This window comes from Leptodactylus fuscus, chromosome 8, assembly GCF_031893055.1.
Source record: "Leptodactylus fuscus isolate aLepFus1 chromosome 8, aLepFus1.hap2, whole genome shotgun sequence".
Lineage (NCBI taxonomy): Eukaryota > Metazoa > Chordata > Amphibia > Anura > Leptodactylidae > Leptodactylus > Leptodactylus fuscus.
The window spans coordinates 83,756,292-83,887,640 of NC_134272.1; the positions used below are offsets into that span (position 1 = coordinate 83,756,292).

General features: G+C 42.8%; 2 protein-coding genes across 2 annotated transcripts in view; both read right to left on the reverse strand.

Moving 5' to 3' along the window:
• The window catches only part of ARHGAP15 (Rho GTPase activating protein 15), a 381,433-nt gene extending 352,123 nt beyond the window's left edge, over positions 1-29,310 (reverse strand). Inside the window, exons 1-2 of the mRNA XM_075284535.1 lie at positions 29,164-29,310; positions 25,158-25,307 (exon numbers count right to left, since the gene is read on the reverse strand). Of these exons, the coding sequence (XP_075140636.1) occupies positions 25,158-25,247 (90 nt within the window). The 5' untranslated portion in view covers positions 25,248-25,307; positions 29,164-29,310. The remainder of the gene's footprint in view (positions 1-25,157; positions 25,308-29,163) is intronic.
• An 11,724-nt stretch (positions 29,311-41,034) lies between these two features.
• KYNU (kynureninase) lies at positions 41,035-120,844 on the reverse strand. Its single transcript, XM_075285472.1, has 15 exons — positions 120,704-120,844; positions 117,256-117,376; positions 102,904-103,116; positions 92,129-92,249; positions 87,069-87,151; positions 81,594-81,655; positions 79,531-79,602; positions 77,106-77,180; positions 73,314-73,460; positions 57,687-57,785; positions 54,538-54,611; positions 51,213-51,265; positions 49,689-49,774; positions 42,467-42,697; positions 41,035-41,184 (listed from the first exon to the last, which is right to left on the reverse strand). The coding sequence occupies exons 1-15, from the start codon at positions 120,842-120,844 to the stop codon at positions 41,035-41,037; spliced, it is 1,728 nt and encodes a 575-aa protein (XP_075141573.1).
• Between the last annotated feature and the right edge of the window lie 10,505 nt (positions 120,845-131,349).

The window sequence follows — 131,349 nt, forward strand, 5'->3', positions numbered from 1 at the left end:
ATGCTCACTATGCTATATCTAATAATTACTATACAGTATATAGTAATTCATTATTTACCTGTATAAACGACTTGTGTCTATAGTGAGTACACGCTCACTATATTTTATCTAATAATTCACTATATATCATCTTAGTGTATCTAAGCCGACCCAAAGTACCAATAACATCCCTTTGGATCTTTCCAGTTATTTGCGCTCCCTTATTGTTCAATGAATCTGAGCAGTCTGAATGTTAACCCATGATTGACCGAGAGGTCCAGGAGGCCATGACCTTGGATATTGCTGACCACTCCCCATTCTGGACAAAGAAAAGTATCAGAAAATTACTTACTGTTCCTTTACTAGGACGAGAAGTTCTATGGGTACCAACAATCCCAAATTTGTTAGGACATGTCTAGGAACTGGGCCAGTAAAATGCCAGAACTTTGAAGACCTCACCCAAAACTTGCCATTTTGTGAATGTTTTTGGGAAATGTGATGGAGTTCTCAGATGGTCCCAAATGCAGTTTTTAAAGGGTTTGTCCTGTTCTATGGTCTTGAGCTTCACTTCCGCATCTCAGGCAGTGACATCATTACAACGCCAATGGGCCAGTGGCCGAATAATAGGCGGATCGAATAAATACCGCAAAAGATAATGTAAAATAATAAAATAATACTACATCTTTATGAATTATTTCAAAAAATGAAGGATAAAAAGAAAACGAATCCCTTTATTCATATTATTTACCAATATATCAGCAGGGTAACATCCATCTCATCCAGGTGCAGCACAAATGTGCCAGACCTTTGGGTTTTACACCTGCTGCAGGCCAAGATTTGCTGCTGGTTTTACCAGGTTTTTTTTTTACAGTACAAGAGTTGAAATATCTGGAGACCTGCAGCAATTCTGGCAGGTGAACTGCTTCAAAAACTTCATAAGTTCTAGTCTCTTTTTCAGTGCATTTTTTTTTTTACATCTTTACCCCTTTCAGGACCGGCCATAGACTTTTTACATCCGGGCGGACCATTGTTAACTTTGCAAGGATATAATCGTACGTTCTTACAGCGGTAAGCATCTGCACAATTTCAAACTGAGGAGCTGGCTGTAACTATGGCTCCTATTAAGAAAGATCAACATCACTGCAAGCAAAGGCCTTTGAGAAGGAAGGTCGGCATGATGTTAAAGGGAGCGCCCTCTATTGGACTGCATGACTGAGACACTGACTTCCTAATTACATCATGGAAATCAGATTTTCTTATTCTTCCCATGTTCCTTTGCACGGTGGAGCGCTCATGGCTTAATAAGACTCCACACACCTAAATGGTGGTCTCTGCCTATGGAGTGACGATATCTTCCCAACCCTGTCTAAACCTCTCACCTCTGCCAGGTCAGTCCTCACTGCGCCAAGCTGACGAGATGCAATAACATCGAAACAGCGGTCCTTTGCAGAGAGACTGTACCTGGTAAAATCCCAACATCACTGCAAACAAAGGCCTCTGAGAAGGTCGGCATGACGTTAAAGGGAGCGCCCTCTATTGGATTACTTGATTGAGGCTCTGTCTTCCTAATTACATCATGGAAGACAGATTTGCACATTCTTCCCATGTTCCTATAAAGAAGTCAGAGACAGTTTACTACTAGGGTTGAACCGATCTTGAGATTTCAGGATCGATTTTAAAATCCGATTTCTTATCATTTCCAGCCGATCCCAATCGCTCAACCCTATTTGCTACCGTTCCTGCCTTCCCAATCGCTGTATAGAGCTAGGAGAACCGCCATTATGTAGCTAACCCTTGATCCGGCGGTAACATGATCCAGAATAAGAGACTCCTGGAGGATCCCAAATCATCTCTGCTCTTATGGACACAAGGCTGCATAAATGTATCAGCCCCAGTTACAGGGAAAATCAGCTACTTGCCCCCCCCCCCAAAAAAAAAAAAAAAAAAAAAAAAAACCTGTTAAAATTCCCCCAAAGGTCTATTATGACCTTATGGGGGCACAATTTTATAAAAAAAATAAATAAAGTAAACAGGTTCTATCTGCACCCTTTATGATATAAAACTAAACAAAAATTACCAGAGAGGGAAAACTATTTTAAAAAGTTTTTTAGCAGCACATTTTCATTCATTTTTTTAAATTTACATTTTGTTTACATATAAAAAAAATCAAAAATAAAACTATGTGAAAAAAGACACAAAAATTAGTAGAATAGCCCAAATGAAAAAATGATAGCCCTCATAATTGTGTGTACGAAAAAAAAAAAAAAAAAAAAAACTATAAATCTGTGAACCAGGGAAATTTTCCCAGTACTGAAGTGGTTAAAGGGGACTTTTCACTCCACTAACTCCATCCTTCAATAGATATCGCTCCACTGATTCCCACAGAGCTGGAATTTTTTCTCTTACCCCCACCATTCCTGAGCAATCGGTGCTGTTGGTTTCAGTATCCGATAGTCTAATTAGATGATTGTCAAGTGACCAATCAGGTGGCCTTGAGCAGAAAGTCTGGGACCGCCCACATGACACTAGAGAGCCTACTTACCATGTTGTGTGCTAAAACGATCAGCATCGATTGGTCAGGAATGGTTGGGGCTAGTGAAAAATTCAACTGCAATAGAATCAGTGGCGTAACAGCTATTTAAGGGTATGACCACAAGGCGGAATTTGCACTCCACGTGTAAACACTTCCGCAATAGGATGCCGGAGCACTGCTCCAGCATCCAGTCGCAGCATTCTGCTCCAGATTAGGCCCAAAGAATGGGCCTAATCGGGAGGGAGCCTCGTGTCGCGGACATTGCAGCTGACTCAGTGGACAGGAAATAGGAGCAGTTCCCATTGAAGTCAATGGGTGCAATTTTTGGAGCTGGATTTTGAGGTGGATTCCGCATCAAAATCCACTCCAAAAAAACTCTGTGTGAACATACCATTATGGTGCAAAGAGTTGGAGTTAGTGGTGAAACGTCCCATTTAAGGAAAGCACACACCTGAATTCCTTATACATAAATACAATAAGATGTCCACTGTGTACAACTCAGCCCAAAAATAGTTTTTACTTATATTATATTATTTGCTGTCAGCCAATAGTTGGAAAATCACTTGAAGCTAATGGTATTGTTAGGGCTAAGTTCACATCTGCACTAATGCTTGCTATTATTCTGATCTGTCAGAAGGTCAGAAAAACAGAAAAGTTTCCTATTCTGGAAGGCAAATAAAACATAAAGTACAACTCAAACTTCTCTTTATCTCTTAGGGTAGTTTCACACTAAAGAAAATAATAAAAAAAAAAGAATATACTCAAGTATAAGCCGACCTGAATATGAGCCGAGACCCCTAATTTTACCACAAAAAAAACGAGAAAACTTATTGACTCGAGTATAAGCCGAGGGGGGAAATGCAGCTGCTACTGGAAAATTTCAAAAATTAAAATAGTCGGAGTTTTTGGGTGCAGTAGTTGCTGAGTGCTGGGGAAGGGGAGGGGGTGTTTTGGTTGTCTGTCTGCCCCTTCCCTGAGCTAAAGGACTGTTTTTTTTTTTCCCCACTTGGAATTCAGCCTGCCTGTATATAGGGGATCTGCAGTGCTCCTATTAACCCCTTCCGGACGGAACAGGAGCACTGCAGATCCCCTATATTCAGTAGTCCGGGCACTTTCAGACACAGGGATACCGAATGTGTTTGTGTGTCACTGTCAGTTTCTACTTTTATATGTATTCTAGGGAAAGGAGGGACTTAGAACTTTTATTTACTTTATTTTTTAATTATATATTTTTTAAAGCTTCTTTTTTTTCACTATTTTATAGGAGATTCTATACATCACTATTGCAGCTAGTCATAGACCCCCCCCTCCAAATATATATATATATATATATATATATATATACATATATATATATATATATATATATATTATTATTATTATTATTATTATTATTATTATTTTTTATTTTATTTTTTTGCTTGACTCGAGTATAAGCCGAGGTGGGCTTTTTCAGCACAAAAAATGTGCTGAAAAATTTGGCTTATACTCGAGTATATACGGTACCACTGCAGATTTTGATGCTATTTTTAAACCAAAGCCAAGATAGATACAACAGGAAGAGGAAGTAAGGAAGTAGAAGGAGTAGAAATTTCTTCCTTCCTATTTGCCATTCTGGCTTTAGCTCAAAAAACTATAAATAAATATATATATATATATATATATATATATATATATATATATATACACATTTGGGTGTCATAGAGGTTTGGAGGGCCTAGGTGCCTAGGAGATTTGTAGGGGTCTAACACCCTGGGCCCCCGCAGATTATTGTCCTTATCTGCCTCCCCCACTGGAACTATATAGTGTATAGACCTGAAATCTGAAGGCTCCATACACACTGTGTAGTGGCTGAGCTGCAGGACTGCAAATCTGGGCCTAGTTCAAAGGAAGAATATGCTCAATTTTGGTCTTGAGAATTTTTTTTTTTTTTTTTTTGCCTTACTGTCTCTTGCCAGACATCATTTTTTCCCATCTATTCTATGTACTGTACATATAGTACAAAATGTAAGGATGCATTTTATTATTTAATAGCACCATTTGCATAGATATATCTTGATGTTTTAGCTGTTTGTTTTTTTTTAAATTAGTGGATAATTAAAAAAATAAATTTCTTCATTATTTTGTGTTTTTTATTTTATTTTACAATATTTGAAGTCTGAATTCTGTGGATTGAGACCTTTATGTATTTATTTTTTCCACTTGTATTCTATAAATATAAATTTTATGGAATAAATGTGTTTATTATTTATTGTATTTGTTGCCTTTTTAATAGCTTTATTACATTTTATTAAAGGGATTCTATCAAGTCCAAAATGCCTTCCCAAACAATAATAGTACCATGAAGGTGCCTTTAATAGGAGCAGAAACATACCTTTCTGGCCGCCAGCAATGCAGAGATATTCATCTATTTATGAATAATCATATGAGCATGCAAGTGCAATGGGGGCGGGGCCTGATTTGGCATATTTGCCACAAGTTCTCTCTCGTCCCTGATATCACTGCTCAATGCTTCCTTTTGAACCACTCACATTTTCAGCCTCTACTTTACTTTGCAGATATCTGTAGGTAAATCTGACAAATCAGGCCCCGCCCCCAGTGCACTTGCAGGGTGTTTTCCTCTGTTTGACCATTCCGTATCTATCTAAGGCAATGTCTGATACTGTATAATATATTCTATTTGCAAGTAAGATGGTGATGACACAGTATAGAATTCTAATTTAGCCAACTGTATGGGAGTGCACATTATCCAACATATGATAAGGTCACTTGAGCATCAAAATCTACATTGAATATATAGTCCCTTTCATCTTGGTCTGCAATATTAGAGCAAGATGACCAGCTTTGCAAAAAAAAAAAACATGATTTTTTTTTTGATACTCTGTCAAGAGTTCTTTAAGCTGCAGATAGTTCATCCCTTACCTACTCTCTTGGATGGACACATACGTATAAGTTTTAGCTGATTTTCTAAAAACAACATTTTATGATACATTGTCACACAGTGACATGCTACTTAACTTGTTGATATCTATAGGCAGCCATTCAATAGGGTGTGATTTGTAGCATTTCAAGGGTTTTGTTGTGATATTGCGTTGAATTGGTTTCATGACCAAACTAGAGATCAGTTAAGTGTGGACACATGTGTATGCCCTTATTTGTACCCACCCAGTTATCATCTGCAGTACAGTTCTGGAGAGTTTTACTAGCATGTCGCTATAATGTTGTGAATTTGTATCATAAATCGGTAACTGTGAACATCCTTGTATTGATTTTTTTTGTGCCCATCAAATGGTTTTCCTACTAATATTATAAATGTGAAAGTTTGTGTGTTTTGCCTCAATCATGCAAAAACGGTTGAACGGATTTGAATGAAATTTGGGACATAGATAGTTTGTAACCTCCATTAACACATAGGTAAATGACATGGTTTCACAACTGTTATGAATTTATGTTCACATACTATATTACACTGCTCTTGCAGCAGCTTATCTCAGGTCCCAGGTCTGTTATCTCTCTATATAAACACTCAGCTAACGCTCAGTCCATTGTGTACATGCATCTGCATATTATATGATCTGCTCCAGGCAGCATGCTGACACACTGGATGGGAAAACACCTTTAATCCAAATTGACAGTTTGCTACTTTTAAACATGCTGGGAAAAAGAAAATCTAAAACAACAAGAGCTATGAAGGTAGCCAGAAGTCAACAGAGTTCTCAAGCAGAGCTGAGGTGGATCATCGGCGCCAACAACACGCTCAGTATATAGTGTCCCAGTGAGCTGCTGAGATGCCAGAACAATCACGGGCACAGCGCGAACAAGTTCAGCCGCAGGACAGCTTAAGAGCTGACGAAACGCCGGAGCAAGCAAACCATTGATGGCAGAAATTTGCTCAATATAGGTGGATCATCGTCACCAACAACCCGCAGACAAAGTAGCGGACAGAGGTTAGTAATGTATATGGTAGCTGACAGAGAATCCCATCACATCCCTATAAAGTTGTGAGTGATGTCCAAAGGTAAGGGCGGAGACCGGTGATGGGCGACCCTTACAAGATACATTTTGTAACTATTTTTTTTTTCTATAAGTTTGCCCATAAGTTTCGGTTCAAACTTGACATGTTCAGCTTGAACTAATAATCTGGTGTTGGGGGCGTCGGAGTGGTGCGGAAAGGTGACTCTGAACGTTCATTATTTGCATCTCCCCTGAGCCTCCAGTTATTATATTCTGGGGTCTAAAGAGACCCTAAAGTACAATAATAATCTGTGGGAGGCGCACCAAACCTGAAATTTTGGAAAATTTGCTACAAACCAATTCACTCATCCCTATTGGAGACATTTGTATGCTTTTACATGGGCACTGGATGTAACTCTACACTGAACACCTTAAAGGGGTTGCCCAGAAATTTCACAAATCCTGCAGGAGCTAAAACATAAAAAAATTAAAATAAAAAATCATACTCATCTGTCACTGGCGCTCCGGGGTCCGTCGATGCATGAGACCACTGACATACATCACCAGTTCTATCCCAGGACCTCCGGAATTTTGGAAATTCCTGCATATTCCCTTTAATTACACTGTGGTGCACAACATGAATCCAACTTTTCCAATGGCTTTTATTGGATTCTGTGACAATATATCACACCACAGCATGTTATCATTGTCATATTAAACTTTGCTACCACAGTATGTGCACCTTGTATGACAGGACACTACACATGTTGCCATTACCCAATGGACTTTGTGTTCTGATACTTTGTATAGCACTAACGCTACCAGTGACAGCAACAGTTGAGTTCCACGCCAAAAGTTACATCTGTATAGAAGATGAGCACTGATAAAATGTAACAAACTACGCTTCCCCACCCACTTTGGATCCCCCCCCCTAAAAACCAAATGAAAAAACGTCACGATGCAACCACACCACCGTGCGTCTGTCGGTTCGAATCCCCTCCCTACCTACCCCGCGTTATTGTAAAAGTAGCGCCTCATCTAAAACCCATTTACCATCATATTAGTTGTCAGTAAATATTCAAACACACAACTCGTAAAGCTATAAAAATGGATTAGAAGCCATTTAAAAAAGAATTAACAAACTAGAGGAAAAGTATACTGTCAACAAACAAATGCTTCATCATAGCACTGTAATTCGGAATTTTAATTACCCCTCTGCTTCTGTAACAAAACAGTGTCTGAACTGGCAGCCATTTGAATCTCTCACAGGTCATTGAGCATTGCAGTTAATTACTCCATGAATAGCCCGCTTCTCTCCCCTCTGGAAACACATTTCTAATGGCAGTCAGGGTCTGACAAATGTGTCATCTACATAATTAGCTAGGAAGCAACACAAAACATTAAACATGCTTTGTGCCGACAACTATCAAAACATTTCATTTGTTGTCAATTATTCATCACTTTGTAGGTTCTGAAGGGGTTGTTATTATGGAAATCAGTCCAGATGCTAACAAGGTTAGGAGTTTTTGATTTAAATTACTTATCGGAGGCTAACTTGAACAAATAAAAACAATTCCATTGTATTCAGATGGAAGACAGTTTTCAATCACCAGTAGATTACAAAAGGAATTTGTTCTGCTCAAACCTTTTTCCTCGGAAAGTAATTAGAAATTAGATGGAATGAACGGTGGCAGAGGTGACCGTGGACCGGCTGAATGTCGACTGGAGGTCTCGGAGCTGGTTGTGTCGCGCCTTTTTGTGGCTTGGTTAAGACCTCGTTCAAGGGTCGGTGGTAGAAGCTGCCTCCGGGCCCATAAGTCAGAGGGGCCCACAGGTCACCTTCACTAAGAGAAGGCGTGAGTGAACTTGTTCATAACAAGCTGAGTTAGGGTAAACATTTTCCCAAAATTTTGGGTTTAGTCAAATCTTAAATTTTGGGGATTTTCCAATAAAAAATACTTACTATATTTTGGCCAGAAAAGTAGGACCAACTTCATATAAACTCTATTTGCCACAGTATGAGTTAAGAAGTAAAAGATCCGCGCTTACCCTCAGGATAGTTGAATAATCGCCTTTATTTAAAAATCACAAACAGGGATCTTCATCACTACGCGTTACGGGACACCCTGGTCCCTTTTTCAAGTGTTTTTCTTTTTGTTTACTATATTTTGGGGACTTCTCAGATTCTAGAGCAGTGATGGAGAACCTTTTAGAGACTGAGTGCCCAGAGAGCAACCCAAAACTCACTAATTTATCACAAAGTGCCAACACAGGAATTTAACCTTAATAATGTGTGGATCCACAATTGCAGACAATTACGGACTTGCAAAATATGATCATGTGAATAGGGCTTTATAGAGCTTTCTGCTCTACTGTGAACTCCGCACAGTCCAAACTGCTTCACAGTGGCCTCCACAAAGTATAATCTGCTGCACAGTGACCTCCACACAGTATAATCTGCTGCACAGCGACCCCCACAAAGTATAATCTGCTGCACAGTGGCCCGCACACAGTATAATCTGCTGCACAGTGGCCTCCACAAAGTATAATCTGCTGCACAGTGGCCCCCACACAGTATAATCTGCTGCACAGTGGCCCGCACACAGTATAATCTGCTGCACAGTGGCCTCCACACAGTATTATCTGCTGCACAGTGGCCTCCACAAAGTATAATCTGCTGCACAGTGGTCTCCACAAAGTATAATCTGCTGCACAGTGGCCTCCACAAAGTATAATCTGCTGCACAGTGGCCTCCACACAGTATAATCTGCTGCACAGTGGCCTCCACAAAGTATAATCTGCTGCACAGTGGTCTCCACAAAGTATAATCTGCTGCACAGTGGCCCCCACACAGTATAATCTGCTGCACAGTGGCCTCCACACAGTATAATCTGCTGCACAGTGGCCTCCACACAGTATTATCTGCTGCACAGTGGCCTCCACAAAGTATAATCTGCTGCACAGTGGCCCCCACACAGTATAATCTGCTGCACAGTGGCCCCCACACAGTATAATCTGCTGCACAGTGGCCTCCACACAGTATAATCTGCTGCACAGTGGCCTCCACACAGTATAATCTGCTGCACAGTGGCCCCCACACAGTATAATCTGTTCCAAAGATGGGTGCCCAAAGAGAGGGCTCTGAGTGACACCTCTGGCACCCATGCCATAGGTTCGCCATCACGGTTCTAGAGTATAATAAGCTGAGACACAGAAGGTGCTGAAGAATGATAAACACAAATAGTCACTTTTCCACACCCCCCATAAAACTGGCTGTTTTATGGCATCTGATGCCCATTCTACACCATTACACCATTGTCAGGTGTCTTCTCTGATGCCACAGGTCCAGGGGGTTACTACTGAGTGGTCACATAAGTAACAATACCATGGCACTTGTGTGAAAGCTCATTGATGTTGGCACATGATGACTGAGGCCCCATCAGAAGGCTATGAGGTCACATAAGCAGCCCAAAGATGACCAATGATGTCGAGGAATGCACACTGGATGGCGGTGTACCAGGAGAAGTGAAGGAAGGTGAGTATCATCATTATCTGCACCGTCCCTGGGCCTCCATTTATTATTCTTTAGGGTTTGAAGAGGAGGAAATAGAATTATAAATTTAGCTACAATGTACAGATGAGACAGGCTGGTGAGGTGAAGTTATGCAACGGGGACCCACGGCCCATGAGCCTTTGGATAGACCCCTGCCCAAGAATGACATTTCTACTGCACGATATAGAGGATCTGTCATATTTTTACTATCAAAATCTCTCCCAATAGAAAATTTAAGACCCTTTCAGAAAAAAATTACTTGTACAAAAGTATCTACAAATCTATTGTAAAGTTACAGTTAGAAAGTTAAATTCTGGCCACTAGCAGCCACCACTAGAGGGAGCTCAGGAGTATACAGTATACAGTATTATTATTGAGCTCAATACAATGTATATAAAGATTATAGATGTGTCCGTGGTTATCTTAGCTTTAATTTGGTTAAATTCTCCAATTTCTCATGAAACAAATTTAACACATAATCACAAATTGATAGGAAAATGCCCAACAGATGGACACACAACCACTGGATGTGCTAGAAGCACCCTACTAATTTTTAAAATATGAAAATGAAACTCATTGGGCTATGTTTGACCTGAGATCAAGTTTTCTGGTGACAGACTCTCTTCATTTACCATATGGTTTCCACTTTTGAACAAGTTATTTCAAGTTCCCATTCATGACACTATTAGGTACCTGTTGAATCACAAACCTGTGAGCATAGCAATTAGCTTTTCTGCATTTATCTGTCTGCTGGTATATCTCCTTTAAGGTAAGTGCATATTGGTCATGGGTGGAGAGCACTTTTAATTTTAAATGGGATCTCTCAGGTGTCCTATCTAAGGGTGCATTCACACTGAGTAAACGCTAGCTTATTTTGTAGAGTAAAATTACACTTGTAAATTTTGCTATCCCATTGACTTCAATGACATTTTACAGGCGTATTTTTACAGGCGTATTTTTTACAGGCGTATTTTTACACTTGTAAAAAAATATCATTGAAGTCAATGGGATAGCAAAATTTACAAGTGTAATTTTACTCTACAAAATAAGCTAGCGTTTACTCAGTGTGAATGCACCCTAAGGGCACCATACGATAGAGGATGAGATGCTGAGTTCGAGGATATATAGTTTTCTATGATTTGATTCAGTGTTTTCATGTAAAAAGCTATTGAGAATGATAAGCCTGTGAGTCCTGATCCTGCCCCGCCCACACTATGTGGTACTCCCTATCAATCACTGAGTAGGCGGGGGAAGCAGGACTCACAGGCTTATCATTCTCAACAGCTTTTTACATGAAAATACTGAATCAAACCATAAAAAACTATATATCCCCGAGCTCAGGATTTTCCCCTCTATTCTATGCTTTCAAAGGGAGAGACCTGAAAGAATCACTTTAAGAACCTTCTATGTAGAATTAAGTGTAAAAGCTGTATATGTGAACCAACAAACCTGAACAAGCTGTAAAGTGACTTAAAACACATCACAATAAAACATTGTAGCCCATGTAAATACAATGGCATTGCACGGTTTTTATATCATACTCGGCTGCCATGTTTCGCAAATGTATGAACGACTGCAAGTCCCTATGGCTGTTTGTTGCAGTTTACTTGCACATTTATGACTAACATGGTGCTGTTGAAGATGTCTACACAAATAGGTATGACCTCTCTGGTGTGATGATCTATGAAAGGTGACTTAAAAAAATGCACAAAAAAGACATAAATGCGAAAAAATAATCTCACGTCTGCTTCACACAGACCCCGACATTAAAAAAAGGCGACATAGTTTTAGCTTGTGTGAACGTTCATGGCAGTCATGTATGTTGCGACAGATTCATTAAATATGGCCATGGAGTGATACATCTGATACGAAAGCTTTGATACATCTTAATCACCAGAGGATTTGTTACTCTGTATCAGAAAAACAAAGTTCTGCCCATCCCAGAGATAAGATATTGCTCCGCACAGGACACTTGAAATAGGTCATGGTGTTAAAGAATAGATATTACGCTTATAGGATATTTACAGTTATATTGTATGTTAGGTAAATTTAGCTGGCCTACTAAACTCAGTGACAGCCATCATCTGATAAGCACTGAGAATGTTAGTGGTTTATTTAACCAAATCTGTTCAGCTATTCCAACGATATAAGCCCTGTTACTATTAATGTAAAATAGGATTTACTAGGTAAATGGGCGGTAACACTTTGGCTTCTCTGGTAGCCCCTTGACATGTTGTGTGTCAGGTAGTGATAACACCCACTTGGATAGCATACCGTAAATTGAATTAACACTAACAGGGCTTATATCTGTGGAACGGCTGAATAGATTTTGAGAAACAAACACCAATATGGTCACATTCCTTTGGTATCTGGGCCCAGACCACCATAGAGACTTGTTCACGTCACATCTGTACACACAAGCTTCCCATCACTCCTGTCCCCGGTCGGTGCTGTCTTACCCCCTTTTGTGCCACCTGCTCCTTTTGGCATTAAAATGTGTTTTTTTTTTTCCTTTCTGACAGTGGAAGGTGGTGCATAGTTTTTCTCCTGCTAATATTAAAATTATAAAACAGAGTTTACATTTCTGTCTGAGGCTGTGACTTTGTACAATTCTGAATTGCAATACCAGGCCTATCTATCTATCTATCTATCTATCTATCTATCTATCTATCTATCTCCTATCTATCTATCTATCTATCTATCTATCTATCTATCTCCTATCTATCTATCTATCTATCTATCTATCTATCTATCGATCTATCTATCTCTATCATCTAGCACCTGCATATGGCTAAGGCCACATGTTGCAGTAACACAGCAGTTTTTTTGCAAATTTTGTTGTGGTTTTTTGAGCTAAAGTCAGGAGTGGATTAAGCAGAAGGTAGAAATATAAGAACTTTATATATATTGTGAGAGAGTGAAGGGTGTGGTCTGGGAAGACAGGTACATTCCAGCCAGGCACCTAAAGGGTGTATGGTAAAGACTCACACCAGGGAGGTCAGCTGACTAATCATGCCCTAATAACAGTCTGAGTGTGAAGACTAGCAGGGCGGCACCACACTGACAGAGCTGATCTCTCCTTACCAAACCTACAGAGCAGGTACTGTGCCACTCGTTGTTGTTGCCAAGGTGGGAGACTGGTCGCCAGTTTCCTGTATAGTCAGGAAAAAGCGTTCCTATGTTTAAGTCAGTTCTCAGCCGAGTAGGTGTTTGTTTTTTTGCTATTTGTGCCTTTGCAAAGGCAGTGTATGCACTAAAAGTGAATAAAGCTTGAACTTGTGTGCAACCCAGTGTCTGTGTCCCTGTTTCCTGCACTGCTACAAGCATCTACCTGAGCGAATCCCCACTATATATGTGGGGAATCTGCAACACAAAAAGCTGTGTTTTTGCAACGTGGGGCCTCAGCCTATAGGTGGTTTTGAAGAGGTTGTCTAAGGCCCGGTCCACATCTAAGTTTGGTGTTCCATTCAAAAATTTAACTTTGAGACGCTCCGAACGGAGACCTATACGCATTGCAAAGCGGTTAACTAAGGAACCACACAGACCCCATAAACTGTAATGAAGTCCATGTGGTTTCCGATCGGTTTCTGCACAAAACATTGCTTGTAGTACGGACACCCAGCGGAAACCCATTATTAGTCTATGAGGTCTGCGTGGTTTCTTAGCTAACCGCTTTTTAATGCATATAGGTTTCCGTTCGGAGGGTCCCCAAGTGTAGTCCCCGAATGAAATACCAAATGCAGATGTGAACCAGGCTTTAGACTTAACATTTAATGCTCTATCTCATAAGCTACACTTAATGACTAGGGTTGAGCCGATCTTGATATTTCAGGATCGATTTTAAAATCCGATTTCTGATCATTTTTCAGCCGATCCTGATTGTGAAATTTGCTCGATCGCCGATCGGAATCCGATCTTTCCCGATCCTGATCGCTCAACCCTAAATGTACAGTCCTATGAAAAAGTTTGGGCACCCCTATTAATCTTAATCATTTTTAGTTCTAAATATTTTGGTGTTTATAACAGCCATTTCAGTTTGATATATCTAATAACTGATGGACACAGTAATATTTCAGGATTGAAATGAGGTTTATTGTACTAACAGAAAATGTGCAATATGCATTAAACCAAAATTTGACCGGTGCAAAAGTATGGGCACCTCAACAGAAAAGTGACATTAATATTTAGTAGATCCTTTAGTAGATAAATACCTTTTCTCATGATTGGATACACCTGGTTATGAAGTTCAAAGCTCACTGAGGTTACAAAACCAATTTTGTGCTTCAGTAAGTCAGTAAAAAGTAGTTAGGGGAATTCAAATCAATAAAATGATAAGGGTGCCCATACTTTTGCACCGGTCAAATTTTGGTTTAATGCATATTGCACATTTTCTGTTAGTACAATAAACCTCATTTCAATCCTGAAATATTACTGTGTCCATCAGTTATTAGATATATCAAACTGAAATGGCTGTTGCAAACACCAAAATATTTAGAACAAAAAATGATTAAGATTAATAGGGGTGCCCAAACTTTTTCATAGGACTGTATATTATATATACAGTAGGGTTGAGCCAATCTTGAGATTTCAAAATCCGATTTTCGATAATTTTCCAGCCGATCCTGATCGCAGTCGTGAAATTTGCTCAATCACCGATCGGAATACGATCTTTCCCGATCTTGATCGCTCAACCCTACTGATCAGCTGTTGTGGCCACTGAATCTGCACAGTGTATAGAGTCACAAGCAGACAGCTCTGTACACTGTGTAGTGGTCATATTACGCTATTGCAATTCAGCTCTTATTGACTTGAATGAGAGCTGATCAGAAGCCCTTTAGCACGGCCATAACACAGTGTACAGAGCTACAAGCTACTTCCACTCTGCAAACCCAGCAGCTTCAGCAAACCCCACAATCCGATATTACTGACCTGTCCTAAGGCCATAAGTACCAACCCCTTGAAGTGAACCGACCCCACGATCCACCACTTTGCATCTCCCATATAAGCCCCTGCCCCTTACACTGCTCCATTCATTTCGCTCCCAGCTCCTTCCCAGCATCTGCCGGATCCTTATTGAGTAACTGCATCATTTGCAATGTTTAATATTCTAAAACAACAGTATCATTTTTCTGTCCTGCTTATAAAGGACACATAGTAGTGATCCATAAAACAATACCAATATAGAGCAGATTAAGGAACGTATTTAATATTTTTTATTGCAGACTGGGGATACAAAACGTTTAACAGGGAGTATTAAAAATAAATTTGACAAAAAATAATTTGCGATAACATCAGCTATGCTAGTCTTGTGCCATTTATCTCCTTTCTGTGGGCAGATAGCGTTACTTTTATAATTGCGTGGTGTAACTAGGTTTTCATATTAAGTGCTTAATTATGCTTTTGTTTAGCATAAAATTACTATTATAGTCTTCTTTATAATTCATCATAAAGAGGGCAAAAAGAATCGAAGAAATATTTGTGAGGGGAAGAGCACTCACTAGACACGGCGGAGAATTGTTTATTAAAATGGAACAGATGTACGCCATGTAGGATTTTGTCGGTAAATTTACCTAATTTAAGGTGTCCGGGCACGCTGAGATACTGCAGCTGATATCAGGCGACGGATACGTCTGGCCATCCGAACTAGAGTCTTGCAAGGTAATGATCCTTTCACAGCTGAGGGGATTGTCATCGAGAATGTGGCGGCAGTCATCTCCGGAAAACAAAAACATTCTCCGCCGAGCCGATGATATTGGGGTGACAAGTAAGAGGAAAGGTTGGCTCGCCTCTGATGTGGTCACATTGAACTTTTAGGTGTAACCTAGAATCAAGCTTAAAGGGGTTTTGCTACAAAGACGATTATGGCTATTGGATCAGAATGGAGATGTGATCGGGCATCATGTGCACTCTATTCATTTCAATGGGAGCACCAGAAACTAGGGTTGAACGATCGGGAAAGATCGGATCTTGATCGGCGATCGAGCAAATTTGACGATCAGGATTGGCTAGAAAATGATCGAAAATTGGATTTTAAAAATGATCCTGAAATCTCAAGATCGGCTCAACCCTCATCAATTCATGACTTACATCTAGAGTTGAGCGATTGGGATCGGGAAAGATCGGATCCCAATTGGCGATCAAGCAAATTGCACAATCGGGATCAACTAGTAAATGATTGAAAATCGGATTTTAAAAATGATCCTGAATTCTCAAGATCGGCTCAACCCTCATCAATTCATGACTTAGATCTGGAGTTGAGCGATCGGAATTGGGAAAGATCGGGTCCCAATCGGCGATCGAGCAAATTTCACGATCGGGATCGGCTAGTAAATGATCGAAAATCGGATTTTAAAAATGATCCTGAAATCTCAAGATCGGCTCAACCCTACCAGAAACAAATTTACGTCAGATATCACTGGCATTTTCATTGAAATGAATGGAGTGCTGCCCGACAAACACTCCATTTAGAATAGAGGATCCCCCATTTTTCTAATCAGTGGGAGTCTTAACAGTCGGACCCCTACTAATCTGTAAATTATCCCCTATCCTATGTGGGGTAATATCATATCTGTCACTCAGCACCCCCATCAATCAGCCATTCCCAGCATCTGATGCACAGAGAATAGAGCAGGGAGCAGACAGCTCTGAGTTACTGCAGCTTAGGTCCCATTTAAATGATTGTGAGCTGATCTGGCGACTATGTAGAGAACAGCGCTGTCTGATTCCTGCTCTATTTTCTGTGTATAAGCTGCTGAGAACAGCTGATGGATGGGGGAGTCCGATCCTCGCAAATTTTTTATTAGTCACCTATCTTTAGGATAGGTCAGCAATATGTTTAGCCCCTTTAAGGATTCATTCATCCAATTCATGACCTTTACTATCACCTTGACTCACATTGCCGGTTTATTGTGTTTATGTTGCTGAATATAGCCGTATATAGTGACAAGAACTACCACAAAACTGCTTTATAGAATGATGAGCAGAACCTGCAAAATTACCTGTTCCAGTGTAGTCACATGACCATATCTTTGTAGGTCCAAAGAGAAGAGCAGCAAAGAGAGCGTGAGCTGCCATGTATGTTTATGGGATCTGTACTGGATTGGTGGGTTTGCTCTGGGTCTAGGGTCTGAATTTATTTTGGAGGTCTCACCTGGAGTATGTACAGTATTAGTTTAGGGGTCTGGTCTATGATTTGTGTTTATGTTGCTTGGGATCTGAACTTAATCTTGAGGACTACCCTATCTGTGTATTAATTGAGTCTGTGGTCTGCATTTATTTAGTAGGTCTGGTCTGGGTCTGTTTATTTAGAGAATCTGTTTTTTGTCCGGTCTGAGGACTGTGGTGTTTTAGTGGTCTGAGGTCTGTTGTTGTTTAGGAAGGAGGTTATATTTCTTCTTAGGTCTATTTTTATTACGTCGTTTGGTCTGCAGTGTTTGGAGTTTTGAGTTAATTTAGGGTCAATGTGGGGTCTGAATTTATTTTTGCAACTACAAAGGCTGGGAGTGGCTGCAGAAGTGAAGGGCCAAAGATGTCCCAGTAGCAAACTCTGCAGTCATCATAGAAAGTCGCCGTGGGCCAGATAGAGAAGGAAAGGAAAAATAACCACGATCAGATGAGACATCGCCTGTGAGTCCCTATTTCACAAAAAGACTGTATGTAGCCCAAGTGGACAAGTGGATGTTACCATTCACCTAGATGATTGGACACCACAAGAGCATTCGGGCATAGCCCTATGGAAAAGAGAATGGTAACACCCAGTGGCGTAAATAGGAATGGTGGGGCCCCATGGCGAACTTTTGACATGCCCCCCCCCCCCCCCCCGCACACATTTCTGCGCACACTATAATATCCTATATTAGCCCCAGCACACAGTATTATGTTGCATACTGGCCCCAGTACACAGTATTATGTCCCCATACTGGCCCCAGTACACAGTATTATGTCCCCATACTGGCCCCAGTACACAGTATTATGTCCCCATACTGGCCCCAGTACACAGTATTATGTCCCCATACTGGCCCCAGTACACAGTATTATGTCTCCATACTGGCCCCAGTACACAGTATTATGTCCCCATACTGGCCCCAGTACACAGTATTATGTCTCCATACTGGCCCCAGTACACAGTATTATGTCCCCATACTGGCCCCAGTACACAGTATTATGTCCCCATACTGGCCCCAGTACACAGTATTATGTCCCCATACTGGCCCCAGTACACAGTATTATGTCTCCATACTGGCCCCAGTACACAGTATTATGTCCCCATACTGGCCCCAGTACACAGTATTATGTCCCCATACTGGCCCCAGTACACAGTATTATGTCCCCATACTGGCCCCAGTACACAGTATTATGCCCCACTGTGGACACCCATGAACAATTATTATACTCTGGGGTCTTTTCAGACCCCAGAGTATAATAATCGGAGACCCAGAGGGATACAATCAACAAACTACTGTTACTTACCTATCTCCCGACTCCCCTGGATTATCCGTTGCTGTCAGCCATCTTCTGGGACGTCATGTGACCAGGGCCCTGCGTCCCGGGTCATATGACGTCACGCAAGTAGGCCAAAGCCTGCCTGGAGCCTGGAGAGGTAAGTAACACAGTTTTTCATGTTATCTTACCTAACCCCGGCCTCCGATCGTTTTATATATATATATATATATATATATATATATATATATATATATGTACTGTATCTACTGTATATATATATATATATATATATATATATATATATACAGTATATATATATATATATATATATATATATATATATATATATATATATATAATAGTGCTTGTGAGGCCCGCGCCGTCACTTACCAATCCTGGCCCCTGCCAGGATCGATAAGTATATAGGGCTTCTGCTGCTACGGCGGTAGTTACGCCGCTGGTAACACCGAGATGTCAATGCTAGCATAAAAATGTGTTGATGTCTATAGATACAATGTAGTAAGTTTTGGGAACTGAGTCTACAGGTTAATTAATCTGCCAATGGGTTAACGATTACTGCTTCATCAACGGAGAATTTATTGGGATTCTCTTTCCATAGAAATTGCAACAAACTGACAATGAAGGAAGGAAAAATCTGCTCTTGGGTACAAGGTATTAGATAGCAGACTGAGGAATAAGCGCCAGACTCTTGGATGGGTATTTATGATGATGTGAACAAGCACTAGGACAACTACTCAGATCATATAATGTGATTTAGGACTTTAATCTCAGGTTTGAGATCTTATACTAGAACAAACCATATCTAGGTCCTTTACCCACAAATATTCCTCCAAAGAACCACAACATTCCTTGCTTTGGGCACAAGATCATCCTTACATAGTATAAGGTTTACTTATCTCATTAAGTATTGTGATGGAAAGGACTTGTACTGACCAACTGGGACAGAAGGGAGGAGGAAAAGACTTGAAGGGCTTCTCCACTTAGGTCTTTCCATAATAGTCCCTTGCCAAGAGGCTACTTGTGAAGTGTCCATTTTCAGGACTTTCAGCAATTCATGAAATCTGTGCAATGACATGGCAGCACCACCACAGGGCAATGTAAGCATTACACAATGCAATGAACTCAATAGGTGACCTTGTATTTCAGGAAGGAATAGGTCCTCCAAAACTAGACGTAGCCTTCATAACCACTCAAGAGATGAAGATCCTGAACAAAGTCTTTCCTATATTAAAGGAGTTTTTCAGGATTAGTTGGGTACTGATCTGTCCTTAATTTGAATGTAAGTATGTGTAATGCTTAATTTCCCCTGTGGAGGTGCTGCTGGGAAACTGGACACCTATAGCCAGGCTGTGCCGCAGATTGCAGCTGATCATTGGGGTGTCCTAGGGGACACTCTGTGATCAATCTTTTTTCAAGGTAACTTTTCTAACAAGTAAGTGATACATAGTTCAAAACCAGGTCTCAGGTCTTAGAAGTTTCACCGACACCTCCATTTCTGGTCGGGTTCTGACAAAGGGCCTCAGTTCTCAGAACTCTAAGCAGCCCCTTCTCTGGCAAGAAAACCCATTCATAATATCCCAACAATGTCATAGGAGGGTGGACATTCTCTGTCATGTTACCTGGTGGTGGAGGGAATGGAGGTGTTAAGGCAGGGATAGGGAACCTTCGGCTCTCCAGCTGCTGTGAAACTACAACTCCCAACATGCTCCATCACTTCCATGGGAGGTCCAAGAACAGCAGAGCGAGTATGCATGCTGGGAGTTGTAGTTTTGCAACAGCTGGAGAGCCGTACGTTCCCTACCCCTGTGTTAAGGTCTAGTATTTCTCTGGACAATCCCTTGAAAATATTTTTTCCTGGAATATGATCACCAGTGAAGTTGGACACCGAGAAGCGCCTCCATTTAAAGAGTATTTGGTTAAACTTCACTTCCTCTTCTCAGACGTTCATTGGTCACATGGGCATTGTTGCAGCCCAGTCCCATTCAAATGAATGGGGCTGAGCTGCAATACCAAGCACAGCCACTATACAATGTACCCTTCTGTGCTAGGCAAGCAGTGGAGAGGCTACTACACCAGTCCTAACACCGCAATCCCCTTCAATCAGTGTCACACCGCCCCCTATCTGATATCGGTGACCTATCCTAAGGGCAGGTGATCCGTATTATCATTCCTACAGAACCTCTTTAACCTTGCAATTGCAAATCAATAGACTTATTCCATATGTTAAAAAAAAAAGTAACAAAAAAATAACAACCATCAGTTACAAATGCGTCTACCCCCGTTCGGTGATGAATCTCCTCTATGCCGCAATGCAGAAAATGTCTCTTATAAATAATTATGACGGCAATCCTAATACCCATTTAGAATTACTATATGACATTTATGCCATACTGTTGACGGCCATAAACTGTCCTAGTCCTGTTCTCAGTAATGGCTGTGACAGCTCTGCCAACACCAGGGGGTTCTCCTAAAACCCGAGCAGCCGCCCATCAATCCTTGATCTATGTTCGGAAGCAGCGTGGTATCCTATTAATGCTTGTTGCTGCGAATCCACCTCAGACGATTTGTATCGAAAAATACATTGTGCATTTGCCAAAAATAATTAAACAGTGTATGCATTACATCTGCCATCCGATCCCGGCAATAACATGTCAAGTTTCCTTCCTAATAGAACATTCCGCTCTTCCAATGTAACTGGCAGAACTCCATAGCGGTCCCATCTCCCATAATGTCGCAGGTATTGCGGGCGACAGCGACAACCCTGATCCTTAGTTGCAAATAAGTTTTGGGGTTTTTTTTTTTTGGTCTTTGCAGCTTGAAACTCATTTGCCGCTAATTGTCCTGAATATTTTGCCAAAAAAAAAAGCAAAAAAAACTGAACTTATATAACAAGGTAATGTCAACAATGAAAAACTGCATGATAAAATCCTATCCAAAAGTGAAAAATGCTAATTTTGTCTCATTTAGCAGCTGGATACAGAAATGCTCATTAGTTTTAAGAGGGTTAATCTTTTTAACTTTTGCATATTGATATGCCAATTATGCCTAATTGTACAAGAGGCATCCGTCAAGGTAATAGTGCAGAAACACATGAAAGTTATTAAGTATATCCCAACATGTAATAAAGTAGGTGTTAATTGGTAGCTGAGTTCTGCAGGCTATTGAGGTGGATAATTCATTGCGAAATGGATCACTTGTAATTTCTCGACATAATTCCTTTTGCAGTCTCACGCTGTGATGTTTTCATGCTTGTCAAAAAAAACAACTGCAGCCGGGCGCCTTTTGTTAAACACAGGCAATAAAATAGGTTTGGCTTCATTAAATATACTTAACTTTTTAACTTTTTTTTTTTTTTTTTTTGAAAGGTATTTGTCCTGGTCAACGAAGGCTGTCAATGGAAAGATCGCCGGCCAAGCAAACGGGAACTAAGCGCTACCAATTAAAAAGTAACTTTATGTATTTATGTATTCCGTGACAATGGACTTGGATTATAGTATTTAATGCCGTGGACGTTACGGCAGAAGTCACTTTTTTTTTGTTGTTGTTGCGTGAACTTTTTGAGATAGTATTCATTAGCAAAGTGCTCATGAAGTCGTATACTTTAGAGTTCGGACGGCCGTCACGCAACAATCTGATTCAGGTTTTTTTGCATTTTTTTTTTTTTTTTTTTTAAAGAATAGTCATCTTTGGTATTAATGTGTCCGTAACAATCCGTACTTTAAAAATTGAACTGTATTCATCCCACACGGCCGCATCAATCCCAAACATGGCTGATTATTATTATTATTAGTATTATTAGTATTTTTCATTAATATTGTTATTATTATTTTTTATATTATTATTATTACTCTGCTACCAAATATATATATATATATATATATATATATATATATATATATATATATATATATAGTTGAATTATATATTGTTATTGTATTATTATTATTATTATTATTATTAGTAGTAGTAGTAGTAGTAGTAGTAGTATTGTATTATTTTATTATTATTATTATTATTATTATTATTATTATTATTATTATTATTATTCTGCTACCAAAAATATATATTGAGAAAATAACTTTTTAATGTTCTATTTGTTTATTTATTATTTATTTTTATATAGATTACAGCATTTTTATTTATTTATTTATTTATTTTTTTACATTTCCACTCCATCCCATAGTTAGACATGAACACCAGTTTTCATGATTATTACTATAGTACATTGCAATGTTTCTGCATTGCAATGTACTATAGGTCAACAAGAAAAATAAACATCCTGATGTAATAGCATGTCATAGGGCAGCAGCTGGTTAATTTTCAGTACGCTACGTCATTTATTGTTTGAATGGACTTTTTGCACAGGTGCACAACTAAAGACTTTCAGGTCCGGTGTAAAAGATTGAGCTTGGGACCCCCGGCTTAGTTGCTATTCAGTCACATCCATACATCTTAGCAGCATTTCCATGTACCTTTCCTTATCTTTTTGAGCCCAGAATGCCATATCTGTGCAAACAAGCCTCCCAGTGTTCCCATCTGTTAGTGCCCCCACATAGTAATTACCCCCCTTTTTTTGCCACAGTCTCACCCACAGAATAGCTCCTTGACTATATACTGCCGACCAACTGCTGTTTATGCAAAAAAGTGTTAATTTTCTCCTTTCTGACCCTGGAAGTCTGTTCATCATAAATCTTCTCACTCCAGTGCACCAGAAGGCAGGGGGAATACATTTATGAAGCACAAATTGCCAGCCATTAATGGAAATCAGAAAGGAGTTTAGGTGGTGAGGGTGACCTGTGGACCCCTTTGGTTTCTGGGCTTGGTCACAGCTGCAACCGCCCCAGCCCCCTTAGTTGCGTCACTGTTTTTGGGATAGTATTCATATGCAAAGGGTTCCATGAGCCTGGACATTTGTTCCTATGATCAATCCCACCATTAAGATTAAGTAAACTGCCCCCCCCCAAAAAAAAAAAAAAAAAAAACACTGCGCAAGTTGGCTGTTGATGGGCCAAAAGTTAACCAAATTCCATCATGGCTGATCTGCTAGAGTCTTGGGATACCAAGATCAATTACTGGACAAAAATTGGCTTCTAATGATCTTCTATCTATATATCACATCAACAGTCGTCCATTTGCCATGTTGGCCAATTAAAAGCTAATGTGCTTGACCATCTTTGGGCGAATGGAGCTCTGGTGGTCCCACATGTGAAAATCTCCTGGGGTACAGGTACAGATATTGGATGTCCACTCTATTCTCTCTGCAACTTTCTTCCTTATCTTTCCACAAATACAACACATCATCACAACTTCATTATCACATCACAACCACTCTGTGGCCGCATATAGACACGTGTAACATCACAACTCCCAACAGAGCAGCAGGAAATCATGTGTTACAGAGCGGCTTATATGAGGCCACAACGTGGTGAACCAAGGGGAGAGGTAATGAAGGACATATCTGTATGTACACTCGTAACTCTGTCTCCTATCATGGAGGTGTTTGTATGTGCAGATATATCATGGAACATGGCTAGGGTTGAGCCAATCTTGAGATTTCAGGATCAATTTTAAAATCTTATTTCCGATCATTTTCAGCCGATCCCGAACCCGATCGTGAAATTTGCTCGATCGCTGATCGGAATCCACGACTTATGTGTTATACAGTATTTGGGTGCCTTCCTACAAACTTAAGACTCCATTGACACTCAACTGCTTTATGTTCCTTTTTACTGAAATTTCTCCAACAGTACACGTCAGAAGGCTCATTCAACATAAACAGGTAATAACTTACACAATGTAGATATCATATCTTCATCGTCACACCTGTAGGAAGGAAGTCTCCTTCTCCTCCCACACATAGTCTCCTGGGATCTCCATGACTATCCTTGTCCTAATATGTGTAGAGGCTAATGCTTGATTTAGAAATATTACAGTCTCTCAACAATGTGAAGACAGATTACTACCGGACACTCTGCACACTTTGAATCACTAGAGGTTACTCTATTTGTATCTCTGTCACCCTGTCTGCACCGACTTGCAGCCCCGCAATACTCCAAGTTTAGGTTCCTTGTCCATAACTTTGAGCAGTGCAGAACATCTCCATTCTTGTGTTCTGCTGCTTCTGAACTGTATTGCCTGTACAGCCTGCTTTTCTCCACTGGCGGTATTTCAAGGTGCCCAAAAATGAGAAAACTGCCCCCCCCCCCACACACACACACACACACCTTTCTTCACTACACTTGCTATACACCAAAATCTGAAATGTTGGTAGGTCCTCACAAATGAATCCCTGATCCATTGCTCTTGCACACTTCTTGTTGGATTCTGTCTTTTCTCAGGATACTCATCCCTGTCTAAACCCACTAGGTCCCTGTTGGATGATGCTGTGGCCATCGCTTTACACCGGGACCTATGGTGGCCACTGAGACATTGAGAACAATAAACATTGTCAGTATAAATGTAGGGTAGGCACCGGAAAGAAGACTTGAAGAAATAACGTACACAATACATGAACGGCGAGATCCAAGACGTGACTGTTGGCTCCTGTTGTTGGCTGGTGCATTAACTAAGCATTTTTCCCATATTGCAAATTTGGGACACCTTGAAATTTTTCATAAACTCAAGATATCAGAATGTATTAGTAATCTATATTAGTGTATTAGTTTGTTCTCCTACCGGCTTTGTCACTTCTGCAGCATCAATAAGGACCATCGATTTGCTCTGGCTCAGTCGATCATGTTGTAAATTGGCACTTTTGACCCTCATCTGTACTGCACCAGCATTTCGTAAAGATGGCGACTTCTCTTCTGGAGACTGGGGTAGTGCCTTGGTATAAAAAAAAGCATAAGATACAATGATGGCAAGTAAATAATCCAATTCCTTCTTAGCAATAGTTGCAATATATAACATACGCGTGATGTTACATGGAGCAATGCACATTTCTATAGAGGATCCATTGGTGGTGGTGGTTTCGTGAGGGTGAAATGAAGAGGGAAAATGCCCCCTAGTTTTATCCTGAGATGCATACCAGCTTTAGGACCACGCTCCATACCACAAGGATCCTGATTTTTAGAAGAAAATCAGCTAGTGATCGGTGAGCCTTGCAAAATTTGTTTTGCAAAAATTTATGAATTTTGCTGGGAAAATTTGTCTCAGGCAGACCTTGTTTGTTCCAAACTGAATGCACAGGACAAAGTTGATTCATCTATCCTTGGACCTCTTCAGGCCCTAGAGTACAAAATTCAGAGGCCAGTGGTCGGTCCCCAGTGATGTATCACTTCTCCCCGATCCTAGATAGAGGAACATTGACTCTAATAGGAAAACCCCTTTAACCATAACTGTGCAGATGTTACAAACCTGAATTTCTCGCAAAACTGTTTCTTTATCTGCATTAATGAAGTTTAAGGAAGCTTCACCAACATTCCTATCTATGACCACAAATAACAGAATGTGACATGACCATATGTGATACCGCATGTCAAAGTCAGCCCTGCTATATAGTAAGCACGCATTCTATATGGTTATATCATGCTCGTGACTCTTCAGCACCGCTTGGTTTTGTGGTTCTGGGTGGAGTTACCTCTCTCTGCTTCGCTGCCTGCAGTTTCACTTTTCGTCACGGCACCTTTCACACCAGCAACACCTTTATGGGTCTCCAGATCTGCAGAAAACCTAAAACCTAATCTAAAGAAACCCCATAATATAATAACGATTTGTGGGTGAAGATCCCTAAAAATTTAGAGTTCGGCCAAATCCAAAATTTTTTAGAAAATTTTTTTAGAACCCTTTTTACAAAGCGATTATCTCATCTCTACTACTGGATTAAAAATATTAGTGATCTATTCTTATATTCTTATGATTAGTAATTCATATCAGATTTATGGGGGTATGACTCCCGACACCCTCACCATTCATCTGTTCTCCATGGTTGATACATAGAGAATGGAGCAGGAAGCAGATAGCTCTGTTCTCTGTCTAGTGGCCAGACCTGGTACTGCAGATCAGATCATATTCCCTTGAACAGACTCTAATCTGCAATGAGTTGATTTAGCCACTACACAGAGAACAGCGCTGTCTGCTTCCTGCTCCATTCTCTGTGTATTAACCACAGAGAACAGATGAATGGTGAGGGTGTCGGGAGTCATACCCCCATAAATCTGTTCTGCTGAGACTAGTATTGGACCCCTGCTAATCTGATTTTAGCCTTCATTGTAGAATGTTACCCCATACAATTGTTTCAGCATTTTGCTAATGCACAGAGGAAAGTAAAGCAATGATGGCTCTATAAATATGGAAAATTTCAGTTTTCAATTGGACCAGTTTTTATATTTCAATTATATCAGTGCACAAAAAAAAATGTTGGTACCTGGCACATCAGCTCCATCTGTGCTCCTAACATTGCCATTACAAAACCCACCATACCCTGCTGAACATACTTCCTTCCATGCATGAGTAACCTTGGTTCATTTCCTTCCTGAATTATTTATAATGAGCGTGGTAGTGCGGTACATAATGTATCACTGAGGGTCACTGAGCCCAGATGCCAGGCAGACACAGCCCGTAACACAAAGATGCCATCTGCAGAGGGCACCAAATATTACATGTAACTACTATTTGTACAATGTGAGGATGTATTATTAGTGAATAGCAGATGTACAAGCGATGCCTAACACTACTACATGTGCTGATAGTTGTAAATTGGGGGGATGGAGGCAAAAACCTAGAGGACATAAAGGGACTGTTGCGTATAGTGAACCCATTTTTATATATTGCAATATGGAAATCTGGGTTACAGTTCAGGACCCTATCTGCTAGAGTAAGACTGGTCATATAGATTGTCCTATTGGAGGACCCGGCATCGCCCTTCATTATATGGACAGGCAATGATTTCAATAGGAAATGTGTAATGCTCTATAGCTCCTGCGGAGGCGCTGCAGGGAAATTGAACAGAAGAGGGACATACCTTGAGATCAGTTTATTGTGAGGAGACCCTTGTAAAAAATTATCCAAAGCGGAGACCACATGAATATAACATATAACTACATATTCAGATTGCAACACTGGGTCATTTGGCTTCAAGGGGTTATCCAAGAAATTGTTTTGATGGTCTATCCTTAGATTAGGTCATCAATCTGAGAATCATGGGGGTCCGACATACGGCATCACCATTGATGGACTGTTGTATGCTCCTTACACTGTCCAATGACTGTACTACGCTACTGCAGCTTAGTCCCCATTCACCTGAACAGGAGCTTAGCTATATTGGTGTGTAAATAGAGATACTGTTATTAACGTCACCCGTCAGCGGATGAGAGCAACGGACAATAATTGTAGAGGGTGGACGGAGCCCGGAACTCTCATGTTAAACAACCTGATGGAAGCTTGTTGTTCGAAGTCAATGGGAATGGCCACATATGGAGGGGCTTCGTCTGTACATCAGTCTATCGCTTGGAAAGTCCATTGCTCTTTTCCTTTGACGAATGAGAGCAATGGACATTCACAAGGGTAGTGTGAACAACCCCTTATGTTGTAGGAAGTCATATATCTACCATAACGTTCTATAAATCATGGTGGTGCCCTTTGGAACTCCGTTTTGTAACTTATTGTGTGACTTTGAAAACTTCATTAACTCTTATTTTTAGATCCTTCAAATGTGAGTTATGTGCAAGGTGATGCAGTGTAAGCCAGGAGCATTACATGTACAACTCAGATAATAAAACTCCTTGAAGGAATCTTCCTGTCTTATAAAATAGGACAAGGACAACTTAGAAAGTTCCCTCCATTCTCATAGTCCTGGGAATCCCAGAGGTCAGACTTCCGAGAACCAAAAGTGATGGACTAGACTAGCACCATATTGTCACCTAATGACCAAATAAAGCAGTTATATAATTCTATACTTTACTAGAGATGAGCGAGTTGTATTCGATCGAGTAGGTATTCGATCGAATACGACGGTATTCGAAATATTTGTACTCGATCAAATACTACTCGCTATTCGCAGTAAGTATTCGATTCAGAACTAGCGTTGATTGCCTGAATGCTATACAGTATATAGCATTCGGCAAATCAACGCTGGTTCTGCAGCAGCCTCGTCCTTGCTAGTCGGGAGAGCTGGCAGCTTGCTGTTACGAGGGAGCTTACTTTTTCTCATAGGAATTAATTGACCAGCGTTGATTGGCCAGTGTACAGCATTCGGCCAATCAATGCTAGTCAATGCATTCCTATGACAAAAAAGTCAGCTCCCTCGTAACAGCAAGCTGCCAGCTCTCCTGACTAGCAAGGAAGAGCCTTCGGCAGAAGCAGCGTTGATTTGCCACAGGCTCATCCTTGCTAGTCAGGAGAACTTGCAGCTTGCTGTTACGAGGAGCTTACTTTTTATCAGCGCAACTGCAAGCGCTGTGCAGTTAAAGCGCACGGACCCCATAGACTATAATGGGGTCCATGCACTTTAACTGCACAGCGCTCCTCCTAAACACTCTGCTCCTGATACTCATGGACTTGGTGACTCTCCTTTATTCGAATTTTTAGCATTTTTTCCCATAGACTATAATGGGATTTGATATTCGATCGAGTAGTCGAATATTGAGGCTCTACTCGAAACAAATATCAAATCTCGAATATTCCACTGTTCGCTCATCTCTATTTACTATAGACTTTACTTTTGACAGTAGTATCCAGGTACCTTGGTGTCAGTCTTTGGTGGGATTGACCTTGGAGGTTTCCAGGATCTTTCCTTGCTGATGATATTCACATAATATTTCCTTCCAGATGTGTCTTCATAAACTTCCCACTGGTCCAGGACCTGGACTGGGGGACCTGTAGGACTCGGAGGCTCCAGGATGATATCTTTCAGTTTTGGTTAAAAAGTATCCAGGTGGTCTAAGAATATGGAAACAAATATTCACTAAGTCACTTGTCGGAATGAAGAGTGAAGACAATTAGAACGTCTTAGAGGAAAACTCTGGGTAAAGGTGCAAAGAACACGAAAGGTGAGAACGCCATCCTTTGGACTTGGAAGAGGAGTTAAGGGTCCACCAAAAAGCCACTTTGCCTTGGCCACAGTATTAAAACAGAACAGCAAACCAAACTCTTGTCCCGGATATACGGTCACCCTGTGCAGAGGATTCCTTAGACTGTATACAATATTTGCAAACCCTTCTCTGTGTGTTATAATAATGCATATAAATAAGGCAAAAGGGGGTCATATATAATCGACAACCCACCGCCAAACACATGTACAGCCGACATCCAACTCATCCCAACCCTATGTACTGTATATATCTGGGATTGCACATATCCTGAACTGGGAGGAAGGAGAAAGCAAGATCCCTCTGGCCACAGCCTTACTCCCCATGAACAATATGATCCAGCATGTTGATTCCTCATTATCCACCCCCCCCCCCCCCCAGTATCTGCTATTGGGGAGTGTCAGGTGGCCCTATACACAGTAGATGGTCAGTCAGTCCCACTGATATCCATGTTTGTCTGGTGCACATCTAATCTGTATGGCCAGGTCTAAGCAAGCCAAGCACATTTGATAGTTGTACTCTGGATGCTCACTTTCATTCCTCCATGCACATGCACTCTCGGCTCAGAGGTTCATGTATACTGAACTCATAAAGAGGGGAAAGTCACTGCGGATCCAGCCATTAAATCCTGATCTTCCCTAACATCTGCCATTGGGATTAGGATTGTATTAGTTTTCTGGCAAGTCCCATTGAAATCTGTGCATTCGGTGTATTCACATCTATATGTATGGCCAATTTAAGACTCTACATTAGTATTCGGGGACCAATATATTGCAGCAAAATCAAAGAATCCCCCCCCCCCCATACACCATCTCAGTAATTCTATATGGAGAAAAAATGTTGCGCATACATAAGATTTTCAGCCTTCAGAATTCAGACACTCATCTCCAGTTTAGTATTCTCTAACAAGGACAGTTGTGGTTGTGCCATGTTGTTCCCGATATTGGGGTGTCTCGGTGTCATGGTGCAACCATGGCTTTGCATTTCATTAATCCACAGATTTTAATATCTTTGTAGGATGGAGTTTCAGTTTCACTCTAAGAAGGAGAATTAAAGGCACTGAATCACAATGAGGATTTTGGGGAGATCCCTGGAGCCGGAGTGACTTCTATCTATTCAGACCCAATAAAACTGAGGGCTCTTGTCAATGACCGGGGTCTCCTGACTGGCTCTTACCATTGATGGCTTCTGTCAATGAGATGTTCATCCAGTAGCTGTTAGCACAGAATGGACATAACTTCTGAGCCAGGGGTGTATGACAAGGGGTGCAGAGGTAACAGATGCTCAAAAGCCCCTCTCCCCATAAAATAAACCACTGTTGTAAATGGCACAAGGTAGAGACTAGTTATGTTAGGGTCTTTGGCCCAGTGCACGGCATCAACCCCTGAAGGTCAGACATCACACCTTTATACTAAATGCAAGCTATAATGATTTATTACCTACTGCTATTGATTATGGAAAATGTTCATCCTGTTTACTAGTCAATAGGGTTGAGTCGATCTGGAGATTTCAGGATCAATTTTAAAATCCGATTTCCGATCATTTTCCAGCCGATCCCGATCGTGAAATTTACTCAATCGCCAATCGGAATCCGATCATTCCCGATCCTGATCGCTCAACCCTACTAGTCAACGTTTTGCAGCAGTTCCTCTGGTCGGTCACTTGAGTGGCAACCAAGCTCTTCTTTTTTCCACTAGCCAAAAAAAATCAGCTAGTGATATAAAGAAGAGCCCTGTCCAATCTTCCCATTGAAGTGAATGAGAACAATTTTTTTTCTCCTGGTACAAGGAAGATTTCCAGACCATATTTTGCATGTTGGGTCCATTGTGTGAATTTACCCTAATAATCCAGATCAGCCCAGCAAAATTACAGGAGGAATAAAGCTGCACATTACTAATACAGGAAACATACTGAAGGTATACGGCAAGCTGCACAATATTGTCTACTCATAGAACAGAGGTCTTAGCATGACTTGTCAAATGTAGCAGTGCTGGGTATGTTGGAAATATATCTAATGTGCTTGTCAGAGATGATGTCGCTGCAAATTTTAATACTGTTGGGATAGATAGATAGATAGATAGATAGATAGATAGATAGATAGATAGGAGATAGATAGATGATTGATTGATAGATAGATAGATAGATAGATAGATAGATAGATCAATAGATAGATAGATAGATAGATAGATAGATAGGAGATAGATAGATAGATAGATAGATAGATAGATAGATAATAGATAGATAGATAGATAGGAGATAGATAGATAGATAGATAGATAGATAGATAGATAGATAATGGATGTATGGATGGATAGATAGATAGATAGATAGATAGATAGATAGATAGATAGGAGATAGATAGATAGATAGATAGATAGATAGATAGATAGATAATAGATAGATAGATAGATAGGTAGATAATAGATAGATAGATAGATAGATAGATAGATAGATAGATAGATAGATAGGAGATAGATAGATAGATAGATAGATAGATAGATAGATAATAGATAGATAGATAGATAGGTAGATAATAGATAGATAGATAGATAGATAGATAGATAGATAGATAGATAGACACAGACAGATATATAGATGGATGGATGGATGGATGGATGGATGTATGGATGGATAGATAGATAGATAGATAGATAGATAGATAGATAGAAGATAGATAGATAGATAGATAGATAGATAGATAGATAGATAGGAGATAGATAGATAGATAGATAGATAGATAGATAGATAGATAGATAATGGATGTATGGATGGATAGATAGATAGATAGATAGATAGATAGATAGATAGGAGATAGATAGATAGATAGATAGATAATAGATAGATAGATAGATAGATAGATAGATAATAGATAGATAGATAGATAGATAGATAGATAGATAGATAATAGATAGATAGATAGATAGATAGATAGATAGATAGATAGACACAGACAGATATATAGATGGATGGATGGATGGATGGATGGATGGATGGATAGATAGATAGATAGATAGATAGATAGATAGATAGATAGATAATAGATAGATAGATGATAGATAGATAGATGATAGATAGAGGATGGATGTATGGATAGATAGATAGATAGATAGATAGATAGATAGATAGATAATAGATAGATAGATAGATAGATAGATAGATAGATAGATAGGAGATAGATAGAGGATGGATGTATGGATAGATAGATAGATAGATAGATAGATAGATAGATAGATAGATGTGTGTATTTTAAAATTGCTTATAGTTGCAGCTGTTACTATACCATAAATTGTAACTTTTTGCAAGTTAAGATGCTTTATTCTGTAACTACCTGTAGTTTTACGTAAAATATCATCCAATACAACATGACCGTAGTATGACAGCGACTATGACAGCGACTTACCCAGCTGTACTATTTGTGCAGTATTTCACAACTTCACAGAAAGCGGTAGAACATTGCATATCTTAGGCCATACATACAACCTATTATAGGATATTATACTATATACTTGCTCTGTATCCACTTACCCCTGGAAGCCAATCGCCGTTCTTTTTCCACGTAATATGTCCCTGGTTAGAAATGAGCGGTTTTTGAGAGCCAGAGGAAATCACAAGCATCACATGGACGACACAATCGAGAGGAATCTGTAACTGTTGCTGATTGTAACGAATGCGCGACTGTAACAGGGCGAAAAGCAAACACAACCACTTCCTGCTCTCGCTGTACTTTACGTATTTCACTTCCACTTTATCTGTTTTGAGACATCAAGACGTTTACTTAGTTCTTGTACCATCCGGGTTGGGTGACTTATTCTGTTGTTCACACTGTATAAGGTGTCATCATGTGGTCGGTGTATTTTAAGGAGAAATAGTGACTTTGGATTCTTCATGTCAGTCACTTCCTTATTGCCTAATGTAGAGTTTATCTGACATCTAAGACATAGAAATAACCTGTTGTGTCATATTATTATACCCTGCACAGTGCCATATACAGAGTCCATGCTTGATGGCAGCTGCAAAACCAAAAGGGCTCATTGGCTAATGCAGACTCCAGGGAGCAAGATAGGGCATATGTAGCTACCAATAGGATCAATGCATTGAGGATGAGAGCAATAGCCTTCTCAGTAGCTGTAGTGGACTTGACTATTACTGGTACATCGACGGAGGGGCCTTGAGATTAGAAGATGTTGGTAGTAATATCGCCCAGGGCACTTCCTTATAGTAGGTCTCCCTGAGCCTTATGGTGGTTGGAGGGCCCTCGATGATGATGAATGCAGGATAGAGGACGCAAGTAGAACAATTTATGGGTTATTTTCAGCAAGAAAGACAAAAACAACAGCAAATCTTCTATAAAATGTAGACATTGTTCTTGGGGACCGTGAGGCTGGAACTGAGGCTGAGCAATGGTAATCCCCGGGTTCAGTCAGTGTCTTCCTTGCTGAGCATGCTCTAAATCTCTTACAAAAGTATCTGTAATGCCCAGACTACAAGGTGCAGGTTCCAGAAAGGGGAAGACTCACAGATTGCATTGTAGCTATGAGGTCCATCCAAAATGACTCTCACAGTCTCCGTGACATATAGTGGCTCTGCTAACCTTGTTCAAGTATATACAGTAAAGCAAAAATCGGAGACAAAGGAAAGAGAAAATGACAGAGCATTGTAGTGGAGAGATTGAGACCTGGAATATTTCAAGATTATGATTTTATATTTCTCCCAACACAGTTATCCTTCAAGTAGCAAAAAACCATGAGTTCCTTCTGGATCTATTATACCAAATGATAGATACCACCAGCGATCATTCTCATCAGTCCCTATCCCCAGGGGGGTACATTTATAAAATGTTGATATTTCAGCTAGAAGAAAGCGAGGACAATCAGGAAGAAACTCACAGCAACATGGGAAAAATATGCAAACTCTATACAGATGTGATCCTTGGTCAGAATTGATCCCAGACTCTGAATTTTGCAAATCAACACTAAGCTACAATGTTGTACGTTGGCATGTTGGGGTTGTGCCATCACTCATGGGTTAGGAAGTACATGTCAGACTGTTGGGGGTCTGATGTTCCATTCACTTCTATAAGGCTGCCAGGACTAGAGATGAGCGAACAGTGAAATGTTCGAGATTAGATATTCATTTCGAGTAGAGCCTCAATATCTGACTACTAGATCGAATATCGAATCCCATTATAGTCTATGGGAAAAATGCTCGTTTCAGAGGAAACCACTATTCGAGTAAAGGAGAGTCACCAAGTCCACGAGTAGCAGGAGGAGAGTGTTGAGGAGGAGCACTGTGCAGTTAAAGCGCATGGACCCCATTATAGTCTATGGGGTCCTTACACTTTAACTGCACAGCGTTTGCAGTTGTGCTGATAAAAAGTCAGCTCCCTCGTAACCGCAAGCTGCCAGCTCTCCCGACTAGCAAAGATGAGCCTGCGGCAAATCAATGCTGGTTCTGCAGTAGGCTCGTCCTTGCTAGTCAGGAGAGCTGGCAGCTTGCTGTTACGAGGCAGCTGACTTTTTTGTCATAGGAATGCATTGACCAGCGTTGATTGGCCAGTGTACAGCATTCAGCCAATCAACGCTGGTTCTGCCGGAGCCTCGTCTGTGAGGAGGCGGAGTCTAAGATCGGACCACAATGGAGACTGCTGTGGTCCGATCTTAGACTCCGCCTCCTCACAGACAAGCCCATGGCAGAACCACCGTTGATTGGCTGAATGCTGTACACTGGCCAATCAATGCTGGTCAATGAGGAAGAGTCAGCTCTCTCGTAACTGCAAACTGCCAGCTCTCCCGACTAGCAAGGACGAGCCTGCTTCAGAACCAGCATTGATTTGCCAAATGCTATACACTGTATAGCATTCGGCCAATCAACGCTGGTTCTGAATCGAATATTTCCTGCGAATAGCTAGTAGTATTCGATCGAGTAGGAATATTTTGAATACCGTAGTATTCTATTGAATACTTACTCGATCGAATACTACTCGCTCATCTCTATTCCAGCAACCCCATAGAAGTGGATGGGGTATATATATAAATTTTTATCCTGCATTGGAGCCTCTATGGGGCACTTGGACTCCATGCAGTCCCATGTCAGGAGGTTGTAGGTTGCAAAGAGTCAAAATATATTTTTGTGTTTTTACCATCGGATAGTGCTGGTTTTATGGGTTTTTTCCATCACTATCAGATCTCATGATCAGCTTAACAGAAAATAAAAAAGATTAAAATAAGCTCCGAGATATTATCAGTGACTGATCTGACTTATTGTTCCTCTATGATATCTCAGTACAGCGAGATAACAAGTCACATGTAGTGAGTAGCACCGTTTTCGGTTCTTGCTATGTACATGTATATATATATATATATATATATATATATATATATATATATATATATACACACTCACCGGCCACTTTATTAGGTACACCATGCTAGTAACGGTTTGGACCCCCTTTTGCCTTCAGAACTGCCTCAATTCTTCGTGGCATAGATTCAACAAGGTGCTGGAAGCATTCCTCAGAGATTTTGGTCCATATTGACATGATGGCATCACACAGTTGCCGCAGATTTGTCGGCTGCACATCCATGATGCGAATCTCCCGTTCCACCACATCCCAAAGATGCTCCTCTATTGGATTGAGATCTGGTGACTGTGGAGGCCATTGGAGTACAGTGAACTCATTGTCATGTTCAAGAAACCAGTCTGAGATGATTCCAGCTTTATGACATGGCATTGCATTATCCTGCTGAAAGTAGCCATCAGATGTTGGGTACATTGTGGTCATAAAGGGATGGACATGGTCAGCAACAATACTCAGGTAGGCTTTGGCGTTGCAACGATGCTCAATTGGAACCAAGGGGCCCAAAGAGTGCCAAGAAAATATTCCCCACACCATGACACCACCACCACCAGCCTGAACCGTTACCGATACAAGGCAGGATGGATCCATGCTTTCATGTTGTTGACGCCAAATTCTGACCCTACCATCCGAATGTCGCAGCAGAAATCGAGACTCATCAGACCAGGCAACGTTTTTCCAATCTTCAATTGTCCAATTTCGATGAGCTTGTGCAAATTGTAGCCTCAGTTTCCTGTTCTTAGCTGAAAGGAGTGGCACCCGGTGTGGTCTTCTGCTGCTGTAGCCCATCTGTAGTCTCAAAGTTCGACGTACTGTGCGGCGTTCAGAGATGCTCTTCTGGCTACCTTGGCTGTAACGGGTGGCTATTTGAGTCACTGTTGTCTTTCTATCAGCACGAACCAGTCTGGCCATTCTCCTCTGACCTCTGGCATCAACAACGCATTTCCGCCCACAGAACTGCCGCTCACTGGATGTTTTTTCTTTTTCGGACCATTCTCTGTAAACCCTAGAGATGGTTGTGCGTGAAAATCCCAGTAGATCAGCAGTTTCTGAAATACTCAGACCAGCCCTTCTGGCACCAACAACCATGCCACGTTCAAAGGCACTCAAATCACCTTTCTTCCCCATACTGATGCTCGGTTTGAACTGCAGGAGATTGTCTTGACCATGTCTACATGCCTAAATGCACTGAGTTGCCGCCATGTGATTGGCTGATTAGAAATTAAGTGTTAACGAGCAGTTGGACAGGTGTACCTAATAAAGTGGCCGGTGAGTGTATATATATATATATATATATATATATATATATATATATATATATATATATATTGTAAGAAAGTGACAGGAAAAGTCCTGGAAGGACGCTATATCTCCCCCAGAGTCCTCTCATATGTGTGGTGAGTGAGGGCTTCAATAGCTGTAGCAAGGCATCTAGCAGGTTAACCTCTTCTCATCCTAATGCAGGAAGGAGCTGTCGCGTACAGGTGCGAACAGTTAGGCCTAATCACAGGCCTATAAAGCCTCTCCAGACTTCTGTCCTGGGGAGTTCCTGGGGGAGAGTGGTGGAGCCAGGTCCTGTCCATCCTAACTGAAAACTGGTGAGACCAGTGGATGCTCCACAGCTTGTATTTTTGTTGCTTTGTTTTGTCCGTGTGGTTGAAGCAAGCCACACGTATAGACAGATTGCTTCTGTGTAGTTAGTCGCCTAGCCGGGCAGGTATTTGTGTTTGTTTTTGCCTGAAGTAAAGGCCTGTTTCTTTTGTTTGACTGCACCTTTAAACCTTTTTGCAAAATAAACGCACAGGGCTAAAACCCTGTTCAAACTGATTTTGGTGTCTGTCTCTGACTGTCTGGGTCCGCTGCTGCTACCGCTGAGCCTACCTCCCCCACAATATATATATATATTCATTGTACATGATTTGGGATCATTTTGTAAATTCTTCTGATTTTGAATAATATTCTTTTCTTTGTTTTTGCTTATAACTGCAAATAACAAGAATATTCCCCCAATTAATATTTTATTTAAAGGGAGTTTACCAAATTTCTTCTAAGCCACTTATATATTCCCTATATCACTATACAACTCTACTGTAGTATATAAGTTGTTAACAATTATTTTGGTGGTGGTAGACTCCCTTTACAGGGCATCTGTCATCTCGATTTCTCCTCCTAACCACCTTCGCTCTTTGGATTCTCACATACAGCAACTGATCCAGTGGTTACCAGGCTATTCTGGGAAAGTAGACAAGTTTTAATAGAGAGTAGGGTTGAGCGATCGTGTTCGGAAAAGATCGGATTCCGATCGGCGATCGAGAAAATTTTACAATCACCATCGGAATTCCGAACACAATCTTTTTAGGTGGGATCGAGATCGGTGATTATTTCCCACAATGCTTTGCTACTGGCCAAGCATTGTGGGAAAAGCTAACAATGTTAGCCTTCACACTGAGTATACACTCTGCTCATTCTGAGCGGAGTGTATACTCAGTGTGAAAGCTCCGCTGCGGTTCCATAGGAATGAATGGAAGCAACCGGCACACAGCCTGAAACCCCTGCGCACCGGCTGCGTCCATTCATTCTAATGGGAGGCTAGCTAACATCTCTATTAGCTACTTATCTGCAGAGATGGCTGGTCCGGTGCCTGGTGTTGCCTCCCAGGTTAGTGTTTAAAGAGCTAGGAAGAAGGCGGGGCTTGTGGCTTAGGAGAGTGTGGGTGGGTACAGGGTGGGGAGACGTGACGTCTCCCCTCCCAGTACCCGCCCACACTCTCCTAACCCGCCCACACTCTATTAACCTGGGAGGTGGGGGCAGAGAGGCGAAGAAGAACGAGAACACCAGGCACCGGACCAGCCGTCTCTGCAGGTAAGTGGACACCAGAGGGGACTAAGTAGCCAGAGGATTAAAAAAAAAAATCCTCTGGCTACTTAGTGATTTAAAAAAAAGCACTACACAGTGTGGATTCTAACAATTAAAGCGTTCACTATACAGCATGGAATCTAAGAATTGAATAGGATTGCTTTTAAAATCTGATCTCCGATTAGTAAAAAAATCCCATTGACTTGCATTGGGATCAGAATTGGGATCGAGATTGGGTTCAAATGAAAAATGATCGGAAATCGGATTTCAAAATTCATCCTGAAAAGTCAAGATCGGCTCAACCCTAGTAGAGAGCCATACATATTAGAAATATGGCCAAATGAAAACCAAAGACATCCTCAGTCAAAGGGAAAAAAAAAACAATCACACAAGACCTTTTTAGCAACATTGAAACAAATGTTGCCAATTCTGGATACAGCTTGAAACAATTTGATACATTTTGAAGTAATAGATGTCAAGTCTTTTATTAGAAAACTTAGTCTTCTTTGTATTAAGCTTTTTGCCCCTTCACAGATCTTCTACCTTTCTCGCTACTTATTCCTAAGACCTTCCTTGAATCTTAAGCATGTCATTTATCGCAGGAGTCTTCCTCTCAGTGTGGTTCCTCCTCCTTGGTTGTGTCTGTAAGGAAGTTGCTCAATAAATGGAAAGTCACTGCGAGGGCACAAATGCAATGAAGAACCAGCGACATCTGTCAGATTTTATCCTGTAAACAGTTGTTCTCTGCTCTGTATGTAGTCACTGACTGGAAAGTGACATTTACAGAAGCTTCTCGATGGCAACGTTCACCTTGTTCAATCTTGATGCAAAATAATGCCGTCCGGTCTGTCTGTGGGATGTTATAGACTAGGAGGAGCTGTGAGGATTGATGTTTAGATTTGTGGGACAGGTAAAGTCATTTCTTAATGGAAATTCCTGTTCTTTCTTAGGTGTCCAGTGGGCGGTACTTATTTTGATTGACATCCTTTCATCTATGAGATGACTGTTATCATCCGCTCGGTCTGTCTACTGGACAAGTTATGCTCAACTACTTTTTTTGTTCACATAGCAATATCCGAATCTCCTGCCTGCAGACCGGACTCTATTTCTATAGGGCCAGATTTCCTTTAAGAGAACATGGCACGGACCTGTTATGTTTTACTAGCCATCTAGCCAATGGACCTATAAGGGTCCATTCACACAGAGTATTTTGGCACGTCGGAATCAGCGTGGAAAAAAAAGCCTCCCATTGACTTCAATAGGTTCCATTTTCCGTGTGGAACCCATTGAAATCAATGGGAGGCGCTTTTTTTTTCCACACTGATTCTGATGTGGATTCTGCACCAGAATCAGCGCCAAAATACTCCGTGAATGGACCTCTTAATTAGATATGAGCAAAAAGTGAAATGTTCGAAATTCGATTCGAGTAGCCGCTCAATACTCGACTGTTCGATCGAATATCGAACCCCATTATAGTCTATGGGGAAAAAATACTTGTTAAGGGGGAAACCATTCTTCGACTCAGGAGAGTCACTAAGTCCACTATGACACCCCAGGAAATGATGCCAACACCCTGGAATGCAACTGGGACAGCAGAGAAAGCATGTCTGGGGGTATCTAACATGCCCAAGTCACTGTATTACATCGGGATCCCTGTCAGCTTGCGATATGCGGGAGCTGACTTTTTCCCATAGGAATGCATTGACCAGCGTTGATTGGCCGAATGCCATACAGATTACAGCATTCGGCCAATCAACACTGGTTCTGCCGGAGGCTCGTCTGTGAGGAGGCGGAGTCTAGGATCGGTCCACAGCAGTCTCCATTGTGGTCCGATCTCATATGTAGCAGCGTTGAGCGCACACTGTGCTCTGCTACACCCTCAGATGCAGCAGAGCTGACTGTGTGCTGATCCCTGCTACATCTCAGATGTAGCAGAACTGGCTGTGACTGGAGTATAAGACATGATGTAACAGCATGTAGTATATGTAGGATGTTGCCTCGGAACCCCTCCCCCCAAAAAAAAAGTTATACTGGCTCCTTCCCTATAATCCAAGGAACACAACAGCAAGGGCAAAGTGGGGAAAATCGTAGCAAGTGAGCCCCATTTAGCTTTTCCTTTTGGGGCTACCTTTGTAGAGCACATGGCAATGCTAGTAAAACCAGAAGTGAGTAATATATGGAATTATTCTAAAAATATGGTTTTTTTTTTTTTCTTTATTTTTTAATATCTTATACACCATATATACAAAAAAAAAAAACTATCTGTGACGTGAATATGAAAAGACGGTAAGTGATTGGCCCCGGGCCCCGATGTTCATTCTTCTACACTGTCCGTATCTGGGGCGTTTTCTTTGAAAGAGGCCAGAGCTTCTCCCAAAATTTTAATAAACCTGTAAACATCGTGGAAGCTGTTGTAGAGAGGTACCGGCGCGATCCGCAGATTATTTGGTTCTCGCATATCACACTGCAAGAGAAGACAAAATATCTGGGCTTTAGTGACATCACAAAGGGAGACGGGAATGTAAATTTAAAAAAAAAAAAATGTATTTGAAAACAGATAATGAAATGTATCACTTTAAAAAAAAAATCTGTTTTTATTTTCTGTCTGTAGATTTTTTTATTCTATTTTCTGTCCATGATTCTGGGGGCGGCCATCTTGTCTGAGCTTCTCCTCTGGCATTTTATCAGCATAGTCATGGCCATAGGCAGCAATAGACTGGAGCCAATGCACTGAAGTCTATGGGAGAGTTTTAAGGACATGCTCTATGCAAGGAGGGGGAGCAATGATATTAGCTGTTGTCAGTATGGTCACTGGTGTTATCTATAGAGGTGTTACCCTCTATCGCAGGGGTAGGAAACCTTCGGCTCTCCAGCTGCTGTGAAACTACAACTCCCAACATGCTCCATTCACTTCCATGGGAGTTCCAAGAGCAGCAGAGCAAGTATGCATGCTGGGAGTTGTAGTTTTGCAACAGCTGAAGAGTTGTACATTCCCTACCCCTGCTCTATTGTAATCCTGTCTGTGAAATGACAGAATGACACCTATAGCATTGGTATGGGACAGGTTATTAGGCTTAGTGGTCAGAGTGAAAAATTGCAGCTTATAGTACTTTTATGTTTTGTTTTGTTTTTTTCAATGTAAACATGGAAAATCACCAAAAAAACTAAAAAAAACCATATATATATATATATATATATATATATATATATATATATATATATTAAAAATAAAATTATTAATATTAATATTAAAATTAATATAAAAATAATTTAAATATAAGTCATTACTTTTAAGAGTCTAATTTATCGGTCAAATTTTTAGCTCCACACAAATATCCATAACTAGTCAATACCTTATTTTTTTTCTGTTTTCATAGCTAGATATTATTTTTTAATATACATTTATTATTATTTAGACCTATTTTATGCTCTTCCATGGGAGCAGAATTTACTTTTTTTAATTACATTTATTTTTATTTTTTTAATTGTTTTATTATTTTTACTTTTTTGAAACTTTCTTCACTATTTATCATCATCCTTATAAATAATATTTTTTTTTTCCTAGAAAATAAATAAAAATCAGCAAGGGCAATGACATCCTACGAAAAAGACACAAAGCGGAATGTCGAGTAAACTTTGTAACCTCTTAATGTTATTAGCGGGTCCAGGTCAATTTTCTGAACTAAAACGGTTATTGACATTGTTAATTTGCAAACACGTCGATGACAAAAGACAATATCTCGTACCGCGACGCCTCTCTTTTCCAGTTCTTTGTAAACAGCTTTTATGGGCAGAGAGAACGCCAGGGAGAGCTGACATCCCCTGTCTTCAAAGTGAGAGGGCGTGATGATTTTTGCATAAGGTTTCTTGGGTTCAGCCATGTTTTCACTGTAATAATGTTTAATTAAGTACTCCAAATAGCCGGTCAGTAAAATGGACTTTTTCCGTAAGGCCTTCAGGCTGGTTTGATTGAAAACCTGCAAAGAAAAAAAAAAAAACAAGACACTTAAAATGTAAATGTACAAAGAGAAAAATCGCTACGAAAACTCCATTTACAGCGTCTGGATCTGTAAGTCATAAAGTGAGCGACATTGTAAAGAGGCGCGGTGTGAGGTGTAAGGCCCAGGTAGAGGAGCCGCGGCCGCAGTAATGATGTGTAAGAATGATCGGTATTGTAGATGTAGCAGAGCTGAGTTTGCTGTTTGGCTCATGAGGATATTACAATGAGTACTATATAGTGTAGTGCAGAGTGTGATGTCCAGGACTGTGCGGTATAATATAGTGCAGTGTGTTAGGTATGGTATAGCACAGTACAATGTATAATGTACAACAATGTGTAATATACTGTACAATGCAGTGCAGTACTATTCTGTACAGTGGAATACAGGGTGTATAGTATTGTATCATTTAGTGCTGTGTGTTAGGTGTTGTATAGCCAAATACAAAGTGTAATAGTGCGTGATATAATGCAAGGTGTAATATATTGTGTAGTTTAGTGTGTAATGTTCACTACTGTGCTGTAGAACAGGATGTAACATACCGTATAATGTAATAGAACGTGTAATATACAGAACTATACCGTATAGAGTAATGCAGTTTGGAATACTGTGTAGGGCAGTGTGCAAAACTCTGTAGTGTATAATGCAGTATGTGATGTGCGGTATAATGTAGTGCAGTGTATACATACTGTATAATGCAGTATGTGATGTATGGTACAATGTAGTGCAGTGTATATATACTGTATAATGCAATATGTGATGTACGGTATAATGTAGTGCAGTGTATACATACTGTATAATGCAGTATGTGATGCACGGTATAATGTAGTGCAGTGTATACATGCTGTATAATGCAGTGTGTGATGTACGGTATAATGTAGAGCAGTGTGTTACATACTGTATAGGGTAGTGCAGAGTGAGATGTACGGTATAATGTATTGCAGTGTGTTACTGTATAGTGTATTGCGGTGGATACTGTACTGTATTGTATAATGTAATGCAGTGTCTGATGTACGGTATAATGTATTGCAGTGTGTTACTGTATAGTGTATTGCGGTGGATACTGTACTGTATTGTATAATGTAATGCAGTATGTGATGTACGGTATAATGTAGAGCACTATGTTACATACTGCATAGTGTAGTTCTGTGGATATTGTATAATGTAATGCAGTGTCTGATGTACGGTATAATGTAGAGCAGTGTGTTACATACTGTATAGGGTAGTGCAGAGTGAGATGTACGGTATAATGTATTGCAGTGTGTTACTGTATAGTGTATTGCGGTGGATACTGTACTGTATTGTATAATGTAATGCAGTGTCTGATGTACGGTATAATGTATTGCAGTGTGTTACTGTATAGTGTATTGCGGTGGATACTGTACTGTATTGTATAATGTAATGCAGTATGTGATGTACGGTATAATGTAGAGCACTATGTTACATACTGCATAGTGTAGTTCTGTGGATATTGTATAATGTAATGCAGTGTCTGATGTACGGTATAATGTAGTGCAGTGTGCTACATACTGTATAGGGTAGTGCAGAGTGAGATGTACGGTATAATGTATTGCAGTGTGTTACTGTATAGTGTATTGCGGTGGATACTGTACTGTATTGTATAATGTAATGCAGTGTCTGATGTACGGTATAATGTAGCGCAGTGTGTTACATACTGTATAGGGTAGTGCAGAGTGATATGTACGGTATAATGTAGTGCAGTGTGTTACTGTATAGTGTATTGCAGTGGATACTGTACTGTATTGTATAATGTAATGCAGTGTGTGATATACGGTATATTGTAACGCAGTATGTTATATACGGTATATTGTAACGCAGTATGTTATATACGGTATAATGTAATGCAGTATGTTATATACGGTATAATGTAACGCAGTGTGTTATATACGGTATAATGTAACTCAGTATGTTATATACGATATAATGTAACGCAGTATGTTATATACGATATAATGTAACGCAGTATGTTATATACGATATAATGTAACGCAGTATGTTATATACGATATAATGTAACGCAGTATGTTATATACGGTATAATGTAACGCAGTATGTTATATACGGTATAATGTAACGCAGTATGTTATATACGGTATAATGTAACGCAGTATGTTATATACGGTATAATGTAACGCAGTGTGTTATACATATTGCAGGATCCTGGCTTTTGCTGTATGCCACGTTGCGTGCTACAATATGGGTTTTTACTGCGCCCATGTCCAGACGCGTTGCCTTTGCGGAGCATCTTATGATTGCATTTGACGACGCGTTGTAAATAAAGCTATTTTCAATCCAAAACTAGATGGTAAATGGAACAATTTAGAGATGAAATAACGGCAGCGAGTAAATAGACAATAACAACGGGATAGATTTCACCTTCCGCACACCCCGCCGCCCCTCACAATGCAGGCTAGCGAGCCCGTCCTGAATTCTCCGGTATTTATTCTCGCCGCATTAAAAGCGTTGTAGATCCATTTTGTTGATTGCACCGGGAGCTGGGACTTCGCTAGTAACGCTTAGATCCATTTTGTTGAGGTTCTACAGCAGCAATTAGCATTTGGAAAGCCTAAGTCACCGTGCCAAAAAGGGTAAAATCAGCCATAAAAAGGAGAATCACTGAGCTCTCGACTCATTGCCGGAGACTCCCCGCAGCGGATTTAATGACATAGACACATCGCAGCGACGCGGTGACATAAGTTCATAAATGAAAAACCCTGTAGTCTCACATTGATGAACTAAAACCAAAAAAAAGAGGGGAAAATATGATTTTTATAGAGTCTTTACAGTGAGGTACTTTGTAGAAATGAGCCCCCGGTGTGAAATCTTCTATCTGTACTCGGATTCCCAGGTCAAATTTGCCTAATTTAGCAGCGAAAATTCATGCAAAAAAGCTTTGAGGATTTGGCTTAACAGCTTCTGTTGTTACAGATGAAGCATTAAGTTACGATGTAGAAAATGATACAAACAATCAGCGTTCGGGAACGTTATAAATGACTCCGAAAGTCGCCGAGTAGCGAAAGTTCATTTGTTTGACTCACGTCCTTGAACATCTCGGTGGTGTCCGTCTGCAAATTTTTAGGGAGCAATTTCCCAGGGTGCAGATTGGCCAGTTTTACAAAATTTTACAAAATTTTCTACTATAGGTGGCGTGCACGATAATATTGTATACGTGTCTAAATATAGAAGGGGGGTGGGAGGCTCAGGACATAATACAGGTACAGGGTAGGCCATGAGGGTTGACTATTGCAACCAATCAGTTCCTAAATTGATTAATTGGATGGAATTAAAATGGATTCAATAATCAGTTTTCTGCCATCTGTAGACAGCAAGTAGTATTGCAAGAGTGGTTGGTTATAAGTCACTTTATTATTCAGTATTGTCAACATATAGAATTAAAGTGAACTTATACTTTAATACGTTGTTACATTTTCTGCACTTTATTTATTCTGTCCAGAGTTGATCAGTCAGGTGTCCTAATGGGGGCAGTATAGTGTAGAGGAGTAGAGGCCGAGCTTGAGGATATATCATTTTCATGTAAAAAGACGTTCCAATACAGCCAGGACTCCTAGATGAAGCCTGGGAGTCCTGACCCCGCCCACTTAATGCTGATTGGCTGAGCTTCTATACATGGAAGGCTGTCAATCAATCTCTGTAGGCGGAGTCAGCAGGACTCTTCAGATTATCTCTATGACTTCAGTTGCTCATAAATACCGGTGTAATATCCCAGTAGGACACTACAGTCTATCTATGGAGTTTGCGTTTTTCTGACATTGATTTTCTTATGTCACTTTAATTCGTGGACTGAACCACTGTGGTTGGAGCAGGGCAGAGAGGACTTCCCCCAATGTTAGTACATTCCATCAGGAGGCGGAGTTAGCCTTCTTAGACTTCCCTCCCTCCTGGTTCAGAGAGTGGGAGTTGGACTGCTGAAGATATTTAGGTAACTAAGGTCAGTGAAACAGGAGATGAGCTGGAAACAAGGTTTGATGTGTGTGAAGAAGAACTTTCATGGCTACTAGAGATGAGCGAACAGTGAAATATTCAATATTCATTTCAAATAGCACCTCAATATTCGACTATTCGTACAAATATCGAACCCCATTATAGTATTTGGGGAAAAAAGCTTTGTTTCAGGGGAACCCACTCTTCGATTCAGGAGAGTTACCAAGTCCACTATGACACCCCAGGAAAGCAACTGGGAGAGCAGGGGAAGCATGTCTGGGGGCATCTAACACACCAAAGACCCTGTATTATGCTACAAATAATGCGATAATAAGAATTGAGCGGGAGCTGACTTTTTCCCATAGGAATGCATTGACCAGCATTGATTGGCCGAATGCCACACAGAGTACAGCATTCGGCCAATCAAAGCTGGTTCTGCCAGAGGCTCGTCTATGAGGAGCCAGAGTCTAAGATTGGTCCACAGCAGTCTCCATTGTGGTCCGATCTCAGGTATAGCAGATTTGACACAGCTCTGCTACACCTGAGATGCAGCAGAGCTGACTGTGCACTGAACCCTGCTACATCTGAGATGCAGCAGAGCTGACTGTGCGCTGAGCCCTGCTGCATCTCAGATGTAGCAGAGCTGACTGTGCGCTGAGCCCTGCTGCATCTGAGATGCAGCAGAGCTGACTGTGTGCTGAACCCTGCTACATCTGAGATGCAGCAGAGCTGACTATGCGCTGAACCCTGCTTCATCTGAGATGCAGCAGAGCTGACTGTGCACTGAACCCTGCCACATCTGAGATGCAGCAGAGCTGACTGTGCACTGAACCCTGCTTCATCTGAGATGCAGCAAAGCTGACTGTGTGCTGAACCCTGCTACATCTGAGATGCAGCAGAGCTGACTGTGCGCTGAACCCTGCTTCATCTGAGATGCAGCAGAGCTGATTGTGCACTGAACCCTGCTACATCTGAGATGCAGCAGAGCTGACTGTGCGCTGAACCTTGCTGCATCTGAAATGCAGCAGAGCTGACTGTGCGCTGAACCCTCCTACATCTGAAATGCAGCAGAGCTGACTGTGCGCTGAACCCTCCTACATCTGAAATGCAGCAGAGCTGACTGTGCACTGAACCCTGCTACATCTGAGATGCAGCAGAGCTGACTGTGTGCTGAACCCTGCTTCATCTGAGATGCAGCAGAGCTGACTGTGTGCTGAACCCTGCTACATCTGAGATGCAGCAGAGCTGACTGTGCGCTGAACCCTGCTTCATCTGAGATGCAGCAGAGCTGATTGTGCGCTGAACCCTGCTACATATGAGATGCAGCAGAGCTGACTGTGCACTGAACCCTGCTACATCTGAGATGCAGCAGAGCTGACTGTGCGCTGAACCCTGCTTCATCTGAGATGCAGCAGAGCTGACTGTGTGCTGAACCCTGCTACATCTGAGATGCAGCAGAGCTGACTGTGCGCTGAACCCTGCTTCATCTGAGATGCAGCAGAGCTGATTGTGCGCTGAACCCTGCTACATCTGAGATGCAGCAGAGCTGACTGTGCGCTGAACCTTGCTGCATCTGAAATGCAGCAGAGCTGACTGTGCGCTGAACCCTCCTACATCTGAAATGCAGCAGAGTTGACTGTGCGCTGAACCCTGCTACATCTGAGATGCAGCAGAGCTGACTGTGCGCTGAACCCTGCTTCATCTGAGATGCAGCAGAGCTGACTGTGCACTGAACCCTGCTACATCTGAGATGCAGCAGAGCTGACTGTGCGCAGAACCCTGCTACATCTGAGATGCAGCAGAGCTGACTGTGCGCTGAACCCTGCTACATCTGAGATGCTGCAGAGCTGACTGTGTTCTGAACCCTGATGCATCTCAGATGTAGCATAACGCAAGCTGACAGGGATCCCGACGAGATAGAGCCCCAAAGAGCTGTTTGAGCAACATTCCCACCTAAATAAAGCTAATTCTTAGCTAACCCTGCCAGTACATCTATCCCTGTTTCACAGTCACATAGTTCACAGTTTCATATGACCGGGATCTGAAATCCACTATTCAAATAAATTGGAGGTCACCTGATTTAGCTAGCCAATTACTTTTTCTGACTTTTTTTTCGATGCCTCCATTGTCGTAGTTCCTGTCCCATCTCCCCTGCACAGTTATTGGTGCAATAAAGCATCAGGGAAGGTGGGAGGGGATACAAATTCTAGTGCATTTGCCGCGTGGTATTCGATTGGAATCGAATATCTCGAGCAGCATGATATTCGATCGAATATCAATTCAATTGAACGTCGTTCACTCATCTCTAGTGGCTACTACTAGATCTTTATGAGCTTTTTTCTAGGTCGAGCACCCATGACCACACCTGATCCCTGCAGATTGGGCATTGTAGGTATTTTGTGGAACTTTGGAAGAAAAACACATCAAAGGGAGCCGAGTTGCAGTAATGCTGCTCAGTCACTATACAGTGTACAGAGTCATCTGCTCCCGGCTTTGTATACTGCACAGTGCAGGGACGGATATACCTCCAAATAGCTGATCTGTGTGGGGCTGGTGGCCACCATCAGTTAGATATTGATGGCCTATCCTAACAATAGCCTCCCAGGAAACCCCTTTAAGGACACTAGTATCTCATGCTATGAATTAGATACATTGTCAAGACATGGTAGCAAAATCCTCGACAGACCGACATTCAAATCTCAACCACTAGGTGTCTGCAGCAGGGTATAGCGAAATTACATCATGTCCAAAACTGGTCGTCTGGTGACGCTCATCTCAGGATAGGCTGCACCAAACGAAAAGCTCAAGGACACAAGGAGGAGGAACTTCCTGTAGAAACAATTTGTGACGTTTCGGGGATGATATTTCATCCACCCAAATATTTTGCATATAAATCCTCTTCCATTTCATGTAAAAATATTTTCTAACCTGCACATTATCGGGGTCATTATCACAAGCCTTGGGGTCACCTATTTAAGAACGTGGTAGTTGTCACTATTGTACTTACCTCCAGACTTGCATGCAGGGAACACACCAGTAAAATTGGGGGATTTGACAGACGGAAGCCTTCAATACCTTGGCTCAGTTTTAATTCTAGGGAAAACAATGCAAAAATTTGAACGTTAATATATATATACAGTATATAGTATAATGTAGCACTAAATAACCAACCAATCTGTTTTCTCTACTGTATATGCATAGTCTTGCACATTAAAGGTTAAATATCACATACTTGCTAACACTTTTGGAGTGTAACACGGCTATTAATCTATATTTACTAACAATATATGGATGTAGCAGAGCTGAATTTGTCATTTAACCTGTAATTGTAACTGTGAATGTTGATCCTCATGGCCATACCCGGCACCAGATCAATCTATACAGTGCAGCCCCATACTCCCTACCCCCCCCCCCCCATCCACGAGTTCTTCATCGGCATACTGTCCACCTGGCATGGAGGCCAATATATCTCTGCTCCCCGGTGGCAACCTCCTCCTCTGTTTGCCTCACCTCCTTCCTTTCCTTCCAGCTCCTGTAGGGCATATGTGCGCTCTTTTGCTGATTCTTAAAGGGCCAGTACAAACACCCCAATTTCCCCCAGCCAATCCTTGTTGCCCAGAATCTATTTAAAGCTGTTCTACTACGTTCCTGATGCCAGAGCAATATGGGTTTATGCTTCCTGCATACTGACTGTTTTCCTGTGTATTGTTTTTTTGGTCTGTTTCCTATGTATTTGTCTTATTGCGAATCAGCCTGACTGCTTGGTTTGCCTTTGACTAGTGAAGCAGTGTTGCTTGCCCTGACCTTTGACTTGTCTACGACTACGACAATCTCAGCCCTCTTGGCTGACCCTTGGCGTTAGGCATTGGCTCCTCTCTGGCCTTTCGACCGCTGCCACCTATACTTGGACCACTCCGAGCTGCAGAGACCTGGAAGTCCAGATCCCTGTACGGGGGTTAAAGGGTAAATACCGGGGAGACTATTTAGACAACACCCCGGGAATGGCCCAAAGTCAAACCACTTAGGTGTCATGGTGGGTCTAGAGACCATTACGTAACCATACTGTAAACCATTATTGCACAAGTATGGCGCTGTTTTTAGAAGAAACCAGACATATATTTCTAAAATATCGCATATGTTTCCCCTGATTCCGGAACAGCAGCCCATTGTAATAACAGGAAGAGTTATGGTACATGACAAACCCGTCCCTGCTATATCTGTGCGGGTAGAACTCAATCTGTCGGGGACTTATGTTAGTCTGAGCGGCCTTGTACAAACCAAATCTGTATTTGAGGTCTTAAAAACAGCGATGTTTCTTCTATCCTGGAATGACAGGTCCATTTAAAGATCAAGGCAGAAAACATAACCGTAGAGTCCGCCGTTCGCCTTGGACATCATAAAAGATTAGTCGAGTGCCCGTCTATCTCGCCCTAGCTGTGCGCAGAATGAAATGATCCTCCGAGCCCATTGTTTTATGGAGACGCCGCCACATTAAAGCCTATGGATGTTTTATCAGGACGCGGGTACGTACTGTTCTCCATGCTGAATCTGGATTTGAACTCGTGACCCCACCAGCCGACCAACCTGGAATAAAAGGGAAATAAAAATCATTATCCTCAATTACAGCAGCCGTGGAATGAGCTCATTCCCGGCAAAGACACGACTGTATGCAGAAAACAGCCCGTCGGCTCAGCGGGCGACAGACGCAATGTGTTGACATTACAGCGACAATATTGCTGAGTTCAGATCAAACATCACAGTAGGAAATACTCGGGAACATGAATTTACAATTACTGACCAGAGAGATAGAAGAAGAAAGACATTGCAGTCAAGGGCGCAAGGACTGAGGCCTACACGCAATCTATCAGCCTAAGCGGAAGTAAGGAAACGGCGCCCTTTATGACGCCTATAGAGGACCCCGGTATATAGTATGAAGGCAGGGCTGGAAAACGGGTCTCACAAGAGCAAAAATATACACTTCTAAGTGGCTGCCATAGAGATGCCCCCATAGAGGTGCCAGAGATACCGCCATATAGTGCCACATACAGTGCAATACATGCTGCCATATATGTGCCAGTAATACCTCCATACAGTACCAGATATGCCCCCATACAGTGCAATACATGCTGCCACATATGTGCCAGTGAAACCTCCATACTGTACCAGATATGTCAGGGATACCGCCATACAGTGTCACATAAGCTCCTATATAGCACAACTAGCTGCTTCGTCTGCAGTGATTGTAGAAGTAAACCCGATAAATCGAGTCGCGGGTGAAATTTTACGGTCGGGTTTATGCAGCGTTAACGCCGCGTACACGCGACCGTAAACACGCACCGTAAATAGCGCGGCGCAAACGCTCCAGTAACGCGGCGCTCGGCGTAAAAATAAGCACCAAATGAGCGCCGCGTTACGCCATGTGAATGGACCCTTACACGTGTATTTGTAGACATGTATTTCGGCAAATACATGGGTGTTTAGTGGGTGTGAAGGAGAGCAGGGGGTGCGCTGAATAATGCAATGCATTGCAATAGTAATGTATTGCAATGCATTGCCTAATAGTGTGAGTGTATGCAGGCGTAATGTTTAGTTCAGTTAGTAGAGTGGGGGATTTCGGAGGCGGGGATAGGTAATGTGTGTTTCACAGTATTGTTTTTTATTTATTTATTTATTTATTTATTTTTATTTTAATGCTAATGAGGTTTGCAGGCGGCATCCAGCATCTTGCAATACAATACCGTTGTACACCAGCAGGGGGTGTTCTGAACAATGCAATGCATTGCAATCGTAATGTATTGCTATGTATTGCATAATCGTGCCAGTGCTATTGCAGGCTATGTAGCATAGCCTGCAGCAGCCTGGACACACTGAGCTGTGTGGGAGAGCTAGCAGCTGCTATAGGGACCTTCGCGACGGCAGCCTAGCCCAGTGTAGGCGGCGGAGATGAGCAGGAGGATGCCTCCGCGCAGCGAGGGACAGACGGCAGCCGCGGGACAGGTAAGAGAAGGCGGCGGAGGACGTAAAGTTGGCAGGAACCGGAGACATGACGGGGGTAGCGCAGTGTTATGCACGATTGTGTATGGGCGTACGTGAACCAGTGTCGAGCTGGTGGATGGATCGTGCAGAGGAAACAGCAGGGAAGTGATAGCGGCGTCGGGTACTGTGACAGAGGTAGACTTCTGCAGGATGGTGAAGGTGAGGGTGAAAGTGGGAAAGTATATGTGAATGTGAGTGTGTGGGGTTAGGGGCTAGGCTGTAGGGGGTAATGTGAAGTTTAGGGGCTTGCTATGGTCCAAAGTGTGTGAGATTGCAGAGATGGTGATGTCAGTTTGTTTTTTGTGGGGTTTGTGTGGAAAACGTATGTGGGTTATTGTGTTGAAAAGTAGCCTATTAAGATAAGATAATCCTTTAATAGTCCCACATTGGGGAAATTTCAGAATATTGGGGAATATTGTGCAATCGGGTGTATTAACTATGTTTGTGGAAAATTTCAGCCAAATCATTGGAGCGGGTTTTGCGTGATTGACCGCCAAACAGCTCAACATCCAAAGTCACAAACCCACAAACTCACAAACATTTCACATTTATAATATTAATAGGATACATTATGCCATACAGTGTCACATAAGTTCCTATATAGCACAATACATGATGCCATATATGTTCCCATAGAACCTCACTGTAATATCAGACATGGTCCTATTTAGATGCTAGCAATACCACCATATGGTTCCATGTATATTCCCACACAATATCACACATGTTCCCAGTCAGGTGTCAGAGGTACCGCCATACAGTGCCATGCTCCCATACACCATTATTCATGCTTCCATACATTTCCAGGTATATTGACAGGTTCAGAGATGTCTACATAGACCATCAGACATGCTTCCATCCCAGGGTGAGCAGTAAGGAGATGGTGCAGTGAAGGAGGTCCAAGATGGCAGTCATTAACTCCTTCTTGTCATGGTGGCTTTGGCGTCAAATCCTCTTACAGACACCACAATGATGAGGGGTTGTACCTAAGTGGTTACAGATAGAATTCAGCCCCCCCAGAGCACTCCGAGCTGTGGGTCTCCTGGTCGGTGGAACTCCTTGACATTGGGTGCAAATTGGATATGTAATACTTGTGGTACAGTTTACTTAGTTGTATGGAGACACAGATCTTTAATAGTATTCACAGGGCGCTCTACAAACACAGACAGAAGTGGCTCCCGCTCTTCAGTCCATCCTATAGTCCTCTGTCCTTTTCCACCATGGTGAACCTTGGTCAACTCCAGTCAATGCTGGGGGTATGAAGGTCTCGTTTTGGCCAGGGTTACCACTAACAAGTTGTGATGAGGTTCTCTCAGCAATAAGATTTCCTACCGTGAGCTGTGGGGCCCGATGGTGTCTTGGCCTTGCTACCACTAAGAGGAGAGCTCTGAGGAACATGTCTGCACTACAATGTATCCATCTGGTTTATGCACTACTACAATGTAGCCAACTCCACATCTTATGTCTTCCCCTCTACTGCAATGGACCTACCCTTTCCATAAGATGTCACCTCTTTGGCCCAGTGAAGCCCCCCAGCTGTTCCTTGGAAGTGAAGCTCATCACTATACATGCGCTGGGGGCTAGTGATGCATCTGTCAGGTGGCCATGCGCGCGCTGGTGCTATAGTAACCTGAAGCCTTTATATGACCCGGATACACTCTGAGCCCCTGCAGATTGGACACTAAATCCTGTATCAAGTGCAATTCACAAGATGGCGGCAAGAATGTGACCCTGGCGCACACCTTAGGTGTAAGTTCATTCGCCTTATTTCCACTAGTAGAACTTTAGTGAGTTCATAAAAAAAAGAGAATTTTACGTACGATGGTTTAATAGTGCAGGAATGTTTGTCGTGGATGAACGCTCCAGCCAGGCCTCCGGCCCCCGAGTTCAGATACTGCAAGAAATGAAAGAATTACATTGACCAAAGTACAACAAGTAGGGGTCCGACTGATTATTTATACTGGTCTTCTACCATACTTTATACTGCAGGTTGCAATAAAGGCAAAATAGGTAAAATAAAGCGCCATTCTTCTCCAAATTTAGCATCAGAAACCTTGTCGGTGTTTGATAATCAGAAAAAATTGCAAATTCCTGAAGAATAAATTTTTTGCTTGACAAATTCAACATCAAACTACTATGTATGATCCCCCCCCCCCCCCCCAAGGATGATTCCTCCATGGAATAATTGATCTAGTGCCAACATTTTGGAGGTAGCTCCCCAAAGATCAGTGTCTGGTTTTCAAGAAACCTACTGGCATGATCTGGGATTCAAGGCAAACCAGAATAGCTCCTCCAAAGGAAGAGATCCCAGGTAGATTGAGCGATTGGGCAGCGGTGGATTGGGGAGGCCCTGTGGACGCAGCGCTGCTCCACTGGCCTCCCCTCACGCTCAGGCTGAGAGCAGGTCCTCTCCCTACCTGCCCTCTGCTTGCTAACGCCGCCCCACCAGTAAAGGAGCAAAAGCAAGGTTGGAGATCCACTTTAAAGAGGACTTTTCATCAGATTGGGCACAGGCAGTTCTATATACTGCTGGAGAGTTGACAATGCGCTGGATTCGGCTTTCCCGATCTGTGCCCGATGTAAAGCACTATCGGTCCCGGTACCGTAGCGCTTTACAGTCAGAAGGGCGTTTCTGACACTTAGCCAGGGACGCCCTTCTGCCCAGCAGCGCCTATCGCGCTGTACTGTGGAGTGGGGAGGAACGCCCCCTCCCTCTGCTCACACAGCTCGTCCATAGACGAGTATTATCAGGAGCGAGAGGGCGGCGTTCCTTCCCGCTCCACAGTACAGCGTGATAGGCGTTGCTGGGCAGAAGGGCGTCCCTGGCTAAGTGTCAGAAACGCCCTTCTGACTGTAAAGCGCTACGGTACCGGGACCGATAGCGCTTTACACTGGGCACAGATCGGGAAAGCCGATAGTGTGCTGAATTCAGCGCAGTCAGCTGTCCAGCAGTATATAGAACTGCCTGTGCACAAATTGGTGAAAGGTCCTCTTTAAGGCTAAGGCCCCACATTGCGGAAATGCAACTTTTTTGGTTGCAGATTTTGCTGTAAAAATATAAATGCTTCCTTTATATTTCCCATTCCTTTTGTAGCCGCTCCTCGGTTTGGCTCCAAAAACCACAGCAAAATTGACAACAAAAAAAGCAGCTTAGCTTAGCCAAAAAGGATTTTCTGAGACTTTTCAATGACCTACGCTTAGGACACCCCCATACATTTGCATAGTGGTAATGCAGCTCAGCCATTCACTTGAATGGGACTGAACTGCAATTAGGCCATGTGACTAATGAACAAGATCCCATATGGCCTGTGATGCCTCAAGCAGCAGATCCGTGGTGATCCCTGGTGTCAGACCCCAAAGGATCTTCAATATTCTAAAATCAATTAAACATCCTGGAAAAGCCCTTTAAGGTGGAGGAGACATTGCATGGACGCCAGTTATCAGGCCAATTCCCCCAAATCATTCAGGTTCTACAAAGCTGAACATTTTTGGCAATGACAGGGCTGCAGGGCTAATATAGTGTAATGTTCGTTTGCAAGTGTCCTGGGCATTACAGGTCTCATGGTCTCCCTCTGTGCAGGGAACTTCGACATGGGGCCAGTTATGGCCTCTGAGCCCCCTCTGGTCCTGAGAATAAAGGGCCACAGGGTAGTGCATGGAACTACTGTTGGTCTCATTGAAATGGGGCTGATCCAGTCCTGATGCACAATAGATAACTGGAGGGTTAATGTGCACGAAAACACGCTGATCTGTTCTGCCCGATCAATCATAAAGTGATGATTATATCACTTTATTAGATAGGAATAAATCTTAACTAGGGATGAGCGAACAGTAAAATGTTCGAGGTTCGATATTCGTTTCGAGTAGCCCCTCAATATTTGACTACTCGAATCCATACCTCCCAACTTTTGAAGAACTGAAAGAGGGACAAAATGTGCGGCGCGCTTAGCGCACCACACCAAATTTAGCCCCACCCACTTATGTGTTGACTCCGCCCACTCATTAATTTTCATGTGCCCGCACACAGTATAATCCTCCTACAGTCACCTGTAAATTATATGTCCCCCCTCTATCTCTCCCCCAGTTTCATATACACCCTTCATATGCCCCCAGTTTCATGTTCCCCTTCCATCTCTGCCCCCAGATTCATGTCCCCTCCATCTCTGTCCCCAGATTCATGTCCCCTCCATCTCTGCCCCAGATACATGTCCCCCATCTCTGCCCCCAGATTCATGTCCCCCCATCTCTGCCCCCAGATACATGTCCCCCCATCTCTGCCCCCAGTGTCATGCCATCCTCTCCTGGTGACATGTCCCTCCAACCGGGACCGCGGGACATGTCACCCAAATCGTGACTGTCCCGCGGAAATCGGGACGGTTAGGAGGTATGCTAGAATCGAATATCGAACCCTATTATAGTCTATGGGGGGGAAATGCTCGTTTCAGGGGTAGGCAACATTCGATCAAATTACACTTACCAAGTCCACGAGTGAGGGTCGGGCTGGATCCTCTGAGAAGTCTTCTCTGTGCAACATCCCCGCGGCGTCTTCCGGCTCTGAATTCACTCTGCCAGGCATCGGGTCTGGGCAGAGCCGACTGCGCATGCCTGCACTACAAGCCCGATGCCTGGCAGAGTGAATTCAGAGCCAGAAGATGCCGCGGGGACGCTGCACGGAGAAGACTTCTAAAGGTAGGAGAAGAACCAGCGTTGATTGGCTGACTGTATAGCATTCGGCCAATCAATGCTGGTTCTGCATCAAACTTTTCCATTCGAACAGCGAGTGGTACTCGATCGAGTACGAGTATTTCGAATACCGTAGTATTCGATCGAACACCTACTCGATCGAATACTACTCGCTCATCTCTAATCTTAACCCTTAATATTAGCAGATCTACTTTATCCCTTAAGGCAGCCTACACAAGACATCTCCTTTAACTGAGCAAGTATTCAGGATAAATGTTCAAGGCACCTTATAAGAACACCAGCAGGCAAAGTCCACATCCCAGTCGTGTAAGGAAAGTTCGACGTTACCAACAGCGTGGGCCAAATCAAAGCCGACATAACAGCCCTGGAATAGAATATATATTACCAATAATTATATTACAGAGAGTGCAGACAGTTTATAGTCTTGTTTATGGAAATGCAGTACCCAAAAAATAACACTAGAGGACAGTAGTGGCCTAGAAATAAATGCTCAACGGCTATAACCGTAGTAGAGAAGTTCCAGATGTCAGGATTGTATCACTGCTGTCCTGTGTTGTAACGCTGTACAGTATGTCCTATACAGAGTATACAGCAATATACAATAGTCCATGTTCAATATCTGTGTGTATAGGACAGATCTGGTACAAGCTGAGGAGTGTCCACCTATGATAAACTGTACATAACCAGACTATAGTCTCATACTGTACCCCGTGTATCTGTAATATTATATTATTGTATCCAGACATACATGTAGTTCGGCCATGATCATGATCCTAAGCTAAAATCTTGCACGAAATCCTAATCATTGGGACCCAAACCTGTCTCAGGAGGGACCCTGGGAACTAGGTAATGGGATGCGGCATCAAGTGGAGAACTAATCCAGACAGTGGCGTAACTAGGAATGGCAGGACCCCGTGGCGAACCTTTAACATGCCGCCCCCCCCCGGCTGACATCGAAAACCCCGACCAATGCCGAAAACCCCGCACGACCCCACCCCCGCATTCCTACGCACACTATTACGCTCCATAGTGGCCCCTGCACACAGTATTATCCCCCATAGTGGCCCCTGCACACAGTATTATGCCTCATAGTGGCCCCTGCACACAGTATTATCCCCCTTAGTGGCCCCTGCACACAGTATTATCCCCTATAGTGGCCCCTGCACACAGTATTATCCCCTATAGTGGCCCCTGCACACATTATTATACCCCATTGTGGCCCCTTCACCCACTATTATGCTGTTGTGTACACCCATTAACAATTATTATACTCTGGGGTCTTTTCAGACCCCAGAGTATAATAATCGGAGACCCGGGGGAAGAACAACATTAAAAAAACCAAAACACTGTAACTTACCTGTCTCCCGACTCCCCGCTGGCAGCCATCTTCAATGACGTCAGGGGCGTCATGTGACCGGGAGCCTGCGCCGCGACGCATAAGGACGCAGGCCCCGATCATGTGACGTCTGAGACGTCACACAAGTAGGCCGAAGCCTGCACGGAGCCTGGAGAGGTAAGTAACACAGTTTTTTTATGTTCAGTTACCTCTCCTGCACTTCCGATCATTATACTCGGGGGTCCGAAAAGACCCCCGAGTATAACAGTGCTTGTGGGGCCCGCAGTGTCACTTACCGATCCCGGCCCCTACCAGGATCGGTAAGTATATAGGGCCCGTTAGCGGCTGGAGTAACTCCAGCCGGTAACGGCCTATTAAAAAAAAAAAAAAACACAGCGGTAGCGGCTGCCACCGGGCCCCCAATGTCCCGAGCCCTGTGGCAGCTGCTACTGCTGCTACCACGGTAGTTACGCCACTGAATCCAGAGATAGCCATACTCTCCATTCACTCCAGTGGCACTAGAGAATATCCATTTAATAAAACACTGTGATACAAAGTGTATCTAAATGGCAACTAAGATGTCACCGATGTCCGAATAATCACTGTGACCCCTAAATCAGCATAAACCCAGGCATAGGAGGTAACAAGGCCAGAGTATATTCCACTGGTCTTTTAGGAGGCACAAGGTTCATTTTAGTCATTGGCCGAGTGTGTAGAGATGATGAGCAGTCAACAAGTGTAGCAGAGGGATAGCAGAGGGGGTAGTAAAGGGATAGCAGAAGAATGGTAGAGGAATAGCAGAGGGATAGCAGAGGAATAGAGAGGAACAGAAGAGGAATAGCAGAAGAATGGTAGAAGAATGGTAGAGGAATAGCAGAGGAACCGCAGAGGAATAGCGGAGGAATAGCAGAGGAATAGCAGAGGGATAACAGAGGGATAGCAGAGGAATGGTAGAGGGGATATCAGAGGAATAGCAGAGGGGTAGCAGAGAGATAGCAGAGGGATAGCAAAGGGATAGTAGAGGGGATAGTAGATGAATGGTAGAGGAATAGCAGAGGGATAGCAGAGGGATAGGAGAGAAATAGTAGAGGAATAGCAGAGGGGATAAAAGAAGGATAGCAAAGGGATCAGAGGGATAGCAGAGGGATACGAGAAGAATGGTAGAGGGGTTATCAGAGGAATAGCAGAGGGATAGCAGAGAGATAGCAGAGGAATAGCAGAGGGGATAGTAGGTAAATGGTAGAGGAATAGCAGAGAAATAGCAGAGGGATAGCAGAAGAATGGCATAGGGATAGTAGAGGGATAGCAGAAGAATGGTAGAGGGATAGTAGAGGGATAGCAGAAGAATGGTAGAGGGATAGCAGAGGGATAGCAGAGGAATAGCAGAGGGATATGAGAGAAATAGCAGAGGGATAGAAGAGATAGCAGGATAGCAGAGGAATAGCAGAGGGATAGCAGAGAGATAGCAGAGGAATAGCAGAGGGGATAGTAGGTAAATGGTAGAGGAATAGCAGAGAAATAGCAGAGGGATAGCAGAAGAATGGCATAGGGATAGTAGAGGGATAGCAGAAGAATGGTAGAGGGATAGTACAGTAATAGCAGAGGAATAGCAGAGGGATATGAGAGAAATATCAGAGGGATAGAAGAGATAGCAGGATAGCAGAGGAATAGCAGAGGGATAGCACAGAGATAGCAGAGTAATAGCAGAGGGATAGCAGAGGAATAGCAGAGGATTGCAGAGGGATAGCAGAGAAATAGCAGAGGATTGCAGAGGGATAGCAGAGGAATAGCAGAGGGATAGCACAGCGATAGCAGAGGAATTGCAGATGAATAGCAAAGGAATAGCAGAGGATTGCAGAGGGATAGCACAGAGATAGCAGAGGGATAGCAGAGAGGATAGTAAAAGGATAGAGGAATAGAAGAGGAATATCAGATGGAATATCAGAGGGGATAGCAGAGTAATAGCAGAGGGACAACAGGGGGATTGCCACTGTTTTTTTAGCTGTTTTGCTTTTCTTAAAAAAAAAAAATATATATCTATATAAAACTAATCAAGAAGATTGACATATCCCAAAAGAGAATAACTAAAAAGTACACCTGGCCCCACAAAAAAGTTGCCATATGTGTGTCAGAATATAGCGACCCCAAGAACTGAGATATCAATTTTGGCTGCTCAGTGAACGCTGTAAAACAAATCCCATAAGAAAGTCGCACAAACACAGTTTTTCTCCAATTCCATCCCATTCTGAATTTTTTTCCAGCTTCCCAGGACATTGTGTGGAATATTAAATGGCACCAAAAAAAAGAACAATTTGTCACATAAACAGTAAACCCTGATGTGGCTCTGTGAACGGAAAATAAAGAAGTTATGGGTACGGAAGGTGGGGGGGTGAAAACCAAAAATGCCTGCAGCAGAAAAGGGTTCAGAGCAAATAATGAAAGAGAGACTCGGGACAAAAGGAGGGACCCTCAAAAATCAGTACATTTGCCAAGGCAGCAGAATCTCAGTAATTGGACACTGATGCCACAAACCTCCCATGTGTCCCTTCTTTGGAGACAATCCTGAAATAAAATTGAACTACATGGCTCCAGAAACTAGACAGACGGTCCCTAGTTGTAGATTAGGCCCAAACATATATAACATATCAAAATGTAGTGTATTAAGATATGCAAAGAAGTGTTACAGTTTCACAAAGTGAACATTTAAGTGTCTGTCTTTGACAATCCCAAAAATTGGGAGGAATGATGTTGTATCCTATCAATGTGATGTAAAGGTTTGTTCTGAGATAACCAACATTAGCACAATACTAATTAAGGGGTGACAAGTAAGCATGGAGTCCAACAACAAAGCTTGCTAACATTCTGCATTATGAACACTTTTAGCAGTGATGTCACAGTACACGGATAATAGACACAGTGATGTCACAGTACAGGGATAATACACACAGTGATGTCACAGTACAGAGATAATACACGCAGTGATGTCACAGTACAGGATAATACACACAGTGATGTCACAGTACAGAGATAATACACACAGTGATGTCACAGTACAGAGATAATACACACAGTGATGTCACAGTACAGAGATAATACACACAGTGATGTCACAGTACAGGATAATACACACAGTGATGTCACAGTACAGGGATAATACACACAGTGATGTCACAGTACAGAGATAATACACACAGTGATGTCACAGTACAGAGATAATACACACAGTGATGTCACAGTACAGAGATAATACACACAGTGATGTCACAGTACAGGATAATACACACAGTGATGTCACAGTACAGGGATAATACACACAGTGATGTCACAGTACAGGATAATACACACAGTGATGTCACAGTACAGGGATAATACACACAGTGATGTCACAGTACAGAGATAATACACACAGTGATGTCACAGTACAGGGATAATACACACAGTGATGTCACAGTACAGGATAATACACACAGTGATGTCACAGTACAGGGATGATACACACAGTGATGTCACAGTACAGAGATAATACACACAGTGATGTCATAATACAGGATAATACACACAGTGATGTCACAGTACAGGGATAATACACACAGTGATGTCACAGTACAGGATCATACACACAGTGATGTCACAGTACAGAGATAATACACACAGTGATGTCACAGTACAGGATAATACACACAGTGATGTCACAGTACAGGATAATACACCCAGTGATGTCACAGTACAGAGATAATACACACAGTGATGTCACAGTACAGAGATAATACACACAGTGATGTCACAGTACAGAGATAATACACACAGTGATGTCACAGTACAGGATAATACACACAGTGATGTCACAGTACAGGATAATACACACAGTGATGTCACAGTACAGGATAATACACACAGTGATGTCACAGTACAGGGATAATACACACAGTGATGTCACAGTACAGGATAATACACACAGTGATGTCACAGTACAGGATAATACACACAGTGATGTCACAGTACAGGGATAATACACACAGTGATGTCACAGTACAGAGATAATACACACAGTGATGTCACAGTACAGGATAATACACACAGTGATGTCACAGTACAGGATAATACACACAGTGATGTCACAGTACAGAGATAATACACACAGTGATGTCACAGTACAGGATAATACACACAGTGATGTCACAGTACAGGATAATACACACAGTGATGTCACAGTACAGGATAATACACACAGTGATGTCACAGTACAGGGATAATACACACAGTGATGTCACAGTACAGGATAATACACACAGTGATGTCACAGTACAGGATAATACACACAGTGATGTCACAGTACAGGGATAATACACACAGTGATGTCACAGTACAGAGATAATACACACAGTGATGTCACAGTACAGGATAATACACACAGTGATGCCACAGTACAGGATAATACACACAGTGATGTCACAGTACAGGGATAATACACACAGTGATGTCACAGTACAGAGATAATACACACAGTGATGTCACAGTACAGAGATAATACAGTGATGTCACAGTACAGAGATAATACACACAGTGATGTCACAGTACAGGATAATACACAGAGTGATGTCACAGTACAGGATAATACACACAGTGATGTCACAGTACAGGATAATACACACAGTGATGTCACAGTACAGAGATAATACACACAGTGATGTCACAGTACAGGATCATACACACAGTGATGTCACAGTACAGAGATAATACACACAGTGATGTCACAGTACAGGATAATACACACAGTGATGTCACAGTACAGGATAATACACCCAGTGATGTCACAGTACAGAGATAATACACACAGTGATGTCACAGTACAGAGATAATACACACAGTGATGTCACAGTACAGAGATAATACACACAGTGATGTCACAGTACAGGATAATACACACAGTGATGTCACAGTACAGGATAATACACACAGTGATGTCACAGTACAGGATAATACACACAGTGATGTCACAGTACAGGGATAATACACACAGTGATGTCACAGTACAGGATAATACACACAGTGATGTCACAGTACAGGATAATACACACAGTGATGTCACAGTACAGGGATAATACACACAGTGATGTCACAGTACAGAGATAATACACACAGTGATGTCACAGTACAGGATAATACACACAGTGATGTCACAGTACAGAGATAATACACACAGTGATGTCACAGTACAGGGATAATACACACAGTGATGTCACAGTACAGGATAATACACAGAGTGATGTCACAGTACAGAGATAATACACACAGTGATGTCACAGTACAGAGATAATACACAGAGTGATGTCACAGTACAGGATAATACACACAGTGATGTCACAGTACAGAGATAATACACACAGTGATGTCACAGTACAGAGATAATACACACAGTGATGTCACAGTACAGGATAATACACAGAGTGATGTCACAGTACAGGATAATACACACAGTGATGTCACAGTACAGGATAATACACACAGTGATGTCACAGTACAGAGATAATACACACAGTGATGTCACAGTACAGAGATAATACACACAGTGATGTCACAGTACAGGATAATACACACAGTGATGTCACAGTACAGAGATAATACACACAGTGATGTCACAGTACAGAGATAATACACACAGTGATGTCACAGTACAGGATAATACACACAGTGATGTCACAGTACAGGATAATACACACAGTGATGTCACAGTATAGGGATAATACACACAGTGATGTCACAGTACAGGATAATACACACAGTGATGTCACAGTACAGGATAATACACACAGTGATGTCACAGTACAGGATAATACACACAGTGATGTCATAGTATAGGGATAATACACACAGTGATGTCACAGTACAGGGATAATACACACAGTGATGTCACAGTACAGAATAATACACACAGTGATGTCATAGTACAGGATAATACACAGAGTGATGTCACAGTACAGAGATAATACACACAGTGATGTCACAGTACAGAGATAATACACACAGTGATGTCACAGTACAGAGATAATACACACAGTGATGTCACAGTACAGGATAATACACAGAGTGATGTCACAGTACAGGATAATACACACAGTGATGTCACAGTACAGAGATAATACACACAGTGATGTCACAGTACAGAGATAATACACACAGTGATGTCACAGTACAGGATAATACACACAGTGATGTCACAGTACAGAGATAATACACACAGTGATGTCACAGTACAGAGATAATACACACAGTGATGTCACAGTACAGGATAATACACACAGTGATGTCACAGTACAGGATAATACACACAGTGATGTCACAGTACAGGATAATACACACAGTGATGTCACAGTACAGGATAATACACACAGTGATGTCACAGTACAGGATAATACACACAGTGATGTCACAGTACAGGATAATACACACAGTGATGTCACAGTACAGAGATAATACACACAGTGATGTCACAGTACAGAGATAATACACACAGTGATGTCACAGTACAGGATAATACACACAGTGATGTCACAGTACAGAGATAATACACACAGTGATGTCACAGTACAGAGATAGTACACACAGTGATGTCACAGTACAGGATAATACACACAGTGATGCCACAGTACAGGATAATACACACAGTGATGTCACAGTACAGGATAATACACACAGTGATGTCACAGTACAGGATAATACACACAGTGATGTCACAGTACAGGATAATACACACAGTGATGTCACAGTACAGGATAATACACACAGTGATGTCACAGTACAGGATAATACACACAGTGATGTCACAGTATAGGGATAATACACACAGTGATGTCACAGTACAGGATAATACACACAGTGATGTCACAGTACAGGATAATACACACAGTGATGTCACAGTATAGGGATAATACACACACTATAGGTACATGGTTCTCTATAGTAAATGTTACATTTGGACACATTTTTTTTTACAGTTTCCTATATATCATCCATATTATTTGCACCTTACATGTGATATCTCTCTGACTAATTTGACTTCATAGCACCTGCTACTTTTGGTGATGAATCTCACGACACTCTGCTCTTACAAAGGAATACTTAATACTCTCATTTCATATCATATATAATATATACAGTATTTGGACCATTAACACTAGCTGCCATTAAATGCCTTGAAACATGCAGTTTACACTGTGGCCACTAGATGGCAGCATGCTTCCAGGTTATTTCTCCCCATCCAGAAGACTTGAAGACAGATTACAAGTTTTAAATGCAGAATAATGAGTCACTTCTTAAGGTCCAAACATACTGTTCTTTTCAGAGACATTTTACGTAGCAGTGAATTAATATATCAGACAAAGTATAATCATTTAGAGATAGTGACGTTCAGAAACCTCGGAAATAATGATAAATTGTTGCATAGTCCTCTTAATTGCTGATTCATATGTCCTGAGTGCCTAATGCTAGATTGATGCAGTGTATCCAGCAGCAGATGATTGGGGTGATCGCATGATATTGGCAAATATTTCTATCTACAGCATTGTGTTACATTATTACAAGAACATTCCTTTAATCCAGCATTATGGGGTGGCAGGTGCCGGATTATCAGACACATAGAGTGATTGGATGGTCTCTCTCATAATTCCTTATCTCTGTTCAAGGTTCTGGATTATTGGAATATCCAAATTATTAGATGGAACTTACTTTGGTTCTAGCAGGTTATAATAGAATATCTATAGACTATAATACAGAACATCATTATACAATATCTTCCAAATATTCCCTTAGCATTGGAACTACCATTGCTGATATTATAAGAGGCGGAATTTAAATAAGAGGGGGTGGGGTCATACATGAAGCACCCGGGCCCCTATGTAACATCTGGGGGCCCCCACTTGTATAAGCCTATTACAACTGCTGCATCCATATGCAGGGGTTACTAGATGTCTTATTGCAGTTTCTGCACCCCCTATAGCTTTGCACCTTATAACCAGAGATGTAGCAGAGCTGAAGGTGTGTTTAAGATGCTGTAGTTCAACAATGTTTCTTGCAGTCCCTTGTAAAAAATACAGATCGTTGTAAATTCCGGGACTTTGATAAACTGAGCTCTGCTACATCAGGGTGTAACAATATAACAATATAATCCTATGACGTCTGATACAATGACATGGCATGGACTGATACTTGCAATGCAGAGGTTACTTTAAGATCCTTAATGCAAAATATGAGGGTCCCCAACCACCTGGTGCCCCTATGTGACACAAGGGCCGGGGTGTGACTGATACAGATGTGTCCACCTTTACCTTCTGACAAATTGTTTCAAAAACATCAATTTCTTGCGAAACAAATTCCAAACATCATCGCAACATAGTTGCACAATGTTCACCAGGCTGCAATGCACATCACAACCACTAGGTGGCCACATATAGACACACATATTTAAAACATGATCTATCTGTACGTTTTAGCAGCATTTACATTCCCCTTTCCTTCTATATCTGGGCCCAGACCACCATGAAGACTTGTTCACAACATGCCTGTGCACACAAGCTTCCTATTATTCTATTATTAATCATACCCCCGCACAGTCTCCCCCCATAGAATCCCACCTTGACTAAATGCTGCCAACCAAATGCCACCTTTGGCATTAAACAGTTAATTTTCCCCTTTCTGACAGTGGAAGGCTGTGTGTCATAAATCACTCCAGTGAACCAGAGGGCAGGAGGAATAGATGTAAGATACACAGACTGCTGGCCATTAAAGGAGATTAAAGAAGTTTATCCAGCCCCAGTGTGGTGAGGGCGACACGTGGCCCCCTTGGCTTATGGGCTGTGACAACTACGTCCACCATAGATGTATCAGTGGGAATAGTAAGGAAGGACATATATGTATCAGCTGCTCTCTGTGCATTTATAACACGTACAAGGCCCCCCCCGCCCCCCCCTCACTCATTTCGTCACTCTGTCCATAGGGCGCCCACCATCCAGGTTTCGTAGCCCCGGGCGCTCGGACTCATTTCAGCTTAAATCCAGAGCAGCAGAGAAATGAACCTTCTCCTTACACATTAGCATCAAGATCTCTCCTCAGAATGAAATATAGACTTGCAAAATAAGGCAAACAACTTGAATGTCTGCCATTTATGATAATTCCAAGGTTTCCAGAACTTCCACTGTGTAAAATGTCAGGAGCCTTGTAGTTAATACCCAGACCCCTGTCCCCCCCGGAGGGCTTGATAAAGTGCACTAGCAGTAATGAGAAGTTCTGTAACTGAAGGACCTGCACAAATCTTCATCACCAGGTTTATTCTGCAAGAGGAGAAGTGGATAAAGCTCAGACGAGATCCGGCTTCACCCTGAAATATCATTTATGGTATATGAGTCACGGCCAACACGGTGACAACAGGCTGCAGGGTTTCTGCGTGGAATTCCTGCACCATGTTTTTCTGCAAGTACCGATAAGCAAACGGGATAGTAAAGAGTCAAATGCATTACAAATGAGGGCTGCAGATAGCAATAAAACAATAAATAGTAACCACAAGGGTGCCCCGACCCATGTTGGGCGGGAATACACACATGTACACATTACTGTAGGCACAGACCACGCGGTTTGCGTCGTCCTTGTAATTACCGGGTCGTAAGGTCTGTGTGGGAGTATGGGGGAGGGTATCGGCTGTCTATTTATTCTTTTATCTCCACCTTTGGCCCTTATTTGGTCTTTAGCAATGGCTATATTGTGCACGGGACCACTGAGTAGTCCGCTGATGCATTGGTGGGCGATGGTGCACAATATGGCCAGTGCTTACCGCTCATATATGCCCCTGAGTCAACTCTTTTTTAGACTATGGTCACACGGTGCATATTAGCAGACAGTACGTCGACCCACAGCTAAAATACTGCAATGTGCAGCAGCAGAACAATGGACGAGACAAGCTGCGAGGGAAAAAATACGGTATAAAGCGACCTGTTTGGTGGTTTTTTTGTGTGCAACTTGCAACCTATTCAATGCAAGACTGGCAATTCCTGCACATGCACCTCTAAAAACACATAAGGCTATGCTCATATCAGCATTCGGGTTTCCGAAACGCATAAAAAATGGTTACCTTAAAAAACCTGCAAACCCCATAGACTACAATGGGGTCCACTTGGTTTCCACTAAGGCGGAGAGGGTAATGGAATCCTCAAACGGAGAGCCAACGCTGGGGTGAACCCAGCCCAATTTCCATGGTAAGGATTCAGGAGGGGTCTGCAATATCTGACCCCAGTCTCAAACCCATCTCTCAACTATATGCCATGGGCCCGACTCTTCTAAGCCCTAGTGACCAACTGATAACAATTGCGCAATGGCGACCATGGACAGGATTGGTGCACCAGAGCTGTTCCCCATTCTGCACTGAGGGGTCCTTTATGAGAACTATTTTGCTATAGCCCCTGTCATAGCAGTAAAGCATACTGTAGGTAGAATTACACCGCCATCTCATGTGCGACTCCAGCCTCATACAATACAGATCCATGTTCTCCATTAAACACTTTCTAGTGGTTTTCCGATGCAGCGAGACCAGGCAGCGTTCCATGTACGAGGCGAGCGGCGTCTTATCTTGTCTACAGGAGGATGACTCTTAAAGCCTATTTGTAATTAACCTTGTAAAATCCTCCCCGATAATCCGCTAATCGCTCAGATCGTGTAGAGAGTTTGTAAGAATATGTAGCGTGACTTTAATCCATTGATATGGCCCAGCTGCAGCCTCGTCCGCCCCGGCAATAAACGCAATTCATTCCTCGCAAAGGGGAATAAATACATTTTATAACACATTAAAGAAGTATCACATAAGACCTAAACTTGGGCGATTAAAGTGACACTCCGCCTGTGCAGGCACTTTAACTGGAAGTTTAGGGAATTGCAATCTAAACGATTATCTAGTGCAGAGCCATAGCCAGCATTGTGACAAGGGGGAGGGGTTCACTGGTGCAGGAACATTTACACATACACAGTATACAAGTACATGCTTAGAGTCCTCACTATAAGGTGAATATATACAGAGCACAGGGATTATACTGTCATAATGTACAACAAACTAATAGCGCCATACAGTACACATTTATGACATTGCTAAAATATAACTATTGCCACCGTACAGTACACAAACATAACATTGTTACAATTTACATAACAATATTGCCAACATACAGTACATTCTGTATAACTAATGTTGTCATTCTGAACACAAAAGTAATACTACCATATAATAGTACACACACTGTATATACTATAGTAATAATACCACCATATAATAGTACACACACTGTATGTACTATAGTAATAATACCACCATATAATAGTACACACACTGTATGTACTATAGTAATAATACCACCATATAATAGTACACACACTGTACATACTGTATAACTAATGCCACCATATAGTACACATCCATATCACTGATGAACTGTACGTACTGTATAACTAATGCCACCATATAGTACACATCCATATCACTGCTGAACTGTACATACTGTATAACTAATGCCACCATATAGTACACATCCATATCACTGCTGAACTGTACATACTGTATAACTAATGCCACCATATAGTACACATCCATATCACTGCTGAACTGTACATACTGTATAACTAATGCCACCATATAGTACACATCCATATCACTGCTGAACTGTACATACTGTATAACTAATGCCACCATATAGTACACATCCATATCACTGCTGAACTGTACATACTGTATAACTAATGCCACCATATAGTACACATCCATATCACTGATGAACTGTACATACCGTATAACTAATGCCACCATATAGTACACATCCATATCACTGCTGAACTGTAGATACCGTATAACTAATGCCACCATATAGTACACATCCATATCACTGCTGAACTGTAGATACCGTATAACTAATGCCACCATATAGTACACATCCATATCACTGCTGAACTGTACATACTGTATAACTAATGCCACCATATAGTACACATCTATATCACTGCTGAACTGTACATACTGTATAACTAATGCCACCATATAGTACACATTCATATCACTGCTGAACTGTACATACTGTATAACTAATGCCACCATATAGTACACATTCATATCACTGCTGAACTGTACATACTGTATAACTAATGCCACCATATAGTACACATCCATATCACTGCTGAACTGTACATACTGTATAACTAATGCCACCATATAGTACACATCCATATCACTGCTGAACTGTACATACTGTATAACTAATGCCACCATATAGTACACATCCATATCACTGCTGAACTGTACATACTGTATAACTAATGCCACCATATAGTACACATCCATATCACTGCTGAACTGTACATACTGTATAACTAATGCCACCATATAGTACACATCCATATCACTGCTGAACTGTAGATACTGTATAACTAATGCCACCATATAGTACACATCCATATCACTGCTGAACTGTACATACTGTATAACTAATGCCACCATATAGTACACATCCATATCACTGCTGAACTGTACATACTGTATAACTAATGCCACCATATAGTACACATCCATATCACTGCTGAACTGTAGATACTGTATAACTAATGCCACCATATAGTACACATCCATATCACTGCTGAACTGTACATACTGTATAACTAATGCCACCATATAGTACACATCCATATCACTGCTGAACTGTACATACTGTATAACTAATACCACCATATAGTACACATCCATATCACTGCTGAACTGTAGATACTGTATAACTAATGCCACCATATAGTACACATCCATATCACTGCTGAACTGTACATACTGTATAACTAATGCCACCATATAGTACACATCCATATCACTGCTGAACTGTACATACTGTATAACTAATGCCACCATATAGTACACATCCATATCACTGCTGAACTGTACATACTGTATAACTAATACCACCATATAGTACACATCCATATCACTGCTGAACTGTAGATACTGTATAACTAATGCCACCATATAGTACACATCCATATCACTGCTGAACTGTACATACTGTATAACTAATGCCACCATATAGTACACATCCATATCACTGCTGAACTGTACATACTGTATAACTAATGCCACCATATAGTACACATCCATATCACTGCTGAACTGTACATACTGTATAACTAATGCCACCATATAGTACACATCCATATCACTGCTGAACTGTAGATACTGTATAACTAATGCCACCATATAGTACACATCCATATCACTGCTGAACTGTACATACTGTATAACTAATGCCACCATATAGTACACATCCATATCACTGCTGAACTGTACATACTGTATAACTAATACCACCATATAGTACACATCCATATCACTGCTGAACTGTAGATACTGTATAACTAATGCCACCATATAGTACACATCCATATCACTGCTGAACTGTACATACTGTATAACTAATACCATCATTCATTATAAATAACCTAACCATACTGCACATATTATTAGTGCCTCTATATAGTACATACTAATAACATTGCCACCATATAGTACACATACATTAAATGTCATGGTCATACCCTAAATCTAGTGCCACCATACAGTACATATATATATAGCACTGACACAATGTACATATATAACTAATACTATCATACAGTACACAAAACTAGCATGTTCCTCTTGTACCCAAAGCTAATGCCACCATCCAGTACATATATATAGCAGTGACATAATGTACATATATAACCAATACTGGCATACAGCACACATATATAGCATTGTCCTCTTGTAACCAAAGCTAATGCCACCCTACAGTCCTCATAAATAACATTGCTGCTGGTGACAATCCTGTGTGTGATTTCTTAGGACCTGCCTTTAAAACCATGCAACTGGTTACTCGGTTGCCCTGTCCTTGATAGGGTCAGTGTAGGTGAGGGACAAGGTGGTCTACAACAGAACATGGGGGGTAGGTGGTGTTGCCGGATCTCTCGTGCAACATATGCACCAAAAATAGGAATCTACTCCAGTTGCAATAGATTAGTTTTGTGTCCTAAGTAATCTTAAATGTGTCGGGTCAGGAAGGAAAGTCTCCGTCTACAGATGTAGCAGTGCTGTCTTTACACATCATCTGCTTTTTGTGTAATTTTGCAATTAAATCGGCTGCACAAGTAGTGACAAGCCACTAGATAGAAGATGTACAATGACACACTCAGCTCTGCTACATCTGCACATGTATCTTTATGCTCCTTAAACTTTTCCCCAATCCAGGTCAATGCAGTGGAGTTATCTTTGGCTCCGGGGCAGTAAGGTCGAGTCACCAAAGGCCAATCATAAGAAATGAGAGTCAGAATTTTGTAGAGACACCGTCTCGTGCAGGATGATGAGCTGACAAAAGCCGCTGTCAGCACCGCAGGGATCTACCTGCTGACTAAAAAAAAAAAATGTCCATGGAAGCCGACAGACTGGGCCAGCGCATGTTATTAGAGTACAGCTTCAGTGCCAGCTCCCTGACACATGGATACAGCACTTACCATCCTGTGCCCGGCTTCTGTTATTTTGGGGATGTCAAATAATTGTCCGGTATAATACTGCACTCCGCTGAATAATATGACGGCTATAGAATCTCCCTCCCTTTCTATCACTGACAGAATATCCTCAGTCCGCAGAGTTTCTTCACCCTAAGTGTAAAAAAGACAACTAAATAAGAAAAAATTATAACAAAAATAATAATAAGAAAGAAAGAGTTATAAAATATAAGATAAGAATAGATAAAAGGTAGTAGAGATGACCGAACATCTCAAGATGAACAAGTTTGGTATGAACCACACCTTAAATTGGCTTAAAACATAGTGTATGACACTGTCAGGGCTCCTAGGAACCTATCTATAATACATAGTGTATGACACTGTCAGGGCTCCTAGGAACCTATCTATAATACATAGTGTGTGACACTGTCAGGGCTCCTAGGAACCTATCTATAATACATAGTGTGTGACACTGTCAGGGCTCCTAGGAACCTATCTATAATACATAGTGTGTGACACTGTCAGGGCACCTAGGAACCTATCTATAAAACATAGTGTATGACACTGTCAGGGCTCCTAGGAACCTATCTATAAAACATAGTGTATGACACTGTCAGGGCTCCTAGGAACCTATCTATAAAACATAGTGTATGACACTGTCAGGGCTCCTGGGAACCTATCTATAAAACATAGTGTATGACACTGTCAGGGCTCCTAGGAACCTATCTATAATACATAGTGTATGACACTGTCAGGGCTCCTAGGAACCTATCTATAATACATAGTGTATGACACTGTCAGGGCTCCTAGGAACCTATCTATAATACATAGTGTGTGACACTGTCAGGGCTCCTAGGAACCTATCTATAAAACATAGTGTGTGACACTGTCAGGGCTCCTAGGAACCTATCTATAATACATAGTGTGTGACACTGTCAGGGCACCTAGGAACCTATCTATAAAACATAGTGTATGACACTGTCAGGGCTCCTAGGAACCTATCTATAATACATAGTGTATGACACTGTCAGGGCTCCTAGGAACCTATCTATAAAACATAGTGTATGACACTGTCAGGACTCCTAGGAACCTATCTATAATACATAGTGTATGACACTGTCAGGGCTCCTAGGAACCTATCTATAAAACATAGTGTATGACACTGTCAGGGCTCCTAGGAACCTATCTATAATACATAGTGGTGGCAGCTAGTTTAGTTTGTCCGAGACAAATTGGCATTAATTTGGTTTCATTAACAATTTGGAATATTCAAATCGAATACAGTTTGTGACAAGTCAGTTCACTCATCTCGGATGGATAGATAGATAGATAGATAGATAGATAGATAGATAGATAGATAGATAGATAGATTAATAGATAGATAGTAGATTATAATAGTAGATCCATTGATTTCTTTCTATTACATGACTAATAATAAACCCCTCTATGCTGTTACTGCCATGACAACACATTTTACTCCTTTGCTCTGGAATCTCAATGTTATAAAATGGACACTAATAGATATTAATTATAATCCATCTTAGATCTTTCTAGCACTGTTGCCATGATAACTTCAAAATTGCTAGAGAATATTGTCAGGCCAGTTTTGTCTGGGGTGAAGGCGGAGGTCGCCCCTGACACAATCCGCAGTCTTCTGCTCAGTTATAAATAAATGGTCAATATTTTGTCTGATCTCTGATAGATTTTCCTTAGCATAGGCTGTGAGTTGTTTGCTCTTTGATAACACTAACAGGAAGTAGTTATTGGAAAACACACTGCAGTACCACTTCTCACCACAGCTCCCAGCCAACAGACACCAATGCAACAGCGCCCCCAGCCATAGTTTCCAATGGTAGTCAAAACACACAACTTTCAATATCAATAACTTTCTAACAAAGCAGTGTGCATAAATAACAGATAGATCAATACACCGGGCAGAGGTAGCTCTAGAGCATGTATTCCTTTTAGATCTAATTCTTACTTTCCCTTTAAGTAACAAGCCCATGACTTCCATGGATAAAATGTAACTGAAGGGGCTGTGCACACTTTAATCTCCATGACTTGAAAAGAGTCTGGAGGCTTCGTCTTGCAGCTTTCCTGACCACTGGTCCTCTCTACAGACCAATTTAATGAGGGGGAGGGGAGCTTTAGACCAAACCACGCTCATGCATAATTCATGAGCTGACCGATAGGCGCCACTCCGGAGAATTAGCCGAGTACTGAAGCGTTTTGCCTTGGTTTCTTGAAACTATCAACTTATTTTGTCTGCAGCTCTGCACCTGACTCACACTGCAGGGTTTCATGGGCTTAGAACTAGTAAATCTTCGGTAAGCGGAGCCGGAGTAAAATGTTTATGTGCCGGGAGACTAATTAGCCGGTCGGTATACGGTTATTTATACCCCTTTAATGCAATCGTTAAAGGTTTACGGAACATAGCCTTTAAAGAAATGTGGCGGCGTAAAATGGCACGGATCTCGCCGTATGTTCTGGTGAGTATATTGTAACCTTCTCAAATGTTAATGATGACGGCGTTGAGAAATTGTTACTTTTTATCGGAAAAATGTTCTTCCAAAAGAGCCCGCCATCGGAGAACCATCTCCTATATATGTATATAAGAGCCCGGTCTGTCACCTCTACTGAGGCGTCTGCTTTGGGAAATACTTGTATTGTCTTAAATTTGCAATTCCTCCGTTGCTCCTCCTGGAAATGTATGAATAAACTGACCACTGGACATTACCATTCACTTCGTCCTAAGCTAACTGCTAACCATCTGGATGTTTATAGTCAACTGGCAGTCAGCAAGTGGTTAATTTATTAATATCCTTATAAGGATCAATGATCTCTTCTTCCGATACTCAAATCCCCATAAGGTGGAATAATAAAATTCTGCTCAGACACTAGAGGGATCTTAAAGGGGTTGTGTCTTTATGGACACTATCTAGAGGAAAGGGGATAAGGGTCCGATTGCTGGGGCCCAGGCGTCAGGTTCCCTAAATGATCAGGAGGACGGGGGACAAAAGTCCCCCTAAAGCTTCCCTGTGAATGGTGCACCAGTGCTCTTATAAGACTGGAACTCCATTCACTGCTATGGAGGTGCCAGCAATGTAATCTCAATTCCCGGGCCTCCAACAATTGGGCCCTTATCCCCTTTCCTGTGGATAGTGTCCAAAACAAGCCCTTTAAGAGCTTATGGTATATCACTTGTACATTGATCTCAATGTGATCTAGTATAGTATGCAATAAGCTCCTAAGCTCCCCCTAGTGGTGACTTCCGACACACAAAATTATCTAATTAGGAGATATGGAGTTCTGGATCAGTAAAACAGAGCATCGGCCTCTATAAAGATATAGATAGTGTTTACCCTCTATAGACTACATAATTGTATTCCCGGCAGGACCTTCACAGTGAGGGGCGCGACTCTCCGAGATGGAAGCACCGATATCATAAAGGTCTTTTGTATATGAAGCATTGCACTAATGCAGTAAGAGGCTGCACTCAATGACACCTTGACCTTTGTCGCCATCTTTATATCACATCTTGGCTAATTACAAGGCATTGAGATGCAATATAATAAAACACAAAGCGCTGCTCTCCCCCTGCGACGACGCCATCTCCCTGGAGTGCAATTATCTCGGAGCCCTACATAATAATCATGGCCTCCATCTTTAATCCTCAGGGGACTTGTGTCTGTGTACGACGCTCATCCAGAGCCGGAATATCAAACGCTACAAAAACCATAAAGGATAAAGAAAAGATTAAAGTCGCAGAACAGAAACAGAAATAAAAGTAACACAAACCTGGCGGGGATGGACGAGCAGCATACTGGTCTCTACGTCAAGGCCGTGGAAGCGAATTTGGGATTCAACAGCGTACTGCAAGACACAATCCTCTATATAAAACCATCACATGATACGATTATATGGGGTGCAACCAGTGGCGTAACTACCGTGGTAGCAGCAGTAGCAGCTGCCACAGGGCCCGGGCCATTAGGGGGCCCGGTGACAGCCGCTACCGCTGCGGTTTTTTTTCAATAGGCAGTTACGGGCCCTATTCACTTGCCGATCCTGGCTGGGCCGGGATCGGCAAGTGACACCGCGGGCCCCACAAGGGCTATCATTATACTCAGGGGTCTTTGCAGACCCCCGAGTATAATGATCGGCGGACCGGAGAGGTAAGGGAACATAAAAAACTGTTACTTACCTCTCTGCGATCCTGCCAGGCCTCCGTCCTACTGCTGTCTGACGTCTCTGACGTCACATGAACCCGGCATGCTTCCCGGGTCATGTGACGTCCGACGTCATTAACGAAGGACGCGAGAGGAGGACAGCACAGCACAGGAGCCGGGGAACAGGTAAGAAGCAACAGTGTTTTTTTGTTTTTTTTTATGTTTTTATTTCCCGGGTCTCCGATTATTATACTCTGGGGTCTGAAAAGACCCCAGAGTATAATAATTGTTTATGGGTGTCCACAGAGGAACGTAATACTGTGTACAGGGGACACTATTGGGGTTAATACTGTGTGTGCAGGGGCCACTATTGGGGTTAATACTGTGTGCAAGGGACACTATTGGGGTTAATACTGTGTGCAAGGGACACTATTGGGGTTAATACTGTGTGCAAGGGACACTATTGGGGTTAATACTGTGTGTGCAGGGGACACTATTGGGGTTAATACTGTGTGTGCAGGGGACACTATTGGGGTTAATACTGTGTGTGCAGGGGACACTATTGGGGTTAATACTGTGTGTGCAGGGGACACTATTGGGGTTAATACTGTGTGTGCAGGGGACACTATTGGGGTTAATACTGTGTGTGAAGGGGACACTATTGGGGTTAATACTGTGTGCAGGGGCAAGTAAGGGACATAATAGAGTGAGGAGGAGGGGGTCGGTCGAGGTCTTCGGCGTCAGTTGGGATGGGGGGGGGGGCCCATGTCAAAAGTTCACCACGGGGCCCCGCCATTCCTAGTTACGCCACTGGGTGCAACATACAGCAGCTAAAGCTGAGCTTCTATAATTACAGTATTGGTGCAACATCTACACTGCAATCAATATTATCATTCTACAGGGAAGAGATTGGCGCAACTGCAGCCAAAGCTTCTAAACTCATACACTGTAACAAAAATTAGCTGTGAACAGAGACTGTTGCAATGGATAGAATCAACACACAACATATCCCTTGTTTAACTACTTCTTAACCTGGCCATTTTTCCTTTTGCTGATTTCCTCTGTAGCTGGATCTGATACATTAGCCCCAATTACAGAAGGAATGGGACCTCCCAGTCTACACTGCAGAGCTGAGCCGGGTTCTCTAGGACCAAGCAGCTCCTGCCCTTGCCTGATCAGATGACCGCTGTCCCCAGAGTAAAGCCCTACCATGGCTCCCATGGCTCTGAGCCCTACCATGGCCCCCATAGCTCTCTGAGCTCTGTATGTACAAGAAACCTCTGCTGATTCTGCCCCAGTCTACACAGCAAAGCCCAGAGTAAAGCCCTACCATGGCTCCCATGGCTCTGAGCCCTACCATGGCTCCCATAGCTCTCTGAGCTCTGTATGTACAAGAAACCTCTGCTGATTCTGCCCCAGTCTACACAGCAAAGCCCAGAGTAAAGCCCTACCATGGCTCCCATGGGTCTGAGCCCTACCATGGCTCCCATAGCTCTCTGAGCTCTGTATGTACAAGAAACCTCTGCTGATTCTGCCCCAGTCTACACAGCAAAGCTCAAATATGAACTGCAGAAAACAGGAAGGGTCAGTGGATTGTGTGTGCTCAAAATGTAATATTTCTGTATTTTATATGCAAAGGTACATAGAAAAGTAACCAATTTTAGATCTGAGACAGGAATCCCAGTATAGCATAGGCCCCCTATAGAAGGATCTAGGAGAGCTTTGACCTGGGGCCCGGCAATTGTTCGTTCCCATATAAATACATGGCATTCTGAACCTTCATGCTCGGTATTGATTTTACATTGTGCATTGAAAACATCAAGAGGAATTGACAGCGATGTATGAGCGGTGCGGGTCTCAGGTGCGACCAATAGCTGTAAGGAACAGCCAGAAATCAATGAGCAAATCCAATTCTGTCATGTAATCTGTGCTGGAATAAACCGAGCCCTATAGAATCCTGGTAGGGGGATTAGTTATAGAAAGATGATTATCACCGGGGCAAATGTATCCTAATGGTCTGTAATAATAAGAGCTAATTAGTACAAGACGCTCCTTACGTGGTCCGAAGGAAAGGCTTTCGCTTCCAGGAGGATCTTGTGCCGCGCTTTTGTTGGTTTGTAAAAGGATAACTGTAAAACATAAGAGGAAAGAGCTGAAAGCAGAGATATACGAGAGCCCGTATCCTGCAGCCATAGCAATGCGTCCAGGAAACACTCGGAAGATTTCTAGCAGGTTATTTTGCACTTTATACAAGTCCCCTTAACCATTCATATGTCGTATACTCTGCAGAATATCAATGGAAATATTAAAGCCAATGTATCCCGGCCATCTTGCCTGAACTTCTCCTCTGCTCTGGTAAAAGCATTTAGTGCTATTTGCACCTAGACCCTTTTGCAACTTCTATCTCTGTGACCCTACAAGTCTGATTTTGACCCTTATTTGGATCCGATCATGTACAGACATGTTTTCTTTCCTAAAGGGAGTGTGTCACCAGAACCAGAATATCACCTTAGCCCTGAAGATAGATAACTGGAGTAATATGCTGGTTCTGGTGACACTAACCTATCTATCTGCAGGGCTGGGGTGATATGCTGGTTCTGGTGTCAGTAACCTATCTATCTGCAGGGCTGGGGTGATATGCTGGTTCTGGTGACAGTAACCTATCTATCTGCAGGGCTGGGGTGATATGCTGGTTCTGGTGACAGTAACCTATCTATCTGCAGGGCTGGGGTGATATGCTGGTTCTGGTGACAGTAACCTATCTATCTGCAGGACTGGGGTGATATGCTGGTTCTGGTGTCAGTAACCTATCTATCTGCAGGGCTGGGGTGATATGCTGGTTCTGGTGACAGTAACCTATCTATCTGCAGGGCTGGGGTGATATGCTGGTTCTGATGAAACTAACCTATCTATCTGCAGGGCTGGGGTGATATGCTGGTTCTGGTGTCAGTAACCTATCTATCTGCAGGACTGGGGTGATATGCTGGTTCTGGTGACAGTAACCTATCTATCTGCAGGGTTGGGGTGATATACTGGTTCTAGTGAAAGTAACCTATCTATCTGCAGGGCTGGGGTGATATGCTGGTTCTGGTGACAGTAACCTATCTATCTGCAGGGCTGGGGTGATATGCTGGTTCTGGTGACAGTAACCTATCTATCTGCAGGACTGGGGTGATATGCTGGTTCTGGTGACACTAACCTATCTATCTGCAGGGCTGGGGTGATATGCTGGTTCTGGTGACAGTAACCTATCTATCTGCAGGACTGGGGTGATATGCTGGGTCTGGTGACAGTAACCTATCTATCTGCAGGGCTGGGGTGATATGCTGGTTCTGCTAACAGTAACCTATCTATCTGCAGGGCTGGGGTGATATGCTGGTTTTGGTAAAGGGAGGCTTTAGTATAATGACATGCCTCAAGAACACAGCACTACTACCGCCGACCTACAGGACTCCTATGGGACTTGAGGAGTGTCTGAGGATTGAGGTTGAGAACCTCACCACTGTGATACTACTACTCGCAACTTCCTAGCCTCATTCGGTCCCTTCTGAAAAGCTCCACCACCTCCCAGCCACATTTCAGGAAAAAAAAAAAGCCATAAAGTCTCACATTTTTGAAAGTCCCAAGAAGATCTTCGAGAACTTGTCGCCCCTTCGCTCACTAATTGTGACACTTTATGCTAAATAATTTAATTCCACAGGGGGGGAGGGGGGCGACGATGAGCACGGGAAGGAGATCCTCATACTTTCTTTTCTCATTATTAAATTGGATTTGCTTTCTAAGCTGTTCGGAGAGGAAGCTATGGATTTACGGTCTGCAATATTGGGAGGTATGGTTCAGCGCACAAAACGGATGACTTTGTATAAACTATAAGTAACCCGGATTGTATGCTAAACGCCTCGGTATCAGAGAAAAACTTGCTGGGGTATTGAAAATCTAAAAGGCAGCGGCTTCCAAGAATGGCTGGAGACGATTATTTGTTCCACATCTGCTTCGCGATTTACAAGAAAACAATTTCTTGAAAGGGAAAGTAATGTTGTTCCTTGTGTGAACATGCATACGAGATAAGGAGAATCTGCAATGGAAAGTAGACGGGGCCGAGGCGGGAGAAAGGACTCACCATCTGAAGATGCAAATTAACGGTTAGACCATTCATTAACGCCACCTCCCCGGCTTTGGCACCTGCAAAATAAATATTAACAAAATCTCAGCAATTTCTTTTTTTGTCCAATAATTTCTGCGGAGAATATGGAAAGTCTTTCCACCGCGGCCGAGGAGTTGACTTTCCGTCATCTGGAGCGGTAAACACAACCTGAATGAAAGCGAGAGTTTATTTATTCCTCTCATTTGGAGATCAGAATAATAAGATAATGAAGTCGTCGCATGTTGCCGAGAGCGAGCAGATGATTTAGCATTATTTTGTAGCCGGATTGTTGCAAATTACATTTTAAACTATAAATGAGGAAATAAGAATTACGGATATAAACTACGGCAAGATGGAGACCTGTGCAACACGATAGAGCGATTATGTTGCAATACGACGTAGTGCAAACAGTAACGGGAATCGTTTAACTTGCTACAGTGTGATAACTCGTAAAAAAGCCATTGAAACTTGTGAAAGAGTATAATGGAGTCCATCCAATGTCTATTGGATGTCCATTCTATTTAACCAAAATCGCCAGAGGAGAAGACCACAACACTGATGTGACCCCAGCCTTAGTAAGATGAACAACTTATAGAGTGAGTATGAAATCAGTCAAGATATTGGGAGGAATTCATAAAGATTAGGGTGGAGCGATGGAGATTGGAAAAGATCGGATCCCGAGTGGCGATCGAGTAAATTTCACGATCACGATTGGGTTCCGTTCCCGCCTAAAAAAAGATCAGGAATCGAATTCCAATCCCAATCGCTCAACCTTTACCTGCAACTTAACTGTAACTTACCTGCACAGAACCGCTGCCGCTCGCCGGAGCTCTGACCATTGTTCTCTGTCCTCACGTTTCTCATTCACATGCTGGCAGAGAGCCCTGCGCACCCCCGCCTCCCCTCGGCTAGTGTTACTGATGCTGGGAGTAGGTGGGGCTTGTTGTGGCTTAGGAGAGTGTCGGCGGGTACACGTGAGTGATTCACTAGGGAGGCGGGGACGCGTATGATGCTCTGCCGGCGTCTGAATGAGAGAAGAGAGAAATGGACAGAGAACAACAGGCCGGAGCTCCGAGGAGCGGCGTACACACCGGGAGGGGAGGCGGCAGCGGTTCTGTTCAGGTAACCAGACAGCAGGGGGTGGACTAAAGTATCCGGCAGAATTTTTAATCACTACACAGCGTGGAGTCCAAAAATTGAAGCCTTTCAATTTTTGGACTCCACGCTGTGTAGTGAATAGGATCGTTTTTAAAATCCAATTCTCGATAATTAAAAAATCCCATTGACTTGCATTAGGATCGGAATTGGGATCGGGTTCAGATGGAAAATGATCGGAAATCGGATTTTAAAAACAATCCTGAAATGTCAAGATTGGCTCAATCCTAATAAAGACCAGAGTATTGTATGACAGTCTTTATGTTTCCTGTGCCATAATTCATGACGAGGCTGCACCATTTTCCCAGTATCTGGAGGTGGTGGGGGTCTGATACCCAGACCTGATCAGCTAGTATGTCTTCTGGAATCTGCATACAGTGTATACAGTCAGCAAGTTATCAGATTCACATTAAACTTTAGCACATCTGTAAGTTTAGGATGAGACCAATGGACATTACATTACACGTGGAGATGGATCCCTTTCTGTAGGGTGCCTGTCTACATTCAACCCAATGTAAAAACCATAAAAGAAGCTTCCTTCCATCCCTCGTGCATGCAGGACCTTTTCTTCCATTATAAAAGTAAAGAAACATTACAGAAGAATCCGTCCGCCATGTTATTTACATTAGAGTCAATGGGAATGGACACAGACACTCCGTCTCTCTGTTACAGTTAATGTCCGTTGCTGTCCTCCTATAACAGATGACAGCATAGGACATTAACAACGGTGCTGTGAATGTAGCCTTAGATGCAAGAAGTTCCATGTAAGAAGTTCAGCTATGAAATCCAAAGTCAAGGCGTTCCGTTCGTGTTCTGATCTTTCCTTGTGTTGTTTTTCGGTTATACTGGAAGCTTTGTTAATATATTCAGGACTCCGGCATTTTTAATGCTTTCACAATACTGGAAAGGGCAAGCTGGAGCTGCGGCAGGAGATTAATATCCCCTCATAATAAGGGCAGATGGATGGGGGCGTTCAACTACATTATTAAAGCAAAGAAAGTTTAAAAATTTCATAGGGTTCATAAAGTTAGAAGATAGATTAACATGGAACAGAGTGCGCCATAATACACAATATGCAGCAAAGGTACGAGCATCTGTACTTAAGAGCCGCAGCTAACGTGTCCCTCGTATATCCAGTTATTAGCACACACCGGCTCTGATGGGCCTTGGATAGCTCCCAGAAAGCCACAATTTTATTCTACCCCTTTTTCATGGTGTATTAGTTATTTTCTACATTATAGTATCCAGACAAGGCTTACGTGAAAGGATGACATTACTTTCCATTACGTCTTAGAATTGGCTGTGTCTCACCAAGCTAAGAACTATTTAGTATTTACTTTAAAAGGGTTGTAGGAAATTTCGAAAAGGGTATACTTTTGCTTCCTGAAATAGCGCCACTTTTGCACTATGGTTGTGCATGGTACTGCACCTTGGTTCCATTTGAGTGACTGGGACTAAGCTGCAACCATGTGAATATAAGTTAAAGCACACTTACCAACTTTTTAGTTGGTCATATAGGGACTATTAAGCCCAGTCCCTTGACTGCCCATTGGGCTGTGCTCAAACCAATCCAAAGTGGGTCAGTTCATTTTGGAGTTGGGTTTTGTTAGCCATCTTTGTTGTGATGTTTACACAAAATTTGAGACATTCCTAGCAAGTTGAGGACAGATGGCTACTACAGCTAAAACTGTCACCTAGACCATTTGGACTACATATGGCCTCATATACAATGCAAGTCTGTGTTGGACTGAGGTCTCCTGGCCACCAGAGGAGACGTTCCCTGTAATCTTTGTTGTCCACATTTACATACAGAATGTATCATCAAAAGGTGTAACAGGTTACTCTACAATCCATATTATTTTACCTAAGAAAAACTGGCCCTAATGGCAAGTAAGTGGCTCCAAAGTAACCGCCAAATGAGGTCCTGGACTGGACCTTTGGGTCCCATTGTTCTGTGAGCGCCCGGGCTAGAGGATCTTTTGGTGGGTCTGTTCAGTCCTTCTTTCTGCTTCCTGATTGGTGCCTCTGTTGTGAGATATTAGCTTTTTTTCCTATATGTTAATGAGCTATTTGTTACAATGATGACATCATCACGTCTCTTGTCAAACCCAATGGAGAACTTCCCTACTATGCCTTACGGGACCAGGCGGTGTCCATGCCAAAAATAGGTGGGTAGAGTGTGGGATGGAGGGACTGGACTATGAATAAAGCTCTTTGGGACCTGGACACCAATGATGACTCCATTGTTCTGCCAAAGAGCTCATTAGCATCAGTAAAAATAAAAAAAAAATATGGCGGAAGAAAGCGTCTGCCATGTTATTTACATTAGAGTCAATTGGAACAAACACAGACAGAGAATACTTTGTCTTTCTGTTACAGTTAATGTCTGTTGCAGTCATCTGATAACAGATGACAGTAACAAACATTAACAACAGTCGTGTGAATGTAGCCTTGGATGCAAGAAGTTCCATGTAAGAAGTTCTGCTATGAACTAGGTCCTGACCGAGAAGCAGAAAAAAACAGGACTTTATGTCCCCAAAAACCAGAACCTATAGCTCTTTGGCAGAACAATGGAGTCATCATTGGTGTCCAGGCCCCAAATGGGGAACTTCCCCATTGGGTTCTTAGAAAACCCTGAAGTGCCCCCAAACGAAAACTTTTTGCTCAAGTTTCCATAATGCCCCCAATTTGGGGCAGATTTGCACAAGCCATTTGTGGTCCAGTTGGTGGAAATATAGCAACCAAAATAAAGACTTTTGTCCCACCTTGAAATGAGTCTAGCTCACCACAAAAAGTCGCCTAAAGGACAAATGGTCATGATGGTCAACCTTCCAAAAACCCTCTTGTTCTCTCCCTTCTTTGCCATATGTTTTAATGCATTCAAACTTCGAACCTAAGTGTAAAATTGATGCTGATGGGGGTTCAGATGATTTGATCTCTATAAAGTGATTAATAGAAGACGAGTGTTACAGAACTAATAATGGCTGGAGCTGGGAGCGGACTTTACATAGTGCCATATAAATCAGCCACCAGCATGGTAATGAATAGCGCTCCAATCATTCTAATATAAATGCACTTTGCCTTTTGCATATATACTTCATCACTTCAAGCTCGCTCTTATATCTGCTCTTTGCTGATTCAGCTCGCTGCAGCATTGAACCGGCCTGGTCCGTGGTGCCGGCTTCACAAAGTTAAAATCAGCACTTCACCCCCTTCTTCTTAACTCTTTACGGTCTGTTAGAATTAAGCTTCAAAGTCAGTAAACTTGCTGCTACAGGGGCAAAAAAGCAGGTGCTCGGCTTGCCTGCAGCGCCTCCGAAGGACAAATGAGGCATTACACAAAAGGGATCCTATAATTGGATACACTTTTTTTCTGACTAACACGTAGGAATAGCCTTAAGAAAGGCCATTCTTCGCCTACCTTTAGATGTCTCCTCAGCGCTACCGTGTGGTAGAAATGCCGGTTTTCTACAGTATGCAAATGAGTTCTCTCACAGCACTGGGGCCGGTCCCCAGCACTCAAACAGCACTGGGGGTGTCCCCAATGCTGCAAGAGAACTCTCCAGCAATGCCTCCATCTTCTTCTGGAACGCCCTCTCCCTGTGTCTTCTTCTGTCCTGGGTTTCAAGGCCTTGGGCAGAGCCGACTGCACATGTCCGAGCCACAAGAAAATGGCCGCTTACACAGTAAGCTGGTGTAAGCAACCATTTACTTGTGGCCCCTTACACAGTAAGTTGGTGTAAGCAGCCATTTCCTTGTGGCTCGGGCATGTGCAGTCAGCTCTGCCCAAGGCCCGAGGCCTAGAAGATTGAAATCCAGGAAGGAAGAAGACACTGGGAGAGGGTGTTCCAGAAGAAGGAGGCGTCCCTGCAGATTTCTTTCGCAACAATGGGGACTGTGCTGTTTGAGCGCTGGGAACCGCCCCCAGTGCTGCGAGAAAACTCATTTGCATACTGAAGAAAACCTGGACTTCTACTGAACGGCGGCGCGGAGAAGACATCTGAAGGTAGGAGAAGAATAGTCTTTCTTAAGGCCTTTCCTACATTTTAGGGAGAAAAAAAAGGGTATCCAATTATAGGATTCCTTTAAATAAATGGAACTTGCTGGGAAACACACTTGGTAGCCACTCTCTGGTCTGGTTTATAGATGAGGGTCCTATGAAGGGGACCGTTTTATTAACCCTAATAGGATATTTGAAGGGTTGGATATTACTCTCTTATCTGTTTCCAGTCCACATACAGGCTAAAGCTGATTTCTATCATTACATAAGAGGTGGAAAGAACAAATTCTACATACCGACAAATTTAGCCATAAGGTCAGTGATACATTCATCACCAAGTGCCCATGGACGCCTCCCTATGAAGTGACCGTGAACTCCCCTAGAAATAGAAAGAACTCAATAAGTTACAATAATAATAATAATAATAATAATAATTCTCCTGGTGCTAAAACATTATTGGTTGACTTGAGCAAAAAAAGTATAACTTGCAGATACATTTGCAGGACTATAAAGTTATAAATATTAGAGATGAGCGAACAGTGAAATATTTGAGATTCGATATTCATTTCGAATAGCCCCTAGAACGAATATCGCACCCCATTATAGTCTATGGGAGAGAATGCTTCGTTTCAGGGGAACCACACTTCGACTCAGGAGAGTCACCAAGTCCACTATGACACCCCAGGAAATGAGGACAACACCTCTGCAATGCAACTGGGACAGCAGGGGAAGCATGTCTGGGGGCATCTAACAAGCCCAAGTACCTGTACTACGCCACTAACCTGTTGAGATCCCTGTCAGCCTGCGATATGAGTGATATATCATCTGTGAGGGGGCGGAGTCTAAGATCGGTCCACAACAGTCTCCACTGTGGTCCGATCTCAGATGTAGCAGTGTTGAGCGCACAGCTCTGCTACACCTGAAATGTAGCAAAGCTGACTGTGTGCTGAACCCTGCTACACCTGCTACATCACCAATACAGCACGTCCTCTCTGCTACTTCACCAGTACAGCACGTCCTCTCTGCTACATCACCGATTCAGCACGTCCTCTCTGCTACATAAGCGGTACAGAATGTCTCCTCTTCTACATCACCAATACAACATGTCTGCCCCCTCTGCTACATCACCGTCTCCATCACCATCACATCTGAGATGCAGCAGGGTTCAGCACACAGTCAGCTCTGCTACATCTGAGATCGGACCACAATGGAGACTGCTGTGGACCAATCTTAGACTCCGCCTCGTCCGGCAGAACCAGCGTTGATTGGCCGAATGCTGTACTCTGTATGGCATTCGGCCAATCAATGTTGGTCAATGCATTCCTATGGGAAAAAGTCAGCTCGCGCATATCGCAAGCTGACAGGGATCCCGACCAGATAGAGCCCCAGAGAGCTGGGTGAGTAACATTTCCCCCTAAATAAAGGTAATCTCTAGCTATCCCTGCCTGTACATCTATCCCTGTCTCACAATCACATAGTTCAGTCTCACATGACCCGGATATTTAATCCACTATTCATATAAATTGGAGGTCACCTGATTTCAGCAGCCAATTATTTTTTCCGATTTTTTTTCGATGCCTCCGTTGTCGTAGTTCCTGTCCCACCTCCCCTGCGCAGTTATTGGTGCAAAAAAAGCGCCAGGGAAGGTGGGAGGGGATACAAATTTTTAGTGCGTTTGCCTTGTGGTATTCGATTAGAATCGAACATCTCGAGCAGCCTGATATCCAATCAAATATCAATTTGATCGAATGCCATTTGCTCATCTCTAATAAATATATATATATATATATATATATATATATATATATATATATCCCAGATGTATGCCTTATATAAGTCACTATATGGCGGCCACAAGTTATTATTTGTAGGATTACGAAAAAATCCTGTCCATGTACTTAGCCGTACTTCTTAAGTAAGATGACGGCAGTTCTACAGATAAGTAAACATCCTTCCATCATTCAGACTTTCCCCGCACGACCGTCGCCATCATCATAATAACAATATTCCGCAGTAAATAGAGCACATTGGAGACAATTGTTGGAGGAGCCTTTCAGAATCTGATCTCCACAACGAGGTGAATACTTTATTCTAATCAGCCGAGATAATGGTGTTTTGGCTGCTGGCGCCGGGTCTATCCGTGTCCTATCACATTTTCAGTTTGCTGTAAAATGTTATGCAGATATTTTATAATCCCTCTCCTTCCCGTACTTTTTCGGCATTGAAATGATTAACTTTGACGGCGCTGAAGAAACTCGGAGGGTTAAAGGTTTTGCCGTATGTCACATCTTTCAAAATAGCTGCTGTTTCCCGAGCCCACGGTCTGGAGCGTAACATTTCCATAAGGAGAGAAATAGATTGTAAAAGGGGGATCGAGTATGACATCCTAAACCGCGGCAGGAATTGCTGAGCTAGTTAGAAAACTGCACGTCTAAAACAGAAGAAAAAAAAAGTGTCTTCTTAAAGTTAAGCAGATTGTAGTGTCGTGACAATGCGTTAGTCTGAACGAGATCTATCTTTATACAGGTGTATCGGGGCAGCAAATATATAGTCATTGAGAGGCAATGGGTTTCCTGTAGCTTTATATAGCATAATGTAGTATATAGTATATAATGGCTCACACTCAGCTTTTAACAGTCTGTTATGTTAGTGTCAACCTGTGATCCCCCGATCTGAGTCTGTGGACATGTCTCGAGCTCCGATAATCTGTAGCAAAAGCTGTAGCTGAAGACATGACCTCAGTGACTACGGCAAACATGGGGAGAACATACAAACTCCTTGCAGATGTTGTTCCTGGCGGGATATGAAACCAGGACTCCAGTGCTGCAAGGCTGCAGTGCTAACCACTGAGCCACCGTGTCTCCCCAAACTCCATTATCTTTACAAGCTTAAAAACAAAGTTGACCCTGTTGTCGGCTGCTTGTGATCATGTATTGAGATAGTCAGGACCTATAAGTACCAGGGTGCGCTCCCCAATAACAAACTAGACTGGGCTGATCACCTGGAGGCGCTGCACAGAAAGGGCCAAAGCAGACTCTACCTGCTCAGGAGGCTGAGGGTCTTCAGAGTCCAGGGGACACTTCTTAGGGCCTTCTTCAACTCTGTGGTTGCTTCAGCCATCTTTTTCGGTGTGGCCTGTTGGGGGAGCAGTATATCAACCAGGGACAGAAATAGACTTGACAGGCTGATCAGGAGGGCCAGCTCTGTCCTGAGGAGCCCCCTGGACCCAGTACAGGTGGTGGGTGACAGAAAGATACTGTCTGTGGCGACCTCCATGCGGGAGAACAAATCCCACCCCATGTATGGGACCTTGATGGGACTTGGCAGCACTGTAAGTAACCGTCTGCTTCACCCCAAGTGTGAGAAGGAGCTATCGGAAGTCCTTCCTTCCAACCGCGACCAGGCTGTATAATCTACATCAGACCAAGCGAAGACACTCCGCACAGAGAACTAATGATTATGATTATGACGTCTTCCTTCTTTCTTCTTCTCTTCCTTAGCTGCTATGGACTCCTAGTATATCTTCTCTTCTCAGCATATGTGTGTCTACGTCTGTAATATATTACTGTGTATTATCCTGTATCTGTATTACTAGGCTGCTGTAACACGCTGAAATTTCCCCACTGTGGGACTATTAAAGGATTATCTTATCTTATCTTTCCGCAGCATTTTCTTTCTGCAAAGTGTAGATGGAATCAGACAGAATCTCATTCACTTTGTACAGTAAAGCATAGCATTTTATTTCTGCTGCATTTTCGCAACGTGGGTTCTTAGCCTAAACGTTCCAGTCCCGGTATCAGATTCCCCCAAAATACCCTAATGCACGGTAATATTCTTTGCTGACGGGTCTCCATTGACTTCATGTAAGTCTATGCATCTACTATGTTTCCCCTGACACCTATTAGGAATAATGACAGTATATACTACGCACCTTTTATTATCTCTCCCCCTAATAAGCACCCTTCACCCGTTATACATTCTTCGCGCTACTTTTCCTATGGGATCATGCGGTCAGTTTAACCCGGTAACGGACTGTAACAAATGATAATGTGACTTCTAATAAAATCTGTTAATGATCGTTGTCTTTCACCTCGGCTCTTCCTGATACTACTCTCAATATTAGACATTTAATTACTATGTAGCGCAGAGATGGCCGCCGCCGGAGGGGGCCGGGTCTCTAAGTGCTGGTAATGGGTTTGGGCACTTCACGATTCTGATGGCTTGAATCATCCTCATACCCTTTATAAGTAAATTCAGCCTTCAGTTCCAGGAATCCATAGGATCATCTATCGTGACCTTGTCATTGGGAGGAATTTTAGAGAAATGGCAAATATTTGGGACGCTGAAGGTTACGCGCCATGCCGCCATCCCGCCAATGCTAATAGATATGTGCGATAATGTGGCATTATATGTAATATAAACCTGATGGCGACAGTAACGTGAATTGTATGTGTAGGAATGAAATGCAGAAGATACATTGTACAGATCTGCAATACAGAAATCAACAATTCTGCAGATTTCGTGTGACCTTTGCTCTTTCTCTTCCATCAGTTCTTCTATGTACAATTTTTGGCAGAACTGGGCAGGGAGGTTGTTCCCGCCGCCATGTTGGAGAACTAAGCACTAGAGATGAGCGAACACTGTTCGGATCAGCCGATCCGAAACAGCACACTCCCATAGAAATGAATGGAAGCACCTGTGACGCCGACTGGCCGGCGGCAAAGTCAGCGTCACAGGTGCTTCCATTCATTTCTATGGGAGCGTGCTGTTCGGATCGGCTGATCCGAACAGTGTTCGCTCATCTCTACTAAGCACATGTAGGCTTGCTCCAATCCGTCTGTCTCTTCATGTCATCCCTGACAGACTTAGTATTGCACTGCATACCTTGTGCATAGATAGTTCACGGCCCCGTATTATATTAGAATGTGGGTGCAACATTTGCAGATATATATATATATATATATATATATATATATATATCTATATATATATATATATATCTATATATGTATAGATATATATAGATATATCTATATCTATATCTATATATATATATATATATATATATATATATATATATATATATAGATGTACAAATATGTTGGCCGGTAGTTGAATCTACGATATTATCATGACCCATGATGATCAGAAACATTAACCCTTAAGGTACTAATTACATAAGGCTAATTTAATTCTGGGATTCATTTGCATATTATAGACACTGCAATATTACGGTATAAAAATCCGCCTCTATATGAAATAATATAAATATACTAGAATATCTTAACGCCGATTACAGTAACCACTGAAAATAAAGTCTTACTAAAAAAAAACGTCCTAGAAAATCAATACCTACATTTTGGCCCACTTGTCCAGCTCTTCGTCAAGATAGGGTTTAACGGTTTTTGGTAAAAGCCCGAGGGAGTTCCCGCAAAAATATACACATTCATCCTCTGTATTCACCAGAGATTCATCGGCTGGAAGAAATGCGTAAAAATAGAGAATAAATGCACAAGAATAATAGAGACTTCTATAGAACATATTATTGTAGAGTAGCTCCGCCTAGTTGTCAAATAGAAATCTAGAATTTTGCTCTTTTTGCTATGCAGTGTAGAAATCATCTGTTTCTACATGGAAACCATCAATAAGCAGGTTAGTCGTTGCTGGTGGGACTAAGCAGATTGATATATGGTTTTCTTAGAAAATATTCGGTATATTTATTTGTTTAAGCCACTCCTCTATCTGAGCTTAGGAGTCCAGTGGGTGGTCTTGTCTGTGATTGGTAGCTGTCGATCACTGAATAGCTCCGCCCACTGGACTCTTAAGCTCAGAATGAACACAGATGCAAACAAATATTGTTCAAGTTATACAGAATTTTCTCCCACAAACCAATAGATGAATCTGCTCGGCTCCTCCTGCTCTATAACCTGCTGTCTACATTCCCACAGTGACAGCTGTCTGATATTTCTGGTCAATATTTTACATTTTCCCCTCTAAGTGTCCTGAACAAATGGATTTGTCATGAAGGAAAACCAGTAGAATTAGGGAAAAAAAAGCCTAGAAAAGTATCGCTAGAGAAGTCTCCTTCAATAACATTAAGATAATGGCTGAAACCAACCCCGAAGAAGAAGAAGAAGTGTTCAGAGTACGGGACTAAGGAGCAAGATATCACTAAGAAACGCCTGTACTTTGTACTCAAGTCACAAGGAATATCCGGAGTAAATCATGGCAGCTGCAGAGAATGCATGGAGAGGCCAAAAAGAACAGGGAACGGATACATTTGTATCTATTAGAGATGAGCGAACACTAAAATGTTCGAGGTTCGAAATTCGATTCGAACAGCCGCTCAATGTTCGTGTGTTCGAACGGGTTTCGAACCCCATTATAGTCTATGGGGAACAGATACTCGTTAAGGGGGAAACCCAAATCCGTGTCTGGAGGGTCACCAAGTCCACTATGACACCCCAGGAAATGATGCCAACACCTCTGGAATGACACTGGGACAGCAGGGGAAGCATGTCTGGGGGCATCTAACACACCAAAGACCCTCTATTACCCCAACATCACAGCCTAACAACTACACACTTTACACACTCAATACCACCTCTCTGACAGTAGGAAAACACCTTGAAACATGTGTATTTGGCACTTGCAGTGAGGAGAGCTTGTCACCAGCAGTGAATTTGGCCCTTGTAGTAAGTTGAGGTTGGCACCAACATTTGTTTTGAAAATCAGGGTGGATTGAGCCTCTAACCAGCAGAGTTTGGGCAAATTCATGGTGGAGGGAGCCTCTAAAAACCCCAGTTTGGACCAATTCATGGTGGAGGGAGCCTCTAACCAGCCCAGTTTGGGCAAATTCATGGTGGAGGGAGCCTCTAAAAAACCCAGTTTGGACCAATTCATGGTGGAGGGAGCCTCTAACCAGCCCAGTTTGGACCAATTCATGGTGGAGGGAGCCTCTAACCAGCCCAGTTTGGGCAAATTCATGGTGGAGGGAGCCTCTAACCAGCCCAGTTTGGACCAATTAATGGTGGAGGGAGCCTCTAACCAGCCCAGTTTGGACCAATTAATGGTGGAGGGAGCCTCTAACCAGCCCAGTTTGAACCAATTCATGGTGGAGGGAGCCTCTAAACAGCCCAGTTTGGGCAAATTCATGGTGGAGGGAGCCTCTAAAAAACCCAGTTTGGACCAATTCATGGTGGAGGGAGCCTCTAACCAGCCCAGTTTGGACCAATTAATGGTGGAGGGAGCCTCTAACCAGCCCAGTTTGGACCAATTCATGGTGGAGGGAGCCTCTAAACAGCCAAGTTTTGGGAAATTCATGGTGGAGGGAGCCTCTAACCAGCCCAGTTTGGACCAATTCATGGTGGAGGGAGCCTCTAAAAAACCCAGTTTGGACCAATTCATGGTGGAGGGAGCCTCTAAACAGCCCAGTTTGGGCAAATTCATGGTGGAGGGAGCCTCTAACCAGCCCAGTTTGGACCAATTAATGGTGGAGGGAGCCTCTAAACAGCCCAGTTTGGGCAAATTCATGGTGGAGGGAGCCTCTAACCAGCCCAGTTTGGACCAATTCATGGTGGAGGGAGCCTCTAACCAGCCCAGTTTGGGCAAATTCATGGTGGAGGGAGCCTCTAAAAAACCCAGTTTGGACCAATTCATGGTGGAGGGAGCCTCTAACCAGCCCAGTTTGGGCAAATTCATGGTGGAGGGAGCCTCTAACCAGCCCAGTTTGGACCAATTAATGGTGGAGGGAGCCTCTAACCAGCCCAGTTTGGACCAATTCATGGTGGAGGGAGCCTCTAACCAGCCCAGTTTGGACCAATTAATGGTGGAGGGAGCCTCTAAACAGCCAAGTTTTGGGAAATTCATGGTGGAGGGAGCCTCTAACCAGCCCAGTTTGGACCAATTCATGGTGGAGGGAGCCTCTAAACAGCCCAGTTTGGGCAAATTCATGGTGGAGGGAGCCTCTAAAAAACCCAGTTTGGACCAATTCATGGTGGAGGGAGCCTCTAATTAGCCCAGTTTGGACCAATTAATTGTGGAGGGAGCCTCTAACCAGCCCAGTTTGGACCAATTAATGGTGGAGGGAGCCTCTAAACAGCCCAGTTTGGGCAAATTCATGGTGGAGGGAGCCTCTAACCAGCCCAGTTTGGACCAATTAATGGTGGAGGGAGCCTCTAACCAGCCCAGTTTGGACCAATTAATGGTGGAGGGAGCCTCTAACCACCCCAGTTTGGACCAATTCATGGTGGAGGGAGCCTCTAACCAGCCCAGTTTGGACCAATTCATGGTGGAGGGAGCCTCTAAAAAACCCAGTTTGGACCAATTCATGGTGGAGGGAGCCTCTAAACAGCCCAGTTTGGGCAAATTCATGGTGGAGGGAGCCTCTAAAAAACCCAGTTTGGACCAATTCATGGTGGAGGGAGCCTCTAACCAGCCCAGTTTGGACCAATTCATGGTGGAGGGAGCCTCTAAACAGCCAAGTTTGGACCAATTCATGGTGGAGGGAGCCTCTAAAAACCCCAGTTTGGACCAATTCATGGTGGAGGGAGCCTCTAACCAGCCCAGTTTGGACCAATTAATGGTGGAGGGAGCCTCTAAACAGCCAAGTTTTGGGAAATTCATGGTGGAGGGAGCCTCTAACCAGCCCAGTTTGGACCAATTCATGGTGGAGGGAGCCTCTAAACAGCCCAGTTTGGGCAAATTCATGGTGGAGGGAGCCTCTAAAAAACCCAGTTTGGACCAATTCATGGTGGAGGGAGCCTCTAATTAGCCCAGTTTGGACCAATTAATTGTGGAGGGAGCCTCTAACCAGCCCAGTTTGGACCAATTAATGGTGGAGGGAGCCTCTAAACAGCCCAGTTTGGGCAAATTCATGGTGGAGGGAGCCTCTAACCAGCCCAGTTTGGACCAATTAATGGTGGAGGGAGCCTTTAACCAGCCCAGTTTGGACCAATTAATGGTGGAGGGAGCCTCTAACCACCCCAGTTTGGACCAATTCATGGTGGAGGGAGCCTCTAACCAGCCCAGTTTGGACCAATTCATGGTGGAGGGAGCCTCTAACCAGCCCAGTTTGGACCAATTAATGGTGGAGGGAGCCTCTAACCACCCCAGTTTGGACCAATTCATGGTGGAGGGAGCCTCTAACCAGCCCAGTTTGGACCAATTCATGGTGGAGGGAGCCTCTAAACAGCCCAGTTTGGGCAAATTCATGGTGGAAGGAGCCTCTAACCAGCAGAGTTGTGGGAAAGCAGGGTGGAGGGAGCCTCTAACCAGCAGAGTTGGTGGAAATCAGGGTGGAGGGAGCCTCTAACCAGCAGAGTTGGGGGAAATCATGTTGGAGGGAGCCTAGTATTAGCAGAATTGTGCAACGCTTATGGTGGATGAGTATGAGGATGCGGAGGAATTGGAGAGGTTGAGTACAGACATGGAGTTTCATGTTGGGGTGCTTTACACAGGTGGGCACAAAAATGAAGGCTCTATCCAGTGGTGGTTCATTTTTATCAAAGTGAGCCGGTCGGCACTCTCAGCTGACAGACGGGTGCGCTTGTCAGTGATGATGCCACCGGCTGCACTGAACACCCTCTCAGATAGGACGCTGGCGGCAGGACAGGACAGCACCTCCAAGGCATATAGGGCAAGTTCAAGCCACAGGTCCAACTTCGACACCCAATACGTGTAGGGCGCAGAGGGGTCGGAGAGGACAGGGCTGTGGTCGGAAAGGTATTCCCGCAACATGCGCCTATACTTCTCACGCCTGGTGACACTAGGACCCTCCGTGGCGGCACTTTGGCGAGGGGGTGCCATCAAGGTGTCCCAGACCTTAGACAGTGTGCCCCTCGTTTGTGTGGACCGGTGAGAACTTGGTTGCCTACTGGAGGAACTGCCCTCCCTGCCGCCACTGTCACATGCTGGAAACATCTCCATCATATTCTGCACCAATTGCCTGTGGCAAGCATTGATGCGATTGGCCCTCCCCTCTACCGGAATAAAAGACGAGATGTTGTTTTTATACCGGGGGTCAAGGATAGCAAAGATCCAGTACTGGTTGTCCTCCATGATTTTGACAATACGCTTGTCGGTTGTAAAGCACCCCAACATGAACTCAGCCATGTCTGCCACAGTGTTAGTTGGCATGACTCCTCTGGCCCCACCGGAAAGTTCAATCTCCATTTCCTCCTCATCCTCCATGTCTACCCATCCGCGCTGCAACAATGGGACGATTCGAAGTTGCCCGGAAGCCTCCTGTATCACCATCACATCATCGGACAACTCTTCTTCCTCCTCCTCCTCCTCCTCCTCCTCCATTAAACGCAGTGAAGCGGACAGATGTGTGGACCTACTCTCCAGCTGTGACGGATCGGATGCTATCCCTAACTCCTCTGTGTGATCTGAGTTATCCCTGATGTCAATCAGGGATTCTCTCAGAACACACAAGAGCGGGATTGTAAGGCTCACCATCGCATCCTCAGAGCTCACCCTCCTTGTGGACTCCTCAAAGACCCGTAGGATGTCACAAAGGTCTCTCATCCATGGCCACTCATGGATGTGAAACTGAGGCAGCTGACTTTGTGGCACCCTAGGGTTTTGTAGCTGGTATTCCATCAAAGGTCTCTGCTGCTCAACCACTCTATTCAACATCTGAAACGTTGAGTTCCAGCGTGTGGGGACGTCGCACAAAAGCCGGTGTTGTGGCACATGCAGGCGTTGCTGGAGAGATTTTAAGCTAGCAGCGGCTACTGTCGACTTGCGAAAGTGGGCGCACATGCGCCGCACTTTCACCAGTAGCTCTGGAACATTGGGGTAGCTCTTTAGGAAACGTTGCACCACTAGGTTGAAGACGTGGGCCAGGCATGGAACATGTTGGAGTCCGGCAAGCTCCAGAGCTGCTACCAGGTTCCGGCCGTTATCACAAACGACCATGCCTGGGCCCAGGTGCAGCGGCTCAAACCATATTGCCGTCTCATCGAGGAGGGCATCCCTCACCTCGGAGGCAGTGTGCTGTCTGTCCCCCAAGCTGATCAGCTTCAGCACAGCCTGCTGACGTCTACCAACGCCAGTGCTGCAACGTTTCCAACTCGTAGCTGGGGTCAATCTAACAGCGGAGGAGGAGGCGGTGGCGGAGGAGGAGGCGGTGGCGGAGGAGGAGGCGGTAGAGGAGGAGGAGGAGGGGGGTGTTCTTCTCGTGTCCCTGCCAGGAATGTTAGGCGGGGAGACGAGGTACACCGGGCCAGTTTGGGAAGCAGTCCCAGCCTCAACTACATTCACCCAGTGTGCCGTCAGTGAAATGTAGCGTCCCTGTCCGCATGCACTTGTCCACGCGTCGGTGGTCAAGTGGACCTTTGTGCAAAGCGCGGAACTAAGGGCCCGCCTGATGTTGAGTGACACGTGCTGGTGCAAGGCGGGGACGGCACACCGGGAGAAGTAGTGACGGCTAGGGACGGCATAGCGAGGTGCCGCAGTTGCCATCAGGTCCAGGAAGGCGGGAGTTTCAACAAGCCGGAACGCCAACATCTCCTGGGCCAGCAGTTTAGCGATGTTGGCGTTCAAGGCTTGCGCGTGTGGGTGGTTAGCAGTGTATTTCTGCCGCCGCTCCAATGTCTGAGAGATGGTGGGTTGTTGTAAAGAAACGCCTGATGGTGCCTTTGATGGTGCAGGAGAAGGAGATAAGACAGGACCAGGGGAGGATGAGGTAGAAGTCAACAAAGTGGCGGAGGCAGATGAAGTGGTGTCCTGGCTCGTCCTCTGGAGTGCATCGCCAGCACAGTCAGCAGTGGCAGTGGCAGAGGCAGAGGCAGAGGCAGTGGCAGTGGCGTGAACGGCAGGCGGCCTTTGTCCTGCCGTTGCTGCCTGCCACTGATTCCAGTGCTTGGATTCCAAATGACGGCGCATTGAAGTGGTGGACAGGTTGCTCTTCTCAGAGCCCCTAATCAATTTCGAGAGGCAAATTGTGCAGACAACACTATATCTGTCCTCGGCGCATTCCTTGAAAAAACTCCACACCTTCGAGAAACGTGCCCTCGAGGTGGGAGTTTTTCGGGGCTGGGTACGAACTGGAACATCTTGGGAGATTCCGGGTGTGGCCTGGCTTCGCCTAAGCTGCTGACCTCTGCCTCTGCCTCTAGCTACCCTTTTTGGTGCTGCACCTGCCTCAACATCCACACTACTTTCCCCGCTTGACATCCCCCCTGTCCAGGTCGGGTCAGTGTCCTCATCATCCACCACTTCCTCTTCCAACTCCTGTCTCATCTCCTCCTCCCGCACAATGCGCCAGTCAACTGGATGCCCTGACGGCAACTGCGTCACATCATCGTCGATGAGGGTGGGTTGCTGGTCATCCACCACCAAATCGAACGGAGATGGAGGAGACTCTAGTGTTTGAGCATCTGGACACAGATGCTCCTCTGTTAGGTTCGTGGAATCGTGACGTGGAGAGGCAGGTTGAGGGACAATGAAAGGAGCGGAGAACAGCTCTGGGGAGCAGGGACAGTTTGGGTTATTGTTCTGTAAAGCTTCGGAATTTTGGGAGGAAGGAAGACAAGACTGTTGGGTAATAGGAGGAGAGGAGGCAGAGTCTGACTGGCTGCTGGACAATGTGCTGTAAGCGTTCTCTGACAGCCATTGCAAGACCTGTTCCTGGTTCTCGGGCCTACTAAGGTTTGTACCCTGCAGTTTAGTTAATGTGGCAAGCAACCCTGGCACTGTGGAGTGGCGCAATGCTTGCTGCCCCACAGGAGTAGGCACGGGACGCCCTGTGGCTTCACTGCTACCTTGCTCCCCAGAACCATTCCCCCGACCTCGCCCACGGCCTCGTCCACGTCCCTTTCCGGGAGCCTTGCGCATTTTGAATTCCTAGTTAGAAATTGGCACTGTATACCAGTAGTAAAAATTGTGGGTGCACGTAACCCCAATATATTCTTTGAATTACCAGTCAGAAACTGGCACTATATGGCAGTAGCAAGAAATGAGGGTATTTATAACCCCAATATATTCTTTGAATTCCCAGTCAGACAATGGCACTGTATACCAGTAGTAAAAATTGTGGGTGCACGTAACCCCAATATATTCTTTGAATTACCAGTCAGAAACTGGCACTATATGGCAGTAGCAAGAAATGAGGGTATTTGTATTCCCAATATACTCTTTGAATTCCCAGTCAGACAATGGCACTGTATACCAGTAGTAAAAATTGTGGGTGCACGTAACCCCAATATATTCTTTGAATTACCAGTCAGAAACTGGCACTATATGGCAGTAGCAAGAAATGAGGGTATTTATAACCCCAATATATTCTTTGAATTCCCAGTCAGACAATGGCACTGTATACCAGTAGTAAAAATTGTGGGTGCACGTAACCCCAATATATTCTTTGAATTACCAGTCAGAAACTGGCACTATATGGCAGTAGCAAGAAATGAGGGTATTTATAACCCCAATATATTCTTTGAATTCCCAGTCAGACAATGGCACTGTATACCAGTAGTAAAAATTGTGGGTGCACGTAACCCCAATATATTCTTTGAATTACCAGTCAGAAACTGGCACTATATGGCAGTAGCAAGAAATGAGGGTATTTGTATTCCCAATATACTCTTTGAATTCCCAGTCAGACAATGGCACTGTATACCAGTAGTAAAAATTGTGGGTGCACGTAACCCCAATATATTCTTTGAATTCCCAGTCAGAAACTGGCACTATATGGCAGTAGCAAGAAATGAGGGTATTTGTATTCCCAATATACTCTTTGAATTCCCAGTCAGACAATGGCACTGTATACCAGTAGTAAAAATTGTGGGTGCACGTAACCCCAATATATTCTTTGAATTACCAGTCAGAAACTGGCACTATATGGCAGTAGCAAGAAATGAGGGTATTTATAACCCCAATATATTCTTTGAATTCCCAGTCAGACAATGGCACTGTATACCAGTAGTAAAAATTGTGGGTGCACGTAACCCCAATATATTCTTTGAATTCCCAGTCAGAAACTGGCACTATATGGCAGTAGCAAGAAATGAGGGTATTTGTATTCCCAATATATTCTTTGAATTCCCAGTCAGACAATGGCACTGTATACCAGTAGTAAAAATTGTGGGTGCACGTAACCCCAATATATTCTTTGAATTACCAGTCAGAAACTGGCACTATATGGCAGTAGCAAGAAATGAGGGTATTTATAACCCCAATATATTCTTTGAATTCCCAGTCAGACAATGGCACTGTATACCAGTAGTAAAAATTGTGGGTGCACGTAACCCCAATATATTCTTTGAATTCCCAGTCAGAAACTGGCACTATATGGCAGTAGCAAGAAATGAGGGTATTTGTATTCCCAATATACTCTTTGAATTCCCAGTCAGACAATGGCACTGTATACCAGTAGTAAAAATTGTGGGTGCACGTAACCCCAATATATTCTTTGAATTACCAGTCAGAAACTGGCACTATATGGCAGTAGCAAGAAATGAGGGTATTTGTATTCCCAATATATTCTTTGAATTCCCAGTCAGACAATGGCACTGTATACCAGTAGTAAAAATTGTGGGTGTATATAGCCCCAATTCTATTGCTAGGGGACTTGCAGGGTATTTCTGGGGTGAAGGTGGGGGGGCACACCGTTGGAACGGGTATCGGGGTATATATCGGGTATACGGGAATACACTGACAGTGTATTCCATTCAGGATCCTGGGAAAGCTGGGTTGCGGCGATTGAGCCCGTCAGTGCCACGTTACACTGACAAGCTTCTCCCTGGAATTTAGCTCTTACAAGAGCTGTTGGTTGTCTTCTCCTTCCTATCCTAGCCTGTCCCTGCCTACCCAGAATCTAAGCCCTAGCTAGCTGGACGGAAACCTCCGTCCTCGGTGAATTGCAAGCTCAGAATGACGCGAAGCTGGGCGGCGCTGTTCTTTTAAATTAGAGGTCACATGTTTTCGGCAGCCAATGGGTTTTGCCTACTTTTCTCAACGTCACCGGTGTCGTAGTTCCTGTCCCACCTACCCTGCGCTGTTATTGGAGCAAAAAAGGCGCCAGGGAAGGTGGGAGGGGAATCGAGTAATGGCGCACTTTACCACGCGGTGTTCGATTCGATTCGAACATGCCGAACAGCCTAATATCCGATCGAACATGAGTTCGATAGAACACTGTTCGCTCATCTCTAGTATCTATCACAGGGATACAAGGACAGGGATACAAGGCTGTGCAAAAGTTGTGGAAAGATGGAAAATGTGCTGTGAGTAAGAATAAATAAATAAAATAAAATAAAAGGGTTAATAGTTTATTCTGCCAATGAAAAAAACAGAGATGTAAATTCCATCAATATTCAGTGTGACCTTTGCCCTTTGCCTTCTTCTCCAGACAGTTTTTGGCAGAACTGGACAGGGAGGTTGTTCCCGCCGCCATCTTGGAGAACTACATCCGTGGATGTAGGCTTGCTCCAATCCGTCTGTCTCTTCATGTCATCCCAGACAGACTGGAGGACGATGAGATCAGGGTTATATCGGTGGGGGCCGTATCATCACTTCCAAAGGACAAAGGTCACACCAAATACTGATGGGATTTACATTTCTCTTCATTCGCTTTGCATTTGGTGAATTGACACTTATTGTGGCGTAGCATTCTTTTTTCTGATATGCCTAAAACTTATGCACACTACTGTGTATCTTGGCTTATATACAGTATCATATATATATATATATATATATATATATATATATATATATATCAGTTGTGAGTTCAGAGATGGAGGGAGTGGAGTATTATATGACCGCAAGATCAGACTACACGGGGGGTGTATGTAGTCTGTAGCAATGGGGTCACACACATCTGGATACACTAAATACCAGGAGATTCTCCATCAGGACTATTTGCAGCGTCCATTTTCTATTTTCAATGTATCGGAAACATAAATCTGGTTACAGAAGTTTTCGGGGCTCTGCCTATCGTTACGCTATTACGTTGCTTGTGTCAGTCTTGTAGAACATTTACAGTCTTTGCCCCTGGCCCGGCGCCACTTTGTTTAGCTGAAATACATTTACGTCTTGCAGTTCTTATTTCTGATTTCATTTCACCCTGTTAATAAAAATATGCGGAACGAAAGCCAAAGGCTCCGACGACATAATAAAGTGTCTTACTTGTTGGCAAATCCTTAATCTTCGGAATATGAAAACATTGTCTAAGGTGCTTCAATTCATCTTCATTGTCTAAGTAGAGAGCGAAGTCCTCGTCCAGCACGCTGCATCCCAGCTGAGACGCTAGGCCTTCTAACCTTGTTACAGGTGACGTATGATTCATTGTATTCCTCGTGATGGAGGGGACGAGACAGAAGTGAGCGCCGCAAACCTGACCTGAAAGACAGAAATACCCACATATATAATATATAGCAAAAAGCTCCGTATGATAAAGCAGACTGATATAGGGGGTGTCTTTAAGGGATAAGAGCGCATACATAGAAAGGGGGGGTCCCTCACTTAGGACCCCCACTATGAGCAAGACTGGGGAGCTGGTTTATAAAAGCGGGTCCAGATCTGGTTGACCCAATGTTTCTATAGCGCTTGTGACAGGTAGAGACAGACTGCAGTCATGATGTAAAATCATCCAGCACCTGTGGAGTTAAAGCTCTAACAAGAGACACAGGAAGTGGTCACTGACACAGCAGGGTGTGCTGGGAGGGAGACAGTGATCCAGGGGAGTAAATAGGAAAAGGGAAGAGACACCATGTTGGTCCTGAAGCAAAGCTAGAAACTCTGGACTGTAGAACAGAACAGTGAGAACAGAAGGGAGTTTAGCTGAGCAGCTGAAGGCCAGAACTGATTGAGACATCCATCTTTCCCAGTGATAAGTACAACTGCCAGTATACAGTGATATCTGTTATGAAAGACTCATGTACTGTATGTGATAGCTGTGGAGACTGTGTGAAGAGAAGAGAAGTAAAACCTTAACAACAACTGCTGTCTGGGATTGTCCCTTCGTCTGAGCTCTCTAATATCCAAGAACTCATATACACTATGTCCTACCTCGCCCCGCTGTGAGACGGACATACGACATTGGTGGCCCGTACGGGGATATTTAGAGACAAGATCAGACTGCCAGCGGTGGGATTCTGAGTAAAGACTGCCACAACAATTAAAGACTCAGTATCAAACAGACAGCTATGGATGTTGAGACACGGCTTAACAGCATCAGTAAGTTGCTCCTTCAATTGACTTATGAGGAACTGGGTGCTGTAGCTGCACATGTGAAAGTGTCAGAAGAACAGGTCTCTAAGACATGCAACCACAGACAGCTCCTAACAGCCATCAACAAGCAGATGGATGAGCTAGGGGATAGTGAGGAGGAGGATGTCTTGTGCACATTCCTTAATGATTTAATGAAGTTCATCACCAGCTTGAGACCAGGGTGTAAAGAGGCAGTGCGAGACACTGAGAGTGAGAAATCCCTCCCACAGACTGAGCTGCAGGAATTGAAAGAGCAATTGGTAGCATTGAAGAGAGCTGTGCAAGAATCGACCAAAACCCCTGAACAAGCAGCAGAACCCAGTAGAACTCTTAGCCCACCCAGGTTAGGGAAGTCAAGACAACAGACCTCTCTAGCATCACAAATCACTATCAGGAAAGATTTCAAGATCCTGGGACAGATTGGAGAACATGAACAAAAAGACAAACTGTCTTACACAAACCTGATGCACCAGATAGAGGCAGGATTACAGAATGGCTATCTGCCGGAAGAAATTATCGAGGCAGTGGTAAAAGCTATCAGCCCAGGACTGAATTTGCGGAACATGCTAGAAATGAAAAGTCACTTGACCTTACCACAACTGAAAATGATCTTAAAAGGGCACTACAAAGAAGAAAACACCTCAGAGCTGTTCCATAGACTCATCAACATCTCTCAAGATACCAAGGAATCTCCTCAAAGCTTCTTGTTCAGAGCCATAGAACTCAAAGACAAGCTGTTGTTTGCATCCAGCGAAGTAGATGCAGAGGAAAGGTTTGATGCAGGACTAGTACAGAAGAAGTTTTTGAGATCTTTAGGAACCGGGTTAATAAGTAAGGACATAAAGTTGCAAATGAAGCAGTACCTGGAAGATCCTAACATTCCAGATGAAACCCTAATTGAGAAGATGAATGAGGCAGCTAGTTTGGAGTCTGAGAGTGAACAAAAATTAAAGAAGGGCTCTATAACTAAAATGACCAAGCTGGGCCAGCTGAAAATGAATATGCCTAGCGATCAGCCGGAAGGTAGGCGAGAAGATTCTCCTACACTTGCTGTGCACACCAAATCATCTTTGACAGAGAAAACAGCCGACACCAATTGGGAGAAAGCATTTGGGGAACTGCGAGCTGAATTAGCGGAAGTGAAAAAGTTGATTCGCGCTAAACCAGAGCCAAGACCAGTCAGATCTGGAGGGGTTTTTCAGAACAGAAGACGACCTGCTTGTGAAGCATGTCGAGTGTCAAATCGAAGTGCCGCCTGTGTCCATTGTTGGGGGTGTGGTGAAGAAGGGCATTATGCCAGTGGATGTCCAAAGTCACGATCTTCTAAGCAGATGAAGTCCCAAAAACAAACACCACCCCTCACCAGAACAGCTTCAGATATACAGAAGTTGTATCAGTCTTATCCCCAGGTATGTGATCGTCTTCAACAGTTACAGCAAGGCGGACAGGGGCATCAACCACTCGGCGATCAGTGTGATAGTCTGATCAGGCATCCCCAGAACCAAGGACAGTTCTCAGGTAGTGAAGACAGACTCATTAGCCTAATTGGTGAGAAGTGCTTGATTCAATGTAAGCTAAATGGACTCCTAGTGAAAGCTTTGTGGGACACAGGAGCTCAAGCCAGCATTATAAATGAAGATTGGAGAAGGAGTCATTTGCCGCAAACTTGTCTTCATCCAGTTGCAGAACTCATGGGTCCGGTAGAACTCTGTGGTCGAGCCGTGAACCAAACTGAAATCCCTTTTCTAGGTTGGGTGGAAGTGATGTTTCAGCTGAAAGCTAAGAAGAACAACGCTATTGAGTTACTCGTACCCTTTCTAGTCACAAGTGATCCAAAGGTGGCTGAAGAACCGATCCTTGGGTACAATGTGATCAATGAGGTCATTCAGCGAACTAATTCCTTGACACCGTTAATAGATGCTATAGCCACCTCGTTTACCATATCTAGCAGGGAAGCGGAGAAGGTGGTCAGCAGGATAAAGGAAGCACAGAACACAGTGAGGTTGAAGGAAGTCAAGCTCGGCTCGCGTCCAACCATCATTCCTGCGAATAGAACGGTGAGAGTGAAGTGTGGTGTACGAATGGAACCAGGAAGAAAACCACAAGAGAGACTGTTTGTACCGAAAGACTCTTCAGATCTTCCTGAGGGCATTATCCAAGGTGAGACCATATTGACTATACCTACTGGTGGTTTTGCTCGGGTGGCTGTGTTGGTGAGAAATGCGACAAAGCATGAAGTGAGGCTGAACCCCAAAACTGTGTTAGGCCATCTAGAAACCATTAAGACTGTGTATCCTGCCAATGTGAGACCAGTGCAGTTCTCTTCCATGAATTCGGTGATACAACCCAGTAACAATGGTGGTCCAGTCGAAAGACCTGTACAAACTACACCAGAACTGTGGGATCCCCCAGTACCTCTGGAACAGCTGAGTGCTGAAGAACTGCCGGTAGTGAAACAGATGCTGAGGGAAGAATGCCATGCATTCTCTAAAGATGACTCTGACATAGGCTGTATACCCTCATTGAACCTGAAGATCAATTTGAGAGACACTACCCCAGTAACTAAAAGTTATATGTCTATACCTAAACCATTACACCAAGAAGTGAAAGAATATCTGCAGGATCTAATCAACAGGGGATGGATCCAAAAGTCTAAATCATCCTATTCCTCCCCGATCGTATGTGTCAGGAAGAAAGATGGTACATTGAGACTCTGTTGTGACTACAGGGAACTGAATAGAAAGTCAATCCCTGATCGGCACCCAATCCCTAAAATTCAAGACATGCTGGATAACTTGTCAGGAAGTACCTGGTTCTCTGTTCTTGACCAAGGGAAGGCCTATCACCAAGGTTTTGTGGAAGAGTCCAGCCGACATTTAACAGCCTTCATCACACCATGGGGACTGTATGAGTGGATCCGTATACCGTTTGGACTTAGTTCTGCTCCTGCAGAATTCCAGAGAAGTATGGAAACATGTTTAGAAGGATTAAGAGATGACATTTGCCAGCCTTACTTAGACGATACGGTGGTACACAGCAAGACCTTTGCTGAACATGTCGAACATGTGAGATCAGTACTCCAACGTTACCAGCAACATGGAGTAAAGTTGACACCAAAGAAGTGTGAACTCTTCAAGAGACAGGTTCGATTTCTGGGAAAAATCGTGTCTGGAGATGGTTATACCATGGACCCAGCAGAGATCGCTCCAGTAATGTCATTGAAAGACAAGCCTCCATCTACAGTGGGGGAGTTGAGGAAGATCTTGGGATTTCTCTCCTACTACAGAACATACATCAAGAACTTTTCCCGGATTGCAGCTCCACTATATACCCTCTTGGGCGCGCCAATCAGCTCACCCACATCAGTAAATAGGAAAAAGACCAGAGGCGGATCACAGCCAAAGGAAAGAAACACTGTTTCTGCGCAGCAACCAATCAATTGGACTGCAGGACACCAGGAAGTACTAGAAGAACTAGTGAATTATCTTGTGAAACCGCCCATCATGGGATATCCAGATTTTAACCACCCTTTCGTCCTTCACTGTGATGCTTCTCAGGTGGGGCTTGGAGCTGCCCTGTATCAACGACAGAATGGCAAGCTAAGAGTCATTGGCTATGGTTCCAGAACATTGACAGCCGCTGAGAAAAACTATCATCTACATTCTGGGAAACTCGAGTTCCTTGCAATGAAGTGGGCTATCTGCGAACGATTTAGGGATTATCTGTATTACAGTCAAGAGTTTGAGGTCTACACTGATAATAATCCTTTGACCTATGTCCTCACGACAGCAAAACTGAATGCGACTGGTCAGAGGTGGGTAGCAGAACTGGCTGACTTCAACTTCAGTATTAAGTACAGGCCAGGAAGATGCAATACTGATGCAGATGGATTGTCTAGGATGCCGTTAGAGCCTGAAGAGTTTATGCAAGCTTGCTCAGAGGAAATCTGCCTGGGAACCATTATGAGCACCACTCAGGCGATAGAAATTCAGAAGCAGGAATATACACCACTGTGGTGTCCATTGACAGTAGCAAGCGCTATGGAAGTGAGGGAACAAGATTATACCTCCATGTCCCTCCAACAACTGTCAAAAGAATCTATCAGGAAAGCGCAACAAGAAGATGAAACAATTGGAAGAGTCCTCCAGTATATGGACCAGAACAGGGTTCCAGGAAGACGAGAGAGGGAGTCAGAATCACCAGAAGTAACTACTTTACTGAGAGAATGGTCAAAGCTATACTTCAGCTCAGACGGTATCTTATACCGTCAGAGAGGACTGAACCAACAGTTAGTGTTACCCAGAGTATACCACAGATTGGCTTTCAAAGAACTCCATGAGGAGATGGGACACCTGGGAGTAGAAAGAACAGTGAACCTAATTCGTGAACGGTTCTTCTGGCCCTATATGCAAAGAGATATCGAAAGTTTTGTGACCAGAAAATGTGGGTGTTTGAAAGACAAACATCCTAACAAGGCGACCAGAGCGCCCATGGGCCACATCCAAACTACTTACCCGTTTGAAATGGTTTCAATAGACTTCCTACACCTGGAGCAGTGCAAGGGTGGATATGAATACATCCTAGTGGTAATGGACCATTTTACTCGATTTGCTCAAGCGTATGCCACTACTAATAAATCAGGCAGGACAGCAGCAGAAAAGATCTTCAATGATTTTGCTCTGAAGTTTGGATTTCCTACCAAGTTACATCATGACCAAGGAAGAGAGTTTGAGAACCAACTCTTTGCCAAGTTAGGGAAATACTGTAGAATCCAAAGATCGCACACTACGCCCTATCACCCAGAAGGAAACGGACAAGTAGAACGCTTCAATAGGACATTACTGTCAATGTTGAGGACTCTGACAACTGCTGAGAAAAGAGATTGGAAGAATTCCTTAACAAAAATGGTACATGCCTATAACTGCACCAAGAGTGAAGCAACAGGTTACTCGCCATTCTTCCTTTTGTTTGGTCGATCCCCAAGGCTACCCATTGATATTATGTTCGATACCCCAGTTTCAGAAACATACAAGACGTATCCCGAGTATGTCCGGGTATGGAGGGAACGTATGAATGAAGCCTACAACATAGCATCAAAAGTGAATGCGGAAGAGCAGAAAAAGAGCAAAGAATACTATGACAGAAGATGTCATGGAGCAGAATTGACACCGGGAAGTCGTGTGTTAGTCAGAAACCTACGAGAGAAAGGGGGTCCAGGAAAACTTCGATCATATTGGGAAGAGAAGGTTTATGTGGTTGTGAGGAGAAAAGCTGATGACAGCCCTGTTTATGAAGTAAGAACAGAAATAGGAGATAATAAAACAAGAATATTGCACCGAAATCTACTCCTACCATGTGATTACCTGCCACCACAGCAAGCCATTCAGGAAGTTGATAAACGTCGATCAAAACCTCTCAGACAACGACTTAAGAAGGAAGTTATTGATGGAAGTGATGACAGTGAGAGTTCAGATGAGGAAAATCAAACCCTTGTATTCCGTATACCGAACAGACGCGGAACCAACATTCCTCAACAAAGTGAGTTATGTCCTGAGGCTCCTGAGTTTGTACCTCGAAATGCACCCAATAATTGTATGGTCTCAGATGATCCGTCACCAGTTACTGAAGAAATGGTTGAAGAGGTAAGAGCAGAGGAACCCCTAGAGGATGCAGAAATAGGTTGTCCAATGGAAGAGCAAGGACCTACAGATGCAGTTCCGAACACATCAGAGAATGAACTAACAAGCGACATGGAAGCAGAGACTATTGGAGCTGCTAGGACTGAATCATCAAGAGAACTACCCAGCAGGAAAGCATCAAGTAGAGAAGTAAGAAAACCGGTGATCCTGACGTATGACACTCTAGGAGAACCAAGAGAAGTACCAAGAACTGTCCAGTTCAGAAAGGTGTGGACACCTAAGGATCAGGTAAACCGACCAGAGTGGTATCTACCAACAATCTACTTTACTGAGGACTTTAACTGTGATGAATAGACTGGTTTGGTTATTGTGATTAGAGTCAACCTACTTTGAGGATAGTTGTTCAGAGCTGGTTGAAGACGGAGGAAGAGCTCCAGCTGAAGAATGAAAAAAAGGTTATTGTTAATGTTATGTTTAGTCAGGTTATGGTTATCATTGATGTGTTAATGTTGAGGGAAGTACTATGGACACTGTCTCACATCACTTCACTAAGGACAGTAGAAGGGACAATGGAGACATCCACCAGTTAGATACTGGGATCCTGGATGTGGGAGACGTCCTACAATCAGGAAAAAGGGGTGTTGACCTTTGAGTAAGGACAGTTCCAATTGGGTCCAAATTAACCATACGTAGGCCATATTTTTGGGCCAATGTCAGGGACGACATGAAATTAGCGGGGGAGAGTGTGACAGGTAGAGACAGACTGCAGTCATGATGTAAAATCATCCAGCACCTGTGGAGTTAAAGCTCTAACAAGAGACACAGGAAGTGGTCACTGACACAGCAGGGTGTGCTGGGAGGGAGACAGTGATCCAGGGGAGTAAATAGGGAAAAGGGAAGAGACACCATGTTGGTCCTGAAGCAAAGCTAGAAACTCTGGACTGTAGAACAGAACAGTGAGAACAGAAGGGAGTTTAGCTGAGCAGCTGAAGGCCAGAACTGATTGAGACATCCATCTTTCCCAGTGATAAGTACAACTGCCAGTATACAGTGATATCTGTTATGAAAGACTCATGTACTGTATGTGATAGCTGTGGAGACTGTGTGAAGAGAAGAGAAGTAAAACCTTAACAACAACTGCTGTCTGGGATTGTCCCTTCGTCTGAGCTCTCTAATATCCAAGAACTCATATACACTATGTCCTACCTCGCCCCGCTGTGAGACGGACATACGACACGCTACATGCACACGTGTTCTTTGCTGTGTTTCTTATGGGACGCACACTGACCCATTCACCTCTATGGCCGTATACACACGCCTGTATATTATCATGGGCTTGCATATGTGACAATGAGCCAAGGACAAAACCCAGAACAAGTCCTATACCTGAGAGACGTGAACAAGGCCAGCTACATCCATGGGAACCTAAATATTCTACCTTGTTCCCAATGATATGAATGTTCTAGGTATAAATCTGATTAGAATTCTCCCAATGAAATGTATAATGGATACATAAAATATACAGATAATGGATACATAAGATATACAGATATTGGATACATAAGATATACAGATATTAGATACATAAGATATACAAATAATGGATACATAAGATATGCAGATATTGGATACATAAGATATACAGATATTGGATACATAAGATATACAGATTTATTGGATTCATAAGATATACAGATATTGGGTACATAAGATATATAGATAAAGGATACATAAGATATACAGATAATGGATACATAAGATATATAGATATTGGATACATAAGATACACAGATAGCGGATAAATAAGTTACACATATATATACATACCAAGTGTAGATATACGTTGTAACAATTTGCTCATGCAGAGGTTACAATGAGTCTACAAATACGTTAGTCCTGATGCCTGAAATCCTGGAGAGTAACAAAGATCACAATAACCAGACGAGGCAGAATAACTCTTCCTGCCCTGACACTTTGCAACGGCACAACATTTGCAGGTATGGCTCTTTAACACACACCCCCTGTGTCAGCAAATACCTGCACGGGATCAAAGGTTAGAGGAATCTGACTGCAAATAGAGCCACATGGAACGCTGGAAGTTTGACAACAATTTTTCTGCACCGTAATGTTTTTTTTTGGGATAACACAGATATTTGTACTAACAGTAAAACTCCATCCGGGCGGGAAGGGGGGGGGGGGATAGGTGACATTACTCAGGATCTAGGGTTACGTGCAAGACATCAAATGGCTTGGCATATTAAAGAAAAACAGTCTGTGGAGTCTCGTCTTCCTCTTAGTTGGTGACCGCTATATGGGGAGGTGGGGTGGGTGTATTGAGGTATAACAGTCCGTGGAGTCTCATCTTCCTCTTAGTTGGTGGCCGCTATATGGGGAGGTGGAGTGGGGTGGGTGTATTGAGGTATAACAGTCCGTGGAGTCTCGTCTTCCTCTTAGTTGGTGACCGCTATATGGGGAGGTGGAGTGGGGTGGGTGTATTGAGGTATAACAGTCCGTGGAGTCTCGTCTTCCTCTTAGTTGGTGACCGCTATATGGGGAGGTGGGGTGGGGTGGGTGTATTAAGGTATAACAGTCCGTGGAGTCTCATCTTCCTCTTAGTTGGTGACCGCTATATGGGGAGGTGGGGCGGGTGTATTGGGGTATAACAGTTCATGGAGTCTCGTCTTCCTCTTAGTTGGTGGCCGCTATATGGGGAGGTGGAGTGGGGTGGGTGTATTGAGGTATAACAGTCCGTGGAGTCTCGTCTTCCTCTTAGTTGGTGACCGCTATATGGGGAGGTGGGGTGGGGTGGGGCAGATGGTTTGGGGTATAACAGTCTGTGGAGTCTCATCTTCCTCTTAGTTGGTGACCGCTATATGGGGAGGTGGGGTGGGTGTATTGAGGTATAACAGTCCGTGGAGTCTCATCTTCCTCTTAGTTGGTGGCCGCTATATGGGGAGGTGGAGTGGGGTGGGTGTATTGAGGTATAACAGTCCGTGGAGTCTCGTCTTCCTCTTAGTTGGTGACCGCTATATGGGGAGGTGGGGTGGGGTGGGTGTATTAAGGTATAACAGTCCGTGGAGTCTCATCTTCCTCTTAGTTGGTGACCGCTATATGGGGAGGTGGGGCGGGTGTATTGGGGTATAACAGTTCATGGAGTCTCGTCTTCCTCTTAGTTGGTGGCCGCTATATGGGGAGGTGGAGTGGGGTGGGTGTATTGAGGTATAACAGTCCGTGGAGTCTCGTCTTCCTCTTAGTTGGTGACCGCTATATGGGGAGGTGGGGTGGGGTGGGGCAGATGGTTTGGGGTATAACAGTCTGTGGAGTCTCATCTTCCTCTTAGTTGGTGGCCACTATATGGGGAGGTGGGGTGGGTGTATTGGGGTATAACAGTCCATGGAGTCTCATCTTCCTCTGGTTTGGTGACAGCTTGCCACGTATTGGGCAGCGATCTCCACAGTGGCCTCTTCTTCTCCCAGTAGGATGTAGAGTTTCCTCTTCTCGTCTGCAGATATGAAGTCTGGAATGTGGGCAGAGAGTCTTTGGTAGTAGACGGCCCTCACAGCTGAGTATTTGGTGCAGTGTAGCAGGAAGTGGGTCTCGTCTTCTAGGGCCCCCTGGTCACAGTGCTGGCACAGTCTGTTCTCCCGTGGCTTGTACATCTGCCTGTATCGCCCCGTCTCCATCTCCAGGTTGTGGGCGCTCAGTTTGTACCGGCTCAGGGTCTGTCTGTGTTTGGGGTGGCGTATTCTCTCCAGGTAGGTGGCCATGGTGTAGTCTCTTTGTAGGGATTGGTACACGGTGAGTTTCTTGGAGTTATTGTCCGGAGTTAAGTCTGGTTATATTGTATTATACATATCTGCACAGTACAGTAAAGGTACTATAGGGAAGGGCATATCTGTAGGTGCAAAGCCTCCTGCAGGGACCCTCATCTATAAAGAGATGGGGGTCTGCTGACTTTTAATCCCCCCTCTTCCTTAAGAAGACTGTGTCTACAAGAAATGAGTAACTTTCTGTCTGGAAATATTTGAGGTTCCCATTTGGATCTGCTAAATATGACTTAAAGTGTCTTTCTGTAACATGAAAGAACTGTAGGGGTCCTGGATGCGGAACCGCGTCCTAAAGATAGGTCATCACTATGTAAGTCCCAGAAAGCCTCTTTAACTGCTGCCATAGGAGGGGGATACAAAGCACCTACTGCAAGGATTCGTGACCCGCTTTCCGAATTATATTTCATTTATAAATTCAATTGGAAAAAAAAAAAAAAAAACCTTTTTTTTTTGCACAAATAGTTAAAGATTGAAAGACTTAAGCCCCGAGAGAGAATATTCTTAGCAGTTTCCCCAAACATTACATTTACCATTAGGAATGAAAATCTGCTCAATTACAACAGAAGGAGGTTGTACAATTATTCCTGCAGAATGGTCGGAAGGATGTGATTCCCACAGCCATGGCAGCGCTAAGGGTCGTCTGAGGGATTGCAGCAACCGCTCTCGCTTAGCATTAAGGCAAAATGTCTGCACTTTTCTTTTAATTGTAATGCCCTGGGTCTAGTTCAGCTCTTCTCCTCCAGCTATGAAAGGCAATAATGCTATGAGAACATTTCATGCACTGAGCTGCCCTGAGTGTTTACCTGTCTCCCGTGATGAAGAGCTCAGAATTAGGCTGGATAAAGGGCTGTGCGGCCACTCAGCACAAAATGGAGGCTGACGCTTAACTCTTTCCGGAACTGCCACTATATATCGGTTGTCACGTCCTGAGGAGTAAAAGAACTTGTCTAAAAAATTGTTACTTTATAGAATGAAGTAACTGTGTGCAAATATTCCATTACTTGTTATATACTGATACTGAGATACTGAGACCACCTGTATTACACTCAGGGGTTAGATAAGGAGGCAGCACCTGCTCTTTTTTATATGGAACTTCAAAAGGAGTGTGTTACCAGACCCAGCATATCACCCCAGCCCTGCAGATAGATAGGTTACTGTCACCAGAACCAGAATATCACCCCAACCCTGCAGATAGATAGGTTACTGTCACCAGAACCAGAATATCACCCCAACCCTGCAGATAGATAGGTTACTGTCACCAGAACCAGAATATCACCCCAACCCTGCAGATAGATAGGTTACTGTCACCAGAACCAGAATATCACCCCAACCCTGCAGATAGATAGGTTACTGTCACCAGAACCAGAATATCACCCCAACCCTGCAGATAGATAGGTTACTGTCACCAGAACCAGAATATCACCCCAGCCCTGCAGATAGATAGGTTACTGTCACCAGAACCAGAATATCACCCCAACCCTGCAGATAGATAGGTTACTGTCACCAGAACCAGAATATCACCCCAGCCCTGCAGATAGATAGGTTAGTGTCACCAGAACCAGCATATCACCCCAGCCCTGCAGATAGATAGGTTACTGTTACCAGAACCAGCATATCACCCCAGCCCTGCAGATAGATAGGTTACTGTCACCAGAACCAGCATATCACCCCAGCCCTGCAGATAGATAGGTTAGTGTCACCAGAACCAGCATATCACCCCAGCCCTGCAGATAGATAGGTTACTGTCACCAGAGCCAGCATATCACCCCAGCCCTGCAGATAGATAGGTTAGTGTCACCAGAACCAGCATATCACCCCAGCCCTGCAGATAGATAGGTTACTGTCACCAGAGCCAGCATATCACCCCAGTCCTGCAGATAGATAAGTTACTATCACCAGAACCAGCATATCACCCCAGCCCTGCAGATAGGTAGGTTACTGTCACCAGAACCAGCATATCACCCCAGCCCTGCAGATAGATAGGTTACTGTCACCAGAACCAGCATATCACCCCAGCCCTGCAGATAGATAGGTTACTGTCACCAGAACCAGCATATCACCCCAGCCCTGCAGATAGATAGGTTACTGTCACCAGAACCAGCATATCACCCCAGCCCTGCAGATAGATAGGTTAGTGTTACCAGAACCAGCATATCACCCCAGCCCTGCAGATAGATAGGTTACTGTCACCAGAACCAGCATATCACCACAGCCCTGCAGATAAATAGGTTACTGTCACCAGAACCAGCATATCACCCCAGCCCTGCAGATAGATAGGTTACTGTCACCAGAACCAGCATATCACCCCAGCCCCAGTCCCCTGAACCAATCTGTGTTTTCAGCTAGTGAATTGCTGCCTCTCTTCTGAGATATCACTGTTTTAGTCGATTTGCAAATGTGCTCATTGAGGATAATAACATTTCTCCAAAGAGCTATTTTACATATTGCCAAAACTTGCAACATCTTGGAAACAAAATTCTGAAGCCTTCAGGACTGTGAATGCAAATGAGTTGACTCAGGAAGACAGTCTCCACTCACATTCCCTGGACATAAGCATCTTATTGAGCAGTGGCTCCTTCAGCCTCCCCACCCCCACTGCGCACAATACACACCAATATGGCTGCCACCGTTTTGATTCCATCCATTGGCCCTGAGTTAAATTTTCTAGGCTTCTAAATGGTACAATAATGTAGCTAATATTCCAATACTATGCAATCTACCATTCAGACATCTTAAGGGAAAGCTGTAATGTGAGCCATATTAGTGGATTTAAAGGAACAGTTCATATCTGGCTCCTTAGAATCTCCCCCTGCAGTAAGTAACTTATGTCATATATTGTTTGACTTATAATGTATCCCAGCTTTTACCAAATAAAGCTGAACATTTCAGGGCGCATTTTACAATATCTATCCCATCTACAGCCCTTGTTTATCCTGGACCTCCTCCTATCAGTCCCCCAACACTACAAGTGTCTATATACTATAGTCCCCCAACACTACAAGTGTCTATATACTATTTACATACTTTGGGGAGTATTTCCAAACCCATCTATGTTAGTTCTAGATAGGTGAAATTTCAGGCATCCTTGCACACGGTTTTCTTGATCCAAAACTGTTCTACATTGGGGCGTATTTATCAAGACTTTTGTGCCTTCACCATGATCTTACATTTCTTAAGTCTACTCTTTACATTTCCCTGATAGTATTAGATGTGTTGTCTTTGTGTGGTAAGACCCTCCAATTCAGAAAGTGAGATGGAATCTTGGCGCAACAAATTCCAAAAATTCATAACTATATCTAAAATTCTGTGCAGGATTCTTACAGCAAGGATAAACACTATCGATGAATATGCATAGAAGGCGACATCTTAGTGTGAGCCCAATGCCTTCCTTTAGATAATCGGCACCCGCTCGGTCAGGGCACTCGGTTGCGTGCAGGACGCTTTACAATGGTTAAAAACGACAAAAGAGCTTTGCAGATTTATCAGTTTGTCAGCGGTAATTTCTAGCACAGAGTTCTCCTCTCTGTACGTCCTCGCCCCATACCAGGTGATGTTTACTTTAATATGAAGCCTCTCCGTCTTCTTTGTGCCGGCGCGGTACGTTGCCAAAAAAAATCACCAGGTTAGATCCTTCTAACAGAAGGCTATTTGTTCTTGAGATTGTGAGCAGCGTAGTCAATGAGCGGTAAAGGATGATAATAATTGCAATAAGTGATCATCTTAGCACCTGACTTGTTAGCTATCCCTCTGGATTTCTAAGACATTGCAGAATGTTTCCTTTATACACAATTACGTGTAATTACACGAGCCAATTACGCCAAATTGTTTACACCCTCCCGAATGCAAAGTGGGGTTGCGCTCCTTTAATAGACGATTCACGTCGGGCTTCTCTGTAAGGAACTTATGTAATATCTCAGAACGAGTCTGGAAAATGGCAGTTTTAAGAAGTGAGTTCATATTTTATCTAATCAGGTCCCCCCGGAAAGCAATCATGAAAAAATCTTCTTGCAAGTCCGCGCTGATTACCTATGAGGCTCATTATAGCAAATCCCCCCTGACTGGCATACAATCACCATTGGCTTCTCCTAAGTTATTACCCAGGCATTTTGTAAAATAATTATACTTGTGTTCCTTTTCACTTTCCCCATTAGCATTACATGTAATTGTCTAATTAGCCTAATATGGAGGCAATTTTGGAATTTTTGAAGTTTTTGTTATGAAAGGAGAGGTCCTACTGGTTTCCTGGCTTATTGTTACTCCTGCTGAATTGATCTTAAGGGGATTCTCTCCTTCGGACAGTTCTTAATAGTAAGATCCCTTGGCAATAGGATTATTACATAGAGTCTCCCTGATGGACTCCCTGGTGTTGGTGGAGAATCTAGTCATAGGTGATTGATTTTTCTGCAACGCTGCCACGTTGGGTTTGGGATTGTAGGGTTATAGGTTGGACTTGATAGACTGATGTCTTTATCGAACCTCATCTACTATGTAACTATGTAATTGATCATTAAAATTTGGAGGACCAGTCCTGGGTTGCAGGAGGAAGACTATAGAGAAGAATATATATTTTCTAAACTAGACAAGGGCCACATGTGCTATCCGTAAAGGGGTTTCCAACCCCATTAAGTGATGGAATATCGCTAGGCTATAACATCCCAATTTATGAAGGATTTGGAGAGAGAGTCAGGCAGTGGGCATATAGAGGAGTTATGGTCGATGATTTGATCTACCGACTCCACAGCCATGCTTATAGAAGTTATCACTTGAGTGGCATCGCACCATACTTCCTTGCATAGTGAATCCTCCACAGAATAGATACAGTAAAACATTGTATCCTATTCATTCTCCGTTTATGGTTAAAGTATCATGAATGTGCAAGCAAGGAGTCTGTGGGAAAACATCATGAAAGGCACATGGATGGTATATGGGTTCAGTATAAGTCTGCTGCCCGTGCCTCCATGGGTCCATTGATCTCCTGCAGTGAGCACAGCCCACAAAATGGACAGATATAGGAGCGGCGCTGAGTTTTGTCCTGGGCTCATATATGGGTCTGGGATTATTACTGTGATAATGGGTCCGTGTGCTAGCTGGTAAAAATGTGGCTAAGCACAGGTTCATTTGCATGAAGCCTATATAAGGTTCCAGATATTGGACCTCCACCAGTCATATCCCAGCCATGTGCCATCATTTTATTGGATGGGAACACCTGTTTCCAATATTTTTGCTGTGCCTGGTGTGTTGCATGGATTCATTTATTAGGATGTAGTGCAGGGCTAGGCAACCTTCGGCACTCCATCTGTTGCAAACCTACAACTCCCAGCATGCATACTGGCTCTGCTGTTCTTGGAACTCCCATGGAAGTGAATGGAGCATGATGGGAGTTGTAGTTTTACAGTAGCTGGAGAGCCAAAGGTTACTGATCCCTGATCTAGCGGATTGATCTGCGACTACTTTTCCTCTGCATGGCTCCGGCACGGTGCCAATTTGGTTCATCTCAACTCAACTAGTTTTGTGTACTATGTAGTTTGTTTTTTATTGCAGAAAATACCCCTGAGCAATGTCTGGGCAGAGGACTTTCTAATACTGTCTTGGCTTCTTTGGCACCTAGTCTAAAGAAAATATTTAAAAATTGCCAATGCCTGGAATTTTACAAAAAAAATTTGAAATGGAAAAACACAAAAAGAGTTCCAGAGTGAGCAGAGAGGATCTGGTAACATGTAGTGAGAAGGGAACGCTCTGAAGAGTGGCCAAGTCACTTTTGGTGAACTACGGCAGCCAATGTGGGATGCACAACTTTTTGAGTTGAAAGTTCGTAGTGCCACATTTTTTTTTGCATCCCCACATCTTAATTGGGTAACGTTCTAAACAATTCCATTAAACTTTAATGAGATTAATATTAATATTTTATTTCAACTTCTTTCCACCACCAAAGTTTGATAATAAAGCAAGCGAGTAAATCCGTCCTGGGTCGTGTTAAAATTCAGAGTTCTGTTGACTTTAGTTAACAATTAACAAGAGCCCCATTGGCCTCCTGGATATTCTCCAGATCTGCAGAAAGTAAACTCTAACCTGATGTGAGTATCATACGAATAACACAAACAGGAACGTGCAAAAAAAAAAAAAAAAAAAAAAGAGGCAAACGTAGTTCTCCAAGATGGCGGCGGGAACAACCTCCCTGCCCAGTTTTGCCAAGAACTGTCTGCAAGTACCGAGAAGAAGGCAAAGGGCAAAGGTCACATTGAATATTGATGGGATTTACATTTATCTTGTATACAGACTCTTGTATAATAAGTAACCTGGTCCCTCCATGTAAGTCCACCATCTTCTAAGTGCTGCAGCCAATGCAAGGGATTTCACCTCTGCGGATAATGATGGATTTGCTTTCTGCAGGAGCAGAATTAAAGATTCATGAGCCCTGATTTAAAAGCTCAGCTTGGAACCCCCCTGTATTACTTCACTTCACAACCATTAACCATGACCCGTTTCACTTACACTTCCTTTCAAGCTTCCAAGCTTCCCATCATTCCCATCCCATTGGTGCCCTCACACATTAATCATGCCATTTTTGTGCCACAACCTCACTCAAAAAATCCCTCCTTGACTATACACTGCTGACCATTTGATATTTTGAAGGTCAAAGGATTCATTTTCTCCTTTCTGACAGTGGAAGGCTGTGCATCATAAATCTTCTCCCTCCAACGTATGAGAGGGCACGGAGAATACCTTTATAATGCACAAACAGCTGGCCAAGAAAGACAATCAAACTATTATTTTCCAGTCCTAACATGTTGGGGGTGACCTGCACATCTTCTTATCTTCCTGTCTTCTGGGCCTAGTCACAGTTGTGGAACCCTTGCAGTTATACCAATGCCTTGCTAAGAGTAGTTTGTGTCATTGATCCAGAAGGTCCGTGGGTCTATACAGATATCTCCAATTCTGAGAACCTTTATCTCGCCATATACAGTTGCACTTCTTGTAGTTATTGGTTTTAGGCTTCTTCTGCTTTAGATCTGTCTCCTCTCCTCAAATGTCTTATGTAGTAAAAATGAAATAACAATTCTGGATCGCCTTTCCATCTGACTAGTTTTGGATGAATCTTATGACATTCCTCTTGCAAATATTTGAAGAATCCACTTGGCAGTTTAGTATAGAACCAAACTTGCTCGGTCCCAACTGGAACTTCTATATTCTTTACACCCTGGAGTATAATAAGTAGAGGCTCAGGGGATTAAACCTAACAGCCTTACTCACCTCTCCTGGGCTCCTCTGCAGCCTCTGGTGTAGGTCCCGCTTCAAGCTTCTCAGTGGTCGCCTAGGACTGGTGGCATCACTTTGGAGATCGGAGAAGGACCACAGTTGAACCCAGGAGTGGTGAGTAAGATTGTTTATCATTTTTGGGTGCCTCCCCTGGGTATGAGCATCTTATACTCGGGGAACTAAAGAGAGACCCTGGCGTACAATAGTGCTTTGTGGACAGTCAATCCCATAAATTTTGGGTTTACCGATCATGACATTTTTGGAAATTTTGTAACAATTCCTGATCTTTCCGTTTCCTTTTAACTCTACATTGTGCCGTTCCTCTATTTTTTGATGAATAACTTAACAACTGGCTCTTTATTATGTCCCCATACAGTATCTATACAAGTCATTAGGTACCCGCCCCTTTGCCAGGGCGAATGGTAACACCCACTTGCCCAATTTATTCATATAATGACAACATAGAATGCTACGAACAAATGCTACAGAATTGACATTTTATGCTAAATTCCAACAGATAAGATAGGACTAGAGATGAGCGAGTAGTATTCGATCGAGTAGGTATTCGATCAAATACTACGGTATTCGAAATACTCGTACTCGATCGAGTACCACTCGCTATTCGAATGGAAAAGTTTGATGCAGAACCAGCATTGATTGGCCGTATGCTATATACATACCTCCCAACCGTCCCGATTTCCACGGGACAGTCACGATTTGGGTGACATGTCCCACGGTCCCGGTTGGAGGGGGGTATGTCCCGATTTCAACTCAGATCTGCGTCCAGAGGACGCAGATCTGAGTTGAACACATATGCGGCTGAAGCAAGGAGCTGACACAGGTCAGCTCCTCGCTTCGCCGCTGCCCGCCTCTCTCCCTGACACATGTGGCTGAAGCTGCTCGCGTGCTCGCTTCGCCGCTGCGTGTCTCTCTCGCTGACACATGCGGCTGAAGCGAGGAGCTGACCTGTGTAGACGGCTTTTAGACGGTCAGTGGCGAAGCGAGGAGCTGACCTGTGTCAGCTCCATCCTTCAGCCGCATGTGTCAGCGAGAGAGGCGGGCAGAGAGCGGCGAGGGAGCGGAGGAGAAGGTAAGTTTAATGTGGAGGTGGAACGTGAATCTGGGGGCAGATGAAGGAGAGGACGGCATGACACTGGGGGCAGAGATGTGGGGACATGAATCTGGGGGCAGAGATGGAGAGGACATGAATCTGGGGGCAGAGATGGGGGACATGAATCTGGGGGCAGAGATGGAGGGGACATGAATCTGGGGGCAGATATGGAGGGACATGAATCTGGGGGCAGAGATGGAGTGGACATGAAACTGGGGGCAGAGATGGAGGGACATGAATCTGGGGGCAGAGATGGAGGGGACATGAATCTGGGGGCAGAGATGGAGGGACATGAATCTGGGGGCAGAGATGGAAGAGGGACATGAAACTGGGGGCAGATGAAGGGTGTATATGAAACTGGGGGAGAGATAGAGGGGGGACATATAATTTACGGGTGACTGTAGGAGGATTATACTGTGTGCGGGCACATGAAAAATTAACGAGTGGGCGGAGTCAACACAAAAGTGGGTGGGGCTAAAATTGCACATTTTGTCCCTCTTTCAGTTCTTCAAAAGTTGGGAGGTATGCTATATAGTCGGCCAATCAACGCTGATTCTTCTCCTACCTTTAGAAGTCTTCTCCGTGCAGCTTCCCTGCGGCGTCTTCCGGCTCTGAATTCACTCTGCCAGGCATCGGGCCTGGGCAGAGCCGACTGCGCATGTCCGCTTGTATTGCGGGTATGCGCAGTCGGCTCTGCCGAGGCACGATGCCTGGCAGAGTGAATGAAGAGCCGGAAGATGCCGCACGGAGAAGACTTCTCAGAGGATCCAGCCCGACCCTCACTTGTGGACTTGGTAAGTATAATTTGATCGAATGTTGCCTACCCCTGAAACGAGCATTTTCCCCCCATAGACTATAATAGGATTCGATATTCGATATTGAGGGGCTACTCGAAACGAATACCAAATCTTGAACATTTTACTGTTCGATCATCTCTAGACAGGACCCCTTTAAGGGCTGGAAAACTGTTCTAAGATGATTACGACGCCTTGTTAAGATCCAGATGGACTGGCCTTAAAACGACATCTGCTTTTTATGTGTTACTTTTCTGCTCCATTTCCTAATATCCCTTCAATTTTGAGACATTAAGGCGATCGGACACACGAGAAGTCTCGCTCCATATGTCCTTGACACAGTTTCTCCCTTTTCCATGCAGAATGCAGAAACGGAACGTGCGGCAGAAAAAAAAAATCTCTTTAATTGTTGTCCAATTAGCGAGGTATTTAAGCAGATACCCTTGAAGGAGTGAAGGCAGGATATATATGGCCGGCGAGGAGTGAGAGCGGAGAGGCAAATGACTGTATGTGCTATGTAGGGCAGAGAAGCTAAGTAAGTAAAGATTAATACAGGTCAGATCACCTCTTGCCTGTGGAAATGCTGATTAGGAAGAAAGCGACTCATTGCCACTTACCCGGAGTGATGATACAGTAACTGGAAGCTTTGCAGATGTTGGCAATTGTGCTGTTCTTGCTAATAGTGCATTTTAAAGTACTTTGATATGTTTATGTAAACCTTAATACGACCTCTGTATTATTTATAACGTCCCATTTTTGTGCCCACCTCATAAATCTCACGGCAGACCTCGCCGTCCTTATGTACACATTTATTTTAAGGGTTTAATTCATTTTATTTAGGGACGTCTATTGTTTGCTTGGGAATTTCTTGCCGCTGGGTTTAAGTTTGCAGTTGTGACCTTGTTAGATGAAACCGCGAGCTGTTAGATTTAAGCGCTAAAGAAAATGTAAAAGAAAACAAAGATTAAATATAAGTTCTTGAGTCGGCTTCGAGATGTATAAAGTGTTAGGCGGGTATTTCTTGGTTATATGTGTTTAGGAATTTATGGTATACACAGTTAAGGAAATCAATTGTTCATAAGAGTCAGCCTTCCTGGAACCCTGAAAGGCAACTCTTCCTAGATTTACAGCACTGTACAGTCATACATCCCAAAATTGGGAATGGATACCCAAGTAGACCACCCATGCCTCAGGTTTGGTTCACATCTGCGTTCAGTATTCTGTTCGGGGAGTCCGATTGGGGACCCAAAAAAGGGAATACCGAACGCATTAAAAATCGGTGAGCAATAAAAAGCACACAGACCCCATAGACTACAATGGGGTTCTTGTGTTTTTTTTTATTTATAATGTTTTTATTGAAGTTTTAACAAAATACATTTATAACAAAATATAACAATATGCGATAGTACAATAGTAAAGTATATAAAAAGAATGCGATGTATGTAATCACCATACTTGCGCCGGGGTACTAAGTAGCCGGCGAGAGAATATTGAAGCTGGAATACATCAAACCCCAGAACAAAGGGGTAGAATAACCATACCAAATAGGGAGAGTTTCTATACCTGTTCCAGTATATGTGAGAGTTAGTGACTACAAGGAGAAAAGAACGGGGGTATAGAGGGAGTAGATAAGGAGTTTGGGGATTAGAGGAAGGGAGGTAGAGAAGGGGAAATCGGGGGGAAAAAGGGAGGGGAAAGATAGAGCTGAGAGGAGTAGGAGGAGGGGGAGGGTTCTTGTGTTTTTGTGCGGTGTCCGCACAAGAACTACTTTCCTCTCTGAATGACTCACTGCACGGAGAACACAGACCCCATTATAGTTTGTGGGGTCCGTGTGCTTTCGTTGCTCACCGCTTTTTAATGCATTCGGTATTCCGTTGGGTGGGGTCCTCCCCGAACAGAATACCGAATGCAGATGTGAACCAGGCCTATGGCAGGGGTGGTCTACTTAGGTATCCATTCCCAGTTTTGATGCAGAGTGATATATACCAGCTGCGCTATGACTGTACACTGCTGTACATCTAGGAAGCATTGCCTTTCAGGGTTCCAGGAAGGCTGACTCATGAATAATGTGATGGCAGCTTCAGAGTTAGTAAAATTTAAAGGGGTTTTCAAGTCTCTATAGTTGATGACCTAGCCTTAGGATGGGTCACCAATTAAAGATCGGTGATAGTCTGACATATGGGCTGTTTGAAGAGGCTGCAGCCGCTTTAGTACTTACTTACTGAGACTGAAAGATAAACATTTTTTTTTTTTTTTTTATTTCTGGAGGAAAAATACACTAAAAAGTATTCCCTGCCTACAATGGAGCATGGTGGTGACCCGGTAACATGGTGGTGACTTGGTAACATGGTGGTGACTCGGTTGCTTGGCTTCCTCTGTCACTAAAAATCTTCAGCATTTGGAGGAGCGCAAGATGGGTTCTATCAAGTATCAGAAAGTCCTAGGAGAAAATGTTGCATGTTCTGTGAGGAAGCTAAAGCTTGGCTATCAGTGAACCTTCTAACAGGACAATGATCCCAAGTATGCCACAAAGTCCTCCAAGACTTGGTTTCAGAAGTCTTAGAAGATTCTGGAGTGTCTGTCCCTTCACCTGCATTGGAAAATCTTTGATAGGGTTTAATGAAGGTGGTTTAGCATACAAACCCAAAAATAGTGAACTGGAGGCCATTACCCATGTGGAATAGGCTAAGATACCTCACCAACGCTGCCAGAAGCTTATGGCTATATATGACATTTGTAGCAGATCATAACAGTCAAAGATTGATCTACTGAGCGTTAAAGATGCTTGTCATGGAGGGGTTAAGTTATTCTTAGACTGTAACTTTGTATACCAATATCTCAAAAGACAGCAAAACACAATGAGGAGCAAAAGTAGCATTTTGTGTTGACACTGAAAAATTCCCTTGTTATATTTATGGTATTCAGTTCTTTCCATTGTTTTTGTTTGATCTTCTTTTTGCAGAAAGCTGAAGGTTTGAAAATGTTACTAATAAATACAATTTTCAAAAGGGTTGAATCATTTGGATTTCATCTGTAATTGGAACAAAATAGGGTCAAGGGAAAGGAAGAAATTAGTAATGAAAGTGCTCGGATATTTTTTTTGTTTTTGTGTATTTTCTACTTTACCGTTGAAGCCAACTCCTAAAACTGGCTCCGACTCCATAACAAAGAGTGATAGTCAAAAGCCCCAGGGATCCGGAGCAATCTGAGAAGTCAATGCGTTTTCTGTCCGTGTAGAGGCTGCAGCAAAAAAAGCAGGAAAAACTGCGCAGCGGCAATGCATCACTTCCTCTGGTTTCCTCTCCAAACTTTCTGCTTCCATTGTACCCGTAGGTGCTGTGATTTCCAAAACCGCAACATTTTTGGATATTGCAACGTATTCGCTACGTGTTTTTTTCCATAGTGAGTGCAAAGGATTTGCTAGGATCTCATCCACTATGCAGAGATTGTAAATCAATGCACTTTTTTCCGTGCCATTTCGGCACATTTCGTTTTTGCCGCATGGGGCCTCAACATTACAGGACAGGTCAGGACAAGAGATGTTCTTTGTAACTTTTCACCCCTCTGGCCAAAATTTGAGGCTCCTAAACAAGGACCCCGCTATTAACTAATTTTCTTATAGAGTTTTTTTTTATATGGGTTTTCTACCCTGGACAGTTCCTCTAATTTGACTTATTTTAGTCTCTTTTTTAACTTTGGATGTTTTTACCTCTATATAAGATGATACACAACGCGATTTTGCCCTTATCTGTTTTTTTAGCTAGGTTAGTACTATTGGACTTTCCATCTACAGCAGTTTCCAATCTCGGTAAATGCGTGTTGCCTCATTATTACAGTAGACATTTCAATTAATCCCCGCACTAATGGTTTGGTTGGCAAATCTACTGGAGCAGATAACAAATAGACATCAGCAGTTATGAGTTATAGTGCGCAGGACTTATAGATTAACTTTTAATGTTAATTTATAACTTGGCTGCAGATGGAGACGGCAGATTCCAGGCCGGAGATTTTGTTTTCCTGAGTAATTGTTGAGGGGTTTCTACACCAAGGAATCTGACTTTGTTACTATGAATCCCGAGGATGTACAATGTATATAGAAACAATAGGATAAGACAATGCACAATGTCATAATGAAATCACACAACGGTGCATCAATTATCGATCGATAAATAAATAACCTGATGCTCAGGCTTCTGCTCCTGGTAAAAAGTTATTAATTCACTGTATTCATTTGCATCAGACGGGATTGTTTGTACTTATCGGCAGAAGAAAGGAAATGGGACGAAGAAAAGAAAAGAAAAGAAAAGAAAAGAAGTCTGTACTGTTTATTAATATATTGTGCAATCTGAGGTGCAGGTGGGAAAGAACTGATGTGTTGTATGGATATAATGGATAAACTGTGTGCTTACACTAAATGTCAATGGGTTATATACAGACAGATGTGAGGAAATGATATATCAGAATGAGGAAAGACAAAGGAAGGAAGGAAGGAAGGAAGGAAGGAAGGAAGGAAGGAAGGAAGGAAGGAAGGAAGGAAGGAAGGAAGGAAGGAAGGAAGGAAGGAAGGAAGGAAGGAAGGAAGGAAGGAAGAAAGAAGATAGATGATCAATAGATCTGAAGGATGGATGGATGGATAGAAAGGAAAAAAGAGAGAGAGAGAGAGAGAAAGAAAGAAAGAAAGAAAGAAAGAAAGAAAGAAAGAAAGAAAGAAAGAAAGAAAGAAAGACTATAGATGATCGATAGATTGGGTGGATGGATAGATAGGAAAGAAGGCTGGAAGAAAATAGATGATCGATAGATCTGATGGATCGATAAGCAAAGAAAGAAAGGAAGAAAAAAAGGAAGGAAGGAATAAAAAAGAGAGTGAGAAAGGAAGGAAGGAAGGAAGGGATAAGATTGATGATTGATAGATCTGATGGATAGATGGATGGATAGGAAGGAAGGAAAGAAAGAAAGAAAGAAAGAAAGAAAGAAAGAAAGAAAGAAAGAAAGGAAGGAAGGACAAAGATGATCAATAGATCTGATGTATGGATGGATAGGAAAGAAAGAAAGAAAGAAAGAAAGAAAGAAAGAAAGAAAGAAAGAAAGAAAGAAAGAAAGAAAGAAAGAAAGAAAGAAAGAAAGAAAGAAAGAAAAAGAAAGAAAGAAAGAATATAGATGACCGATAGATTGGGTGGATGGATAGATAGGAAAGAAGGCTGGAAGAAAATAGATGATCGATAGATCTGATGGATCGATAAGAAGCAAAGAAAGAAAGGAAGAAAAAAAGGAAGGAAGGAATAAAAAAGAGAGTGAGAAAGGAAGGAAGGAAGGAAGGAAGGAAGGAAGGAAGGAAGGGATAAGATTGATGATTGATAGATCTGATGGATAGATGGATGGATAGGAAGGAAGGAAAGAAAGAAAGAAAGAAAGAAAGAAAGAAAGAAAGAAAGAAAGAAAGAAAGAAAGAAAGAAAGGAAAAAGGAAGGAAGGACAAAGATGATCGATAGATCTGATGTATGGATGGATAGGAAAGAAAGAAAGAAAGAAAGAAAGAAAGAAAGAAAGAAAGAAAGAAAGAAAAGAAAGAAAGAAAGAAAGAAAGAAAGAAAGAAAAAGAAAGAATATAGATGATTGATAGATTGGATGGATGGATAGATAGGAAAGAAGAAAGGAAGAAAGAAAGAAAGAAAGAAAGAAAGAAAGAAAGAAAGAAAGAAAGAAAGAAAGAAAGAAAGAAAGAAGAAGGAAGGAAGGAAGGAAGGAAGGAGGAAGGAAGAGATGATCGATAGATCTGATGGATAGATGGATGGATAGGAAGGACGGAAGGAAGAGAGAAAGAAAGAAAGAAGAGAAGAAAGAAAGAAAGAAAGAAAGAAAGAAAGAAAGAAAGGAAGGAAGGAAGGAAGGAAGGAAGGAAGGAAGGAAGGAAGGAAGGGATAAGATTGATGATCGATAGATCTGATGTATGGATGGATAGGAAAAGAAAGAAAGAAAGAAAGAAAGAAAGAAAGAAAGAAAGAAAGAAAGAAAGAAAAGAAAGAAAGAAAGAAAGAAGAAAGAAAGAATATAGATGATTGATAGATTGGATGGATGGATAGATAGGAAAGAAGAAAGGAAGAAAGAAAGAAAGAAAGAAAGAAAGAAAGAAAGAAAGAAAGAAAGAAAAGAAAGAAAGAAAGAAGAAGGAAGGAAGGAAGGAAGGAAGGAAGGAAGGAAGGAAGGAGGAAGAAGAGATGATCGATAGATCTGATGGATAGATGGATGGATAGGAAGGACGGAAGGAAGAGAGAAAGAAAGAAAGAAAGAAAGAAAGAAAGAAAGAAAGAAAGGAAGGAAGGAAGGAAGGAAGGAAGGAAGGAAGGAAGGAAGGGATAAGATTGATGATCGATAGATCTGATGTATGGATGGATAGGAAAGAAAGAAAGAAAGAAAGAAAAGAAAGAAAGAAAGAAAGAAAGAAAAGAAAGAAAGAAAGAAAGAAAGAAAGAAAGAAAGAAAAAGAAAGAAAGAATATAGATGATCGATAGATTGGGTGGATGGATAGATAGGAAAGAAGGCTGGAAGAAAATAGATGATCGATAGATCTGATGGATCGATAAGAAGCAAAGAAAGAAAGGAAGAAAAAAAGGAAGGAAGGAATAAAAAAGGGAGTGAGAAAGGAAGGAAGGAAGGGATAAGATTGATGATTGATAGATCTGATGGATAGATGGATGGATAGGAAGGAAGGAAAGAAAGAAAGAAAGAAAGAAAGAAAGAAAGAAAGAAAGAAAGAAAGAAAGAAAGAAAGGAAGGAAGGACAAAGATGATCGATATATCTGATGTATGGATGGATAGGAAAGAAAGAAAAGAAAGAAAGAAAGAAAGAAAGAAAGAAAGAAAGAAAGAAAGAAAGAAAGAAAGAAAGAAAGAAAGAAAAAGGAAGGAAGGAAGGAAGGAAGGAAGGATGGACGAAGATGATCGATAGATCTGATGTATGGATGGATAGGAAGAAGAAAGAAAGAGAGAAAGAAAGAAAGAAAGAAAGAAAGAAAGAAAGAAAGAAAGAAAGAAAGAAAGAGAAGAAAGAAGATAGATGATCCATAGATGAGATGGATGGATTAGATAGATGTGTCCTGATGCAGTTGTGTACAGGTGTACAAGGAGCTAAATGACTTTCCATTGTAGATAGAGCCACTATGAGACATACTGTATTACTATCAGGGACTCCAACTAGTCTAAACTTTTTGTGGTATTGCAGACCTAACTCTTATCATACACGAGCTGGATGAAGTTTTTTAGGACAATGTTGCCGTTTTCCCTCCCCAGTGCGCTGGCAGAACACGCAGCTGTTTCGCGGCACTTTCTTGCCTCCTTTCTTCTCGTCCCCAGTTGATAGAACTTTGTATTTTTGCTTAGTGGTTTCTCCCATCAAGCTCATTAACAAGTCAAATCTTTCGTCAGCCTCAAATCAATTTAATTTCAATTAGACTTAAAGCTGAGCACCTACGCCAAAACTTTCCATCTGACATTTGTCAGCACGATCGCAACTTTTTTTTTTTCTTCCCTTGTTATTTCACAGTTTCATTAATTATCTTAAGCACCCGGAGATAGAACAAACTGACGCCGCGTTCTCCACCGCTACAATGTATCTAATATCCAAATATTTTGATTCTTAAACAGTCGACTATAAAAAGCTTCTCCTCTGTTTTTGTGACAAGTTACGAATGAATGGCGAGAAAAAGTCTCTACAGCAAACCCATAAACATTGATAAGTAATAATGGGCTGTCAAACATCATTATCCAGACACTGGGTATTGATACTGTGAAAAACTTATTAGGAACTTTTTTCAGATATAATTGAGTGAAATGACTCTGGTTTCCAAGCCGATCTTTATCCTGTAACTATGTACTAATGCTTTATTAAAATGTGACTCACAGGCAAGAACTTGCAATTGGGTCTTAGAAACTAATTTAGAAATACTTAGGTTATTGGAGAATATCTGTTAATATGCAATTCTCGCCTCTTTCTTCGGCGTGTTTGTTTTGAGGTGTTGGACAACGTTGGTGTTATGTTAGTACAAGACCGGCCGAGACTCATGATGGGAAGAGTTAGCAAGTCCAAGGCCGGGCAAGTGATACATGGAGCTACTGTATAGTGCTGTGATTCTATGAGATCATCTTCTGTTTGTATTGCAAATTATCATTTACATACATTATTACAGATAGATAGATAGATAGATAGATAGATAGATAGATAGATAGATAGATAGATAGATAGATATGATAGATAGCAGATAGATAGATAGATAGATAGATAGATAGATAGATAGATAGCAGATAGATAGATAGATAGATAGATAGATAGATATGATAGATAGCAGATAGATAGATAGATAGATAGATAGCAGATAGATAGATAGATAGATAGATAGATAGATAGATAGCAGATAGATAGATAGATAGATAGATAAATGATAGATAGATAGATAGGATAGATAGATAGATAGATAGCAGATAGATAGATAGATAGATAGATAGATAGATAGATAGATAGATAGATAGATATGATAGATAGATATGATAGATAGCAGATAGATAGATAGATAGATAGATAGATAGATAGATAGATAGCAGATAGATAGATAGATAGATAGCAGATAGATAGATAGATAGATAGATAGATATGATAGATAGCAGATAGATAGATAGATAGATAGATAGCAGATAGATAGATAGATAGATAGATATGATAGATAGCAGATAGATAGATAGAA

Bases quoted from the DNA above. Each gene is read 5' to 3' on its own strand.
- KYNU (XM_075285472.1), bottom strand. From the start codon at position 120,844: ATGATAAACAATCTTACTCACCACTCCTGGGTTCAACTGTGGTCCTTC. The intron at 57,786-73,313 runs GTAAGTGCTGTA...ATTCTATTCCAG, and splicing joins CAGAAGCCGGGCACAGGATG to GGCTGTTATGTCGGCTTTGA. The intron at 49,775-51,212 runs GTACGTACCCGC...TGTTTTCCCTAG, and splicing joins CAGATTCAGCATGGAGAACA to AATTAAAACTGAGCCAAGGT.